Genomic DNA, 144,179 nt, shown 5'->3' with positions numbered 1-144,179 from the left:
ACACACAACCAAAATGTTTGTTGTCTATTTACAGGGATCTCCTTTACCACTATTACCACCACATCTGTGACAACTAATTGTAAATAGTGATTTCTGAGAGAGATTGTAATTTTAAAAATGACCACTGTATATTTATGAACAAAGTTTGACTTTGTTAACTTGACTGTATGAATGTACCTGAGCTGCTTTTCCCCAATGCAGATTGACAAATCCAGCCCCTCTGCTCTCTTGGGGACTGCATGTCCTATCAGATGCACAATAATATACAAGGAAGGTCTGGACAAACCGTATTTTCCAAATCTCGTACCTTGTCACACACCCAATGTCACTGGCACTAGAAACTACATAAAACGCCATATAGTTGTTTGAAAAAAAAATCAATCACCTAGTTTTAAATGAGATTTATTACCACCAAAGGGAGATAAAATGCAGCAAAATATGTGTGCAGGTTGTAGACGTGTAGAGGATAGTGGTGTTCCTCAGGGATCAGTGCTAGGACCTTTGCTGTTTGTAATATATATAAATGATTTGGACGATAATGTAACTGGTTTGATTAGTAAGTTTGCGGACGAAACAAAGGTTGTTGGATTTGCGGACAGCAACGAGGACCATTAGAGGATATAGATCAGTTGGAGACTTGGGCGGAGAGATGGCAGATGGAGTTTAATCCGGACAAATGTGAGGTAATGCATTTTGGAAGGTCTAATACAGATAGGAAATATACAGTAAATGGCAGAACCCTTAAGAGTATTGATAGGCAAAGGGATCTGGGTGTACAGGTACACAGGTCATTGAAAGTGGCAATGCAGGTGGAGAAGGTAGTCAAGAAGGCATATGACATGCTTGCCTTCATCGGCCGGGGTATTGAGTTTAAAAATTGGCAAGTCATGATGCAGCTTTATAGAACCTTAGTTAGGTTGCACTTAGAATAGAGTGTTCAATTATGGTTGCCACACTACCAGAAGGATGTGGAGGCTTTGGAGAGAATGTAGAACAGATTTACCAGGATGTTGCCTGGTATGGAGGGCATTAGCTATGAGAAGAGGTTGGAGAAACTTGGTTTGTTCTCACTGGAACGACAGAGGTTGAGGGGCGACCTGATAGAAGTCTACAAGATTATGACAGGCATGGACAGAGTGGATAGTCAGAAGCTTTTTTCCAGGGTGGAAGAGTCAATTACTAGGGGGCATAGGTTTAAGGTTTAAAGAAGATGTACGAGACAGATTTTTTACACAGAGAGTGGTGGGTGCCTGGAACTCGTTGCCAGGGGAGGTAGTGGAAGCGGATACAGTAGTGACTTTTAAGGGGCGTCTTGACAAGTACATGAATAGGATGGGAATAGAGGGATTTGGTCCCCGGAAGGGTAGGGATTTTTCGTTAAGTCGGGCAGCATGGTCGGTGCAGGCTTGGAGGGCCGAAGGGCCTGTTCCTGTGCTGCAATTTTCTTTGTTCTATCTTCTTTGATACTCAGAGTAAATACCGTTCCTCTGGATAATATCAGTGGCAGAATTTTAATGGGGAGATCTGTAAATCTTATGTTTTTGTTATTCTTTCGTGGAACATGGGTGTCGCTGGCCGGCGAGGATTTATTGCCCATCCCTAGCTGCCCTTGAAACTGAGTGGCTTGCTATGCCATTTCAGAGGGCAGTTGAGAGTCAACCTACCGTATCCGCTTCCACTACCTCCCCCCGGCAACGGATTCCAGGCACCCACCACTCTGTGTAAAAAATCTGCTTCGTACATCTCCTTCAAACCTTAAACCTATGCCCCCTAGTCATTGACTCTTCCACCCTGGGAAAAAGCTTCTGACTTTCCACTCTGTCCATGCCTCTCATAATCTTGTAGAGTTCTATTAGGTCTCCCCTCAACCTCTGTCTTTCCAGTGAGAACAAACCAAGTTTTTCCATCCTCTCCAGACCAGGTCAGGATGGTAGATTTCTTTCCCTCAGGGACATTAGTGAACCAGATGGGTATTTCCCACAATCAACAATGGTTTCATGGTCATCATAGATTCTTAATTCCAGATTATGTTTATTGCATTCAAATTCCCTCATCTACCACATCTGACCTAACTGCTTCTAATCTTTTTACAGGAAATCCCTTGACAAATGTGACCACCTCACCGGTGACAGGTAACTGCAAAGGGGTTGTTGAGTGTGTTAAATTTACATTATTTAGTTTTGCAAACTAGGCCACAACAACTTGCTGAGTAAATATAATTTATCCTCATCTTCTCTCTCAGACGATTTAATAGTTCAAAACCAATCAGTTGAATGCTTGTAAAAGACATGTCTTGCCACCAGAGGGGAAATGGCAGATCGCTATGGGGGTGTGGTTTGTAAGTGTGTGGAAAAAAAACTCAGCATAGACGGATGTTCCTCTGAACATTATCGTTGGCACAGTTTTATGGGGATATCAATAACTTAGAATCAAAATTAATATTTCTTGAAATTAGTGCTGCTCAGGCTGACATCACCTGTGTCCATTTTACAAAGTAATATTACGGACAGGTTGTGAGGGTTGATTGTCTGATCTGAAATTGTGTCCTTTCCTTACAGCAGACAGCACTACTATTCATGAGTCGTCACCTGCACAAACCACAACAGGTACAGAAAATGTCAATATAAGAATATAAGAAACCTCCTGTTTAATATGAGTAGTTAAACTGCAGGAAGCTTTTGAATTGATTTAAATAGAGAATCATGCAGGCTATTTGCTTCATGGTGTCTACGATGGATCTTTGTAAGAGATATCCAATTAGCCGCACTGCTCTGATTTTTCACGTTTGTCCCTTTTCAGGAATTGCTCCAATTCCCTTTCGAAAGTTATAACAGAATCTGCATTTAGACTGTGAATTCTAACCCGTGTTGACTCACTGCATCAAATTAATTTTTCTTCATCTCCCCTGTAATTCTTTTATTAATAATTTTCAATCCATGTTCCCTTATTATGGACCTACCCGGCAATGCTACAGTTTTCTCGAGTGATCACTCCTTTTAATATGGATAATCTCCCGCAATGTGCAAACTCTGACAGTCAAACTCAGTGTCACCTAATGACAACATTTTACAAAATTGAAGGCATCATTAATCATGGGCCCTGGCTCAGAGTAAAGTAATGCTCTTGCGGGGATATACACAATACCAGCAGAAGAGGAGGAGAGCTTGTAGTGTCAGACTGGAACAGTTATTATTTGGCACAGTTGATTTTCTTATCCACTGACATTCTCTTAAAGTCACTCTGCCATGTCAGTTCCCGAGGGCAGTGTCAATGGAAAACTGCAAATGACACAAAGATTGACCAGGTGGTTAACATTGAGGCAGAGTGTCTTGGGCTGCAAGAATATATAGATGGAATGATCAAATGGGCAGATAATGGTGGATGGAATTTAACCCTGAAAAGCGTGAGGTGATACACTTTGGAAGGAGTAATTTGACAAGAAAGTATTCAAAGAATGGCAGGACACTCGGATGCTCTGTGGAACAAAGGGACTTTCGCATTTTTGTCCACAGGTCTCTGAAGGCAGAAGTGCATGTTAGGAGGCAATGCAAGTGGAGAAGGTAGTCAAGAAGGCATATGGCATGCTTGCCTTCATCGGCAAGCATTTAAAAATTGGCAAAAATTGAGTTTAACAATTGGCAAGTCATGTTGCAGCATTATAGAACCTTAGTTCGGCTGCACTTGGAATATAGTGTTCGATTCTGGTCGCCACACTACCAGAAGAATGTGGAGGCTTTGAAGAGGGTACAGAAAAGATTCACCAGGCTGTTGCCTGGTATGGAGGGCATTAGCTATGAGGAGAGGTTGGAGATACTTGGTTTGTTCTCACTGGAGCGACGAAGGTTGAGGCGAGACCTAATAGAAGTCTACGAGATTATGAGAGGCATGGACAGAGTGGATAGTCAGAAGCTTTTTCCCAGGGTGGAAGAGTCAATTACTAGGGGGCACTGGTTGAAGGTGCGAGGGGCAAGATTTAAAGGAGATGTACGAGGCAGATTTTTTACACAGGAAATAGTGGGTGCCTGGAACTCGTTGCTGGGGGAGGTAGTAGAAACGGATACGATAGTGACTTTTAAGGGGTGTCTTGACAAGTACATGAATAGGATGGGAATAGAGGGATATGGTCCCCGGAAGGGTAGGGGGTTTTAGTTAAGTCGGGCAGCATGGTCGGTGCAGGCTTGGAGGGTTATAAGGCCTATTCCTGTGCTGTAATTTTCTTTGTTCTTTGTTCTTTAAGAGTGGTGAAAATGGCATTTAAGATGCTTGCGTTTATCAATTGAGGCATAGATTACAAAAGCAGGGAAGTCATGTTGGAGTTGTACAAAACGTTGATGAGGCCAAGGCTAGAATTCTGTGTGTAGTTCTGGTCGCCACATTACAGGAAGGATGTGATTGCACTGGAAGGGGTGCAAAGAAGATTCCCAGGATGCTGCCTTGGATGGAACATTTAAGTTATGAAGAGAGGTTGCATAGGATTGGCTTGTTTTCATTGAAGCAGAGAAGACTTAGGAGCGACCTGATTGAGGTGTACAAGATTATGAGGAACATGGACAGATGGGTTAAGGAGCAGCTGTTCCCCTTTGTTGAAGTGTCAGTCACGATATAGGTTTGAGGTGAGAGGCAGGACGTTTAGGGGGATGAGACGAAAAACCTTTTTACCCAGAGGGTGGTGATGGCCTGGAATGTGCTGCCTGGGAGGGTGGTAGAGGCGGGTTGCCTCACATACTTCAGAAAGTACCTGGATGAGCACTTGGCACGTCATAACATTCAAGGCTATGGGCCAAGTGCTGGCAGATGGGATTAGGTGGGAGTTCAGGTGTTTCTAATGTGTCGGTGCAGACTCAATGGGCACTTTATGATTCTATGATTCAATGTAAATCTACTACAACCAATCAAACTGTTTGTTATCTTTTTACAGGGGTCTCTGTTACCAATATGAACACCACATCTATGACAGGTAATTGTAAATAGTAATTTGCAAGAGCAATTCAAATTTTGCAAAGACTACTGCACATTTATGAACACAGTTTGACTTTGTTAACTTGACTGTATGAATGTACCTGAGCTGCTTCTCCCCAATGCAGATTGACAAATCCAGTCCCTCTGCTCCTTTGGGGATAGCACCTCCTATAAGATGCACGATAATATACAAGGTCTGGACAAACAGTATTTTCCAAATCTGGTGCCTTGTCACATGCCCAGTGTCACTGGTACCAGAAACTACATAAAACGCCGATATAATTGTTAAAAAAAGTCAATCACCTAGTTTTAAATGAGATTTATTACCACCAAAGGGAGAAAAAGTGCAGCAAAATGTGTATGTAGGTTGTAAATGTGTATAGGATACTCAGAATAAATACTGTTCCTCTGGACATTATCAGTGGCAGAATTTTAATGAGGAGATCAGTAAATCTTAGAATTATGTTTTTTTATTCTTTTGTGGAACATGGGTGTCGATGGCTGGCGAGCATTTATTGCCCATCCCTAGTTGCCTGTGAAACTGAGTGGCTTGCTATGCTATTTCAGAGTGCAGTTGAGAGTCAACTACATTGCTGTGGATCTGGAGTCACATGTAGGCCAGACCAGGTCAGGATGGCAGATTTCCTTTCCTCAAGGACATTAGTTAAACAGATGGGTATTTCCAACAATCAACAATGATTTCATGGTCATCATAAATTCTTAATTCCAGATCATTTTTATTGTATTTTAAATTTCACAAGCCACCACATCTGACCTAACTGCTTCTAACAGGAAATTCTTTGACAAAATTGACCATCTCACTGGTGACAGGTAACTGCAAATTGGTGACTGAGAGATTAAAATTTTGAAAATAGCAGCTGTCCATCAATAGAAATTGTTGAAATTAGTTCTCTTTACAGGCCGCAAGAACATGCTGAATTGGGCTAAAATTTGTAGCCCTACCTGGTCGTGGGATCTTCCAGTCCCACTGATGCTGACACTCAGTGGCAGGCACCCTGCCAGCATGCCTGGAAAACAGTGCAAAATGCCATTGACATTGGTAGGATTGGAGAATCATGCTGCCCAACCAATGGCAAGCCACCTCTACTGTCAGAAAGCACACTGTGAGTGGGACTGGATAATCTCACCCATTTTCTCCTACTCTACTCGATAGTACATTTGCTAATTCCCTTCAATCCATGTCCCTTGGTTACCAACCTTTCCTCCAACGGCTATAACGAACAGTACCACTGTTATTGTGACACCTTCTGATTGGATCATAGAATCCCCACAGTGAAGACGGAGGCCATTTTGCCCAACGACTCTCCGACCTTACCCAGGCCCTTTCCCCAATGCTATCCACATAAGCCATTTACCATGGCTAATCCATCTAACCTACATATCTTCGGACACTGAGGGACAATTTAGCATGACCACCCAACCTGCAGATCTTTGAACTGTGGGAGGAAACTGGAGCACCCAGAGGAAACCCACGCAGACACGGGGAGAATGTGCAAAGTCCGCAGAGACAGTTACCCAAGATTGGAATTGAACCCTGGTCCTTGTTGCTGTGAGGAGGCAGTGCTAACCACTGTGCCACCATGCCACCCAAAATATGTACTGACAATGTTTTCTTCGCGCATATTAAGAAAATAAGAAATAAGACATCTAATGCTGAAACTGAGTGCTAAAGCATCCAAGGAAGCTGTTGTTATGATTAACATTAAATCAATATGGATAGAATGAGGCTTTTTGACTCACTGTAGCTGTGCTGGGTCTTTGAAAATGCTATCCACTTAGTTCCACTCCCTTGTACTTTGTCTCTGTAAATTTCTCTTTTCAAGTATACAATAGAATCAGTTTCAACCAATCTTTCAGGCACTGCAGTCTAAACCTTAAGATTCTCCAATTAAAAATAATATCCCATCTAATGTGCTTAGTAATTACCCTAAATCCATTGACTCTGAATACCTATCATCGTGCCAGTGGGTCCAGTCTACTGTAGGCCTGTGCCCCTGATGTCTATAATTTCCTATAATGTTCAAGGCTCTTAGTGTCAAACTATGAATCAATTAAGAGCTGCATTTTGCAATGTAGATGGTGTTGTGAAACAAGGGCCTGACCCATTAGCGTGTGTTACAAATTGCAATGTCAGCAGAAGAAGGACCCTTGTAGTAATGCATTGGCCACCTGGCATACACCTCAGCCATTTTCCTACTGAATTACTTTGGGCAGGTTTATAAAAGGACCACTCTGCCGGATTAACCCAATGGGATATGTAGCTGGAAATCTACCACATCCGACCTAACTGCTTGTTATCTTTCTATAGGAAATTCCTTTTCCAACATGACCACCTCATCCTTGACAGGTAACTGCAAATGAATGATTGAAAGTTAAATTTACATGATATATTTTTGCAAACCAGGCTATAACAACTTGCTGAGTAAAATTAATGTATCCTCATCTCCTCTTTCGTACTTTTTAAAAGTTCAGTAATAATCAGTTGAATGATTATAAGAGGCCTGTCTTGCTACTGGCAGATCGCTACGAGTGCATGGTTTGTGGATGTGTGGAAGAAACTCAGGATAGACGTTCGATGTTCTGAATGTTATCATTGGCACAATATTATGGGGAGATCAATGACTTAGAATCAAAATTAACGTTCTGAAATTCATGCTGCTCAGGCTATCTTCACCGTGAGGACATTTTACAAAGTAATGTTACGGACAGGGTGTGAGGGTTGATTGTCTGATCTGAAATTGTGATCTTTCCTTACAGCAAACAGCACTATTAGTAACGATGCATCAACTGCACAGCCCTCAACAGGTACGGAAAATGTGAATATAAGAATCCTGATGTTGAAAATGGGTACTTAAACTGGTGGAAGGTGTTGAATTGATTTAATTAGAATCATATTTAGTAAGGGGAGGTCGTGCCTGACAAACCTGTTAGAGTTCTTTGAAGAGATAACAAATAGGTTAGACCAAGGAGAGCCAATGGATGTTATCTATCTTGACTTCCAAAAGGCCTTTGACAAGGTGCCTCACGGGAGACTGCTGAGTAAAATAAGGGCCCATGGTATTCGAGGCAAGGTACTAACATGGATTGACGATTGGCTGTCAGACAGAAGGCAGAGAGTTGGGATAAAAGGTTCTTTCTCAGAATGGCAACCGGTGACAAGTGGTGTCCCGCAGGGTTCAGTGTTGGGGCCACAGCTGTTCTCTTTATATATTAACGATCTAGATGACGGGACTGGGAGCATTCTGGCCAAGTTTGCCGATGATACAAAGATAGGTGGAGGGGCAGGTAGTATTGAGGAGGTGGGGAGGCTGCAGAAAGATTTAGACAGTTTAGGAGAGTGGTCCAAGAAGTGGCTGATGAAATTCAACGTGGGCAAGTGCGAGGTCGTACACTTTGGAAAAAAGAATAGAGGCATGGACTATTTTCTAAACGGTGACAAAATTCATAATGCTAAAGTGCAAAGGGACTTGGGAGTCCTAGTCCAGGATTCTCTAAAGGTAAACTTGCAGGTTGAGTCCGTAATTAAGAAAGCAAATGTAATGTTGTCATTTATCTCAAGAGGCTTGGAATACAAAAGCAGGGATGTACTTCTGAGGCTTTATAAAGCACTGGTTAGGCCCCATTTGGAGTACTGTGAGCAATTTTGGGCCCCACACCTCAGGAAGGACATACTGGCACTGGAGCGGGTCCAGCGGAGATTCACACGGATGATCCCAGGAATGGTAGGCCTGACATACGATGAACGTCTGAGGATCGTGGGATTATATTCATTGGAGTTTAGGAGGTTGAGGGGAGATCTGATAGAAACTTACAAGATAATGAACGGCTTAGATAGGATGGACGTAGGGAAGTTGTTTCCATTAACAGGGGAGACTAGGACGCGGGGGCACAGCCTTAGAATAAAAGGGAGTCACTTTAGAACAGAGATGAGGAGAAATTTCTTCAGCCAGAGAGTGGTGGGTCTGTGGAATTCATTGCCACAGAGGGCTGTGGAGGCCGAGACGTTGAGCGTCTTCAAGACAGAAATTGATAAATTCTTGATTTCTCGAGGAATTAAGGGCTATGGGGAGAGAGCGGGTAAATGGAGTTGAAATCAACCATGATTGAATGGTGGAGTGGACTCGATGGGCCGAATGGCCTTACTTCCGCTCCTATGTCTTATGGTCTTATATAGGCTATTTGCCTCATGGAGTCTATGGCAGATCTTGAGAGAAATATCCAATTAGCGTCACTGCTCTGCTTTTTCACCCTTGCCCCTTTTCAAGAATTTCTCCAATTCCCTTTTGAAAGTAACAACAGAATCTGCATTTGGACTGTGGATTCTAACCCATATTGACTCTCTTCAACTACCCTGCAATTCTTTTGTAAATAAATTTCAATCCATGTCCTCTGAAGGAACCTACCCGGCAATGGTTACAGTTTTCTATAGTGATCACTCCTTTTAATATGGATAATCTCCTGCAATGTGCAAACTCTGACAGTCAAACTCAGTGTCACCTAATGACAACATTTTACAAAATTGAAGGCATCATTAATCATGGGCCCTGGCTCAGAGTAAAGTAATGCTCTTGGGGGGATATACACAATACCAGCAGAAGTGGAGGAGTGCTTGCAGTGTCAGACTGGAACAGTTATTATTTGGCACAGTTGATTTTCTTATTCACTGACATTCTCTTAAAGTTACTCTGCCATGTCAGTTCCCAAGAGCAGCGTCAATGGAAAACTACAAATGACACAAGGACTGGCTGGGTGGTTAACATTGAGGCGGAGTGACTTGTGCTGCAAGAGATTTGGATGGAATGGTTAAATGGGCAGATAAGTGGTAAATGGAATTTAACCCTGAAAAGCGTGAGGTGATACACTTTGGAAGGAGTAATTTGGCAAGAAAGTATTCAATGAATGGCAGGATACAAGGAGGCTCTGTGGAATAAAGGGACTTTGGCATTTTTGTCCACAGATCTCTGAAGGTGGAAGAGCATGTTAGGAGGGTGGTGAAAAAAGCATATGAGATGCTTGCCTTTATTGTTCGAGGCATGGATTATAAAAGCAGGGGCGTCATGTTGGAGTTGTAAAGAACTTTGGTGAGGCCACAGCTAGAGTTCTGTGTGTAGTTCTGATCGCCACATTACCGAAAGGATGTGATTGCACTGGAGCAGGTGCAGAGGAGATTCACCAGGATGCTGCCTGGGATGGAACATTGAAGTTGTGAAGAGAGGTTGGGTAGGCTTGGCTTGTTTTCATTGAAGCAGACTGAGGGGCGACCTGATCGAGGCGTACATGACTATGAAGGACATGGGCAGAGTGGATAAGCACCTCCTATAAGATGCACAATAATACACAAGGAAGGTCTGGACAAACAGTATTTTCTAAATCTCGTACCTTGTCACATGCCCAGTGTCACTGGTACTAGAAACTACATAAAACGCCATATAGTTGTTTTAAAAAACAATCAAGCACCTAGTTTAAAATGAGATTTATTACCACCAAGAGAGAAAAAGTGCAGCAAAATATGTGTGTGGGTTGTAGATGAGTAGAGGATACTCGGAGTAAATACCGTTCCTCTGGATATCATCAGTGGCAGAAATTTAATGGGGAGATCAGTAAATCTTAGCATTATGTTTTTCTTATTCTTTCGTGGAACATGGGTATCACTGGCTGGCGAGCATTTATTGCCCATCTCTGTTTGCCCTTGAAACTGAGTGGCTTGCTATGCCATTTCGGAGGGCAATTGAGAGTCAACCACCTTGCTGTGGATCTGGAGTCACATATAGGCCAGACCAGGTCAGGGTGGTAGATTTCCTTCCCTCAGGGACATTAGTGAACCAGATGGGTATTTCCAACAATCAACAATGGTTTCATGGTCATCATAGATTCTTAATTCCAGTTTATGTTTATTGAATTCAAATTCCACCATCTACCACATCTGACCTAACTACTTCTAATCTTTTTACAGGAAATCTTTTGACAAATGTGACCACTTCACCAGTGACAGGTATCTGCAAATTGGTGATTGACAGATTAAAATTTTGAAAATAGCAGTTGCACATTAATATAAATTGCTGGAATTAGTTCTCTTTACAACCCAGGCTGCAAAATCTTGCTGAATTGAGATAAGACTTGTAGCCCTGCTTGTTGGCGGGATCCTCCAGTCCCACTGATACCGACCCCCAGTGACAGGGTCCTGGCAGCATGCCCAGAAAACAATGCAAAATGCCGTTGACTTCGGCAGGACTGGAGAATCATGCTGCCAGCCAAGGGTGAGCCACCTCTGTCACCAGAAAGCACACTGGGCGGGATTGTATAATCTCATCCAATTTCTCATCATCTACTCTCGAGTACATTTCCTAGTTACCTTTAACCCATATCCATTGGTTACCAAACTTTCCTCCAAGGTCTATAGTGAACAGTACCATTGTTAGTGTGACACCTACTGATAGGATCATACAATCCTTACAGTGTAGAAGGAGGCCATTTTGCCCAATGACTCTCTGACCTTACCCAGGCCCTTTCCCCAGTGCTATCCTCGTAACCATACACACTTAGCACGACTAAACAATCTAATCTACACATCTTCGGACAGTAAGGGACAATTTAGCATTGCCAAACCACCTAACCTGCACATCTTTGAACTGTGGGAGGAAACTGGAGCACCTGGAGGAAACGCACGCAGACACGGGGAGAATGTGCAGACTCCGCACGGAGTTACCCAAGGTTGGAATTGAACCCAGGTCCCTGGTGCTGTGAGGCAGCAGTGCTAACCACTGTGCCACCATGCTGCCCATAATCGGTACTGATATTGTTCTCTTCGAGCATATTAAGAATATGAGAAATGAGACAGCGAGTGCTGAAACTGAATGCTTTAGCACCCTGGAAAGCTGTTGATATGATTAACATTGAATCAAAGTGGATAGAATGAGGCTTTTTGACTCATTGCCTTACCTCCAATGTGTTCAGTAATTACCCTAATTCCATTGACTCTGAATGCCTATCATCATGCCAGTGGACGCAGTCTACTATAGGCCTGTGCCCCCAATGTCTATAATTTCCTACAATGGTGCAGTTCTTAGTGCCAAGATATGCATCAATTAAGAGCTGCATTTTGCAACGTAGATGCTGGTGTGAAACAAGGGCCCGACTCATTACCACGTGTTACACTTCTCGAATTTACAATGTCAGCAGAAGAAGGAACCTTGTAGTAAGGCATTGGCCATCTGGTATACACCTCAGCCTTTTTCCTACTGAATCACTTTGGGCAGGTTTATAAAATGGCGAGTGTCCCGGATTAACCCAATAGGATATGTAGCTGGAAATCAACCACATCCATCATAACCGCTTGTAATGTTTCTATAGGAAATTCCTTTTCCAATATGACAGCTCATCTGTAACAGGTAACTGCAAAGGGGTTGTTGACCCTGTTGAGTGTGTTAAATTTACATTATTTAGTTTTGCAAACAAGGCCATAACAACTTGGCTAAGATCAAGTGTAGTATCGACATGCTGTACTTGGTTGAAGTCATTAGGTTACATTTCAGCTTCATTTGAAGCAATTTTTAAAAGCGGCGTCTCGGCCTTTTGGCTAAGATGCAAATGAGATCAAGCCTTGGCGGAGGTGCAATGCCTGCTCCAATCAGCTTGGATCGTGTAGATCAAGCCCAAGACAGGAGGTGAGAGCCCTGTCTTGTCAGCTTGGATCTGGAATGTCTCACTTGTTGAGACTCTGAATTGGACTTGATTTGATTGAAAAGGATTAAAAAATATAATAATAATTTATCCTCATCTTCTCTCTCATACTTTTCAATAGTTCAAAACCAATCAGTTGAATGCTTGTAAAAGACATGTCTTGCCACCAGAGGGGAAATGGCAGATCGCTATGAGTGCGTGGTTTGTGTACGTGTGGAAGAAATTCGGGATAGATGGATGTTCTTCTGAACATTATCGTTGGCACAATTTTATGGGGATATCAATGACTTAGAATCAAATATTAATGTTTCTTGAAATTAGTGCTGCTCAGACTGACTTCACCTGAGTCCATTTTACAAAGTAATATTACGGACAGGGTGTGAGGGTTGATTGATCCGAAATTGTGTCCTTTCCTTACAGCAAACAGCACTATCATTCATGAGCCGTCACCTGCACAAACCACAACAGGTACAGAAAATGTGAATATAAGAATATAAGAATCCTCCTGTTTAATATGAGTAGTTAAACTGCAGGAATCTTTTGAATTGATTTAAATAGAATCATGCAGGCTATTTGCTTCATGGTGTCTATGATGGATCTTTGTATGAGATATCCAATTAGCCGCACTGTTCTGATTTTTCATGTTTGCCCCTTTTCAAGAATTGCTCCAATTCCCTTTCGAAAGTTAAAACAGAATCTGCATTTAGACTGTGGATTCTAACCCATATTGACTCACTGCATCAAATTAATTTTCCTTCATCTCCCCTATAATGCTTATGTAAATAATTTCCAATCCATGTTCCCTTATTATGGACCTACCCGGCAATGGCTACAGTTTTCTATAGTGATCACTCCTTTTAATATGGATAATCTCCTGCAATGTGCAAACTCTGACAGTCAAACTCAGTGTCACCTAATGACAACATTTTACAAAATTGAAGGCATCATTAATCATGGGCCCTGGCTCAGAGTAAAGTAATGCCCTTGCGGGGATATACACAATACCAGCAGAAGTGGAGGAGAGCTTGTAGTTATTATTTGGCACAGTTGATTTTCTTAACCACTGATATTCTCTTAAAGTCAATCTGCCATGTCAGTTCCCAAGAGTAGCGTCAATGGAAAACTACAAATGACACAAAGACTGGCCGGGTGGTTAACATTGAGGCAGAGTGTCTTGGGCTGCAAGATACAGATGGAATGATCAAATGGGCAGATAAGTGGTAGATGGAATTTAACCCTGAAAAGTGTGAGGTGATACACTTTGGAAGGAGTAATTTGGCAAGAAAGTATTCAATGAATGGCAGGATACGAGGAGGTTCTGTGGAATAAAGGGACTTTGGCATTTTTGTCCACAGATCTCTGAAGGCGGAAGAGCATGTTAGGAGGGTGGTGAAAAAGGCATATGAGACACTTGCCCTTATAGTTCGAGGCTTGGATTACAAAAGCAGGGGAATCATGTTGGAGTTGTATAGAACGTTGGTGAGGCCACAGCTAGAGTTCTGTGTGTAGTTCTGATCACCACATTATCGGAAGGAAGTGATTGCACTGGAGTGGGTGCAGAGGAAATTCACCAGGATGCTGCCTGGGATGGAACATTTCAATTGCGAAGAGAGGTTGGGTAGGTTTGGCTTGTTTTTGTTGAAGCAGAGAAAACTGAGGGGTGACCTGATCGAGGCGTACATGATTATGACGGACATGGGCAGAGTGGATAAGGAGCAGCTGTTCCCCTTAGTTGAAGGGTCAGTCATGAGCGGACATCGGTTCAAGGTGAGCAGTAGAAGGTTTAGGGCGGATGTAAGGAAAAGCCTTTTTACCGTGGGTGGTGATGGTCTGGAATGTGCTGCCTGGGAGTGTGGTGGAGGCTGGTTGCCTCACATCCTTTAAAAAGTCCCTGGATGAACACTTGGCACATTATAACATTCAAGGCTATTGGCCAAATACTGGCAGATGGGATTTGATGGGAGGTCCGGTGTTTCTAATGTACCGGTGCAGGCTTGATGGGGTGAAGAGCCTCTTCTGCACTGTATGATTCTATGATTCTACAACACACAACCAAAATGTTTGTTATCTATTTACAGGGGTCTCCTTTACCACTATTACCACCACACCTGTGACAACTAATTGTAAATAGTGATTTCTGAGAGAGGATCACTTAAAAATGACCACTGTATATTTATGAACAAAGTTTGACTTTGTTAACTTGACTGTATGAATGTACCTGAGCTGCTTTTCCCCAATGCAGATTGACAAATTCAGCTCCTCTGCTCTCTTGGGGACTGCATGTCCTATCAGATGCACAATAATATACAAGGAAGGTTGGACAAACCGTATTTTCCATATCTCGTACCTTGTCACACACCCAATGTCACTGGCACTAGAAACTACATAAAACGCCATATAGTTGTTTGAAAAAAAAATCAATCACCTAGTTTTAAATGAGATTTATTACCACCAAAGGGAGATAAAATGCAGCAAAATGTGTGTGTAGGTTGGAGACTTGTAGAGGATAGTGGTGTTCCTCAGGGATCAGTTGGGACCTTTGCTGTTTGAAATATATATAAATGATTTGGAGGAAAATGTAACTGGATTGATTAGTAAGTTTGCGGACGAAACAAAGGTTGTTGGATTTGCGGAAAGCAATGAGGACCATTAGAGGATATAGATCAGTTGGAGACTTGGGCGGAGAGATGGCAGATGGAGTTTAATCCGGACAAATGTGAGGTAATGCATTTTGGAAAGTCTAATACAGATAGGAAATATACAGTAAATGGCAGAACCCTCAGGAGTATTGATAGGCAAAGGGATCTGGGTGTACAGGTACACAGGTCACTGAAAGTGGCAATGCAGGTGGAGAAGGTAGTCAAGAAGGCATATGACATGCTTGCCTTCATCGGCTGGGGTATTGAGTTTAAAAATTGGCAAGTCATGTTGCAGCTTTATAGAACCTTAGTTAGGCCGCACTTAGCATAGAGTGTTCAATTATGGTTGCCACACTACCAGAAGGATGTGGAGGCTTTGGAGAGAATACAGAAAAGATTTACCAGGATGTTGCCTGGTATGGAGGGCATTCGCTATGAGGAGAGGTTGGAGAAACTTGGTTTGTTCTCACTGGAACGACAGAGGTTGAGGGGCGACCTGATAGAAGTCTACAAGATTATGACAGGCATGGACAGAGTGGATAATCAGAAGCTTTTTTCCAGGGTGGAAGAGTCAATTATAGGGGGCATAGGTTTAAGATTTAAAGGAGATGTACGAGGCAGATTTTTTACGCAGTGAGCCGTGGGTGCCTGGAACCCGTTGCTGGGGAAGTAGTGGAAGCGGATACGGTAGTGACTTTTAAGGGGCATCATGACAAGTACATGAATAGGATGGGAATAGAGGGATATGGTCCCCGGAAGGGTAGGGGGTTTTAGTTAAGTCGGGCAGCATGGTCGGTACAGACTTGGAGGGCCGAAGGGCCTGTTCCTGTGCTGCAATGTTCTTTGTTCTTTGATACTCAGAGTAAATACCGTTCCTCTGGATAATATCAGTGGCAGAATTTTAATGGAGAGATCAGTCAATCTTATGATTTTGTTATTCTTTCGTGGAACATGGGTGTCGCTGGCCGGCGAGGGTTTATTGCCCATCCCTAGTTGCCCTTGAAACTGAATGGCTTGCTATGTCATTTCAGAGGGCAGTTGAGAGTCAACCTACAGTATCCGCTTCCACTACCTCCCCCGGCAACGGGTTCCAGGCACCCACCACTCTCTGTGTAAAAAATCTGCCTCGTACATTTCCTTTAAACCTTAAACCTATGCCCCCTAGTAATTGACTCTTCAACCCTGGGAAAAAGCCTCTGACTATCCACTCTGTCCATGCCTCTCATAATCTTGTAGACTTCTTTCAGGTTGCCCCTCAAACTCCGTCGTTCCAGTGAGAACAAACCAAGTTTCTCCAACCTCTCCAGACCAGGTCAGGATGGTAGATTTCCTTCCCTCAGGGACATTAGTGAACCAGATGGGTATTTCCGACAATCAACAATGGTTTCATGGTCATCATAGATTCTTAATTCCAGATTATGTTTATTGATTTCAAATTCATTCACCTACCACATCTGACCTAACTGCTTCTCTTTTTACAGGAAATCCCTTGACAAATGTGACCACCTCACCGGTGACAGGTAACTGCAAATTGGTGATTGAGAGATTAAAATTGTGAAAATAGCACTTGTACATCAATAAAAATTGCTGAAATTAGTTCTCTTTACAACCCAGACTGCAAAATCTTGCTGAATTGGGATAAAACCTGTAGCCCTACTTGTTGGCGGGATCCTCCGGTCCCACTGATGCCGTCCCCCAGTGACAGGGTCCCTGGCAGCATGCCCAGAAAACAATGCAAAATGCCGTTGACATCGGCAGGACTGGAGAATCATGCTGCCAGCCAAGGGTGAGCCACCCCTGTCACCAGAAAGCACACTGGGCGGGACTGTATAATCTCATCCAATTTCTCATCATCTACTCTCGAGTACATTTGCTAATTACCTTTAACCCATGTCCATTGGTTACCAAACTTTCCTCCAAGGTCTATAGTGAACAGTACCATTGTTAGTGCGACACCTACTGATAGGATCATACAATCCTTACAGTGTAGAAGGAGGCCATTTTGCCCAATGAGCCTGCAGTGACTCTCTGACCTTACCCAGGCCCTTTCCCCAGCGCTATCCCCATAAACATACACATTTGCTGTGACTAAACAATCTAACCTACACATCTTCGGACACTAAGGGACAATTTAGCATTGCCAAACCACCTAATCTGCACATCCTTGAACTGTGGGAGGAAACTGGAGCACCTGGAGGAAATGCACGCAGACACGTGGAGAATGTGCAAACTCTGCACAGACAGTGACCCAAGGTTGGAATTGAACCCAGGTCCCTGGTGCTGTGAGGCAGCAGTGCTAACCACTGTGCCACCATGCTGCCCATAATCGGTACTGACATTGTTCTCTTCGAGCATATTAAGAATAAGAGAAATGAGACAGCTAGTGCTGAAACTGAGTGCTTTAGCACCCCAGAAAGCTGTTGATGTGATTAATATTGAATCAAAGTAGATAGAATGAGGCCTTTTGACTCATTGTACCTGTGATGGGCCTTTGACAATGTTATCTACTGAGTCCCACTCCCTTGCTCTTTGCCTCCGTCAATTTCTCTTTTCAAGTATACTAATACGATAGAATCAGCTTCCACCAATGTTTCAGGCACTGTAACCTAAACCTTAAGATTCTCCATTAAAAATAATGTCTCCTTATCTTACCTCCAATGTGTTCAGTAATTACCCTAAATCCATTGACTCTAAATGCCTATCATCATGCCAGTGGATTCAGTCTATTGTCGGCCTGTGCCCTTAATGTCTATAATTCCGTACAATGGTGAAGCTCTTAGAGTCAAGCTATGCATCAATTAAGAGCTGCATTTTGCAACGTAGATGCTGCTGTGAAACAAGGATCTGACCCAATAGCACCTGTTACACTTGTCGAAATTACAATGTCAACAGAAGAAAGAACCTTGCAGTAATGCATTGGCCACCTGGTATACAACCTCAACCTTTTTCCTCCTGAATCACTTTGGGCAGGTTTATAAAAGGGCGAGTCTGCCGGATTATTCCAATGGGATTATTCGCTGAAAATCTACGACACGCATTCTAACTGCTTATAATCTTTCTATAGGAAATTCCTCTTCCAATCTGACCAGCTCATCTATAACAGGTAACTGCAAAGGGGTTGTTGAGTGTGTTAAATTTACATTATTTAGTTTTGTAAGAGGGAGGTCGTGCCTTACAAATTTGGTGGAGTTTTTTGAGGAAGTGACAAAAACGGTTGATGAAGGAAGGGCCGTGGATGTCGTCTATATGGATTTCAGTAAGGCATTTGACAAAGTCCCACATGGCAGGTTGGTTAAGAAGGTTAAGTCTCATGGGATACAAGGAGAAGTGGCTAGATGGGTGGAGAACTGGCTTGGCCATAGGAGACAGAGGGTAGTGGTCGAAGGGTCTTTTTCCGGCTGGAGGTCTGTGACCAGTGGTGTTCCGCAGGGCTCTGTACTGGGACCTCTGCTATTTGTCATATATATAAATGATTTGGAAGAAGGTGTAACTGGTGTAATCCGCAAGTTTGCGGATGATACGAAGATGGCTGGACTTGCGGATAGCGAAGAGCATTGTCGGGCAATACAGCAGGATATAAATAGGCTGGAAAATTGGGCGGAGAGGTGGCAGATGGAGTTTAATCCGGATAAATGCGAAGTGATGCATTTTGGAAGAAATAATGTAGGGAGGAGTTATACAATAAATGGCAGAGTCATCAGGAGTATAGAAACACAGAAGGACCTAGGTGTGCAAGTCCACAAATCCTTGAAGGTGGCAACACAGGTGGAGAAGGTGGTGAAGAAGGCATATGGTATGCTTGCCTTTATAGGACGGGGTATAGAGTATAAAAGCTGGAGTCTGATGATGCAGCTGTATAGAACGCTGGTTAGGCCACATTTGGAGTACTGCGTCCAGTTCTGGTCGCCGCACTACCAGAAGGACGTGGAGGCGTTAGAGAGAGTGCAGAGAAGGTTTACCAGGATGTTGCCTGGTATGGAGGGTCTTAGCAATGAGGAGAGATTGGGTAGACTGGGGTTGTTCTCCTTGGAAAGACGGAGAATGAGGGGAGATCTAATAGAGGTGTACAAGATTATGAAGGGTATAGATAGGGTGAACAGTGGGAAGCTTTTTCCAAGGTCGGAGGTGACGATCACGATGGGTCACGGGCTCAAGCTGAGAGGGGCGAAGTATAACTCAGATATCAGAGGGACATTTTTTACACAGAGGGTGGTGGGGGCCTGGAATGCGCTGCCAAGTAGGGTGGTGGAGGCAGGCACGCTGACATCGTTTAAGACTTACCTGGATAGTCACATGAGCAGCCTGGGAATGGAGGGATACAAACGATTGGTCTAGTTGGACCAAGGAGCGGCACAGGCTTGGAGGGCCGAAGGGCCTGTTTCCTGTGCTGTACTGTTCTTTGTTCTTTGTTCTTTGTTTTGCAAAACAGGCCATAACAACTTGCTGAGTAAAAATAATTTATCCTCATCTTTTCTCTCAGACTATTTAATAGTTCAAAACCAATCAGTTGAATGCTTGTAAAAGACATGTCTTGCCACCAGAGGGGAAATGGCAGATCGCTATGTGTGTGTGGTTTGTGTGTGTGTGGAAAAAACTCAGGATAGACGGATGTTCCTCTGATCATTATCGTTGGCACACTTTTATGGGGACATCAATGACTTAGAATCAAAATTAATATTTCTTGAAATTAGTGCTGCTCAGACTGACTTCAGCTGTGTCCATTTTACAAAGTAATATTACGGACAGGGTGTGAGTTTTGATTGTCTGATCCGAAATTGTGCCCTTTCCTTACAGCAAACAGCACAACTATTCATGAGTCGTCACCTGCACAAACCACAACAGGTACAGAAAATGTCAATATAAGAATCCTCCTGTTTAATATGAGTAGTTAAACTGCAGGAAGCTTTTGAATTGATTTAAATAGAATCATGCAGGCTATTTGCTTCATGGTGTCTACAATAGAACTTTGTATGAGATATCTAATTAGCCGCACTGCTCTGATTTTTCACGTTTGCCCCTTTTCAAGAATTGCTTCAATTCCCTTTCGAAAGTTATAACAGAATCTGCATTTAGGCTGTGAATTCTAACCCGTATTGACTCACTGCATCAAATTAATTTTTCTTCATCTCCCCTGTAATTCTTTTATTAATAATTTTCAATCCATGTTCCCTTATTATGGACCTACCCGGCAATGGCTACAGTTTTCTATAGTGATCACTCCTTTTAATATGGATAATCTCCTGCAATGTGCGAACTCTGACAGTCAAACTCAGTGTCACCGAATGACAACATTTTACAAAATTGCAGGCATCATTAATCATGGGCCCTGGCTCAGAGTAAGTTAATGCTCTTGGGGGGATATACACAATACCAGCAAAAATGGAGAGCTTGTACTGTCAAACTGGAAGCTATTATTTGGTACAGTTGATTTTTTTATTCACTGACATTATCTTAAAGTCACTCTGCCATGTCAGTTCCTGAGTGCAGTGTCAATGGAAAACTACAAATGACACAAAGACTGGCCAGGTGGTTAACATTGAGGCAGAGTGTCTTGGGCTGCAAGAATATATGGACGGAATGATCAAATGGGCAGATAATGGTGGATGGAATTTAACCCTGAAAAGCGTGAGATGATACACTTTGGAAGGAGTAATTTAACACGAAAGTATTCAAAGAATGGCAGGACACGAGGAAGTTCTGTGGAATAAAGGGACTTTCGCATTTTTGTCCACGGATCTCTGAAGGCCGAAGGGCATGTTAGGAGGCAATGCAGGTGGAGAAGGTAGTCAAGAAGGCATACCGCATGCTTGCCTTCATCGGCAAGCATTTAAAAATTGGCAGAAATTGAATTTAAAAATTGGCTAGTCATATTGCAGCTTTGTCGAACGTTAATTAGGCCGCACTTGGAATATAGTCTTCAATTCTGGTCGCCACACTACCAGAAGGTTGTGGAGGCTTTGAAGAGGGTACAGAAAAGATTTACCAGGATGTTGCCTGGTATGGAGGGCATTAGCTATGAGGAGAGGTTGGAGATACTTGGTTTGTTCTCACTGGAGCAACGGAGGTTGAGGGGAGACCTAATAGAAGTCTACAAGATTATGGGAGGCATGGACAGTTTGGATAGTCAGAAGCTTTTTCCCTGGATGCAAGAGTCAATTACTAGGGGGCATCGGTTTAAGGAGCGAGGGGCAAGATTTAAAGGAGATGTACGAGGCAGATTTTTTACACAGGGAGTAGTGGGTGCCTGGAACTCGTTGCTGGGGGAGGTAGTGGAAGCGGATACGGTAGTGACTTTTAAGGGGTGTCTTGACAAGTACATGTATTGGATGGGAATAGAGGAATATGGTCCCCGGAGGGGTAGGTGGTTTTAGTTAAGTCGGGCAGCATGGTCGGTGCAGGCATGGAGGGTCGTAAGGCCTGTTCCGGTGCTGTAATTTTCTTTGTTCCTTGTTCTTTGAGAGTGGTGAAAACGGCATATAAGATGCTTGCGTTTATCAATCGAGGCAAAGATAACAAAAGCAGGGAAGTCATGTTGGAGTTGCACAAAACTTTGATGAGGCCAAAGCTAGAATTCTGTGTGTAGTTCTGGTCGCCACATTACAGGAAGGATGTGATTGCACGAGAAGGGGTGCAAAGAAGATTCCCAGGATGCTGCCGTGGATGGAACATTTAAGTTATGAAGAGAGGCCAAGTGCTGGCAGATGGGATTAGGTGGGAGTTCAGGTGTTTCTAATGTGTCGGTGCAGACTCAATGGGCACTTTATGATTCTATCATTCAATGTAAATCTACAACAACCAATCAAACGGTTTGTTATCTTTTTACAGGGGTCTCCTTTACCACTATGACCAGCACATCTGTGACAGGTAATTGTAAATAGTAATTTGCAAGAGAAATTCAAATTTTGCAAAGACTACTGCACATTTATGAACACAGTTTGACTTTGTTAACTTGACTGTATGAATGTACCTGAGCTGCTTCTCCCCAATGCAGATTGACAAATCCAGCCCCTCTGCTCTTTTGGGGACAGCACCTCCAATAAGATGCACAATAATACACAAGGAAGGTCTGGACAAACAGTATTTTCCAAATCTGGTGCCTTGTCACACGCCCAGTGTCACTGGAACTAGAAACTACATAAAACGCCGATATAGTTGTTAAAACAAAATCAATCACCTAGTTTTAAATGAGATTTATTACCACCAAAGGGTGAACAACTGCAGCAAAATGTGTACGCAGGCTGTAGACGTGTGTAGGATACTCAAAATAAATACCGTTCCTCTGGACATTATCAGTGGCAGAATTTTAATGAGGAGATCAGTAAATCTTAGAATTATGTTTTTTTAAATTCTTTTGTGGAACATGGGTGTCGATGGCTGGCGAGCATTTATTGCCCATCCCTAGTTGCCCATGAAACTGAGTGGCTTGCTATGCTATTTCAGAGTGCAGTTGAGAGTCAATTACATTGCTGTGGATCTGGAGTCACATGTAGGCCAGTCCAGGCCAGGATGGCAGATTTCCTTCCCTCAAGGACATTAGTTAAACAGATGGGTATTTCCAACAATCAACAATGATTTCATGGTCATCATGGATTCTTAATTCCAGATTATTTTTACTGTATTTTAAATTTCACCAGCTACCACATCTGACCTAACTGCTTCTAACAGGAAATTCTTTGACAAAATTGACTACCTCACTGGTGACAGGTAACTGCAAATTGGTGACTGAGAGATTAAAATTTTGAAAATAGAAGCTGTACATCAATAGAAATTGTTGAAATTAGTTCTCTTTACAACCCAGGCCGCAAAAACATGCTGAATTGGGTTAAAATTTGTAGCCCCAGCTGTGGTGGGATCTTCCAGTCCCACTGATGCCGACACTCAGTGGCAGGCACCCTGCCAGCATGCCTGGAAATCAGTGCAAAATGCCATTGACATTGGCAGGATTGGAGAATCATGCTGCCAGACAATGGCAAGCCACCTCTACTGTCAGAAAGCACACTGTGAGTGGGACTGGATAATCTCACCCAATTTCTCCTCCTCTACTCGATCGTACATTTGCTAATTACCTTCAATCCATGTCCCCTGGTTACCAACCTTTCCTCCAACGGCTATAATGAACAGTACCGTTGTTATTGTGACACCTTCTGATAGGATCATAGATTCCCCACAGTGAATAAGGAGGCCAATTTGCCCAACGGCTCTCTGACCTTACCCAGGCCCTTTCCCCAATGATATCCACATAAGCCATTTACCATGGCTAATCCATCTAACCTACATATCTTCGGACACTGAGGGACAATTTAGCATGATCACACAACCTGCAGATCTTTGAACTGTGGGAGGAAACTGGAGCACCCAGAGGAAAACCACGCAGACACTAAGAAGATGTGCAAAGTCCGCAAAGACAGTTACTCAAGATTGGAATTGAACCCTGGTCCTTGGTGCTGTGAGGAGGCAGTGCTAACCACTGTGCCACCATGCCACCCAAAATATGTACTGACAATGTTTTCTTCGCGCATATTAAGAAAATAAGAAATAAGACATCTAATGCTGAAACTGAGTGCTAAAGCATCCCAGGAAGCTGTTGTTATGATTAACATTGCTATCCACTTAGTTCCACTCCCTTGCACTTTGTCTCTGTAAATTTCTCTTTTCAAGTATACAATAGAATCAGTTTCAACCAATCTTTCAGGCACTGCAGTCTAAACCATAAGATTCTCCAATTAAAAATAATATCTCATCTAATGTGCTGAGTAATTACCCTAAATCTATTGACTCTGAATACCTATCATCATGCCAGTGGGTCCAGTCTACTGTAGGCCTGTGCCCCTGATGTCTATAATTTCCTATCATGTTCAAGGCTCTTAGTGTCAAACTATGAATCAATTAAGAGCTGCATTTTGCAATGTAGATGGTGTTGTGAAACAACGGCCTGACCCACTAGCATGTGCTACACTTGTCAAAATTGCAATGTTAACAGAAGAAGGAACCTTGTAGTAATGCATTGGCCACCTGGCATACACCTCAGCCATTTTCCTACTGAATTACTTTGGGCAGGTTTATAAAAGGACCACTCTGCCGGATTAACCCAATGGGATATGTAGCTGGAAATCTACCACATCCAACCTAACTGCTTGTTATCTTTCTATAGGAAATTCCTTTTCCAATATGACCACCTCATCCTTGACAGGTAACTGCAAATGAATGATTGAAAGTTAAATTTACATGATATATTTTTGCAAACCAGGCTATAACAACTTGCTGAGTGAAATTAATTTATCCTCATCTTCTCTTTCATACGTTTTAAAAGTTCAGTAATAATCAGTTGAATGATTATAAGAGGCCTGTCTTGCTACTGGCAGATCACTACGAGTGCATGGTTTGTGGATGTGTGGAAGAAACTCAGGATAGACGTTCGATGTTCTGAATGTTATCATTGGCACAATATTATGGGGAGATCAATGACTTAGAATCAAAATCAACGTTGTGAAATTCATGCTGCTCAGGCTATCTTCACCGTGAGGACATTTTACAAAGTAATGTTACGGACAGGGTGTGAGGGTTGATTGTCTGATCTGAAATTGTGATCTTTCCTTACAGCAAACAGCACTATTAGTAACGATGCATCAACTACGCAGCCCACAACAGGTACGGAAAATGTGAATATAAGAATCCTGATGTTGAAAATGGGTACTTAAACTGGTGGAAGGTGTTGAATTGATTTAACTAGAATCATCTAGGCTATTTGCCTCATGGAGTCTATGGCAGATCTTGAGAGAAATATCCAATTAGCGTCACTCCTCTGCTTTTTCACCCTTGCCCCTTTTCAAGAATTTCTCCAATTCCCTTTTGAAAGTAACAACAGAATCTGCATTTGGACTGTGGATTCTAAACCATGTTGACTCGCATTGTTATATTAATTTCTCTTCAACTACCCTGTAATTCTTTTGTAAATAATTTTCAATCCATGTCCTCTGAAGGAACCTACCTGGCAATGGTTACAGTTTTCTATAGTGATCACTCAATTTAATATGGATAATCTCCTGCAATGTGCAAACTCTGATAGTCAAACTCAGTGTCACCTAATGACAAAATTTTACAAAATTGAAGCCATCATTAATCATGGGCCCTGGCTCAGAGTAAAGTAATGCTCTTGGGGGGATATACACAATACCAGCAGAAGAGGAGGAGAGCTTGTAGTGTCAGACTGGAACAGTTATTATTTGGCACAGTTGAGTTTCTTATCCACTGACATTCTCTTAAAGGTCACTCTGCCATGTCAGTTCCCAAGAGCAGCGTCAATGGAAATCTACTACATCCAACCAAAATGTTTGTTCTCTTTTTACAGGAGTCTCCTTTACCACTAGGACCACCACACCTGTGACAGGTAAGTGGAAATAGCTGTATGTGAGAGAGATTCAAATTTTGAAAATGACTATTGTACATTTATGAACAAGGTTTGACTTTGTTACCTTGACTGTATGAATGCATTTTGCAATGTAGATGGCGTTGTGAAACAAGGGCTTGACCCATTTGCCACGTATTGAATTTGTTGAAAATCACTATTTCAGCAGGAGAGGGGATCTTTCAGTCGCGCATTGACCTCCTGCTATACACCTTAGCCATTTTCCTATCGACTGACTTTGGGCAGGTTTCCCTTGGTCACTTTGTCGGATTATCCCAATGAGAAATGTAGCTGGAAATCTATCACACTCAACCTCACCTGCTTGTCATCTTTTTGTTGAAAATTCCTTTTCAAAAATGGCCACCTCATCCATGACAGGTAGCTGTAAATAGGTAATTGAGAGAGTGAAATTTACAGTCGTCCTTTCGGCAAACCAGGCCATAATAACTTGCTAAGTAAAACTAATTTATCCTCATCTTCTCTCTCGTACTTTTCGATCATTCAAAAACAATCAGTCGAATGCTTGTAAAAGACATGTCTTGCCATCAGAGGGGGAAATGGCAGATCATTATGATTTTGTGGTTTGTGGGTGTGTGGAATAATTTCAGTATAGACGGATGTTCCTCCGTACATTTTCAATGGCGCAATTTTATGGGGAAAACAATGGCATAGAATCAAAATTAACATTTCTGAAATTAGTCCTGCTCAGGCTGATTTAAATTCACGAGTGGCAGTGAAGGAATAGTCTCGATCTATTAAACTCATGAAGAATCAACTGCACAAAACAGGTGCAGAAAATGTGCTCTTCAAAAATATGAAGGATATAAGAATTCTGATCATGTAACCGGGTAGTTAAACTGTAGGAAGCTGTTGAATTCATTTAATTAGAATCGTACAGGCTATTTGCTTCGTGGTGTCTATGGTGGATCTTTGACGAGATATCCAATTAGGCACCCTGCTCTGATTCTTCACCTTTGCCCCTTTTCAATAATTGCACCAATTCTCTTTTGAAAGTTACTACAGAATCTGCATTTAGACTGGATTCAAACCCATATTGACTCGCTGCATCAAATTAATTTCTCTTCCTCTACTCCGTAATTCTTTTGGTAATAATTTTCAATCCCTGTTTTTTTATTGTGGACTTACCTGGCAATGGTTACAGTTTTCTATAGTGATCACTCCTTTTAATATATATATTCTCCTGTAATGTGCAAACTCTGACAAACTCAGTGTCACCTAATGACAACATTTCACAAAATTGAAGACATCATCAATAATGGGCCCCGGTTCCAAGTAAAGTAATGCTCTTGAGGGGCTATATAGAATACCAGCAGAAGTGGAGGAGAGCTTGTAGCGTCAGACTGGAGCCTAGGAGGTGATTCTCTCAAAAAAAGTCGAAGTGCCGAATTTGCGTAAAAACTGGGGAAATTCATGTTGGGTTTTTTCAGTGTGAGTTTCGAAATGAATCTCGCACACTCTGCGCAAGGCAGAGTGCACTAGCGTGAATCACTCCAAACGTCAGTGAGCGGGACCTATTCCTGCTGGGGAGGCTGGCAGCATAGCGCTGAGTGGGTCACTGCACATGTGCCGATCTGTCATACCGGAAATTGGTGCATGCGCAGTGGTCCCGCACTGCCAGCCTCCCGATCGCTGGCCACCTCTATTGCTGGCCAGCTGGTGACCCCGCCTCACTGCCGGTGCAACTCTCCACCCCCACGGCTCGATCGCTGGCCTCTCTCCCTCCATCATTCACCCCAAATGCAGAGTGGCAGTAGGATCGCCCACCCCCACTGATCATTGCCCCCAGAGGCCTCCCCCCATCAAGCGCCACCTGCACCAGGCCCCACCCCTTGGCATTGTCCTATGTCTGGCAGGCAGTGCCAAGGTGCCCATTAGGCATTAGCACTTTGCCCCTTGGGTAGTGCCAGGGGGCTCAGGCTGGCACTGCCAAGCTGGCAATGCCCAGGGGACACGCCCATGGTGCCTGACTCTCTGGGAAGGGCCTCAATTGCCCCCCCCCACTTCACTCCAGCAGGGTCGGGCTGCCAGCTCCCTACAAGTGGGGAGCTATAGTAACCCCACTGGAGTGAACCACTCCTGGCAGCAGGGGAAGAGGCTAGCGGGTCCAGAGATTCAGTTCCGAGCCCGCTAATGCTATTTAAATTAGATTTTAAATCAATTATGCAGCTCCGTGCCGATTTGTGACGCAGAGCTGATGGTGCCAAAATTCCGGCTGCCGGAGATGCGCAGATGCTGTAATTCAATTGTTCCATCACTGTGTGTTCATTTTACAAAGTAATGTTACGGACAGGGTGTGAGGACTGATTGTCTGACCTGAAACTGTGTCCTTTTCTTACAGCAAACAGCACTATTATTCATGAGGCATCACCTGCACAAACCACAACAGGTACAGAAAATGTGAATATAAGAATCCTGATCTTGAATATGAGTAGTTAAACTGCAGGAAGCTGTTGAATTGATTTAATTAGAGTCATATTTCTCTTTAAAAATAATTCCTCCTCATCTTATATCTCTGGCCATTCACACCCCACCCCTGCTGCCAGCAAGGACGGAGAATTTGGGACTCTGCCAAATATCCGTTCACTGCAGCGGGACGGGAGATTCCCAGCTGCGGGTAAGGTGGGAGAATCCAGACCCTAGTACCTTTGCTAATTACCTTAATCCAATCACTCTGAATGCCTACCATAGTGCCGGTGGATCCAGTCTCCTGTCGTCGTGTGTCGCAAATATCTGTAATTTCCGACAATATTCAAGCTCTTAGAATCAAGCTATGCCTCAATTAAGGATGATGTGGAGATGCCGGCCCTGTTGGACTTTAACCTGGTGTTCTTAAACTTCTTACTCAATTAAGGAACTCAGGGGTCACAGTCGATCATTTTGCAATGTAGATGGTGTGGTGAAACAAGGGCCTGACCCATTAGCCACATGTTGCACATGTCGATGTTCACAATGTCAGCAGGAGAAGGGACCTTGCAGTAGCACATTGGCCACCTGGTATACACTTCAGCCATTTTCCTATTGACTGACTTGGACTGGTTTATAAAAGGGCCAGTCTGCCGGATTTACTCAATGGGAGATGTAACTGAAAATCTACCACATCCGACCTTACTGCTTGAAATCATTTACAGGAAATTCTTCTACAAACGTGACCTCGCCACTGGTGACCGGTAACTGCAAATTGGTGATTGAGAGTTAAATGTTGAAAATGGTAGCTTTACATTAAAACAAATATCTGAAATTAGTTCTCTTTACAACTCAGGCCATAACAACTTGATGAATTGGGCTGAATTTCCAGCCCTTTCTGGTGGTGGGATCTTCCAGTCCCTTTGATGGCGACTTCTCCGTGGCAGTGTTCCTGACAGCGTGCCCGGCGAGAAGTGCAAAACGCCGTTTACGTCGGCGGGACTGGAAAATGTTCCCATCCGCCAACGTTGAGCCATCTCTGCTGCTGAAAAACACACACCGCAGGAGTGGATAATATCACCCAATTTCTCATCATCTACTCTCTAGTACATTTGCTAATTACCCTCAATCCATGTCCCATGGTTATCAATCTTTCCTCCAAGGGCTATAGTGAATAGTACTGTTGTTAGCGTGACACCTTAGAAATCATAGAAATCATAGAAACCCTACAGTACAGAAAGAGGCCATTCGGCCCATCGAGTCTGCACCGACCACAATCCCACCCAGGCCCTACTCTCATATCCCTACATATTGACCCACTAATCCCTCTGACCTACGCATCTCAGGACACTAAGGGCAATTTTTAGCATGGCCAATCAACCTAACCCGCACATCTTTGGACTGTGGGAGGAAACCGGAGCACCCGGAGGAAACCCACGCAGACACGAGGAGAATGTGCAAACTCCACACAGACAGTGACCCAAGCCGGGAATCGAACCCAGGTCCCTGGAGCTGTGAAGCAGCAGTGCTAACCACTGTGCTACCGTGCCGCCCCTTCTTCAGAGATGATAACTGCTGCAGACCATGTGCTCTTTGAGGATATGCAGAATATAAGAAATTTGACTTCTAATGCTGAAACTGAGTGTTTAAGCACCCCTTGACTCTGTTGATTATCTTTGAATCAAAGTGGAAAGAATGAGGCTTTTTGTCTCATTGTACCTGTACTGGGTCTTTGAAAGAGCTATCCACTCCCCTGCTCTTTTCCTCTGTAAAGTTCGCTTTTCAAATAGACTGTTACAATAGAATCAGCTTCTGGGCGAAGTCTCCTATTAAACACAAAGTTTCCTCATCCTCCTTGCTAATTACCTAAATCAATTCACTCTGGATAACTACCATACTGCCAGTGGATCCAGTCTTGTACAGGCCTGTGCCCCTAATGCCTATAATTTCCTACAACGTTGAAGCTCATGGAATCAAACTATGCATGAATTAAGAGCTGCAATTTGCAATGTAGATTGTGTTGTAAAACAAGGGCCTGAGCCATTAGCTACGTGTTGCACTTGTCAAAATTAACGATTTCAGCAGACAGGGGGACCTTGCAGCACTGCTTTCACTTCCTGGTATGCACCTCAGCCAATTTCCTATTGACTGACTTTGAGCAGGTTTATAAAAGGGCCACTCTGCCAGATTAACCCAATGGGAGATATAGCTGGAAATCTACCACACCTGACCTAACAGCTTATAATCCTTTTATAGGAAAATCCAGTTCCAATATGACCACCTCATCCCTGATAGGTAACTGCAAATAAGTGATTTAGAGAGTGAAATTTACATTAGTCCTTTTGGCAAACTAGGCCATAACAACTTGCTGAGTTAAAACAATTTATCCTCATCTTCTCTCTTGTACTTTTCAATAGTCCAAAAACAATCAGTCGATTGCTTGTAAAAGGCATGTCTTGCCAACAGAGGGAAATGGCAAAATTGATATGAGTGTGTGATTGATGGGTGCGTGGAAGGATACACAGACATTCCTCTGAACGTTATTGTTGGCACAATTTTATGGGGAGATCAATGACTTAGAATCAATATTAACATTTCTGAAATTAATGCTGCTGAGGCTGCCTTAACTTCATGAGTGGCAGTGAAGGAATAGTCTGGATCTATTAAACTCATGAAAAATCTCTCATCTTGCTATAGAATCTTTAAGTAATTCAGTTGTTTCATCACCATGTGGACATTTTACAAAGTAATGTTATGGACGGGTGTGAGGGTTGATTGATCTGAAATTGTGATCTTTCCTTACAGCAAACAGCACCATTAGTAACAATACATCAACTCCACAGCCCACAACAGGTATGAAAATGCTCTGCTATTTCACGCTTGCCCCTTTTCAAGAATTTCTCCAATTTTCTTTTGTAAGTTATACAGAATCTGCATTTATACTGTGGATTCTAACCCATATTGACTTACTGCCTTAAATTAATTTCTCTTCAGCTCGCCTGTAATTCTTTTGGTAATAATTTTCAATCCATGTCCTCTTATGGACCTACCCGGCAATGGCTACAGTTTTCTATAGTGATCACTCCTTTTAATATGGATAATCCCCTGCAATGTGCAAACTCTGACAGTCAAACTCAGTGTCACCTAATGACAATATTTTACAAAATTGAAGGCATCATTAATCATGGGCCCTGGCTCAGAGTAAAGTAATGCTCTTGGGGGGATATGCACAATACCAGCAGAAGTGGAGGAGAGCTTGTAGTGTCAGACTGGAACAGTTATTATTTGGTATAGTTGATTTTCTTATCCACTGACATTCTCTTAAAGGGCACTTTGCCATGTTAGTTCCCGAGGGCAGTGTCAATGGAAATCTACTACATCCAACCAAAATGTTTGTTATCTTTTTACAGGGGTCTCCTTTACCACTAGGACCACCACACCTGTGACAGGTAATTGTAAATAGTTATATGAGATGATTCAAATTTTGAAAATGACCATTGTACATTTAGGAACACAGTTTGATGTTGTTAACTTGACTGTATGAATGCACCTGAGCTGCTTCTTCCCAATGCAGATTGACAAATTCAGCCTCTCTCTTCATTTGGAGAGAGATGCACTAAGATGCACAATAATACTCAAGGAAGGTCTGGACAAACACTATTTTCCAAATCTAGTGTCTTGTCACACGCCCAGTGTCATTGGTAATAGACATGCCAAAAAAACTCCGATATGGTTTTTACAAACAAAACGATCAATCGCTTAGTTTTAAATGAGATGTATTACCACCAAAGGGAGAAGAAGTGCATCAAAATGTGTGTGTAGGTTGTAGATGTGTAGGGGATATGTAGTCAATACTCTGAAAATTGTCATTGGCAGAATTTTAATTGGGAGATCATTGACTCTTAGAATTAATATTACAATTTTAAAAATGTTTTCTCTTTGTGCTTATTTCAGTTCCAATATTGGTTTTAAAAGAACATTCTCGATTTATTCAACTCATGAAAAATGTAACACTTTGTCATCAAATCCTTAATTAGTCCCCTGTGTGATATTCTGTATACAATTTACAAAATGATGTTGTGATTGTCTGATCACAAAGATGTGCGGGTTAGATTGTCTGATCCAAAGATGTGCGGGTTAGGTTGTCTGATCCAAAGATGTGCGGGTTAGGTTGATTGGCCAGGTTAAAAATTGTCCCTTAGAGTCCTGGGATGCATAGGTTAGAGGGATTAGCGGGTAAATATGTGGGGGCAGGGCCTGGGTGGGATTGTGGTCGGTGCAGACTCGATGGGCCGAATGGCCTCCTTCTGCACTGTAGGATTCCTATGATGACTTCTATGATGATCTGAAATCCTGTAGTGAACAGCACTGTTGTTAACGTGACACCTTCTGCACAGATACTAAAAATGTGCTCATGGAGTATATTAACAATGTCAGAAATCTGATGTGGTAATTGAGTGGCTAAGCGCCCCATAAAACTGTTGGCATGATTATCATTGAATCAAACGGGACGGAAGTAGACTATTTGGCTCATTACATCTGTGCTAACTTCAGAATTCACCAATTTATCAGGCAGTTAAATCTAAACCATAAGATCTCTCATTAAAAATAATTCCTCCTCATCTTACATTTCACGCCATTCACACCCCACCCCTGCTGCAGGAAGGACAGAGAATTTGGGACTCTGCCAAATATTCATTCACTGCAGCAGGACAGGAGATTCCTGGCTGCGAGTGAGCTCGGAGAATCCAGCCCCTAGCACCTTTGCTGATTACCTGAAATCCAATCACTCTGGATACCTACCAGGGTAAGAAGTCTCACAACACCAGGTTAAAATCCAACAGGTTTATTTGGTAGCAAAAGCCACTAGCTTTCAGAGCGCTGCTCCTTCGTCAGGTAAGTGGGAGTTCTGTTCATAAACAGGGCATATAAAGACTCAAACTCAATTTTCAAAATAATGGTTGGAATGCGAGTCTTTACAGGTAATCAAGTCTTAAAGGTACAGACAATGTGAGTGGAGAGAAGGTGCCTACCAGGGTGCCAGTGGATCCAGTCTCCTGTTGTCCTGTGTCGCAAATATCTATAATTTCCGACAATATTCAAGCTCTTAGAATCAAGCTATGCTTCAATTAAGAGCTGCATTTTGCAATATAGATGGTGTGGTGTAACCCATTAGCCACATGTTGCACTTGTCGAAATTCACAATGTCAGCAGAAGAGGAGACCTTGCAGTAGCGCATTGGACACCTGGTACACCTCAGACAGTTTCCTATTGACTGATTTTGGACAGGTTTATAAAAGGACCACTCTGCCGGATTAACCCAATGGGAAATGTAGCTGAAAATCTACCACATCCGACCTAACTGCTTGAAATCTTTTACAGGAAATTCTTCTACAAAAGTGACCACCTCACCGGTGACAGGTAACTGCAAATTGGTGATTGAGAGATTAAAATGGCGGCTGTACATTAATACAAATATCTGAAATTAGTTCTCTTTACAACTCAGGCCGTAACAACTTGATGAATTGGGCTAACTTTCCAGTCCTTTATGCAGCGGGGGTCTTTCAGTCCCTCTGATTGCGACTCCCCCCGGAGCAGGGTTCCTGGCAGTGTGCCCGGCGAAAAGTGCAAAACATCATTGACATCGGTGGGACTGGATAACCAGTCTCACCAGCCAATGGCGAGCTAACTCTGCTGCTGGAAAAGACACTCCGGGCGGGAGGGGATAATCTCTTCAATTTCTCCTCATCTACTCACTAGTACATTTGCTAATTACCTTCAATCCATGCCCATGGTTACCAACCTTTCCTCCAAGGGCTATAGTGAATAGTGACACCTTCTCCAGAGATAACTGCTGCAGACCATTTGCTCTTTGAGGATATGTAAAATTTAAGAAATAGGACTTCTAATGCTGAAACTGAGTGCTAAAGCACCCCTTGAACCTGTTGATGTGATTATCATTAAATCAAAGTGGATAGAATGAGGCATTTTGACTGATTGTACCTGTACTGGGTCTTTGAAAGAACTATCCACTTAGTCCCACTCCCCTGCTCTTTTCCTCTGTAAAGTTCACTTTTCAAGTAGTCTGTTACAATAGATTCAGCTTCTGGGGGAAATCTCCTATTAAAAACAATTTTTCCTCATCCCCCAGTACGCTTGCTAATTACTGTACCTTAAATCCATATTTTCTGGCTATCTACCATATTGCCAGTGGATCCAGTCTCCTATAAGCCTGTGCCCCTAATGTCCATAATTTCCTACAATGCTGAAGCCCTTGGAGTCAAAGCATGCATGAATTAAGATCTGTATTATACAATGTAGATGGTGTTGTGAAACAAGGGCCTGAGCCCTTAGCCACGTGTTGCACCTGTCGAAATTAACAATGTCAACAGGAGAGGGGACCTTGCAGTAGTGCATTGACCTCCTGGTTTACACCTCAGCTAATTTCCCATTGACTGACTTTGGTTTATAAAAGGGTCACTCTGCCGGATTAACCCAATGGCAGATGTAGCTGGAAATCTTTGGGCGACACAATCGCACAGTGGTTAGCACTGCTGCCTCACACCGGTTTGATTCCTGGTTTAGGTCACTGTCTGTGTGGAATTTGCACATTCTCCCCGTGTCTGCGTGGGCTTCCTCTGGGTACTGCAGTTTCCTCCCACAGTCCAAAGATGTGTAGTTTAGGTGAATTGGCCATGCTAAATTGTTCCTTAGTATCAAGAGGACTAGCTAGGGTGAATGCATGGGGTTATGGGGATAGGGCCTGGGTGAGATTGTGGGCAGTGCAGACTCGATGGACCAAATGACTTCCTTCTGCACTGTAGGATTCTATGATTCTATGATCGACCACACCTGACATAACAGCTTGTAATCGTTTTATAGGAAAATCCAGTTCCAATATGACCACCTTATCCATGACAGGTAACTGCAAATTAGGTGTTTGAAAGAGTGAAATTTACAGGAGTAATTTTTGCAAACCAGGCCATAACAACGTGCTGAATAAAAATAATTTATCCTTATCGTCTCTCATACTTTCAATAGTTCAAAAACAATCAGTTGATTACTTGTAAAAGGCCTGTCTTGCCACCAGAGGGGGAAATGGCAAATTGATATGAGTGTGTGATTGATGGGTGTGTGGAAGGATACACAGACATTTCTCTGAATGTTATCATTGGCACAATTTTATGGGGAGATCAATGACTTAGAATCAATATTAACATTTCTTGCTGCTCAGGCTGACTTAAATTCACGAGTGGCAGTGAAGGAATAGTCTGGATCTATTAAACTCATGAAAAATCTCGCATTTTCTTATATAACCCTCAAGTTGTTTCATCACTGTGTGGACATTTTACAAAGTAATGTTACGGACAGAGTGTGAGGGTTGATTGTCTGATCTAAAATTGTGATCTTTCCTTACAGCAAACAGCACTATTAGTAACGATGCATCAACTGCACAGCCCACAACAGGTACGGAAAATGTGCTCTTCAAAAATATGAAGAATATAAGAATCCTGATGCTGGAACTAGGTAGTCAAACTGGTGGAAGCTGTGAAATTGATTTAAGATAGAATCATGCAGGCTATTTGCTTCATGGTGTCTACGATGGATCTTTGTAAGAGATATCCAATTAGCGGCACTGCTCCGATTTTTCATGCTTGCCCCTTTTCATGAGTTTCTCCAATTCCCTTTTGAAAGTTACAACAGAATCTGCATTTAGACTGGATTCTAACCCGTATTGACTCGCTGTGTTAAATTAATTTCTCTTCTGCTCTCCTGTAATTATTTTGATAATTTTCAATCCATGTCCTCCTATTATGGACCTATCCGGCAATGGCTACAGTTTTCTATAGTGATCACTCCTTTTAATATGGGTAATCTCCTGTAATGTGCAAAATCTGACAGTCAAACTCAGTGTCAGCTAATGACAACATTTTACAAAATTGAAGCCATCATTAATCATGGGCCCTGGCTCAGAGTAAAGTAATGCTCTTGGGGGGGATATACACAATACCAGCAGAAGTGGAGGAGAGCTTGTAGTGTCAGACTGGAACAGTTATTATTTGGTTCAGTTGATTTTCTTATCCACTGACATTCTCTTAAAGGTCACTCTGCCATGTCAGTTCCCGAGAGCAGCCCCAATGGAAATCTACTACATCCAACCAAAATGTTTGTTCTCTTTTTACAGGGGCCTCTTTGACCACTATGACCACCACACCTGTGACAGGTAATTGTAAATAGCTGTGAGATGATTCAAATTTTGAAAATGACATTGTACATTTGTGCATGGGTGGCATGGTGGCACAGTAGTTAGCACTGCAGCCTCGCAGCGCCAGGGTCCCAGGTTCAAATCCGGTCTCGGATCACTGTCTGTGTGGAGTTTGCACTTTGCACTGTCTGCGTGGATTTCCTCCGGGTGCTCCGGTTTCCTCCAACAGTCCAAAGATGTGCGGGTTAAGTTGATTGGCCATGCGAAATTGACCCTAGTGCCAGCGGGATTAGCAGAGTAAATGTGTGGGATTACAGGAATAGGGGCTGGGTTGGATTGTAGTCGGTACAGACTCAATGGGCTGAATGGCCTCCTTCTGTACTGTAGGGATTCTATGATTTGTGAACAAAGTTTGATTTTGTTAACTTGACTACATGAATGTACCTGAGCTGCTTCTTCCTAATGCAGATTGACAAATTCAGCCCCTCTGTTCTGCACCTCCTATAAGATGCACAATAATACACAAGGGAGGTCTGGACAAACAGTGTTTTCCAAATCTAGTGCCTTGTTACAAGTCCAGTGTCACTGGTACTAGAAACTGCATAAAAAGTCAACATAGTTTTTAAGAACAAAGTTTTAAATGAAATGTATTACCACCAAAGGGAGAAAAAGTGCATCAAAATGTGTGCGTGGGTTTTAGATGTTTCGGGGAAAGTCAGAGTAAATACTGTTCCTCTGGAATTTGTGGCAGAATTTTAATGGGGAGATTTTTTTTTGATTTGATTTGATTTATTATTGTCACATGTATTAACATACAGGGAAAAGTATTGTTTCTTGCGCGCTATACAGACAAAGTTCATAGAGAAGGAAACGAGAGAGTGCAGAATGTAGTGTTATAGTCATATCTAGGGTGTAGAGAAAGATCAACTTAATGCAAGGTAAGTCCATTCAAAAGACTGACAGCAGCAGGGAAGAAGCTGTTCTTGAGTCGGTTGGTATGTGACCTCAGACTTTTGTATCTTTTTCCTGAAGGAAGAAGGTGGGAGAATGTCCAGGGTGCGTGGGGTCCTTAATTATGCTAGCTGCATTGCCAAGGCAGCAGGAAGTGTGGACAGTGTGGACAGAGTCAATGGATGGGAAGCTGGTTTGCATGATGGATTGGGTTGCATTCATGACCTTTTGTAGGTTCTTGTGGTCTTGGGCAGAGCAGGAGCCATACCAAGCTGTGATACAACCAGAAAGAATGCTTTCTATGGCTCATCTGTAAAAGTTGGTGAGAGTCGTAGCTGACATGCCAAATTTCCTTACTCTTCTGAGAAACTAGAGGCCTTGGTGGGGTTTCTTAACTATAGTGTCGGCATGGGGTACCAGGACAGGTTGTTGGTGATCTGGACAGATTCCCTATCTCGTTCCTGTACTCTGTCTCATCATTGTTTGAAATCTGTCCCACTACGGTGGTGCCGTCAGCAAACTTGATAATCAAATTGGAGGGGAATTTGGCCGCACAGCATAGGTGTACAAGGAGTATAGTGGGGGCTGAGAACACAGCCTTGTGGGACACCGGTGTTGAGGATGATTGCGGAGGAGGTGTTGTTGCCTATCCTTATTGATTGTGGTCTATGAGTTAGGAAGTTCAGGATCCAGTCACAGAGGGATCATTGATTCTTAGAATTAATATTACAATTTTTTAAATGTATTCTCTTTGTGCTGATTTCAGTTCCAATATTGGTTTGAAAGGACCAGTCCAGATCAATCAACTCATGAAAAATGTAACATTTTGTCATCAAATCCTTAATTAGTCCCCGTGTAATATTCTGTATGCAATTTACAAAATTATGTGTGGACAGGGTGGTGTTTGATCAGAAATCCTATAAGTGAACAGCACCGTTGTTAATGTGACACCTTCTCCACAGATACTAAAAATGTGCCCATGGAGCATATTAACAATGTCAGAAATCTGATGTGATAATTGAATGGCTAAGCACTCCTTAAAACTGTTAGTGCGATTATCATTGAATCATACGAAATTGAGGTAGGCTCATTGCTTCTGTGCTAGCTTCAGATTACACCAACTGGGTTAATCAGTCCCTCCAATCTAAATCATAAGACTCTCCAATTAAAAATAATTCCTCCTCATCTTATGTCTCTGACCATTCACACCCCGCTGCTGCTGCCAGAGAAAATGGAGAATTTGGTACCCAGCGAAATCTCTGTTCACTGCAGCGGGACGGGAGATTCCCAGCTGTGAGCAAGGTCGGAGAACCCTGTTGCTAAATACCTTAAATCCATTCACTCTGGATACCTATCATACTGTAAGAAGTCTCACAACACCAGGTTAAAGTTCAACAGGTTTATTTGGTAGCAAAAGCCACTAGCTTTCAGAGCGCTACTCCTTCGTCAGGTAAGTGGGAGTTTTGTTCACAAACAGGGCATAGAAAGACACAAACTCAATTTACAAAATAACGGTTGGAATGCGAGTCTTTCCAGGTAATCAAGTCTTAAAGGTACAGACAATGTGAGTGGAGAGAGCGTTAAGCACAGGTTAAAAAGATGTATATTGTCTCCTGACAGGACAGTTAGTGAGATTTTGCAAGTGAGATTTTGCAAGCCCAGGCAAGTCGTGGGGGTTACAGATAGTGTGACATGATCCCGGTTGAGGCCGTCCACATGTGTGCGGAACTTGGCTATCAGTTTCTGCTCAGCGACTCTGCGTTGTGTGTCGTGAAGGCCGCCTTGGAGAACGCTTACCCGAAGATCAGAAGCCGAATGCCCGTGACCACTGAAGTGTTCTCCAACAGGAAGAGAACACTCTTGCCTGGTAATTGTCAAGCGGTGTTCCTTCATCCGTTGTCGTAGCGTCTGCATGGTCTCCCCAATGTACCATGCCTCGGGACATGCAGCGTATCAGGTTGGCCAAGTTGCTAGAGTATGTACCGTGTACCTGGTGGATGGTGTTCTCACGTGAGATGATGGCATCCGTGTCGATGATCTGGCATGTCTTGCAGAGGTTGTTGTGGCAGGGTTGTGTGGTGTCGTGGTCACTGTTCTCCTGAAGGCTGGATATTTTGCTGCGGACAATGGTCTGTTTGACGTTGTGCAGTTGTTTGAAGGCAAGAAGTGGGGGTGTAGGGATGGCCTTGGCGAGATGTTTGTCTTCATCAATGACATGTTGAAGGCTCCGGAGAAGATGTCGTAGCTTCTCCGCTCCGGGGAAGTACTGGATGACGAAGGGTACTCTGTCCGCCGTGTCCCGTGTTTGTCTTCTGAGGAGGTCGGTGCGGCTTTTTGCTGTGGCTCTTCTGAACTGTCGATCGATGAGTCGAGCGCCATATATATATTATTAACATTATTTTGTAAATTGAGTTTGTGTCTTTATATGCCCTGTTTGTGAACAGAATTCCCACTTACCTGACGAAGGAGCAGCGCTCCGAAAGCTAGTGGCTTTTGCTACTAAATAAACCTGTTGGACTTTAACCTGGTGTTATGAGACTTCTTACTGTGTTTACCCCAGTCCAACGCCGGCATCTCCACCCAGGAACCCAGTCTCCTATCATCCTGTGACACAAATGTCTATAATTTCATACAATATTCAAACTCTTAGAGTCAATCTATGCATCAATTAAGAGCTGCGTTTTGCAATATAGATGGTGTTGTTAAACAAGGGCCTGACCCATTAGCCACGTGTTGCACTAGTCAAAATTCACAATGTCAGCAGGAGAGGGGACCTTGCAGTAGTGCATTGACCTCCTGGTATATACCACATCCATTTTCCTCTTGACCTTCTTTGGGCACGTTTATAAAAAGGGCCACTCTGCTAGATTACCCAATGGGAGATGTAGCTGGAAATCCACCACATTCAACCTAACTACTTGTAATCTTTTTATAGGAAATTCCTTCACCAATGTGACCATCTCTTCTATGACAGGCAACTGCAAATAGCTGATTGAGAGATTAAAATGTTGAAAATGGCAGCTGTACATTAATTCAAATTCTGAACATATCTCTCTTTGCAACCCAAGCAATAACAACTTGCTGTATTGGGCTAAAAATGCCAGCTCTGCCTGGCGGCGCAATCTTCTAGTCCAAATAATGGTGACCCCCCCCCCCCCACCGCCCCCCGTGGCAGGCTTCCTGGTGGCATGGCCGGCAAACAATGCAAAATGCCACTGACATCGGCAGGAATGGAAAATCCTGCCGCCAGCCTATTGTGAGACATTTCTTCTGCCGGAAATCACACTGCGGAGGGGAGTAGATATTTTCACCCAATTCCTTGTCATCTACTCTCTAGTACATTTGCAAATTACCTTCAATCCATGTCCCATGGTTACCAATCTTTCCTCCAAGTGGTATAGTGAATGGTACTGTTGTTAGTATGACATCTTCTCCAGAGATAACAGGTGCTCTTTGAGAATATACAGAATATAAGAAATAGGACTTCTAATGCTGAAACTGAGTGCTTAAACATCCCCAGGAAGCTGGTAATGTGATTATCATTGAATCAAAGTGGATAGAATGAGGCTTTTTGACTCATTGTACCTGAGCTGGGTCTTTGAAAGAACTATCCACTTAGTCCCACTTCCCTGCTCTTTTCCTCTGTAAAGTTCGCTTTTCAAGTAGACTGTTACAATAGAATTAGCTTCCACCAATTTATCACACGCTGCAATCGAAACCATGAGACTCTCCAGTCTCCTCATCTTACCTCAAGTGTGCTTAGTAATTACACTAAATCCATTGACTCTGAATGCCCATCATCACACCAGTGGGTTCTGCTTTCTATAGGCCTGTGCCCCTAATGTCTATAATTTCCTACAATATTGAAGCTCTGAGAATCAAACTATGCATCAATTAAGAGCTGTATTTTGCAATGTAGATGGTGTTCTGAAACACTGGCCTGACTCATTATGTGGAGATGGGGTTATGTTGGACTGGGGCGGGCACAGTAAGAAGTCTCACAACACCAGGTTAAAGTCCAATAGGTTTATTTGGCACTAGCTTTTGGAGTCTCAGGCTCCTTCATCAGATGAGTGAGGACTTGTGTTCACAAACAGGTCATACACAGACACAAGCTCAATTTACAAGATAATGGTTGGAATGTGAGTCTTTACAGGTAATCAAGTCTTAAAGGTACAGACAATGTGAGTGGAGAGAGGGCCAAGCACAGGATAAAGAGGTGTGTATCGTAGGGGTGTGGGGATGGCCTTGGCAAGATGTTAGTCTTCATCGATGACATGTTGAAGGCTCTGGAAAAGATGTCGTAGCTTCTCCACTCCGGGGAAGTACTGGACGACAAAGGGTACTCTGCCCGCCATGTCCCGTGTTTGTCTTCTGAGGAGGTCAGTGCGGTTTTTCGCTGTGGCATGTCGGAACTGTTGATTGATGAGTCGAGCGCCATATCCTGTACTTATGAGGACGTCTGTAGGTGTCTGTTGTGATCCTCCTCATCTGAGCAGATCCTGTGTATCTGGAGGGCTTGTCCATAGGGCTTGGCTTCTTTAATGTGTTTAGGGTGGATGCTGGAGAAGTGGAGCATCGTGAAGTTATCAGTGGGCTTGCGGTACAGTGAAGTGCTGAGGTGACCGTCCTTGGTGGAGATGCATGTGTCCAAGAATGCAACCGATTCTGGAGAGTAGTCCATGGTGAGTCTGATGGTGGGATGGAACTTGTTGATGTCATCATACAGTTGTTTCAAAGATTGTTCGCCATGAGTCCAAAGGAAGAAAATGTCATCGATGTATCTAGTGTATAGCATCGGTTGAAGGTCCTGTGTGATGAAGAAATCTTGTTTGAACCTATGCACAAAGATGTTGGCATATTGAGGTGCGAATTTGGTCCCCATGGCTGTTCCATGTGCCTGGATGAAGAACTGGTTGCTGAAGGTGAAGACGTTGTGGTCCAGGATGAAGCGGATGAGTTGTAGAATTGTATCTGGAGATTGGCAGTTGTTGGCGTTGAGTACTGAGGCAGTTGCAGCAATGCCGTCGTCGTGGGGGGTGCTGGTGTAGAGTGCCGAGACATCCATTGTGACGAGGAGCGCTCCTGGTTCAACTGCTCCACGTGTGCTGAGTTTCTGTAGGAAGTCTGTAGTATCACGACAGAAGCTGGGGGTTCTTTGTACAATGGGTTTCAGGATGCCCTCGTCGTAGCCGGAGAGGTTTTCACACAGGGTCCCATTGCCTGATACGATGGGACGGCCGGGCGTGTTGGCCTTGTGTATCTTCGGGAGGCAATAGAGATCTCCAACACGGGGAGTATGTGGGATGAGAGCACGGAGGGTGCTCTGAAGGTCCGGATCAAAGGTCTTGATCAGTCTGTTGAGTTGATGGGTGTGTTCTTTTGTCGGATCTGTGGGTAACTGTCTGTAGTGTTCCTCGTTGTTCAGTTGTCGGTACACTTCTTTGCAGTAATCCGTTCGATTCAATATGACAGTGGCCCCTCCTTTGTCTGCTGGTTTGATGACAATGTTGCGGTTGGTCTTGAGAGCGCAGATGGCGTTGCGTTGTGCTTGGGTGACGTTCGGGGCTGTCTTGTGAGTGCAGCTAATGAATCTGGCATTGATGCACCTCCTGATGGCTTGGGCATACATGTCGAGTCAAGGGCAGCGGCCTTCCAGAGGAGTCCAATTCGACTCTTTCCTCTTCAGATGCACTGCGGATCCCTCTTTAACCTGTTGGATTTTAACCTTGTGTTGTGAGACTTCTTACTGACTCATTAGCCATGTGTTGCACTTGCCAAATTCAAAACGTCAGCAGAAGAGTTGACCTTGCAGTAATGCGTTGGCCACCTGGTATACACCTCAGCCAATTTCCTATCGACTGACTTTGTGTAGGTTTGCAAAAGGGTCATGTTGCCAGATTAACCCAATGGGCGATGTAACTGAAAATCTACCACTCCCGACCTAACCGCTTATAATCTTTTTACAGGGAATTACTTTACCAATGTGACCACCTCACCGGCGACAGGTAACTGCAAATAGGTGATTGTGGGATTAGATTTACATTAGTTCTCTTTGTAACCCAGGCTATAACAATTTTCTGAGTGAACATATTTTCTCCTCATCTCCCCTCTCGCACTTTTGCTAATTATCTTCAATCCATGTCGCAAGGTTAGCAACTTTCTGTCCAGTGGCTACATTTTCCTTCAGACCAATGGTCACAACAATGCCTATAATCTGTGAAAATATTTCCATCCTTATAGTCAAGCTTGATGTCAAGTAAAATTGCATTTTGTGATGTTGATGATGTTAGGAAACTACTGATCTGGGCCATTAGCTACGTGTATTAGACTTGAGGATAATTGCAATTTCAGCCATACTGACCAGATTGCAGTGTCAGATTAGCACCTCAGACAACTCTTTTTTAATCAACTATCATTGAGCTTGTTCTTTTAAAAGGCCACTCCACCAGCTTGTTTCGAAAGAGGTGAAGGTGAAATTCTACCACAGGAACCTATCTGCTTGTCATAATTTTACAGGAACCTTCTTTGCCCACGCTAGCACTTGACCAATTCAATGGCACTCAATTTCAAATCTGAAATTAAGAGCCATATATTAATCATTTTTATTTACATGGCTCTATAAATGCCTTTGCACTTTTCACTTTTTCACTTGTGTGGGCAGCATAGTGGCACAATGGTTAGCACTGCTGCCTCACAGCGCCAGGGACCTGGGTCCAATTCCCGGCATGAGTCACTGTCTGTGTGGAGTTCTCCCCATGTCTGTGTGGGTTTCCTCCGGGTGCTCCAGTTTCCTCCCACAGTCCGAAAGATATGCTGGTTAGGTGCATCGACAATGCTAAATTCTCCCTCAGTGTACCAGAACAGGTGCCAGAGTGTGGCGACTAGGGAATTTTCACAGTAACTTCATTGCAGTGTTAATGTAAGCCTACTTGTGACACTAATAAATAAACTTTAAAGCTTAAACTTTTGGGATGGCAGGGGACACATTCCTGCCATTTCCCATAGCCCTAATGCCATATTACACTTGAATGAGCATTAATTGGCATAACGCAGGATCTCTGCCTCTCACTCGGGATGCAATCCCACATTGGAGAGCTGCCGGCCAATCTGATTGGTGGGCAGATCTCCAGTCATTCCTGACACAGCACTTCAGTGGCTGGAAGAAGAACTGCAAGTAGCTGCCTGTCAATAACTCCTGGGAACTAGAGGGCAGGCAAGTGGCAGTGGTCCCAGGGCAGAAAAGGTAGCGAATGCCTGAAGGGACGCCAGTGGGGTGATAGGATTCTCAGGGAATAGGCCCAGTGGGGAGAGATATCTGGAGATAACCATGCCTTAAGGGCCTGAAATCCTGTCCGAGACCCAGAAATGTTTATTTATGCATTACGCACCCCAGACCACCCCCACCAAGTTGTCATCTAATAATTCAGGTTGGGTTGAACATTGTTACTTGGACAATTTTAATGGGTGAGATTAATACTACGATCCCTGTTGATGTTTTACCTGGTATTGTCAGACTTCTTACTGTGTTTACCCCAGTCCAACGCCGGCATCTCCACATACCTGAACAGGAAGGTTCCAGAATGGACCTCTGGTCCAAAAGACTGTAACTTTTATTCTTTTTCATAAAACATGAAGGAAGAGTGTCACAGGACCACTGATTAGTTTTAACAAGGAAAATAAATTATTATACATGGAAAAATTGGATTATATTACAATACTCCTTTACTCCCCCTTAGCTTAACAAATATACATTGATTTTAAGATTAATATGGATTAAAAAGTACATCTTAAGCTACAATGGTCTCATTAACACAAAGTCCCTTTTAAGCGCACAAGATGATTGTGGTCAAATATACTCTCCATTCTGAACCCCAAGTGAATATCTGTGGATGTCTCCTCAGAATCCCCAGATGATTGTCACATGAGGGTTTCCAAACTCTGCTCCCCCAAAACACACTTGACAATCTCCTTTCACAATAATGCTTTCCATCAGTGGTTTGTATTCTGAAATCCAGATCAGATTTTCCAAATGACTCTTTTCAACAAACCTTCCACTCCACTTTTAGCAGTTAATCCAGTCCAGGTTTTACACCAAATCCTTTAGGATCTCTTTGTCTTGACTGTTGTACAAACTATTCACAACTGCTTTAAATCTCGATTCCCAGACTCTATTAAAATGGCATCAAACTTTTGATTTATCTCTGAAATGTGCAATCCCATTGTAAATCTGGTTACTGCACTTTTCTCTTTACTGCAGAACACTTAGTTTACTGTCCCTTGAATTCTTCTAAAAATACCGTGGTAACTTCAGTCAACTTACGAAATTCTTTCTGTCCCAATTCACAAGATATCTGAACTGTAACTCGTTCCTTAGGCAACCTGCATCTTTACAACTCCCTTGCCCTGTCCAGCTTCTTCTGGCAGGGTTGAAGATGTTCATTCCCCAACTACAAACAAATTCAGCTAAAGAAAGAACAGAAAACGTTCCTGTTTTGTATTAATATTTATTCTTGGTACCTGCACCAAACACTGTATTAATAGATTCAGGTATTCACCAGATGTGATGTCACATGTTGCTGCAGAGTGAAGAAGCAGCTGTGTAGTGAACCCCACCATGTAAATAAAGCTCCATTATTTTAACCAACCATGCTTCCTAGCATCAATCCTCCAATATACAATACTTTGTACCTTAAAAGGTCTCCAGTTGCTAAACAACAGCCATATGCTTTTGGCTTTTATTTATTCCTCATGCTGTAACCCTCTCTGAGCAGAATAGAATGATAGCTTGAATTGGAACAAACCCTCACATATACAAACACCTTTATCCAGCATGAATCTAACTGTAAGTTTTACCCTTCCAGGCACAGAAACACAAAATTAAACACACTTAAAACTATACGTTATTTCTAATTTTTACACATACAAATGTAATTCCTTTAAAACAACACTTATTTCTCGCGCATTAACGACTGAGAACAGTTATTAATAGTACAAAATATTTTTCTGTTTGGACTGAATTAAAATAAAATATGGATTTCAGACAACAAAAGGTCTAAGTTTTAATGGGAATAGGTGTTGCTTCCAATCAACACAGACAAACTTAGTTGAAGAGACTGTTATAGAGAATAGTTTGTATCTACAAAACTCTTGAAAAATTAAACATTTTACAATATAATCCTCAAGTACCTCTTTTTGTGAAAATAATTGACATGTGCCATGATCTGTGGACAATTTTCTTGCTGGTCTAATTTGAAATCATGTACTTGCCTTTCAGCGAATACTACTGTTAATGGGACATCCACTCCACAGAACACGACAGGTACTGAAAATGTGCTCCTTGGAAATCTTAAGAATATAAAGAGCCTGTTGTTGAACTTGTGCCATTCACATCTACAGGGGCTCCTGATATGTTTTATTAATGAACTATACAGAAATGGAGTCTGTTGATTGTGTTGTGCAGCTTCTTTGAAAAAGCTATTCAGTCAGTCCCACTTTTCTGCTCTTTCTACATAACCCTGGAAAATCACTCCTTTTCAAATACATTTCCTTTTGACAACTGGTGTTGGAACTGCTTGCACCAACTCAACATGTTATGCATTCCAGACCATATCACACTTTCCCACCAAACAGAATATGTAATTTCTGAGATTCTGCTAGTTCACCTTCAGTTGTTGAAAGCCAGGGTGGAATGGTGGATGCATGAAGAAAGTGCCATGTTGACTTTGGATGGCTCTGAGTGAAGTAGATGATGGTCACAGCTTTGATTATCTCTAATTCCCTACAATAATCAAGGTCGTACAGTCAAGCCTGGTGTCAGTTAGTAACTACATTTTGCAACATTGATAGGATCATGGCCGAGTCCCTCAATTACATCAGTCAGTACCCGGAGTTAATTTAGCACTTCAGTGGAGGTAAGGAGTTTGTAGCTTGGAGGCACAGTGGTTAGCACTGCTGCTTAATAGCACCAGGGACCCGGATTCAATTCCCGGCTTGGGTCACTGTCTGTGTGGAGTTTGCAAGTTCTCCCTGTGTCTGCATGGGTTTCCTCCAGGTGTTCTGGTTTCCTCGCACAGTCCAAAAGACTGGTTAGGTGAATTGGCCATGCTAAATTCTCCCTCAGTGTACCTGAACAGATGCCAGAGTCTGGTGACTAGAGAATTTTCACAGTAACTTCATTTCAGTAAGCCTATTTGTGACACTAATAAATAAACTTTAAACTAGATTGGCTCCTTTAAGCACCTCAGTTGGTTTTCTTATCCATTGACTTATAAAAGGCCATTATGCCAGATTAGTCCGGTTGGTTGCCAAGATGGAAACCTACCACATCCAAGCTAACCTTTCTCCACACTTCACCTGTGTCAGACATTAACAAATATGTATTTCAGAGATTAAAAATTTTGAAGTGATAGCTGTACATTAATGAACTAATTTGATTTTTGTTTACATGACTGAACAAATGATGCTCCATCTTACATTGACAAATTCTGTTCCTCTGTCCACATGCCTTTAAGGTGCACAATGATGCAGAGAAGGGGGTGGGGAGCGGACTGGTAATAGACAGATCCAATTATCTTGTTACATGCTTTTCCCACTCTGCAATCTCGGAAAAAATCTCTTTCGAACACAAAACAAGTCAGTCAACTTCTTGTAAATGGTATGCACTAGTATCAGGGAGAGAAATAGTGCATCAAAGTGAGTGCATTCTGTGTCGATGTGTGGAAGGGATAAATAGCTATTACATAAGAACATAAGAACATAAGAAATAGGAGCAGGAGTAGGCCATCTAGCCCCTCGAGCCTGCCCCGCCATTCAATAAGATCATGGCTGATCTGACGTGGATCAGTACCACTTACCCGCCTGATCCCCATAACCCTTAATTCCCTTACCGATCAGGAATCCATCCATCCGCGCTTTAAACATATTCAGCGAGGTAGCCTCCACCACCTCAGTGGGCAGAGAATTCCAGAGATTCACCACCCTCTGGGAGAAGAAGTTCCTCCTCAACTCTGTCTTAAACCAACCCCCCTTTATTTTGAGGCTGTGTCCTCTAGTTTTAACTTCCTTACTAAGTGGAAAGAATCTCTCCGCCTCCACCCTATCCAGCCCCCGCATTATCTTATAAGTCTCCATGAGATCCCCCCTCATCCTTCTAAACTCCAACGAGTACAAACCCAATCTCCTCAGCCTCTCCTCATAATCCAAACCCCTCATCTCCGGTATCAACCTGGTGAACCTTCTCTGCACTCCCTCCAATGCCAATATATCCTTCCTCATATAAGGGGACCAATACTGCACACAGTATTCCAGCTGCGGCCTCACCAATGCCCTGTACAGGTGCATCAAGACATCCCTGCTTTTATATTCTATCCCCCTCGCGATATAGGCCAACATCCCATTTGCCTTCTTGATCATCTGTTGTACCTGCAGACTGGGCTTTTGCGTCTCATGCACAAGGACCCCCAGGTCCCTTTGCACGGTAGCATGTTTTAATTTGTTTCCATTGAGATAGTAATCCCATTTGTTATTATTTCCTCCAAAGTGTATAACCTCGCATTTATCAACGTTATACTTCATTTGCCATATCCTCGCCCACTCACTCAGCCTGTCCAAATCTCTCTGCAGATCTTCTCCGTCCTCCACACGATTCACTTTTCCACTTATCTTTGTGTCGTCTGCAAACTTCGTTACCCTACACTCCGTCCCCTCCTCCAGATCATCTACATAAATGGTAAATAGTTGCGGCCCGAGTACCGATCCCTGCGGCACGCCAGTAGTTACCTTCCTCCAACCGGAAAAACACCCATTTATTCCGACTCTTTGCTTCCTGTCGGATAGCCAGTCCCCAATCCACTTTAACACACTACCCCCAACTCCGTGTGCCCTAATCTTCTTCAGCAGCCACTTTTATGGGGCACCTTATCAAACGCCTTTTGGAAATCCAAAAACACCGCATCCACCGGTTCTCCTCCATCAACCGCCCTAGTCACATCTTCATAAAAATCCAACATGTTCGTCAAGCACGACTTTCCCCTCATGAATCCATGCTGCGTCTGATTGATTGAACCATTTCTATCCAGATGCCCTGCTATCTCCTCTTTAATAATGGATTCCAGCATTTTCCCTACTACAGACGTTAAGCTGACCGGCCTATAGTTACCCGCCTTTTGTCTCCTTCCTTTTTTAAACAGCGGCGTAACATTAGCCGTTTTCCAATCAACCGGCACTACCCCAGAATGCAACGAGTTTTGATAAATAATCACTAACGCATCCACTATTACCTCTGACATTTCTTTCAATACCCTGGGATGCATTCCATCCGGACCCGGGGACTTGTCCACCTTCAGTCCCATTAGTCTACCCAGCACTGCCTCTCTGGTAACATTAATTGTATTAAGTATTTCTCCTGCTGCCAACCCTCTATCGTTAATATTTGGCAAACTATTTGTGTCCTCCACCGTGAAGACCGACACAAAAAACTTATTTAAAGACTCAGCCATATCCTCATTTCCCACTATTAACTCCCCCCTCTCGTCCTCCAAGGGTCCAACATTCACTCTAGCCACTCTATTCCTTTTTATATATTTATAAAAACTTTTACTATCATATTTTATATTAATTGCTAGCCTAGCTTCATAGTCTATCCTTCCTTTCTTTATCGCTTTCTTAGTCTCTCTTTGTTGTTTCTTAAATTTTTCCCAATCACTTGTTTCTCCACTATTTTTGGCCACTCTGTACGCAGCTGTTTTTATTTTAATACTCTCCTTTATTTCCTTCATTATCCACGGCTGGTTCTCCCTTTTCTTACAATCCTTGTTTTTTGCTGAAATATATTTTTGCTGAGAACTGAAAAGGATCTCCTTAAAAATCCTCCACTGTTCCTCAGCTATCCTACCTGCCAGCCTGCTCTCCCAGTCTACCTTAGCCAATTCATCCCTCATCCTATCATATTTCCCTCTGTTCAAACAGAGGACACTGGTTTGGGACCAAACTTTCTCCTCTTCCATCTGAATCAGAAATTCGACCATATTGTGGTCACTAGACCCAAGAGGGTCCTTCACAATAAGATTCTTAATTCTACCTACCTCGTTACACAATACCAGATCCAAAATAGCTCGTTCCCTCGTCGGTTCCGTAACATGCTGTTCAAGGAAACTATCCCGACAGCATTCTAAGAACTCTTCCTCCATTCCACCCTTACCGACTTGAGTCTGCCAGTCAATGTGCATGTTGAAGTCCCCCATGATTATTGCCGTTCCGTTTTTACACGCATCCCTTATCTGCTTGTTTATAGCCCTCCCTACCTCAACATTATTATTTGGGGGCCTATATACCACACCTACTAGTGTCTATCTCCCTCTACTATTCCTCATCTCTACCCATAATGATTCCACGTTTTGTTCCTCAGAGCCTATGTCATCCCTCAGTACTACCCTGATATTATCTCTTATTAATAGCGCGACCCCACCACCTTTTCCTTCCTGTCTATTCTTCCTAAACGCCTGATACCCCTGGATATTCATCTCCCAGTCCTGGTCACCTTTCAGCCACGTTTCTGTAATGGCCACTAGATCGTACCCACTTGTGCTGATTTACACCATCAACTCATTTACCTTGTTCCGAATGCTTCGTGCATTCAGGCAAAGTGTCCTTATTCCAGCTTTTATCTGGACCCGCTTTGATGAGTCGCGAACACCCTCTCCCTCTACTCCCTTATCTAAATTACCGCCTTCATTCACTTGCACCCTCTCCTCTACCATTAATTTTGTAATTCCCCTTACCCCTGCATCCTCCCCCCATCAATTAGTTCCTTGATCCTAATCAACTCTTCTAGCTCCCCTCCCCCCAACCTATCTAGTTTAAATTCTCCCCAGTAGCCTTAGCCAACCTACCGGCCAGGATATTGGTCCCCCTGTGATTCAAGTTCCACCCGTTTTTTGTATACAGATCACCCCTGCCCCTAAAGAGGTCCCAATGGTCCAGGAACCTGAATCCCTGCCCCCTGCACCAGTCCCTCAGCCACACATTCATCTTCCACCTCACTCCATTCCTGCCCTCACCTTCCCGTGGCACAGGCAGTAATCCTGAGATTACTACCTTTGCTTTCCTCTTTCTCAGCTGTCTCCCTAATTCCCTGTACTCCCTTTTCATGACCCCTTCTCCCTTCCTACCCACATCAGTGGTACCAATATGTACCGCTACCTCAGGGTCCTCTCCCTCCTACCTCAGGATTTCCGGGACGCGACTAGCGACATCCTGGATCCCGACCCCAGGGAGGCAGACCACCATGCGAGACTCCCGCCTACCTCCGCAGAAACGCCTGTCTGTCCCCTTCACCATCGAGTCCCCGATTAATACCGCCTTCCTCCTCTTTTCCTTAGCCCTCTGAGTTACAGGGCTGGACTCCACTGCGGAGACACGGCCACTGCTGCTTCCCCCAGGCGGGCTGTCCCCCCCAGCAGTACTCAAGCAGGAGTACTTGTTGTGCAGGGGCAAATCCACCGGGGTGCTCTCAACCACCCTAGCCTTACCCTTCCTGGCCGTCACTCACTTGGCCTCCTCCCGTGGCCCTGGTGTGACCACCTGATGATAGCTCTTGTCTATCACCTCCTCATTCTCCCTCATCAGCCTAAGATCCTCGAGCTGCAGTTCCAGCTCCCTAACACGGTCCCTCAGGAACCGCAGCTCGACACACCCCTCACAGATGTGGATGTCCGGGAGGCCAGATGCCTCCAGGACCTCCCACATCCTACACTGGGAACAACACACTGGTTTCACACTCATACTGGACACTTTACGTCAAGTAAGACAGTGAAAAGTTAATAAGAATGTAAGGAAACAAAAACTCACCCCTGCTCGTCCAAGCCCTGTGAGCCAAAGCCCTGACAGCTCACTCAACTTCCCACTCACTCTGCTGCCCACTACGATGCTGCCCGCTGTATACTTTGGTGCGCTTTTAAACCCTCCAAAAACTTCCCCAGGCCTCTCCTGGGCCTACTTCCGGTTTTGAAAAAAACCTCTGATTTTAAACCCAAAATTAACTGAAAAAATAATTAATTAATTAAAGTCAGAAAACCAACTCTCTTACCCTCAGCCTGCTCTGAACATTATCAGTGGCACATTATTAATGGACAGATCAATAACTTCGAATTAATAAAAAAATCTCTGAGGTTCGTTCTGTTTGGGATGAATTCAATACCAAAGAGGACAATAAAATGCCTGGTTTGACTGGGAATAGTTGTTGCTTGCATTCACTACAGACAAGGCTGTAAACTTATTGCAGAAACTGTTGGAGGGAGTAGTCTGGATCAATAAACTCATGAAAAGTTGAAGATTTTCCAATATAATCTTTAAGTAGCTCCTTTTCTGAACACATTTCACCTGTGCCAGAATATATGGACATTTTACAAAGAGGTGTCACAGACAGGGTGTGAAGTTGTTAGTTTAATCTGTCATTTTGTACTTTCCTTACAGCGAATATGACAATTATTCCTGCAACATCCACTCCACAGATCACAACAGGTAATAAAAATATGCATTTTGAATACATTAAGACTACAAGAAACCAGATGAAAATATTGAGTTAACAAACATCAGACACAGCTGATGCGATTTAGCAAGTGTAATATGTCTGTGGAGGCAGAGTTCCTTCACCAAAATCCCTTTATTTACAACTCGAACAGTAATAAACAGAGTGCTATCAGTTAGTAGTCTATCTCCAGGGGTATCAGAGGAACTGACACTCCCGGTTAAGTACAAGCAAATACTCCCTGATTGGCCCATCAATTGGATTCTTAATCAGGGAGATCTTTTTGTGAGATCCTTAATCAGGGAGTTCCGTGCCCGCTGGGCACCACAGGGACTGGGGTGCATTATTGACCCCTTTAATCACATTTTGTTTTGATGTTTTAAGTTTCCTTTCCACTTTTTGTTTTTTGTTTCGGGCAGTTCTCCTTTTAGGGAGCTGCCCTTTTTGAATTGTCCCTAAGTTAAGTTGATTTTGTTTATTTGGTTGGACACAAAAAGATGTCCTTAATCAGGGAGTTCATACTCCAATAGGCCAACGTCAATGGCCTGATTGAAGTCATTACAGCAAAGATCATTCAGGACAGAATGAGGCTTGTCAGCTCATCATGCCTGTGCTAGCTGTTTAAAAGCTTTTTAGGAAGAAGGAAGAACTGAATGTTTTATTCATTATTTCTTGTCAAATGATGATAGTTCTGTTCAACCTGTTAAGGAAAATCATTTCATTTTTACGTGGAAAAGGTTCTGGCAGTATTGTCTATATTCAGGGTATATGTTTTTGGTTGTGAATACAGTAGAAACAAATATGCACCCCAACTTGTTAAATTTCAGGTATTGTTGGTGCTGTTGTAGTTGGTTTGTTGGGAAGTTATGTACATGTACTATTTCACACTTTAATGTATATGTTGTTCTTTTAAGTGGGGAGGAAGTGCAGTGGGTCCACTGTTTTTTGTCATTTATACTAATGATTTGGATGAGAATATAGGAGGCATGGTTAGTAAGTTTGCAGATGCCACCAAGATTGGTGGCATAGTGGATAGTGAAGAAAGTTATCTCCGATTGCAACAGGATCTTGATCAATTGGGCCAGTGGGCTGACAAATGGCAGATGGAGTTTAAGAGCTGAGCATTGTGTTATAATGGCCCTTCTGCTGCCCTCTCTGTTTGTGAGGTGTAAATAAATTTTGTTCAATAATAGCTGCTTACAGTGAATGCATATGGTGAGTTTCTCTCAGTGTAATACACAAACACAATTGTCGAACTTTGGCTAATAAGTGCCAAGTAATATTTGTGCCACACAATGACCATCTCCAGCAAGAGAGCATCTAACCACATTTTGATAGTCACGGGTGACGTGCCTGAAGATTGGAGGGTGGCAAATGTTGTGCCTTTGTTTAAAAAGAGCTGCATGGAAAAGTCTGGGAACTACAGGCCAGTGAGCCTCACATCTGTGGTGGGTAGGTTGTTGGAAGGTATTTTGAGAGACAGGATCTACAGGCATTTAGAGATGCAAGGACTGATTAGGGACACTCAGCATGGCTTTGTGAGTGGAAAATCATGTCTCACAAATTTGATTGAGTTTTTTGAAGGGGTAACCAAGAAAGTAGATGAGATGTTGTCTACATGGACTTTAGCAAGGCCTTTTACAAGTTACCGCATGGTAGGTTGTTGCATAAGGTTAAATCTCATGGGATCCAGAGTGAGGTATCTAAATGGATATAAAATTGGCTTCTTGACTGAAGCCAGAGGATGGTTGTAGAGGGTCGTTTTTCAAACTGGAGGCCTGTGACCAGCGGTGTGCCTCAGGGATCAGTGCTAGGTCCACTGTTTTTTGTCATTTATACTAATGATTTGGATGAGAATATAGGAGGCATGGTTAATAAGTTTGCAGACGACACCAAGATTTGTGGTGTAGTGGATAGTGAAGAAAGTTATCTCCAACTGCAACGGGATCTTGATCAATTGGGCCAGTGGGCTAACGAATGGCAGATGGAGTTTAATTTAGATAAATGCGAGGTGATGCATTTTGGTAGATTGAACCAGGGCAGGACTTACTCAGTTAATGGTAGGGAATTGGGGAGTGTTACAGAACAAAGAGATCTAGGGGTACATGTTCATAGCTCCTTGAAAGTGGAGTCACAAGTGGACAGAGTGGTGAAGAAGGCATTCAGCATGCTTGGTTTCATTGGTCAGGACATTGAATACAGGAGCTGGGACGTCATGTTGAAGTTGTACAAGACATTGGTAAGGCTACACTTGGAGTACTGTATGCAGTGCTAGTCACCCTATTATAGAAAGGATATTATTAAACTAGAAAGAGTGCAGAAAAGATTTACTAGGATATTACCGGGACTTGTTGGTTTGAGTTATAAGGAGAGGCTGGATAGACTGGGACTTTTTTCTCTGGAGCGTAGAAGGTGATCTTATCGAGGTCTATAAAATAATGAGAGGCATAGATCAGCTAGATAGTCAATATCTTTTCTCAAAGGTAGGGGAATCTAAAACTAGAGGGCATAGGTTTAAGGTGAGAGGAGAGAGATACAAAAGTGTCCAGAGTGGCAATTTTTTCACACAGAAGGTGGTGAGTGCCTGGAACATACTGCCAGAGGTAATACTAGAGGCGGGTACAATTTTGTCTTTTAAAAAGCATTTAGACAGTTACATGGGTACGATGGGTATAGAGGGATATGGGCCAAATGCGGGCAATTGGGATTAGCTTAAGGGTTTTAAAAAAAAGGGTTGCATGGACAAGTTGGGTCGAAGGGCCTGTTTCCATGCTGTAAACCCCTATGACTCTATGACTCCTTGTCATTCCACGGCATTGCCACCACTGAATCCCTCAACATTAATATCCTGGAAGTTATCGGTGACCAGAAACTCAGCTGGACAAGCCATATGAATACTGAGGCTACAAGAACAGGTTAGAGGTTGGGAATCCTGCAGTGATGACTCACCTCCTGTCTCCCCAGAGCCTGGCCACCGTCCACAAGACACAGGTCAGGAGTACATACCCTCCACTTGCCTGAATGACTGCATCTCCAACAATCAGGAACCTTGACACCATCCAGTACAATCATCACACTCAACCTCTTGCCAGTACCATCCACATCCCATGACTGAATCAATTAAAAAACTGAATGCAAGTCTTATAGCTGTTGAGAATCCTGTGGAGGTTCAGATTTTCAAATTCATAAAGCTTCATTTATGTCATACTTTTGAAGTGATAATGCTTATTTATGACAGGATTAGATTGTGAGGAGGGCTTTCTGTTGTTCTTCATTCTCTCGAAAAATGTTGCCTGGGAAAGAAGTATTTTATTATGAGCCAATGCAAATGCTACGGGATATGTTATAATCCTCCATCATCACTCCCTTCTCTTTGTAATCTCAGAATATCCAACACAGATCAATTCTACAGAGTTGAATGAGACGGAGGTTCTTTTAATTGTGAACCAACTGGAGAATATTTTGCAATTGGAGAGTATAAATGAGGGGCTTGCAAGATCGCTCCTTAATACAATAAGCGTCCTTATCAATGTCTCCCCTGCTGCTGTTGCTTCATCTTCCAGAAGGTAAGTTACATCAACACCAATAAATTTCATTAATGCAGCTCCTTTCACATCAAGAAATATGCCAAGACACTTTCCAGGACAATAATCAAAGAGCATTTTTCACCAAGCTGCCTGAGGGGCTATTAGGAAAGGCGAGCAAAAGCTTGGCCCATGGGCTCGGGTTTGAAGCGTATCTGAAAGGAGCTGGGGAGGTTTATAGAGCGAATTACAGACTTCAGGCAGCTGAAAACATGGTTGGAGTAAAGGTAATCTAATTGCACAGGAAACCAGGAATGCAGACCTTTTAGAGGGTCGTAGAGTTTGGAGAAGGTTGTTGGAATAGAGAGAGATATCTATTGAACTCTGTGAAATGATTTATTTAATTCAGAGTGTAAGCCCCCAGTACTTGTGGGGAGGGGGAGGGAGGAAGGGGGGGGGGGGGGGGGGAGGGGCGGGGAGGTGGGGTGGGGCTGGCTGCATATCTGTGGCCTGGAATTCTGGAAACATTAGGGAGGAGAGATCCTGCTGAATTTAATCGCAGGACCTAATCAGAATTGTGTAACTCCTACCCAGCAGCCAGGCAATTCAGAATTTGGCTGGTTACCAGATCAAAAAACCTGCAGCACAATTTCAGCATTTGAGAAGATCGAGGCTCAACGGGGTTAAAGGGGTGGAAGTACGGGAACAAGGACTGAGAGAGGATGAAATGGCAGAAGATGGAGAGATCACAGCAGGTTTGCTTGAGGGGCTGGGGGAAGCAGTTCAGTTTTCCGTAGCCCACAAACTGTGTTGGAAAAGCTCTTGCCTGTCGGATCTGGCAGCTCCCGTCTCCATTCAGTTCTGGGAAAATGGAACCTGAAGACGTTAAATTCAAATGGCTATCAAAATCTGAAAAATTGAAACTTCATTAACATATTTAAATCAGTGATCTGGCAGGTTGCTCAGCTGCTCCCAAAGCAGACATCGAGATGTTCACAGCAGCTTGGGGTTAGATTTCACATTTTATGTCAATTGAAAACCTCACCAACTCTTTTCTGCTCATCACAGGGGTTACCCTCCACCCTTGGTATCTCTTGAACTCTTAGATCTAATGTTAGATAAATGGGTTCCTATCCATGATGATACCTAACAACATAAGTACCTTGCATAGAAACTTCGAAAATAGAAGCAGGAGTAGGCCATTTGTCCCTTCGAGCCTGCTCTACTATTCATTTTGATCATGGCTGATCATCAAATTCAATATCCTGATCCCCTCCCCCTTCCTGCCCCAAGAGCTATATCTAATTTCTTCTTGAAATCAGACAACGTTTTGGCCTCAACTACATTCTGTGGTAGTGAATTCCACACATTCACCACCCTCTGGGTGAAGAAATTTCTCCTCACCTCAGTCTTAAAAAGTTTACTCCTTAACCTCAAACTATGATGACTTTGGTGATAGTGACCACAATTCGATTACGTTTACCTTAGCAATGGAAAGGGATAGGTATATTCCGAAGGGCAAGAGTTATAGCTGGGGAAAAGGAAAGAATGATGTGATTAGGTGAGATTTAGGTGGCATAGGTTGGGGAAGGAAACTGCAGGGGATGGGCACAATTGTAACGTGGAGCTTGTTCAAGGAACAGCTACTACACGTCCTCGATAAATATGTACCTGTCAGGCAGGGAGGAAGCAGACGTGTGAGGGAACCGTGGTTTACTAAAGAGGTTGAATCTCTTGTGAAGAGGAAGAAGGAGACTTATGTTAAGATGAGACGTGAAGGCTCAGTTAGGGCGCTTGAGAGTTACAAGTTAGCCAGGAAGGATCTAAAGAAAGAGTTAAGAAGAGCCAGGAGGGGACATGAGAAGTCTTTGGCAGGTAGGATCAAGGAAAACCCTAAAGCTTTCTATAGGTATGTAAGGAGTAAAAGAATGACTCGGTAAGATTAGGGCCAGTCAAGGGGGAAGTTGTGCGTGGAGTCTGAAGAGATAGGAGAGGCACTAAATGAATATTTTTCGTCGGTATTCACACAGGAGAGGGACAGTGTTGTCGAGGGGAGTACTGAGATGCAGGCTGTTGGACTGGACGGGATTGAAGTTCATAAGGAGGAGGTGTTAGCAATTCTGGAAAGGGTAAAAATAGATAAGTCCCCTGGGCCAGATGGGATTTATCCTAGGATTCTCTGGAAGGCTAGAGAGGAGATTGCAGAGCCTTTGGCTTTGATCTTTGTGTCGTCATTATCGACAGGAACAGTGCCAAAAGACTGGAGGATAGCAAATGTTGTCCTCTTGTTCAAGAAGGGGAGTAAGGACAACCCTGGTAATTATAGACCAGTGAGCCTTACTTCTGTTGTGGGCAAAGTTTTGGAAAGAATTATAAGAGCAGGATTTATAATCATCTAGAAAGGAATCATTTGATTAGGGATAGTCAGCACGGTTTTGTGAAGGGTAGGACATGCCTCACAAACCTTATTGAGTTCTTTGAGAAGGTGACCAAAGAGGTGGATGAGGGTAAAGCGGTTGATGTGGTGTATATGGATTTCAGCAAAGTGTTTGATAAGGTTCCCCATGATAAGCTATTGCAGAAAATACGGACACATGGGATTGAGGGTGAGTTAGTGGTTTGGACCAGGAATTGGCTAGCTGTAAGAAAACAGAGGGTGGTGGTTGATGGGAAATGTTCATCCTCAAGTTCAGTTACGAGTGGTGAACCGCAAGGATCTGTTTTGGGGCCACTGCTGTTTGTCATTTTTATAAATGACCTGGATGATGGCGTAGAAGGATGGATTAGTAAATTTGCGGATGACACTAAAGTCGGTGGAGTTGTAGACAGTGCGGAGGGAAGTGGCAGGTTACAGAGGGACATAGATAAGCTGCAGAGCTGGGCTGAGAGGTGGCAAATGGAGCTTAATACGGAAAAGTGTGAGGTGATTCACTTTGGAAGGAGTAACAGGAATACAGAGTACTGAGCTAATGGTAAGATACTTGGTAGTGTGGATGAACAGAGGGTTCTGGGTGTCCATGTGCATAGATCCCTGAAATTTGGCACCCAGGTTGATAGGGTTGTTAAGAATGCATACGGTGTGTTAGCTTTTATTGGTAGAGGGATTGAGTTTTGGAGCCATGAGGTCATGCTGCAACTGTACAAAACTCTGGTGCGGCCGCACTTGGAGTATTGCGTACAGTTCTGGTCGCCGCAATTGTAGGAAAGATGTGGAAGCGTTGGAAAGGGTGCAGAGGAGATTTACCAGGATGTTGCCTGGTATGTTGGGAAGATCGTATGAGGAAAGGCTGAGGGACTTGAGGTTGTTTTCGTTAGAGAGAAGAAGGTTAAGAGGTGACTTAATTGAGGCATACAAGATGATCAGAGGATTAGGTAGGGTGGATAGTGAGAGCCTTTTTCCTCGGATGGTGATGGTTAACACGAGGGGTGATAGATATGGGACAGATGTCAGAGGTAGGTTCTTTACTCAGAGAGTAGTAAGGGCGTGGAATGCCCTGCCTGCAGCAGTAGTGGACTCGTCAACATTAAGAGCATTCAAATGGTTATTGGATAAACATATGGATGATATTGGAATAGTGTAGATTAGAGGGGCTTTAGATTAGTTTCACTGGTCGGCGCAACATCGAGGGCCGAAGGGCCTGTACTGCGCTGTAATGTTCTATGTTCTATGTTCTATGACCCTTAGTGCTGGACTCCCCCACCATTGGGAACATTATATCTGAATGTACCCTGTCTAATCCTGTTAGAATTTTATAAGTTATATAAGTTCCCAGTGACATGTTTGATTCCCTAATAAATAAGGTGTTCTGTCATCCTGTGGATAAACATTGGAATATTAGATTTAAAGTACAAAGTTTACGGAATTAAAAATGTTTAGCAATCGGTAATAAAGAACAACTTAATTCAATCAAAAAGGGACAGGGCAGCTGCAATTAGTGGTCTCTTCCTATTCCCAAAATGGTTCTTCGCTTGATTTAAAGAGATATTAAGTACATCATTGTAGTCCTGTCAGCAAAAACAGGGGTTGCCAACTGAGCTGAGGAGCTCATGATTGTCAAGGACACACTGCCATGCTTAGTAACCCCATGGCTGTGTGTGTTTGTGCCATTGCTCGCTGTGTAACCAGGCCAATGTGGCTCAGTGAGCTCTTGTCTTTTTTTTAAATGATTCTTGTTAAAGATTATTTAAGATGCGTAACATTCTTCAGTGATCATCAAGTCTTATGTTTAGCTGACTGCAGCTTTACTTGTTATTCATGTCAGGCAATCCAGGGAACAGTCAAAGAGGTGATGGGCTGACTTTTGAGATTATTAAGAACATGATATGAGCACATGGAAAATCAGCACTGATTAGGCAGAGTCAACACAGTTTTATGAAGGGGAAACCATATTTGATAACCATATTAGAGTTTGCTGTGGATGTAATTTATAAAGGTGGATAATGAAGTACTACATTTGGATTTTCAGAAGGCATTTGATAAGGTACCACATAAGAGGTTCTATGTACGATCAGGGCTGATGGGATTGGGATAGTATGTTAGCAAGGGTTCAGAATTATTTAACTGAGAGAAAAGAAGTAGGGATAAGTGGGTCACTTTTGGGATGGTGGTGTGTAACGACTGGAGTGGTTACATAGATGATTTGGAATTGGGGACCAAGTGTAGTGTGTCAAAATTCACAGATGACACTAAGATGAGTGGCAGGGCAAAGTGTGCAGAGGACGCTGAAAGTCTGCAAAGGGATATAGATAGTCTAAGCAAGTGGGCGAGGGTCTGGCAGATAGAGTACAATGTTGGTAAATGTGAGATCATCCATTTTGGTAGGAATGACAGCAAAATGGACTATTATTTAAATGGTAAAAAATTGCAGCATGCTGCTGTGCAGAGAGACTTGGGTGTCCTTGTGCAAGAATCACAAGGAGTTGGTTTGCAGGTGCAGCAGGTAATTAAGAAGGCAAATGGAATTTTGTCCTTCATTGCTAGAGGGATAGAGTTTAAAAACAGCGAGGTTATGCTGCAGCTGAATAAGGTGCTGGTGAGGCCACACCTGGAGTACTGTGTACAGTTTTGGTCTCCTTACTTGAGAAAGGATATACTGGCACTGGAGGGGGTGCAGAGGAGATTCACTAGGTTGATTACAGAGTTGAGAGGGTTGGCTTATGAGGAGAGACTGAGTAGACTGGGGCTATACTCATTGGAATTCAGAAGAATGAGGGGAGATCTTATAGAAACATGTAAGATTATGAAGGAAATAGATAAGATAGAACCAGGGAAGTTGTTTCCACTGGCGGGTGAAACTAGAACTAGGGGACATGGTCTCAAAATAAGGGGGAGCAGATTTAGGATTGAGTTGAGGAGGAACTTCTTCACACAAAGGGTTGTGAATCTGTGGAATTCCCTGCCCAGTGAAGCAGTTGAGGCTACCTCATTGAATGTTTTTAAGGCAAGGGTAGATAAATTTTTGAACAGTAAAGGAATTAAGGGTTATAGTGAGCGGGCAGGTAAGTGGAGCTGAGTCCACGAAAAGATCAGCCATGATCTTATTGCGTGGCGGAGCAGGCTTGAGGGGCCAGGTGGCCTACACCTGCTTCTAATTCTTATGTTCTTATAAGTGCAGCAAGAATCAGTGTTTGGGCCTTAACTATTTACAACCTATATCAAAGACTTTGCCCAGGGACAGTTGGCAGATGATACAAATCTAGATGGGGAAAGGAAGGTTGTAAGAAGGAAAAATGAGAACACAAATGGGAGGTGTACTTGATTAAATTAGTTGGTAAGAATGTGACAGATGGAATATCATTATAGAAGGTGTGGAATATTCCACTTTAATTGGGAGAAAGGTATGAAATTAGTAAATGTTTGAATTCAGTGAGACTTGGGCATCCTTGGACATGAATCACAGGAAGTTAAAATGTGGTTGATCAAATAATTAGGAAAGCAAATTGTATTTTAATCTTTATTGCCAGGAGATTGGAGTACAATAATAAGGAAATCTTGTTGAAATTATGTTGGCCTTGGATGAGACCACAGTGGAATTCTGTTTTGGTGTCCTTACCTAAGGAAGGATATAGCGGGGTTATGGGGCTGAACAACTGGTCCATGACATGGAGCAATGGCAGCAGCGTGAATTCAAGTCTCGTACCAGCTGAGGTTATTCATGAAAGCCTTGCCTTCTAAACCTCACCTAAGTTGTGGTGACTTTCAGTTAAATCACCACCAATCAGCTCACAAAGGGAAGAGCAGCCTATGGTGCCCTGGGACTATGGCAACATTTACATTTCTACATCAGAGAAAGTTCATTGGATTGATTCCAATAAGAGGGTTACCATCAGGAGAGTTCAAGTAGACATGGCATCTGGAGTTGAGAAGAGTGACAGTAATCCAACTGAAAGCTACAAAATTCTAAAGGAACTTGACTGTGTAAATGCTGAAAAAATGTTTTCCCTGGTCGGAAACATCTGGGGGTCTAGGGGTCATAGTGTCAGAATAAGGGGGCAATCATTTAGGCTAGAAATGAGGAGAAATTTCTTCACTCAGGGGTTGTAAATCTTTGATATTCTCTGACCCAGACGGCTGCGTATGCTCAGACAATGAGTACATTCAAGAGTGAGGTTGATAGAGTTTCGGGTTGAAGGGAGTCAAGGGATATTTGATTGGAGTGGGAAGTGTCGAAGTTTAGCCTGAATGGTGAAGCAAGCTTGAAGGGCTGTATGGTGTACATTTGCTCATCATTTTGATGTTATGCTCAAGACCATTGAGAGACAGGATGCATGGTAGTGAGACTTCCTGGATGAGCATTCAGTTCTCTTTTTTCAATATGGTCAAAAATGTACAATGAATTTTAGCAATATTCTTAGGTGGAGTAAAGCTGCGTCAATTTAAGAACAAAATGACATTTCTTTGTGTAGACTTTCCTCCAGGTAGCATGATGCCAATAAGATATACTTCAACTTTCTCTCTGTTCTGTTCTCCCACGACAAACCATTCTTCCAGTTGCTGATTGAGTCTGTTTTTTATTAGGATAATACAAATTGTGGACCAAATTGGCGAGAAGTTGAATTTCACAACTACTTCAATAAACATCACCGCCACTTCTTTGGCTCTGGCTGTCACGAAGGTCAATGCTACCAACTTCGGCGGGGCATATTTCAGCATCAGCAACATTACAAATTTGCAGGTAGTACGGATCCAAACTTTCCGTCTAGTTGATCAGTGTGGTTATTTGGGACTTCTTAGGCTGATTTTGTGGGAACAATAACTGTGCTTACGTCATTTATATGGATATTGCTAGCAACTTTTGGAAATGACATGCACAATTGAATATAGAAATCTGAGATTGCTGTCCATGATATTCCACTCCTCTGTCAGCTTTCAGAAATCGACATCTCACCATCTGAACAAATTTGGCAGCTGGGAGAATTTAGATTCAATTAATAAATCTGGAATTTTGGCTAGTACCAGATAGAGGAAGAGGAAGTTTTCTTGCACTTGATTCCAGACCCACAGCAATATGATTGACTTTTAAGGGCTACACAGTGGCATAGTGGTTAGCACTGCTGTTTCACAGCACCAGGGATCCAGGTTTGATTCTGACTGTGTGGAATTTACACATTCTCCCCGTGTCTATGTGGGTTTCCTCCGGCTGCGCCGGTTTCCTCCCACAGTCCAAAAATGTGCAGGTTAGCTGGATTGACCATGCTGAATTGCCCCTTAGTGTTCAAAGATGTTCAGGTTAGGTAGATTAACAATGGTAAATACAGGGATAACATGGGGGTGTAGGCCAGGGTGGGATGCTCTTTCGAAGAGTCAGTGCAGACTCTGTGGACCGAATGGCCTCTTTCTGCACTGTAGGGATTCTATGAATTCTTTTATGGATTTTAATTGTTATCAAAGATTTTTTTTTAAGTGTTTCTTTACTTTTGCTTTCTGTTCCTTTTAACCATCTTAATCCAATCTTTCTCTCTCTTTATACTGATATTTAACTTGACGTTGTATTAAATATCCTACTTTCCAGGTTCAGACTCCACTCTGTTCATGAACAATATAATTGGTTAAGGAGATATATGGGGGTGGGGGTTAAAGTGAGAATTCAATTCGCCATTGGCAAAATACCAACAGATTGGTGAAATGGTCTTGAGTGTGGAAGGGGGATTCTCTGGCCTCCCCACAGCGTGCTTCTTGCAGCGGAACATGGCATGCCATTCGCCAGTGCCAAGATCTTCTGGTGCTACCGCCGTCAATGGGACTTTCCACTGACTCTGCCCCACACCGCTGGGAAACCCGCAGTGTTTCTTCATTTAAATGAGGATAAAGTCCGGTGCAATCTACCGGGTTACAGAGTGGAAAACAATTTGAGGAGAATTCAGATGCATTTGCAGTTAGAACAGGATGAGTTAGATTGAATATTGTACACGTTCCCCTGGGTTCACATGCTCCTGCCTTCCTGACCTTTCGTACTCATTGCGCCAAGACAATCTAATAGCCTGAAGTGAAATGGAAGAAGCTATCCTCTTTCCTTTCTTCACCATTCATTAAAAGGAAAAAAGCATTCCGTGTAACAGTTCTCTCTTATCCTTCAGGTCACTCTGGGTGAAGGATCTCCTCAGGAGAATTTTGCAGCTATTGAACTTCCACCTTCCCTATTGAAAGATCTCTCACCAGAAGAGAGGAATAATGCTTCAAGAATTCAGTTCACTTTCTATGAAAAACAGACACTGTTCCAGGTAGAATTTCAACTATTGGTCTCGTTTGTCTTGTTTTTAAATATAGTGGGTTACACTGCACCCTCAAGAAGTTTAAACATTAATATAAATATTGAGGGTAGAGGTGAGAAAGGGATTGGTGTCAGACATTTTTAAGTACCAGAGTTTCTTTGAGGCTCACACCGTTGGAATGGTATTTCTGTAGCATTGTGTTTCTCTTACATTATAGAAGTCTTATGGTATCAGTTATCCATTAATTATGCCAGGCTATAATTTCTTGGCACATTTTCACCACTGAACCAAAACCCTTTCTGAAACTGTACAAAGTTGATTATAAAACCATAAGATATAGGAGCAAAATTAGGCCATTTGGCCCATTGAGTCTGCTCCACCATTTAACGGTTGATAAGATTTTCAACCCCATTCTTCCGCCTTTTCCCTGTAACCTTTGATGCCCTTACCAATCAAGAATCTATCTATCTCTGCCTTAAATGCACACAATGACCTGGCCTCCACAGCCTTCTGTAGCAATGAATTCCACAGATTTACCACCCTCTGCTGAAGAAATGCTTCCTCATCACCGCTTTACCCTGAGGCTGTGCCCTCGGATCCTGTGGTGGACCTCAGTTGTGCCTTTGTCCTATATGGACCACCGTTGTGTGTGTTTGTCATACCTGGACACATCCCCTTCCAGTTTGGTTCCTCCCCTCAGCACCTAGTATAAAGGTGGCTGTCTCCTCCCCCTTGTTCAGTCCAGGTCGGTTAATTGTTGGGATCTGCTCCTGATTCTGTTGTGAATAAAAGCCTACACTTATATTGGCATATCGGTAGTCTTTCGCCTTATTGATAGTGCATCAATTTTATTCACAACAGTTACTAGTATGGAGCAGTTTCTAAAACCCGACAAGTTAGCTTTAGACCCTCAAGAGGTTGGAGCCTCTGATAAATTTGATCATTGGTTGGACTGCTTCGAAGCATTCATCGACACCGCTACGGCCATCGACACCGACGCTGCTAAACTCCACGTGCTCCGCGCCCGGGTAAGCGAAACTGTCTATGGAATCTTCCGGGACGCTGCTACTTACGCGGACGCTATCGAACTCCTAAAAGGGCAGTTCCGAAAGAGCCCTAACGTGGTTTACGCCAGACACCTCCTAACTACCCGCAAACAGCAGCCAGGAGAATCGTGCGCCCAATTTCTGCACGCCCTGCGAGTCCTCGCCCGAGCATGCGACTGTAAGGCTGTTTCAGCAGCTCAAAACACGGAGGATCTGATCCGCGACGCCTACGTTGCGGGCATTGAGTCTACATACATCCAGCAGCGTCTGCTGGAACAAGATGACCTTGACCTCCGGAAAACGGCCACGATGGCTGAAACGTTAGAAGCAGCCTCCCATAATCTCGGGTCTTACCTTGGATCCCGTTCCACCGACGGCTCCACTGCGACGGCTGCTCCAGCAGGGCCCAAATGTTACTTTTGTGGCCTCCCTAAGCACCCTCGGCGTCACTGCCCGGCAAAGGACGCGATTTGCTCCGGATGCGGTAAGCTAGGCCACTTTGTTAAAGTCTGCAGAGCAAAGCCGCTTCTGAAGACTCGTGGAGCCATGTGTGCTCCGAGGGCGTGGCCATCTTTGATGCAGGCGGCGGCTGCGCGCGAATCACCATCTTGGATGGGGTCACCGGAAGTGCGGGAATCGCCATCTTTGATGCGGTCACCGGAAGTGCGGGAGTCGCCATCTTTGATGCGGTCACCGGAAGTGCGGGAGTCGCCATCTTTGAGACTGGCATCAAGGCACGCTGAGCAGGAAGCTTCATCCGTGACGTCATCAGACGGCGACGAAGATGGATTCTTCTTTAATTCAACAGTGGCATCGATTTGCCTGGACCAGTCGCAGCCACATCAACTCTCCAAGTCCATAATGGAGATCAAGGTAAATGGTTATGCAGAAAACTGCCTGTTTGACTGTGGGAGCACGGAAAGTTTTATACACCCTCGCACAGTGCGTCAATATGCCCTTCCCGTGCGACCCTGGAGCCAGACCATCTCCATGGCCTCGAATTCTCACTCAGTGGAGGTCCTCGGGTGCTGCTTGGTGACGCTGACGGTACAGGGCACAGTCTACGAGCGTTTTCGGCTCCTCGTGCTGCCGCGACTCTGCGCAGCTGTACTGCTGGGGTTAGATTTCCTCAGCCATCATAGGAGCGTCACCCTGCAGTACGATGGCCCTTATCCCCCGCTCTCCGTCTGCCAGGCGCCGTCACGGCAGCGCCCCTCGCGCACCACCTGCAGTCTCTCAACCCTCAAGATCACCCCCCCCCGTTATTTGATAACCTCACCCCGGATTGTAGGCCTATAGCCACCAAGAGTAGGCGCTATAGTGCGGATGACCGGGCCTTCATTCAGTCCGAGGTACAACGTTTGCTCCAGGAAGGGATTATCCAGGCCAGCACCAGCCCCTGGAGGGCGCAAGTGGTCGTAGTTAAATCGGGGGAGAAACACCGCATGGTGATTGACTACAGCCAGACCATAAACAGGTATACCCAACTAGATGCATATCCTCTTCCCCGTATCGCGGACATAGTCAACCACATCACGCACTATAGGGTTTTTTCAACGATCGATTTGAAATCGGCTTACCACCAGCTCCCTATCCGCTCGGAGGATCGCCCATACACTGCCTTTGAGGCGGATGGCCGCCTCTACCAGTTCCTCCGAGTCCCCTTTGGTGTCACCAATGGGGTCTCAGTCTTCCAACGGGCCATGGATCAAATGGTGGACCAGCACGGACTACGGGCCACTTTCCCGTATCTGGATAACGTCACCATCTGCGGCCATGACCTGCAGGACCATGATGCCAACCTACAAAAATTCCTTCGTACGGCCACTCTCCTGAACCTCGCATACAATGAGGCGAAGTGTGTTTTCCGGACACGCCATCCTTGGGTACGTGATAGAAAATGGTGTCCTTGGCCCCGACCCAGCCCGTATGCGTCCCCTTATGCAGCTTCCCCTCCCTACTACCCTCAAAGCACTGAGGAGATGCCTGGGCTTCTTCTCCTATTATGCCCAGTGGGTTCCCCGTTACGCAGATAAAGCCCGTCCGCTCCTAAAATCGACCTCTTTTCCCCTGGCGGAGGAGGCCTGTCGGGCCTTCGGTGACATCAAAGCGGACATCGCGAAGGCCGCGATGCACGCTGTGGACGAATCCATCCCATTCCAAGTGGAAAGTGATGCGTCTGACTTTGCCCTAGCTGCCACCCTTAACCAGAGGGACCGTCCGGTGGCCTTCTTTTCCCGGACCTTACAAGGCCCTGAGATTCGACACTCCTCGGTCGAGAAGGAGGCCCAGGCCATCGTGGAAGCCGTCCGGCACTGACGCCATTATCTCGCGGGCCAACGATTCACCTTAATTACGGACCAGCGGTCAGTTGCCTTCCTGTTTAACACCAGGCAAAAGGGCAAGATTAAGAATGACAAGATCTTGCGGTGGAGGATTGAGCTCTCCACCTACAGATATGACATCATGTACCGGCCTGGGAAGCTCAATGAGCCCCCCCAGACGCCCTGTCCCGTGGATCATGTGCCAGTGCCCAACTAGACCAGCTACAGTCCCTCCATAACGACCTCTGTCACCCGGGTATCACCAGATTTTTCCATTTTGTCAAGTCCCGTAACCTGCCCTTCTCCCTTGAGGAAGTCCGGATGATTACCAGGCAATGCAGGGTCTGCGCTGAGTGCAAACCGCAGTTCTACCGGCCAGGTAGGGCGCACCTTGTAAAGGCCACTCGCGCGTTCGAGCGCCTTAGCGTTGATTTTAAAGGCCCCCTCCCCTCCTCTAACCGCAATGTTTATTTCCTGAATATCATTGACGAATACTCACGTTTCCCTTTTGCCTTCCCCTGCTCGGACATGACCACGGCTACAGTGATTCGGACCCTGAACAAGCTCTTCACCCTGTTCGGCTTCCCAGCCTATATTCATAGCGACCATGGGTCCTCTTTCATGAGTGACGAGCTGAGGCAGTACCTGCTCACCAAAGGCGTTGCCTCCAGTCGCACCACTAGCTATAACCCCAGGGGCAATGGTCAAGTAGAGCGGGAGAACGCAACCGTCTGGAAGGCCGTTCTATTAGCGTTACGGTCTAGGGGCCTTCCAGTCAGCCGTTGGCAAGACGTCCTTCCGGACGCATTACATTCCATTAGGTCACTCTTGTGCACAGCGACCAATACGACCCCTCACGAGCGGATGTTTGCATTTCCCAGGAAGTCCTCCTCGGGTACTTCGCTCCCGGATTGGCTGATGTCCCCGGGACCCGTCCTGCTTCGGAAGCATGTCCGGACCCATAAGGCAGATCCCTTGGTCGAGGAGGTCCAACTGCTCCATGCTAATCCCCAATATGCTTATGTAGCGTACCCTGATGGGCGGGAGGACACGGTTTCTGTCCGTGACTTGGCACCCGCGGGTGCCCCGGAGGTCACCACGTCCTTCCGCCCCACGGTCCCTGGTGTCGTCCATTCGGAGACTGCTACGCCTCTTCCCCCCTCAGTCCCTGTCCCCAATGTAGTGTGCCCAGAGCCTGTTGCAGCCCCCCACCCCCCAGCTCCGGTTCCCACTGTTCCCCATACGCCACCAGGGCCACAGCCCATTCCTCTCGCCCCTATGTACAGCTCGCTTGAGTCGCCGGAGCCGTCGCCACGCAGTACCCGACGACTGGACGGGACGACGGATCGGTCCTCTTCACACCACCCAGCGCCTTCTCTCGACGCTCACTGTACGGAGCCTGGGCCGACATCGCTCCCTGCTCGGACGACTCTGCGACCTGCACTACGACGATCGCGACGACGGATCAAGCCACCGGTTCGTCTGGACTTGTGATATTGTTTCCGCTTCACCCCCGTGTTGTTTTTTTAAAAGGAAGGGGTGAATGTGGTGGACCTCAGTTGTGCCTTTGTCCTATATGGACCACCGTTGTGTGTGTTTGTCATACCTGGACACATCCCCTTCCAGTTTGGTTCCTCCCCTCAGCACCTAGTATAAAGGTGGCTGTCTCCTCCCCCTTGTTCAGTCCAGGTCGGTTAATTGTTGGGATCTGCTCCTGATTCTGTTGTGAATAAAAGCCTACACTTATATTGGCATATCGGTAGTCTTTCGCCTTATTGATAGTGCATCAGATCCTAAGTGCTGCAGTGATGTCAATGGTAGATTGCCAATTTCCTGGGCCATTTCTTGTCACTTATCAGGGAACAATGTACTTCCTTTCTGTCTAGATTTACAGTCCTGTTTTTAACTAATATGTGTCCTTTGTTATCAGGACCCCAACCTTGGGAATACTTTTTTCATGAACAGTTACATTATCGCATCAAGTGTTGCAAGCCTCAACATCAGTGACTTGGAGGATCCAGTTCAAATCACATTCAGAAATATTCAGAACAGTCAGGTATTTCTGAAATCTGTAGTTACTATTCAATGCATACAGATATAAGACAGTATGTCGCCGGCCGGTGATATATGATTTATTGCAATCAGTAATGAAGAACATGATGCAAGTACTATGCTAATAAAGCCTATTTACTGCTAGCAGTGCATTGCTAAAAGGTGGTAGAGCAAGTTCCTATGTCCTGGGTTGATCAGTACCAAAGGAAGTTCTTTATGGATACATAAGATGTGCTGCTGGAGATTAACTAGTAGGAATGTGTACCCTAAGATTTTTGTGGCGAATATTGAAAGAAGCCTAAGGGAATTATCATTTCCATTGTTCACAGCCTGAGGTGGCAAAAAAGCATATTAAATGTGATTCGGGGGGATAAAATCAAACCAATTAAGTCTGAATGTCCAGAAGTCACACTGCACCCCATAGTATTTTTGTCTGTTCCAATTATTGTGACACCAGGGAGCCATGCAATCCTTAAAGAATGATTAGGATGATTCCTGGCATCATCTATGAAAGTACACCTTGTTAAATAAGAATTCTTCAGCTTCAGAAGAGGGATTGCAAAGGGGACCTTATAGAGATAAATGAGGTACCTTAACAGGACAACATAAACTCAAGCAAGACCTTTGAATGAGAAAGACAATTTGGACACAAGAAAACAGTTTTAAGAGAACATTTAGGACAGAGCTCAGGAAATACACCTTTTCAGAGGGGAACTAACTCAACTATGAAAGCTTAATTTTTTAATTGGAAGATGCTCGATTTGACATGTGGAAATTTGAGGTTAAACGGGTTTCTAAACCAAATTTATTTTGTGAGAGTTACTAGGTGAACATTTTCAATGAGAGGATTCAATAAATTGCCACTGAGATAAAAGCAAAATACTACAGATGCTGGAATCTGAAACAAAAACAGAAAACGCTGGAAAATCTCAGCAGGTCTGACAGCATCTGTGGAGAAAGAATAGAACTGACAAAGGATCATCTGGACTCGAAACGTTAGCTCTATCCTCTCTTCACAGATGTTGTCTGACCCACTGAGACTTTCCAGCATTTTCTCTTTTTGTTTCAATAAATTGCCATTATTTTTTCCAATATTGGGAAATACTGTGACGTCATACATTGTTAACTGTGCATAAATCATGTAATTTTATGTTTTGTCTCAGTACTAAATAGATTAGTAACAATGTGTTTTGTAATTGCAGAATAACTCTTATGTAGAATGTGTATTCTGGGATTTCAAGAAAAACAGTAAGTACTTCAGGCAACATTTAAACATACAACATGACATTTATATTGACCATCATTCTATATTATTTGCTGAAGTCGTGCTGCCGTTTATGCCGGCGGGATTTATAGTCCCACCGACGATGCACCAACGCCTCAGGTTTCCTTGTGATGAGGGGAGCATTCAACAGGAAATCCTGTTGACAACAGCAGGACCATAAGATCCCACTGCCAGCGAGTGGCTCGCTGCCTCCCACCACTGCGAAACAAACTGCGGAGGGGGAGGAAAATCCCACCCATTGTTTCTCCTCCCCCTCGGCTTCAAGTATTTCCGCAAAATCTATGTTGCTTTTTGACCATCTTCCCTAATCGTTCTACTACCAATGGCTGCTTTTTCCATTGCTGTGCAGTATTTTGGATGCTTGCTGCATTAAAGGTGCTATATTTATCCAAGTTGTTGTAGTCGTATGGCAGCTGACACTGCCAAGCAGTTCTCTCCAAAAAGGCTAATCTAATCAATGCTAGATCAGTAGTTCTAGTTTAAGTTTATTAGTGTCACAGGTAGGCTTAATAACACTGCAATGAAGTTACTGTGAAAATCCCTGAGTTGCCACATTCCGGCACCTGTTCAGGTACACTGAGGGAGAACTTAGCATGCACCCAACCAGCACATTTTTCAGACTGTGGAGGAAACTGGAGCACTCGGGGGAAACCCATGCAGACACAGGGAGAATGTGCAGACTCCGCGCAGACAGTGACCCAAGCCGGGAATCGAACCCAGATCCCCAGAGCTGTGTGGCAGCAATGCTAACCACTGTGCTACCATGCCACTCTATAAGGTGGTCTTACTGATGCCCGTCCTCATGGAGCAGCTGTTGGCTGACTGACCCTGTGCTAACTGAATACATTCTCAGATTGCCTCTGCTACACTTGACGTATTGACTTAGATCTTTTGCTGCTGCCGCACTCGGACAACATCATGAAACTGTCCACTGACGCGTGTCGATTTTAAAGTCTTGGGGTCATTTTCCTGAGGAGTTCCTTGATCGCCACTGGGAAGTAACCTCCTAGAGGGGAGGCAGAGAATGGCTGTGGTAACAGTCTCTATGTGCACCAGAAACACCAGAACTAATTTCTTTCACACTAAACACAGTAGAAATTGTATATGCTCTTGGGTTGGCTCATTTTTAAATGACCCCTGCATTACCTATAGCAACATTTGTCATACATCTGGAGAGCAATGCTAGGAGTCAAATGATGTAAAATAGTTCAGATGTTTACAATTTGATCGGAGCAATTACATCAGGGATGCATTAATGATAATGCTGTTCAGAATGACTGGAGGAATTCTTATTCTGGACTCTATAAACTTTAACTAAATGAAGCAAAAACTGATCCCTGTTGAGTCCTTGTCGAAGGCGTTACTTGGCATTCTGCATATCAATTGAGGAAAGCCCATCCAGCCTGTCTTGTTTCATTCATGATGTGGAGATGCCGGCGTTGGACTGGGGTGAACACAGTAAGAGTTTTTGACATTTCCACTCCATCTGACGAAGGAGCAGCGCTCCGAAAGCTAATGGTATTTGCTACCAAATAAACCTGTTGGACTTTAACCTGGTGTTGTTAAAACTCTTACTTGTTTCATTCAGCCAGAAAGAAACTAAAATGGCCCCTTTGTAGCATTTATTTCTGAAAGAGTTAGAGGGCACTGTTTCCTCCACATTAACTGAGATTCTGTGATATGTGAATCACCTTTACTATGCTGGAGAACTTCCTGATGTCAATCCTATATCTGTTTGCTCTTAACTAGTGCCCCCTTGTCTTCCACTTTCAATTTAAAGTAATTTTCTCCTTAACAAACTCTATAACTCAACAAGATCACCTCTCAGGTGCCTCTTTTCAAAGACAGAAAATTCCAAGGGGCTCCAATTTTTTCTCATGGTTCAAGCCTTTAATATTCGATAATAGGCTTGAAAGTCATCTTTGCAACATACCCAATGTGTTGAATGTCTTCTTTGTCTTTCAATGAGCAGATCTGGGCACAGAATATAAGCTGTAATTTGACCCGATCTCTGCAAGTTCAATTATGACATCCTCTGACTTGCATTGTGCTGTTTCAGTCATACAGTCCAAAAATGTATTGGCTTTGTTCATTGTTGTTCTGGATCGATTTAACTTGCTGAACATCAAATCTACTAAAGCAACTGGTACCTTTTAACTTTAGCTATTTCAGTGCCATTCAACGAGGGTAATGGCAATGTGTATTTTTACTTTCATCTTTTTGAATGTCATAATCATCTGCATTAAATTTAATTGTTCTGCCCAGAACCATTGTTTGGATGTCACACTAAACACAGCATTGGGAAGCAGTGGCATGGAGATATTGTCACTGGACTAGTAATCCAGAGACCCAGGGTAATGCCCTGGGAAACCAGGTTCGAATCCTGCCACGGCAGATGTTGAAATTTGAATGGAAATCTGGAATTAAAAGTGTATTGATAACCATGAAACCATTGTTGATTATCATTCAAAACCCACCTGATTCAATAATGTCCTTTAGAGAAGTAAATCTGCCGTCCTTACCTGGTCTGGCTGACAGTAACTCCAGATCCACAGCAATGTGGTTGACTTTTTAAAAATGCCCCCTCAAGGACAATTAGGGGTGGGCAATAAATGCTGGTCCAGTCAGCGATGTCCACATCCTATGAAAGACAAAAAAAATTGCATATGCTCTTGGGTCACCTCATTTTTAAACGACCCTTACATTACTTATATCACCACTTATATTGCCACACTTATGGAGAGCAGTGCTAGGAATCAAGCAATGTAAAATATGTAATTTTGTCACCTATTGCTTCTAATACTTCTAATCTAACCCTTTCTAGTTTGATGTCTGTAGAGAGCAGGCAACAACTTAATCTCTGATGGTTTAATTCATAATACATTTTGTATGTTTGCAGAAGGCAACGGTGGCTGGAATTCGAATGGTTGTAATACAATCCACAACAAATCCAATGAAACAATATGTGAATGTAACCATCTGACACACTTTGGCGTCTTATTGGTACGTAAATAATGTGAAAGATCCCGCAATTATGCAACAAGAATCAGCCCATAATAGAACTGAATTGTGGTTAAATATGAGCTCAGTGCCTGCAAGGTTCAAAGTGCAATAATTCCATCAAAATCAGTAAAAATCCAAATTAGTTTGGTGCATAAAGTGCTGATGCCCCTTAAGGACATCCAGGGGTAGGTGGGAGCTTGCAGTCAGATCAGCCATGATCTAATTAAAAGGCTCGAATGACCAAATGGCTTATTCCCGATCCATTCGTAGGACATCTTTTTATTCTTCCTGTTTCCAGATAGGAGAAATGTATTTCAGGACCTCAGATCTTCCTAAATGACTTACAACCAAAGAAGGACTTTGGAAGTGTGTGTCATTGTAGTACGTCAGGAGGCAGCCAATTTTCACAAAGCAAGATCCTGTAAACAGGAATCTGCTAAAGACCACACTAACTAGTTTTACTGATATTTGGTTACACAATGAATATTTCTAGCAATTGAAGAAAAAAATAGATGCAAGGATATCGCACTGTTTCTCTCAGCCTGGCTTAGTCTACTCCATATCTGATAGTATCTTGCAGCTGCAGGGATATACAATGCTTCAATTCAGAGATAAGCTTATTCTGCAAAAAAATTGTTCATAAAGTCTGTTCAGTGTAAACCCTTAGCCTTGGCTGTAGGCTTGATAAAACTCATCCATCAGAAAACATTAGCAATTTGATCAGACATTTTGATAAGACTACAGATTATCTGTTGAATATGCTAAAAGGCCCACCAGGGTAGGATCAGAAGCAAGTAGCAGAATTGAGGAACTAAAGCATTCCTGACCTATCATGCTCATGTCATAACATGCATAAAGTGTGCTCGCCAATTTACTTGGCTCCCAGACAAAAATATCCGTTGATATCTCTGCTCCTATATTTCTGGCCTCTTGCGCATTTCCAGCTATAATTGGTCCACCATTGGTGGCTGAGCCTTCAGTTGCCTTGGTCCCAAGATCTGGAACACCCTCCCTATCCCTCACATTCTCCTTTAAGACATTGTAAACCTCTCTCTTTGGTCATTTAACCTAACATCTTCTTCAATGGCTCGCTGTTGCGCATAGTTTTAAAATGCTCCTGTGAAGCACTTTGGGATGTTTCTTAAGCTAAAGGCACAATATAAATGTAAGGTTTTTTTTGTTATGAATCGCCAATCAACTTGGACTAGCAGCAAATTTTCAACTTCAAAAAGGTGCCCAAAAGAAAATCTGATCACTTCTTGGAGGGCAGTGGAGGAAACGTTAGGGAGAGGAAAACCAATTGCAGGGTTCTGGATAGAAGAATTATTAGAAAGGCTTTTGCAGAACTCATTTCAGTAAAGGTGTACCAAAGAGCAGAAGTGTTCCCAGATAGACTGAAGAGAGCATGTGAAATCTTCTGGTTCTAAACAGTAGATTAAAGGTTGAGGTTTAGAAGACTGAGAATCAATGTTAGAGATATCAGCAGAGGAATAGCTTGCAGGCTGATTTTCTGTTCCTCTCTTGAATGTTTGGTGGCGCTGTTAACTCCTTTAAAAAGGTGGGTTGACATCTGTATTAAAACATGGAGGAATGTTAGATGAACAAGCTAAGTGTTTAGCTACTAATATCTTCACTGTCGCTGGGTCAAAATTCTGGAACTCCCTTCCTAATAGCTTCGTGTACCTACACCACATGGACTGCAGTGGCTCAAGAAGGCAGTTCAACACCACTTTCACAACAGCAATTAAAGATGGGCAATAAATGGTGACGTAACCAGCGAAGCTCACATTTCTTTAATTAAACTTTCAGAATCTATGGAATCTATGGAATGTTCATGAGTAGCATGGAGTTTTGTTGTTGCTATATTTGATTAGCTGAAGCAAGAATTCCATTCAACAAAACTTAGCAGTAACTTTGATGAAACCTCACATTGAACCATTAACCTTTCTCTCTATCTTTCGGGTGCTGGTTGAATTGTTGGGACATTTGGAGTGTTATGCTTACTCTTTCAGATTTCAAGTATTTGTATCACTTTTAACCACTAATTTTGTTGTTTTTAAAGATTATTTCCAGAGATAAGATTGATCCAATCCAGAGCCGAATCCTCAGTTTTATTACATACATAGGCTGTGGCATTTCATCGATTTGCTTGGCTATCACCCTGATGACATATCTGCTTTTTGAGTAAGTGTTTTTTGTTTTGCTACAAACCTTCAAAAACTCAACAGCTGAGAAACTTCCTCCCCAAAACATTATGGATGGGATTTTACAGCCTCGCTCGTCCTGAAACCGTAAAATCCCGCCCAAGGTCAACGGACCTTTCCATTGTCTGCCCGTCACCTGCTCCGATTCCCGTGGTGGGGGGGCTGGTAAAATTCCTGCCTATATTGCAGTGCGTAATATACTTTTTAAAAATCACAACGTCAGAGTTGTTTCACCTCCGTAACGTGACATGGGTTTATTTGTTTTCACCGTAAGGATTGGTTTGGCCCCTACAGTTATTCCATGAAATTAGATGCTTTGTATTGGAGACTGCTAAACTTCTTGTGCGTTGTTGCAGCTGCATCCACCCAATTGAGTAGATGTGTTTTATCATTATTCATATTTTGATCCATGTCAATGATCAATAGTCTTTGACGATAAAGGTGAACCATTCATCACCAAGTATCTAACTTCTGTTCTGCTTTTGTAGCCACAGATTTTATCTGACTGGTCTGGCTAAGCTTCTGGTCCATGGTGACCAGCAGATGTTGATGGTGAGAGACTTGGAGACAATAGTGCCATTGAAGGTTGGGAATTTTCATTTTGGAAATGGTCCTTGCCTGGCACTTCTGTTGGGTGAACGTTACATGTCACTTGTATTGTTCAAGATCTGCTGTTGGCACGGGCTGTTGGATTATGAGAGAAGTTCTAGATGTGTCGGAAGTTAGAATCATGGGTTAAAATCCTTAATCCTGACCTTATGATGAAGCAACAGAAGATAGTTGGGCTGAAAATGCTTCCATGAGGAAGTTGAGTGATGATTTTCTGCAATTCTTACTGCTGCAGTGAATTATGCCTGTGCGGTGGTCACTTCTACCACTGCTAATGTGGATTGACTTATCTACGATTGGCAATGAGGTCAAGGTATTTGCTTGCTGGTACTGTTGGCGTTAGATGAGGGCAAGAATTGGGTTTGACTGAAATGATTCACATGGCAAATAATTGGATAACTCTCACTACTCAATCTCACTCATTTACAACAGTCCTGGCAATTGATAAAGTGCCACATAAGAACATAAGAACTTGGAACATGTGTAGGCAATTTAGCCCCTCGAGACTGCTCCGCCATTTAAGATGATCCTTGCTGATCTCATCTCGGCCTCAACTCTACTTTGCTGCCCGTTCTCCAAAAAGAGGGCTTAGGGGAAAGAAAGGGTGTTCAGGACAAAACCACAATAGCAATAGTCCACAATCAAATGTCTAATGGTGCATTCCTTCAGACAGTAATAGCAGGCTTACGATTGCAGTGTGATCCGTCTTTCTAGAAGTGAGGACTTCCCATGAGAGAAGGTACACAGAGTTGAATTAGTCTGGAAGGCACAAGTTCCAATGTTACAGTAGTTCAGAATGTAGATGAGGAACTGATTCCTTTCTGCTGCTACCTGCTTGATAGTGAGATGGCCGACATCCACAGACTGCTTGCTTGGAGATCAGTTTCTCTTTGGAGGCCATTATAAATCCACTTCACATAGCCTCTTATTACAAGTGTATGTATTTAGCACCTTTGTCCCTGTTATCTATTAACTCTCCCAGACAAGTTATCTCTATTAACCTTCCTCAAACTTAATTAAATCACTTCCACACACTCACACACTTCTTTCTTTAATAAATAATGCAATATTCCCCCAAAACATTTTATAAATCATTCTTCACAAAACATAACAATTATATAAAACCTCACATTTGCAACAGTGGCATCACATTTAGGGAAATGTTTTTGCAAGTGGGAATGGATTGACTCAAATGGCTTGTGACGCAGAACCTCAAATGAATATATGGTTAATAAAAGTTTATTATGTACTAAAGGATGCATATAAGAACTGACTTTTCATCAATGCAGAAATATAATTCTATTTGATGGGCTATTATCTAACTACCTATTCAGTCTACCTTTAAGCTTGGTAAGCCCAAGACATTAGTGTTTCCCTCCCTCCTTTTCTAACCAAAAATAAAGGCACTGTGAGGAGGACAAGCAAAGTAAAAGTAAGGTAAGATTCTTATTCTTAGATCTTTCTTAAGTGCACAAGGGCAGAGATGGCAGTTAGGGAAGTGATATGCTCTTCCTGCCAGATGTGGGAGAACAGGGAGCTTTCTGGTGTCCCTGACGACTATGTCTGTGGGAAGAGTGATCACCTGCAACCCCTCATAGACTGCGTGGTTTGGTTGGAGCAGAGGCTGGACATACTGCAGAGCATACAGGGGGCAGAGAGTATGATAGACATTAACTTCAGGGAGGTGGTCACACCACAGGTCCAGACAGGTAGATGGGTGACCGCCGGGAGGGGCAGGCAGGTAAGGCAGGAGTGTCCCGTGGCTATTTCCCCTCTCAAACAGGTATACTGTTTTGGATACTGTTGGTGGGATAGCCTCTCAGGGAAGATACCAGCAGCAGCCAGGCCTGTGGCACCACAACTGTTCTGCTGTAGAGGAGGGAGGGCTAAGTCCAGGTGAGTGATAGTAGTAGGGACTCGATAGTCAGGAGCACAGACAAGTGTTTCTGTGGCCACAAATGAGACTCCAGGATGGTATGTTGCCTCCCTGCTGCCAGTGTCCTGGATATCTATAAGCGGGTACAGGGCATTCTGAAACAAGAGGGTAAACAGACAGATGTCATTGTCCACATTGGTACTAATGTCATAGAAAGAGGGAAGAGGTCCTGCAAAAACAATTCAGGGAGTTAGGTAGGGAGCTAAAAAGCAGGACCTCTAGGATAATAGTCTGTCTTACTCCCCCTGCCACCTGCTAGTGAGGCTTCGAACAGGGATATAGCACAGTTGAACATGTGACTAAAGAGCTGGTGTAGGGGCTTTAGATATATGGATCACTGGGATGTCTTCTGGGGAAAGTGGTACCTATACAAGAAAAACGGGTTGCACCTGAACTGGAGGGGCACCAATATCCTAGCTGGGAGGTTTGTTAGTTCTGTTCGGGAGGGTTTAAAATAGTGTGTCAGGGGGTTGGGTACGAGAACAGCAGGCCAGTAAGTGGGGAAAAAATTGAGACTGAGATAAACGTTGCGCAGAGTAAGAGCAAGCAGAGGGAAGCCACAGGGCTCAGCAGGACTGTAGGTCTGGAGTGCGTTTGCTTCAATGCAAGAAATGTATCAGATAAGACAGATGAACTGAGAACCTGGATTACTGCATGGAATTGTGATGTTATTGCAATTATGGAGACATGGTTAAAGGAGGGACATGACTGGCAGATTAATATTCCAGGATATTGTTGTTTTAGATGGGACCAAAGAGGAAACAGAAGGGGAAAGGATGTAAATGGAAAGTGGGAGGCCTTCAAAGGAGAAATTTTGAGAGTGCAGAGTTTGTATGTTCCTGTCAGGATTAAAGGCAAAGTAAATAGGAATAAAGAACCTTGGTTCTCGAGGGAGATTGTAACTCTGATTAAGAGGAAGAGAGAGTTGTATGAAATGTACAGGCGGCAAGGAACAGATCAGATGCTCGAGGAGTATAAAAAGTGCAAGAAGCTACTTAAGAGGGAAATCAGGAGGGCTAAAAGAAGACATGAGGTTGCTTTGGCAGACAGAGTGAAGGAAAATCCAAAGAGCTTCTATAGGTATGTTAGGAGCAAAAGGATAGTGAGGGTTAAAATTGGTCCTCTTGAAGACCAGAGTGGTAGACTGTGTATGGAACCAAAAGAGATAGGGGAGATACTAAATAGTTTCTTTGCATCCGTATTTACTGAGGAAATTGGCATGTAGTCTACGGAAATAGGGCAAACAGGTAGGGAGGTCATGGAACCTTTACAGATTAAAGGGGAGGAGGTGCTTGCTGTCTTGAGGCAAATCAGAGTGGATAAATCCCCAGGACCGGACAGGGTATTCCCATGGACCTTGAGGGAAGCTAGTGTTGAACTTGCAGTGGCCCTGGCAGACATATGTCAGTATTCACGGGGGAGGTGCCGGATGATTGGAGGGTGGCTCATGTTGTTCCGTTGTTTAAAAAAGGTTCCAAAAAAATCCGGGAAATTATAGGCCAGTAAGTTTGATGTCGGTGGTGGACAAGTTATTGGAAGGTGTGATAAGGGATAGGACCTACAAATATTTGGATAAACAGGGACTTATTAGGGAGAGTCAACATGGCTTTGTGCGTGGTAGGTCATGTTTGACCAATCTATTAGAGTTTTTCGAGGAGGTTACCAGGAAAGTGGATGAAGGGAAGGCGGTGGATGTTGTCTACCTGGATTTCAGCAAGGCCTTTGACAAGGTCCCTCATGGGAGGTTAGTTAGGAAGGTTCAGTCGCTGGGTATACATGGGGAGGTAGTAAATTGGATTAGACACTGGCTCAATGGAAGAACACAGTAAGAAGTTTAACAACACCAGGTTAAAGTCCAACAGGTTTATTTGGTAGCAAAAGCCACACAAGCTTTCGGAGCTGCAAGCCCCTTCTTCAGGTGAAGGGGCTTGCAGCTCCGAAAGCTTGTGTGGCTTTTGCTACCAAATAAACCTGTTGGACTTTAACCTGGTGTTGTTAAACTTCTTACTGTGTTTACCCCAGTCCAACGCCGGCATCTCCACATCAATGGAAGAAGCCAGAGAGTGGTTGTGGAGGATTGCTTCTCTGAGTGGAGGCCCGTGATTAGTGGTGTGCCGCAGGGATCGGTCCATTGTTATTTGTCATTTATATCAATGATCTGGATGATAATGTGGTAAATTGGATCAGCAAATTTGCCGATGATACAAAGATTGGAGGTATAGTGGACAGTGAGGAAGGTTTTCAAAGCTTGCAGAGGGATTTGGACCAACTAGAAAAATGGGCTGAAAAATGGCAAATGGAATTTAACGCAGACAAGTGTGAGATATTGTACTTTGGAAGGACAAACCAAAGTAGAAAGTACAGGGTAAATGGTAGGGCTCTGAAGAGTGCAGTTGAACAGAGGGATCTGGGAATACAGGTACAGAATTCCCTAAAAGTGACGTCACAGGTGGATAGGGTCGTAAAGAGTGCCTTTGGTACATTGGCCTTTATAAATTGGAGTATCGAGTATAAAAGTTGGAGTGTTATGGTAAGGTTATATAAGTCATTGGTGAGGCCGAATTTAGGGTATTGTGTACAGTTTTGGTCACCTAGTTACAGGAAGGATGTAAATAAGGTTGAAAGTGTGCAGAGAAGGTTCACAAGGATGTTGCCGGACTTGAGAAGCTGAGTTACAGAGAGAGATTGAATAGGTTGGGACTTTATTCCCTGGAGCATAGAAGAATGAGGGGAGATTTGATAGAGGTGTATAAGATTTTGATGGGTATAGATAGAGTGAATGCAAGCAGGCTTTTTCCACTGAGGCTCGGGGAGAAAAAAACTAGAGGGCATGGGTTAAGGGTGAAAGGAGAAAAGTTTAAAGGGAATATTAGAGGGGGCTTCTTCACGCAGAGAGTGGTGGGAGTGTGGAATGAGCTGCCGGATGAAGTGGTAAATGCGGGGTCATTTTTAATACTTAAGAAAAACTTGGATGGGTTCATGGATGAGAGGGGTGTGGAGGGATATGGCCCAAGTGCAGGCAAGTGGGACTAGGCAAAGAATGGTTCGGCACAGACAAGAAGGGCCAAAAGGCCTGTTTCTGCACTGTAATTTTCTATGGTTCTATGGGTCGGGGAGTAGCATTGCTGATAAGGGAGCACATCACAGCTGTGTTGAGGGAGGAGATATTGGAGGGATCTTGTAGTGAGGCATAATAGGTGGAGCTCAGGGATAGGAAGGGTAAAATCACAATGTTGGGAGTGTACTATAGACCTCCCAACAGCCCACAGGAGACAGAGCAGCAGTTGTGTAGTCAGATACTGAAAAGGTGTGAAAAAAGCAGGGTAGGTATGATGAGTGACTTTACCTTCTCCTCATATTGACTGGGAATCGATGAAGAGCAATTTGTTAGATGTGTCCAGAAGGGTTTTTGATGCAGTATGTTGACAATCCAATCAGGGAGGGGGCCACACGAGACTTGGTATTGGGGAATGAGCCAGGTCAGGTGATTGATGTTTCAATGGGGAGCATTTTGAGCTTAGCAACCATAATTCCATAAGATTTCGGGTAGTCATGGATAAGGACAAGAGTGGCCCTCGGGTGAGGGTGCTTAATTGGGTGAGGGCCGATTACATCCGAATTAGACAGGAACTGAGGAATGTGGATTGGGAATGGCTATTTGAGGGCAAATCCACATCCGACATGTGGGAGGCTTTTAAAGGCCTATTGATTGAAGTGCAGGACAGGCAAGTCCCTGCAAAAATGAAGGATAGAAATGGCAGGATCCGGGAACCATGGATGACAAGAGAAATTGTAAGCTTAGTCAAAAGGAAAAAGGAAGCATACGATAGGTCTAGGCATCTAAAAACTGATGAAGCCTTTGAGGAGTACAGTGAAACTAGGAAGGAACTTAACCGTTGAATTAGGAGGGCTAAAAGGGGCATGAAATGTCTTTAGCAAACAGGGCAAGGAAAATCCCAATGCTTTTTATGCATGTATCAGAAGAAAGAGGATAGGAAGAGAAACAGTAGCCCCACTCAAGGACAACGGGGGCAAGTTATGCATGGAATCACAGGAAATAGATGAAATCCTTAATGAGTACTTTCTATCGGTATTCACCAAGGAGAAGGACATGATGGATGTTGAGGTCAGGGATAAGTGTGTGAATGCTCTAGAGAATGTCAATATATCAAAGGAGGAAGTGTTGAGTATCCGAAATTGCATTAAGATCGACAAGTCCCGAGACCGGATGGGAACTATCCTAGGTTACTGCAGGAGGCAAGGGGAGAAATAGTTGGGGCCTTAACAGATATCTTCACATTTTCTTTGACCACCGACGATGTTCCAGAGGACTGGAGAATAGCCAATGTTGTTCCCTTGTTTAAAAAAGGAAGCAGGGATAATCCAGCAAATTATAGGCCGATAAGCCTGACATCAGTGATGGGGAAGCTTTTGGAGAAGATACTGAGGGACAGGATATATATACATTTATATATATATATCCTGTGGTGGCACGGTAGCACAGTGGTTAGCACTGCTGCTTCACAGCTCCAGGGTCCCGGGTTCAATTCCTGGCTTGGGTCGCTGTCTGTGTGGAGTTTGCACATTCTCCTCGTGTATGCGTGGGTTTCCTCTGGGTGCTCCGGTTTCCTCCCACAGTCCAAAGATATGCGGGTTAGGTTGATTGGCCAGGTTAAAAATTGCCTCTTAGAGTCCTGAGATGTGTAGGTTAGAGGGATTAGTGGGTAAATATGTGGGGGTAGGGCCTGGGTGGGATTGTGGTCGGTGCAGACTTGATGGGCTGAATGGCCTCCTTCTGCACTGTAGGGATTCTATGATTTGGAAGAAAATTGTCTCATTTGTGACAGGCAGCATGGTTTTGTATGGGGAAGGTTATGTCTCACCAACTTGATTGAGTTTTTTGAAGAGGTGACAAAGAAAATTGATGAGAGAAGGGCTGTGGATGTAGTTTATATGGACTTTAGTGAAGCGTTTGACAAGGTCCCACATGGCAGACTGGTACAAAAACTAAAATCACATGAGATTCAGGGTGGGCTGGCTAGATAGATACAGAACTGGCTTGGTTATAGAAGTGACGAACTCACCTGACAAAGGAGCAGCGCTCCAAAAACTAGTGGCTTTTGCTACCAAATAAACCTGTTGGACTTTAACCTGGTGTTGTGAGGCTTCTTACTTGGTTATAGAAGACAGAGAGTAGCAGTGGAAGGCTGTTTTTCAGAATGGAGGTCTGTAGCTAGTGGTGTTCCAAAGGGATCAGTGCTGGGACCTCTGTTGTTTGTATTATATATAAATGACCTGGAGGAAAATTTGGGTGATCTGATTAGTAAGTTTGTGGATGACACGAAGATTGGCGGAAGTTGCTGATAGTGCCAAGGATTGTCAGAGGATGCAACAGAATATAGATAGATTGGAGACTTGGTAGCAGAGTGAAGGCTGAAGGGCTTAGGCGGAAATGGGCAAGGCAGGGTAGGCTTAGTTCTTAGTTGTTTCCTGTGTTATTTGAATAAAGGGGGAATTATGAGTGTGAGGCCAGTTTGTTGTTCTCGGTGTCGGATGTGGGAGGTCCTGGAGTCTCCTAGCCTTCCGGACGTCCATATCTGCGCCAGGTGCGTCGAGCTGCAGCTCCTAAGGGATCACGTTAGGGAACTGGAGCTGCAGCTCGATGACCTTCGTCTGGTCAGGGAGAATGAGGAGGTGATAGAACATAGAACATAGAACAGTACAGCACAGAACAGGCCCTTCGGCCCACGATGTTGTGCCGAGCTTTATCTGAAACCAAGATCAAGCTATCCCACTCCCTATCATCCTGGTGTGCTCCATGTGCCTGTCCAATAACCGCTTAAATGTTTCTAAAGTGTCTGACTCCACTATCACTGCAGGCATTCCACACCCCAACCACTCTCTGCGTAAAGAACCTACCTCTGATATCCGTCCTGTATCTCCCACCACGAACCCTATAGTTATGCCCCCTTGTAATAGCTCCATCCACCCGAGGAAATAGTCTTTGAACGTTCACTCTATCTATCCCCTTCATCATTTTATACACCTCTATTAAGTCTCCCCTCAGCCTCCTCCGCTCCAGAGAGAATAGCCCTAGCTCCCTCAACCTTTCCTCATATGACCTACCCTCCAAACCAGGCAGCATCCTGGTAAATCTCCTCTGCACTCCTTCCAGCGCTTCCACATCCTTCCTATAGTGAGGTGACCAGAACTGCACACAATATTCCAAATGTGGTCTCACCAAGGTCCTGTACAGTTGCAGCATAACCCCACGGCTCTTAAACTCCAACCCCCTGTTAATAAAAGCTAACACACTACAGGCCTTCTTCACAGCTCTATCCACCTTTCGAGATCTGTGGATATGGACCCCAAGATCTCTCTGTTCCTCCACAGTCTTCAGAACCCTACCTTTGACCCTGTAATCCACATTTAAATTTGTCCTACCAAAATGAATCACCTCACATTTATCAGGGTTAAACTCCATTTGCCATTTTTCAGCCCAGCTTTGCATCCTATCTATGTCTCTTTGCAGCCTACAACAGCCCTCCACCTCATCCACTACTCCACCAATCTTGGTGTCATCAGCAAATTTACTGATCCACCCTTCAGCCCCCTCCTCTAAGTCATTAATAAAAATCACAAAGAGCAGAGGACCAAGCACTGATCCCTGCGGCACACCGCTAGCAACCTGCCTCCAATCCGAAAATTTTCCATCGACCACCACCCTCTGTCTTCGGTCAGACAGCCAGTTGCCTATCCAATCGGCCAACTTTCCCTCTATCCCACACCTCCTCACTTTCATCATAAGCCGACCATGGGGGACCTTATCAAACGCCTTACTAAAATCCATGTATATGACATCAACTGCCCTACCTTCATCAACACACTTAGTTACCTCCTCAAAAAATTCTATCAAATTTGTGAGGCACGACTTGCCCTTCACGAATCCGTGCTGACTATCTCGGATTAATCCGCATCTTTCTAAATGGTCGTAAATCCCATCCCTAAGGACCCTTTCCATCAATTTACCAACCACCGAAGTAAGACTAACCGGTCTATAATTACCAGGGTCATTTCTATTCCCTTTCTTAAACAGAGGAACAACATTCGCCATTCTCCAGTCCTCTGGCACCATCCCCGTGGACAGCGAGGACCCAAAGATCAACGCCAAAGGCTCTGCAATCTCATCCCTTGCCTCCCAAAGAATCCTAGGATACATTTCATCAGGCCCAGGGGACTTATCGACCTTCAGTTTATTCAAAACTGCCAAGACATCCTCCCTCCGAACATCTATTTCCTCCAGCCTATTAGCCTGTAACAGCTTCTCTTCCTCAAAAACATGGCCCCTCTCCTTGGTGAACACTGAAGAAAAGTATTCATTCATCACCTCGCCTATCTCTACTGACTCCATACACAAGTTCCCACTACTGTCCTTGACCGGCCCTAACCTCACCCTGGTCATTCTTTTATTCCTCACATAAGAGTAAAAAGCCTTGGGGTTTTCCTTGATCCGACCCGCCAAGGACTTCTCATGTCCCCTCCTAGCTCTCCTAAGCCCCTTTTTCAGCTCATTCCTTGCTAACTTGTAACCCTCAATCGAGCCATCTGAACCTTGTTTCCTCATCCCTACATAAGCTTCCCTCTTCCTTTTCACAAGACATTCCACCTCTTTTGTGAACCATGGTTCCCTCACTCGGCCATTTCCTCCCTGCCTGACAGGAACATACCTATCAAGGACATCCAGTATTTGTTCCTTGAAAAAATTCCATTTTTCATTAGTTCCTTTCTCTGACAGTTTCTGTTCCCAACTTATGCCCCCTAATTCTTGCCTAATCGCATCATAATTACCCCTCCCCCAATTGTAAACCTTGCCCTGCCGTACGGCCCTATCCCTCTCCATTGCAATAACAAAAGACACCGAATTGTGGTCACTATCTCCAAATTGCTCTCCCACAACCAAATCTAACACTTGGCCCGGTTCATTTCCCAGTACCAAATCCAATGTGGCCTCACCTCTAGTCGGCCCATCCACATATTGTGTCAGGAAACCCTCCCGCACACACTGCACAAAAACTGATAGAGAGGAGTTACAGGCAGGTGGTCACACCGGGGCCACGGGAGGCAGACAAGTGGGTCACGGTTAGGAAGGGGAAAGGGAAAGGTCAGGTACTAGAGAGTACCCCAGTGGCTGTGCCCCTTAACAATAAGTACTCCTGTTTGAGTGCTGTTGAGGGGGACAGCCTACCTGGGGGAAGCAACAGTGGCCGTGCCTCTGGCACAGAGTCCGGCCCTGTAGCTCAGAAGGGTAGGGAAAGGAGGGGGAAGGCAGTAGTAATAGGCGACTCTATAGTGAGGAGCTTGGACAGGCGATTCTGTGGACGCAGACAAGAAACTCGGATGGTAGTTTGCCTCCCTGGTGCCAGGATCCAGGATGTTTCTGATCGCGTCCAAGATATCCTGAAGTGGGAGGGAGAAGAGCCAGAGATCATGGTACATATTGGTACCAATGATATAGGTAGGAAAAGGGAAGAGGTCCTGAAAGGAGAATATAGGGAGTTGGGAAGGGAGTTGAGAAGAAGGACCGCAAAGGTAGTAATCTCGGGATTGCTGCCTGTGTCATGCGACAGTGAGAGTAGGAATGGAATGAGGTGGAGGATAAATGCGTGGCTGAGGGATTGGAGCAGGAGGCAGGAATTCGGGTTTCTGGATCATTGGGACCTCTTTTGGGGCAGGTGTGACCTGTACAATAAGGACGGGTTGCACTTGAATCCCAGGGGGACCAATATCCTGGCGGGGAGGTTTGCTAAGGCTACTGGGGAGAGTTTAAACTAGTACGGTTGGGGGTTGGGAATCAAATTGAAGTGACTGGGAGAGAGGAGGTGAGCTCACAAATAGAGAAAGCTTGTCGACAGTGTGAGAGGGAGGATAGGCAGGTGATAGAGAAGGTGAGCGCTCAGACCGAAGGTTTGAGATGTGTGTATTTTAACGCAAGGAGTGTTGTGAACAAAGTGGATGAGCTTAGAGCATGGATCACTACTTGGAAATATGATGTGGTGGCCATTACAGAGACTTGGATGACTCAGGGACAGGGCTGGTTACTTCAAGTGCCGGGTTTTAGATGTTTCTGAAGGGACAGGGAGGGAGGCAAAAGTGGTGGGGGAGTGGCACTGTTGATCAGAGATAGTGTCACGGCTGCAGAAAAGATGGACACCATGGAGGGATTGTCTACGGAGTCTCTGTGGGTGGAGGTTAGGAACAGGAAGGGGTCAATAACATTACTGGGTGTTTTCTATAGGCCGCCCAATAGCACCAGGGATGTTGAGGAGCAGAGAAGGAAACAGATCCTGGAAAGGTGTAATAATAGTAAGAAGTCTCATAACACCAGGTTAAAGTCCAACAGGTTTATTTGGTAGCAAATACCATAAGCTTTCGGAGCACAGCTCCTTCGTCAGATGGAATGGATATCTGTTCTCCAACAGTGCACAGACACAGAAATCAAATTACAGAATACTAATTAGAATGCAAATCTCTACAGCCAGCCAGGTCTTAAAGGTACAGACAATGTGGGTGGAGGGAGCATTCAACACAGGTTAAAGAGAAGTGTATTGTCTCCAGACAGAACAACTAGTGAGATTCTGCAAGATCAGGGGGAAAGCTGTGGGGGTTACTGATAATGTGACATAAATCCAACATCCCGGTTTAGGCCGTCCTCATGTGTGCGGAACTTGGCTATCAGTTTCTGCTCAGCGACTCTGCGCTGTCGTGTGTAGTGAAGGCCGCCTTGGAGAACGCTTACCTGAAGATCCAAGGCTGAATGCCCGTGACTGCTGAAGTGCTCCCCCACAGGAAGAGAACAGTCTTGCCTGGTCTTGCCTCATAGCCAAGTTCCGCACACATGAGGACGGCCTAAACCGGGATGTTGGATTTATGTCACATTATCAGTAACCCCCACAGCTTTCTCCCTGATCTTGCAGAATCTCACTAGTTGTTCTGTCTGGAGACAATACACATCTCTTTAACCTGTGTTGAATGCTCCCTCCACCCACATTGTCTGTACCTTTAAGACCTGGCTGGCTGTAGAGATTTGCATTCTAATTAGTATTCTGTAACTTGATTTCTGTGTCTGTGCACTGTTGGAGAACAGATATCCACTCCATCTGACGAAGGAGCTGTGCTCCGAAAGCTTATGGTATTTGCTACCAAATAAACCTGTTGGACTTTAACCTGGTGTTGTGAGACATCTTACTGTGCTTACCCCAGTCCAACGCCGGCATCTCCACATCAAGGTGTAATAATAACAGAGTTGTCGTGATGGGAGATTTTAATTTCCCAAATATTGATTGGAATCTCCCGAGAGTAAGGGGTGTAGATGGGGAAGAGTTTGTTAGGTGTGTTCAGGAGGGTTTGTTGACACAGTATGTAGATAAGCCTACAAGAGGAGAGTCTGTACTTGATTTGGTATTGGGAAATGAACCTGGTCAGGTGTCAGATCTCTCAGTGGGAGAGCATTTTGGAGATAGTGATTATAATTCTATCTCCTTTACAATAGCATTGGAGAGAGATAGGGTCAGACAAGTTAGAAAAGTGTTTAATTGGAGTAAGGGGAATTATGAGGCTATCAGGCAGGAAATTGGAGGCTTAAACTGGAAAGAGGTTTTCTCAGGGAAATGTACGGAAGAAATGTGGCACATTTTCAGGGAATATTTGTCTGGAGTTCTGCATAGCAAAGTTCCAATGAGACAGGGAAGTTATGGTAGGTTACAGGAACTGTGGTATACAAAGGCTGTAATGAATCTAGTCAAGAAGAAAAGAAAAGCTTACAAAAGGTTCAGGGAGCTAGGTAATGTTAGAGATCTAGAAGAGTATACGGCTAATAGGAAGGATCTTAAGAAGGAAATTAGGAGAGCCAGAAGGGGTCATGAGAATCATAGAATCCTACAGTGCAGAAAGAGGCCATTTGGCCCATCGAGTCTGCACCAACCACAATCCCACCCAGGCCCTATCCACATATCCCTACATATTTACCCACTAACCCCTCTAACCTATGCATCCCGGGACACTAAGGGGCAATTTAGAATGGCCAATCAACCTAGCCCACACATCTTTGGACTGCGAAGGCCTTGGCAGGCAGGATTAAGGAAAACATTGAGGCATTCTACAAGTATGTGAAGAGCAAGAGGATAAGACGTGAAAGAATAGGACCTATCAAGTGTGACGGTGGGAAAGTTTGTATGGAACCGGAAGAAATAGCAGAGGTACTTAATGAATACTTTACTTCAGTATTCAATATGGAAAAGGATCTTGGTGGTTGTAGTGCAGACTTGCAGCGGACTGAAAAGCTTGAGCATGTAGATATTAAGAAAGAGGATGTGTCGGAGCTTTTGAAAAGCATCAAGTTAGATAAGTCGCCGGGACCAGATGAGTTGTACCCCAGGCTACTGTGGGAGGCGAGGGAGGAGATTGCTGAGCCTCTGGCGATGATCTTTGCATCATCAATGGAGACGGGAGAAATTCCAGAGGATTGGAGGATTGCGGATGTTGTTCCTTTATTCAAGAAAGAGAATAGAGATAGCCCTGGAAATTATAGACCAGTGAGTCTAACCTCAGTAGTTGGTAAGTTGATGGAGAAGATCCTGAGAGGCAGGATTTATGAACATTTGGAGAGGTATAATATGATTAAGAATAGTCAGCATGGCTTTGTCAAAGGCAGATCATGCCTTACAAGCCTGATTGAATTTTTTGAGGATGTGACTAAACACATTGATGAAGGAAGGGCAATAGATGTAGTATATATGGACTTCAGCAAGGCATTTGATAAGGTGCCCTATGCAAGGCTTATTGAGAAAGTGAGGGGGCATGGAATCCAAGGGGACATTGCTTTGTGGATCCAGAACTGGCCTGCCCACAGAAGGCAAAGAGTGGTTATAGATGGGTCATATTCTGCATGTAGGTCAGTCACCAGTGGATTGCCCCAGGGATCTGTTCTGGGACCCTTACTCTTTGTGATTTTTATAAATGACCTGGATGAGGAAGTGGAGGGATGGGTTGGTAAGTTTGATGATGACACAAAGGTTGGAGGTGTTGTGGATAGTGTGGAGGAATGTCAGAAGTTGCAGCGAGACATTGATAGGATGCAAGACTGGGCGGAGAAGTGGCAGATGGAGTTCAACCCTGATAAGTGTGAGGTAGTTCATTTTGGTAGGTCAAATAGAATGGCGGAATATAATATTAATGGTAGGACTCTTGGCAGTGTGGAAGATCAGAAGGATCTTGGGGTCCGAGTTCATAGGACGCTCAAAGCAGCTGTGCAGGTTGAGGCTGTGGTTAAGAAGGCGTATGGAATACTGGCCTTCATCAATCGAGGAATTGAGATAATGTTGCAGCTATATAGGACACTGGTCAGACCCCACTTGGAGTACTCTGCTCAGTTCTGGTCGCCTCATTACAGGAAGGATGTGGAAGCCATAGAAAGGGTGCAGAGGAGATTTACAAGGATGTTGCCTGGGTTGAGGGGCATGCCTTATGAGGATAGGTTGAGTGAGCTCGGCCTTTTCTCCTTGGAGAGACGAAGGATGAGGGGTGACCTGATAGAGGTGTATAAGATGTTGAGAGATATTGATCGAGTGGACAGTCAGAGGCTTTTTCCTTGGGCTGAAATGGTTGCCACAAGAGGACACAGGTTTAAGGTGCTGGGGAGTAGGTACAGAGGAGATGTCAGGGATAAGTTTTTCACTCAGGGGGTGGTGGTGCGTGGAATGGGCTGCCAGCAACGGTGGTGGAACGTGCTGCCAGAGGATGTGAAATCATAGAAACCCTACAGTACAGAAAGAGGCCATTCGGCCCATCGAGTCTGCACCAACCACAAACCCACCCAGGCCCTACCCCCATATCCACCCACTAATCCCTCTAACCTACGCATCTCAGGACACTGAGGGCAATTTTTAGCATGGCCAATCAACCTAACCCGCCCATCTTTGGACTGTGGGAGGAAACCGGAGCACCTGGAGGAAACTCATGCAGACACGAGGAGAATGTGCAAACTCCACACAGACAGTGACCCAAGCCGGGAATCGAACCCAGGTCCCTGGAGCTGTGAAGCAGCAGTGCTAACCACTGTGCTACCGTGCCGCCCTACTGTGCTACCGTGCCGCCCTGTGTGCTGTGTGGTGACATTAGCAACATTTAATAGGCATCTGGATGGGTACATGAATAGGAAGGAAATAGAGGGATACGGTCCAAGGGCAGAAGGTTTTTTTTTTAGTTAGGGCATCATGATGGGCCAGAGAGCCTGTTCCTGTGCTGTACTTTTCTTTGTTCTTGTTCTTAAATCCCACACAATATGCAACAATGGGTATGAGATCACAAGTGATTGAATGACTCAGATTCTGTTACTAAATAAATATTGTTTTCCTTTCAGAAAACTCCGCAAAGACTATCCCTCAAAAATTCTAATGAACCTTTGCACAGCCCTGCTGCTCCTCAATATGGTATTCCTCATTGATTCCTGGATTTCTGCCTATGGTATTGAGGGTCTCTGTATTGCTGTCGCTGTCTTCCTCCATTATTTCCTGTTGGTTTCCTTCACTTGGATGAGTCTTGAGGCCCTCCACATGTACCTGGCTCTGGTTAAAGTCTTCAACACATATGTGCGCCGATACATATTGAAGTTCTGCATTCTTGGTTGGGGTGAGTGAGCTTCATGTACAAAATCAGCACTGTTACACTGACGGGAAACACAAGAGTCCTGTGTGTGCCAGTGCAACCTCAAAGATGAAGGTGCATACTTTAACTTACTATGCATTATCTCAAATCAAATACACTTAGACATCTAGCAAACTGAAGCTCCAGCATTGAAAAATCAATGTGCTTTAGTGGACATTCTGCAAGTGAGAATTGGTACAAATGCGAATTAGCTATCCTTTGTATTTCCAACTTCATTTTATCGTTAAATTAAATAGACAGTTCAAAGTATAAAAGTTTATAAAACCGGCTATTCCTAACACCTCCCTGGGTCAAGGAGACTTGTTTATCCACTGTCAACAGAGATTATTTTACACTTTGTACCTTTTCCCCAGTAAAACAACCTGGGCCCTCCATTTTAATCCTTAACAACAAAGCTACCTGGGCATACTGTCAGTAGAATTCAGAACAGGTCACATAACCCTCTTCATTCTTCCATTTTACCCTTAATGAGACACAAAACACTACAATTGTATAAAACTCTCACGTTTTTAACAATAGCATCACATTTAGAGAAATGTTTTTGCAAGTGGGAGTGGATTGATCCAAAATGATGGCTGTAATGTATGTATATAATATATATATACATTTTATATTATAGTATGTAGAGGTTTGAGGTGCGAGAACAGGTCAGGCAACCCCTAGACTATTAGCTCCCCGCAGTGTGGAACCCGGTTGGACAGACTGTGAAAGAGTGCACATCTTCAATAAACAGCTCAAAGTACTGAAGTATTCAAGCCTACCTTGTCATTCTTTATGCCCCTTAGCCCACAGGGCATACATAATAACTGCTTTGTGGTGTAGGACCTCAAATAGTACTGTGTTCAGTGACTTCTTCTTGGTTTATTTCAATCCTGAATTGCAGAATAGTTCACAGTTCAACATGTAGAATTGATGTTGAAGTAACTGGCCTAAACAACTGCTGTACAGGTGGCTGCTGTGAAGACATGGCATACTAATAGCATTCTTCTTCCGTTCTGAAATAGGCATTCCCATTGTGGTGGTGGCCATTATAGTCGGCAGTAAGCCAGAAAACTACGGATTTGGAAAATATGACAAAGACACCAATAGCAGCCTGGATACATTGTAAGTGGGAATGCTGGAGGAAGGTTGCTCAACCTCTATGACTCTATAACTCATAATCCATTGTACTGCTGTTAATTTGTGTCTTTACACTTCAGATCAATAGCAAAGCAAATATTATTTATGCCCATTCATTATACTCCTACGAAAGGATTCCTTTATGCACCAAATACAGTGGCATCATGAATACATTTATAAAAGAGACATTTGCAACCTTGTAACACATGGTACATGGCAAAAAGTGCCCCTTCTACTTTGTTATTATTCATTTTATTTGTTAGTAAGGACACAGAAATCTTTCATAACAATTAACCAGTCCAATATAAAATGAGATTCCTTATTGTATACACTCCATATTATGAAAGATTTGACTTTTAATTAGCTAAGAAAAATACAATTCAATCCCCCTTCTCTCCCCAATTTATTTGTGATTGGGTGAAGGAATTTGGTGCAGGGAATAGAAATTTTAATAATTTGCCTCCATAATATGCTTTAACCAACTACAGAAGAATCCCAGTGTAGAGCTTTCAGAAACAGGAACATATATCAGACACTAGGTATCAAATGCCTGTCTCAGCCCATTAAATTAATGGAGGGTAATGTTGAGGTAGAGTTAAAACAGGCCAGCTGTCCCCAGTGCTCAAATTCCCGAATGCAAGTTGAGGATGGGAGATGCAAACCAGCGGCCTCAATTCCCTGAGCTAATGAGGGGAAATAATTTTCCTAAGGTGGCCCCTGACTGTCGGTTTTATTGCTGGGTGGGAAGGAAGGTGTGTGATGAACATTTTTGGCACAGCTATTGCCGCCTTCCCCACTGGTGTTCAGGCTGTCATTACTTTGATGGCTGTCACTATCCTTGATATGAGTGGCTATGTACACTTGCTGAGAACAGGTTAGTCCTTCAGTGTATCTTTGAGTGGGTGAATGATTAGATTCAGTTGTGATGCTTTGAGCTATGTGTTGAAGGGAAGTTGTCACAAATGGAGCAAGAATCCAGTAATAATCAATTGCATTGATGGACAGCAAAGTGAACTGGGAGAACAAAACGCACTGTTATCGCTTCTTAATTGATTAATCATATTTCTAGAGCCACCCTTTTGTTGTTGTCCTTTAGAGAAGGAAATCTGACGTCCAAACCTACGTGTGACTGTAGACCCACAGCAATGTGGTTGACTCTTAACTACCCTTTGAAATGGCCTAGCAAGTCACTCAGTTCAAGGGCAACTAGGGATGGGCAATAAATGCTGGCCTTGCCAGTGCACCCACATCCCATGAATTTTTTTTTAAAGTGCTCTTATTTGACTTTGAGAAATATGCAGTTGAATGCTGTCATAGCTGCTTATTTAGTTCAATATTAAGTTCTGTTTGATAACACTCCTGTGAAGTACCTTGGCATGTTTCATTATGTCAAAGATGCTATATAAATACAAGTTGCTGTTGTTTTTTTGGAAATAAAAAATATCTTTAAAAGATTTTAGGACCATTTTGTAATCTATTTTGTACTTTCCTCTTGCATTTTAGCTGCTGGATCCAGAATGACACGGTATTTTATATTGCTGCAGTAGGTTATTTCTGTGTAATGTTCCTCATCAACCTTAGCATGTTCATTGTGGTGCTGATTCAACTGTGCCGAATTAAAAACAAGAAGCAACATCAGAATGCACAGAGGAGTGTGTTCCAAGACATGAAAAGTGTGGCCGGCCTCACCTTCTTACTGGGAATCACCTGGGGATTTGGCTTCTTTGCATGGGGCCCAGTTAACCTTCCGTTTATGTACCTCTTTGCCATCTTCAATACTCTACAAGGTACGCGCTTTAATTTTTTGCTGCCTCAGTTGAACAAACAGTTGTTAAATTAAACCCACCATAGCTGACAATGTCCTGCCGGTCAGGCCCATTCAGTTAGTCTGAGGAAATGGTTCTGACATTTGGCTAACATTGCTGGGTGAGCAGGAAGATATCATGTGATGGACATTTTTGGCACAGCACCTTTTGCTGCTTTTTCCCACTGACATTCAGGCTGTCATTATATGTTGGGCTCTTTTACTCGTGTGGCCATAGGCACATGCTGGCAACCCATTAGTCTATGAAAATAAGATTTCTATATTATCAAGAAGATCCCAGTCCAATTGTCAGCTGCCAATGGGAATATGGGTCACACAATGCTCTTCCCACTGGGACTGAGCTTTGAGTGGCCTAACCAAGGCTCTTGCAGGAGCTGCCACAGACCATTCAGAAAAGGGGTCCAAAGCTTTGCAAATGTTTTTTTATGGGGCTTGGAGGAACATCTGTGCTAGAATTATAGACTACTCAAGTCAGCAAGCCCTTCGATGTGGACAAACAGGTCACTCATAAATGTGGTCTGCACATGAGAATTAATTAGGCCTTTTGCCAGTGACATCAGGCAGTTAGTGTGCCTGCTCCACCAATTGCCTGTCGATGTCAGCCAACGTTTTGAGGGAAACTCATAGGCCCAAAAATAGGGGCTTGGCCATCTTGGTTCATCAGTTCCTGTGCCTGAACGGTGAAGGCTGCAGCTCCCCAGATGTAGGACCTCAGATCTCATTATAACAGAGCTGGTGTGATATCAGAGCCACAGGTGAAAGGTTATGCAATATCAGCCTTTTGCTAGAGTTAAAGTGGCCCTCAGGCATATGGTTCCATAAGGTGGGCCTAGGATTGTAGCCAGCAATTGCGAGTATAGTGTCTTTTTATTTACCTCATCAAAGTTGAACAACTCTATTTAATCTGTCCTGCTGAGTAACTTCCCCTTTAACAGGATCACCCATGAAGAATAGGTTCCTCTGTTGCTTTTTTCTGTACCTTGTGATGATATTGTACCTGTCATGTTTCTTGTAAAGGAAATGTTACGTTTCAACCTGTTTAAATGGTGCTGCTTTGTTTGCTCCAGGCAGCCCACCTGCTGAGAATGCAGAAAAATAGCTGCTCCTAGTTACTGGGGTGTTTATTTTAATTTGAGTTAATACAGTTTTGTTTATTTTTTGGGTTGTCTCCTTAGCTTTCAGATTAAGTTTAATTAGGTTAATTGGCAAGAGCAGTCATGTATTAATGGAAGGAGCTAAACTGACAGAAGAAAGCAGGCAGTTTCTGCTTGGATTTGCAAGGAGCAGAGCTCTTTTCTCTCTCTCTGGAGATTGAAGTCTGGGACCTGCTAGAAAATAGGTATCTCTCTCCAGAGATTGGTCTAGTTGGACCAAGGAGCGGCACAGGCTTGGAGGGCCGAAAGGCCTGTTTCCTGTGCTGTACTGTTCTTTGTTCTTTGTTCTTTGTTCAGAGGGGTTCTGAAGGTTTGAGGACTAGATGCCCACATACTAGCACGTAAGCCTATTGTTTGCTAACTGGTTTTGAAGAGGAGTTTACGGCTATGAGGAATATTGCTTAAATTGGAACTGATAGAGATAGACTAGCATTTAAGAATTGTAGCTTGCCATGTTTAAGTATTTCAATTGGGAAAAGTTATGCTAATTCTTTTTGTTATAGCTAAACTGTATTGTTAAATAAAGTTTGTTTTAATATAAGCTTCCTAGTGGGTCAATAGAATCACACTTGGAGTGAAATAACTTATCCTCACACGAATGCCAACATAGAAAAAATACTTGGGGGGTCTAATCAGGCTTCATAACATACTTTGGGGTTTCTAATAACCGTGAACATTGTTTATCATGCAGTCCACATGCTTCTTTCTGGCAAAACAACCCAAGCTTCTCTTTAATATTTGACAACTATGTCATGGGTTGTTAGGCAGACTTCAGAACAGACTCACATGACCGCCTTCATTTTTAACTTTAAGACACAGTCCCAAAACATAACAATTTTATAGACCTCAAAGTTTTAACAATACTCTCAACCTGCCTGGAAGACTGCAGCTCAAAAAGGTCAACACCATCCAGAATAAAGCAGCCCACGTGATTGACAGTCCATCCACCACCATCAACATTCACTCCCTCCACCACTGAAGCACAGTGGCAGCAGTGTGCATCATCTACTAGATATACTGCAGCAACATGCCAAGATATCCTTGACTGTACCTTCCAAACCCAGAACCTTTACCAGTTAGAAGAATGATAGCATCAAACCAACACGTTTGCCACCACTTCCAAGCTCCCCTCCAAGTCACATACTATTTATCATGGAAATATAGATAGCTTGTTCATTCATCGTTGTTATTTTAAAATCTTGAAACTCCTTCTCTAACTATGGGAGGAGCTTCGTTTCATGAACTGCAGTGCTTTAAGAGGTTAGCTCATCAGCACTTTCTCAAGGGCAACTAACAATGTACAATGAATCCTGGCCTTGCTAGTGACAACCACATTCTGTGAATCAATAAAGAAAGAAAAAAGAAAATTAATCAGACTTTATCTTTGTGCAGGAACCTTTATCTTCATTTTTCACTGTGCGGCCAAAGAAAATGTTCAGAAACAGTGGAGGAGGTATCTGTGCTGTGGCAAATTTAGGCTGGCTGAGAATTCAGGTGAGACAGTCTTATTCTCAGGTACCTTTACATTGTGCAGTGCTCCTCAACCAATGTCGAACTGGAAGGACCACCCTCAGCAATGATGCCTCATGCCACATCGCAGTGTGATAGACCATTGTCTGTTCCTTTAGTTTCCCAAGTATGGGAAGGGAATGTTATTTCATCCATTTTGCAGGTGAAGCCTGACTACCTTACTGAGTATCAAGCTAGGCAATGATTATATAATTCATCAAAGAAGTCAATCTTGGAATTGCTAGATTAATGTACCTGTACCCAAATCCCACATACATCTTTTTTTGAAAGACACTTACTTTTGTGGAATTCTTGAGCACGATGAAAAACTAAAACCATGAGATCATGGGGTGAAATTTGTAGGTGCTAGCCATTTCGAAGTAAACAACATGTATGAAAATAAACCACTGCAATAAACTGCAAGTAAATAAGAGGACCTAGTTCAGTATTGCTGAATCAAGAGACACATCAAAACTTTTCATCTTGCACTCATCAGGACATTTCATAAGAAGCCAATATCAGGGGAAAACAACAATTTGTATTGAATAGGAACATGTACAACATAATGTCTGTTTCAGCTAAACAGAATAAGTGACATCCATTTGCTGACTCATTTCTCAGGAAAATGTCTTTGCCCAATCAGGGTCAAGCTGCCTTGTTTAAATTTCAAACAATGCTTGGCAGTTAACTGTCAGTCGTCATCAACTGGTGCTTCTCCATAGCAATGCCTCTACTTATCAGAGTCCACTTGCCAACCAATCAACATCCTCTTCTCAGACAGTATAAATTGTTGTTTTCCCCTTACATTGACATTCATATGAAATGTCCTGATCGTAAAGAAAAGCTTTGACATGTATTTTTGTTCAGCAACATTCAAGTGACTAAATGAATAAAAGACCTATTTCATGATGCCCTCCTCTCACCATGTTGCGCACTCACTCTTTTGCAGTGTATTAAAGAGAATATCACTTAACTAACATACTGGGTGAAATTTTACCATTTTTTCACAGTGTGTGGCAGCAGGCAGGAAAAGCGGCATTAAGGCTGTTGGCACTAATGGTGACTTTTGCCGCTTATTGTTAGGAAGATAGTGCAAAAATCTTCAAGGGGAGAGTGTCATGATGTTACATTGATGGGGCTAGCTATGATTGGTTTAAAGGCCAATCTAGTTCATCAAAGTTAAACTGGAACCCCTCCCTATCCCCTCCACGAACCTCCTCCGACACTGCCCCTGCACAAGAGACAGTGTGAAGATGCACTGATCGGGTATCGCTAGACATGACCATCTCCCTCTGAGCGATACACCCACCTGAGTTCCTCTGGGAGGTCTGCTCACCAAGTACATGCTGTGGGAAAGCAGTTGCAATTCAGGCCAGTATGCCCTTTTGCTGACGTGAATGGATTATCTAACAGGGGATGATCAGATGTAGAGACCTGTTAATGAGATTCAGATTTATTATAGTAGTATTCTTGACTTTGAACATCAGTGTGATAAACCCCATGCAGTCCATGGCGAATCACTGATTGATCTCCCTGTGGGATTCATTGAAAACGAGTTCCTCTGGTAACAGCAGTGGCCTGCCCAGCTTGAACTCATTACCTGAGTCTTTTATAAGGCAGGCCCAGGACTGGGCCTGCTGAACTGTAGTTCCAGGCGGGGACTAGTGTGTGTATACCATGGTAGTGGTTTCACTTTGCATTCTGTAATGAACCATGTTCCTTTCCAGATGGGCTTCCTGAGTCGCTACGTTTGATGGGGGTTGGGGACATTCTTACTGTTGTGTACTGGGGCAGCCTATAAAAATGGCACCTCATTCTTTAACAAATAAGTTGCTGACAAGGTGTGCTTAATTCGACATTGTGGAATGCAGCCACTTGGCTTCTTTTTTTGAATCTCCACAATGATATGGCAGAGAAAGGCACCATTGGGGCGAACGGTTTCAGCGCCGCTTTTCCTGTCTGCTGCCAGACTCTACATGAGAAAGGGAAAAATCCACCCAAGGAGTGGGAAACATTCATAAATGATCTTGAGGTAGAACAGAGCATGTATTAATAAACTTGTTTAACTCACAGACTGGAGCAGAACAGCAACAAATAACACAAAGAAGCTACAGCCTCTGGTCCAAGCCATGTCTCTGTCTTCAACCTCAAACAACTCCTTGCAGTCCAACTCCTCGCTATATCAAATCCGGGACTACTCCTGTCACCCCATTGTGAATGGTGAGCATAGCTGACAAGATATGTATCTGCCAAATTGGCCGAGTTTAATTAGAATAATGAGCTTCAGCTTGCTTTTGTTGCAATTTGATCTCCGTGCTTTGATTCAGAATGCATTACACAAAAGGGTGTTAGATGTCGATTCAATAATAATTTTAGAAGGATATTAAGCATGTACATCAGAAGGAAAAAAATGTCGGGCTAAGATGAAAGAGCAGGAGAGCAGGTTGAATTTGATAGCTCCTTCAAGCTGGATTGGGAAAGATGGGCTGAACAGCCTTCTTCCGTGCTGTAATTCTTTGATTAAGGCAATGTTTTCTGCTGCTTAACTCCAATGATAGCAGGAAGAATGTTAGAAGTCCCAGAGATCAGCTGAAAAAAAATTATTTTTCCTTGCCTGTGTTACTCCCCCAAAAAAGGCAAGAAGAATGGATAATAAAATGTTTCCTTTTTTAATTGGCTGTTGCTTACAAGCCTAGTCAATGCAGTTTTGGAGAAAATCATGAAGACAAGAGCTTTTTATTGTTTATCTGAGGGAAGTTAAAACAACTAAGTGAGAATTAGCCCAACAACTGAGGTGGAGTCAGTTTTAGGATGAGGCAGCCAAACTCTTTGGCAGATATCTATTTCTTGTGTGCATTGAATATTGTTGTTGGTGAGAGAGAGAACACTTAAGGATAACTCAATTGGAAACAAAAACTCTACTTTTTAAAAAATTTGTTCATGGATGTGGGCATCGCCAGCATTTATCTAATTGAGTGGCATTTGAAGCTCTTTCATGGACCAAATGTGATTTTACAGCAATCATTTCATAGTCATCATTAGACTTTTAATTGCAGATTTTTATTGAATTCAAATTTCACTATGGTGGGGTTTGAACCTGGGTCCCCAGAGCATTACCCTGGGTTTCAGGATTACTAGCCCATTGACAACACCACTACGCCACCATCTCCCCAACTACTTTCAGGCTTTAATAGACCATTACAGTAATGCTGGTATTTTAAATAGTTGAGCACAGCTCCACCCACAGGCACTTCAAGTAAGTAGACAGTAAACTGCCTGAAACCTCAATGTGCCACAGTTGCACATTTTATTTCCCCTCATAGGAAATGGAAAATCTTAGGCCTGAATCTTTGCTCCCGGCAGTGATGGGACATTTCCCGTCCCTGCAAATTCAACCTGTGGTCAAACCACAGGAGCCATGCTGACATAAAATAAAAGCAAATTACAGGGATGCTGGAATCTGAAACTAAAAGAGAAAAATGCTGGAAAATCTCAGCAGGTCTGGCAGCATCTATAAGAAGAGAAAAGAGCTGTGTTGGAGGAACACCATCTCATCTTCCGGCTAAGCACTTTACAACCTTCTGGTTTTAACATCGAATTCAACAATTTCAGATGATTTGCTCTACCCCACCTTGACCCCTTTATTTTCATTCTATTTTATTTAATTTTTTACAATTCTCTACCTTTTATTTCTTTATTGTCTTTCTTCATTTTTTTTCCCCCCCCCACTCTTTCCCCCACTCTTTCCCCCACTCTTTCCCCCACTCTTTCCCCCACTCTTTCCCCCAATCTTTCCCCCACTCTATCCCCCACTCTATCCCCCACGCTTCCCCCACGCTTTCCCCCACATTTTCCCCACTCTTTCCGCCACTTTATCCCCCCTTTCCTTATCTTTTCTCCCCTTTGCTTCCCCTTTTCTAAATTTTACCTCTGTCCTATCCATTCCCCCCCCCCCCCCGCATCTTCATCTGTCACAGCTTACCCTCTCATTTTAGCTTCTCTGCCATTTGGCCATTCACACCCTTTATTCTCTCTGTGGACAGCCATTAGCAGTCCTTTCCCCTGGTTTCTGTGGCTATGACTCATCTTTCATTCCCTCACCCTGCAGTATAAATATCTCCCACTTTCTATGCCTTTTAGCTTTGACAAAGGGTCATCTGGACTCGAAATGTCAGCTCTTTTCTCTCCTTACAGATGCTGCCAGACCTGCTGAGATTTTCCAGCACTTTTTCTCTCGACGTAAAATAAAGTTGTGTCTATTGATGGCATCAGTACTTCAAAACAAGCTTAATTGATAAAATAGCATTCAATTCATTGAAATCCCTTCAACTAATCTCTTAAGAAAACAAACTGCGGAAAGGCACTTCGAGGGGGATCTGCATACTGAGGTAATATGGGCTGAAGTTAGAAATAGGAAAGGAGCGGTCACGTTGTTAGGAGTTTACTATAGGCCCCCAAATAGTAATAGAGATGTGGAGGAAGAAATTGCTAAGCAGATTATGGATAGATGTGGGGGTCACAGGGTAGTTGTCATGGGGGACTTTAACTTTCCAAATATTGATTGGAACCTTTGTAGGTCGAATAGTTTGGATGGGGCAGTTTTTGTGCAGTGTGTGCAGGAGGGTTTCCTGACACAATATGTGGATAGGCTGACAAGAGGTGGGGCCACATTGGATTTGGTACTGGGAAATGAACCGGGCCAAGTGTTAGATTTGGTTGTGGGAGAGCACTTTGGAGATAGTGACCACAATTCGGTGTCTTTTGTTATTGCAATGGAGAGGGATAGGGCCGTACGGCAGGGCAAGGTTTATAATTGGGGGAGAGGTAATTATGATGCGATTAGGCAAGAATTAGGGGGCATAAGATGGGAACAGAAACTGTCAGGGAAAGGCACTAATGAAAAGTGGAACTTTTTCGAGGAACAAATACTGTGTGTCCTTGATAGGTATGTCCCTGTCAGGCATGGAGGAAATGGCCGAGTGAGGGAACCATGGTTCACGAAAGAGGTGGAATGTCTTGCAAAAAAGAAGAAGGAAGCTTATGTAGGGATGAGGAAACAAGGTTCAGATGGCTCGATTGAGGGTTACAAGTTAGCAAGGAATGAGCTGAAAAAGGGGCTTAGGAGAGCTAGGAGGGGGCATGAGAAGTCCTTGGCGGGTCGGATCAAGGAAAACCCCAAGGCTTTTTACTCTTATGTGAGGAATAAAAGAATGACCAGGGTGAGGTTAGGGCCGGTCAATGACAGTAGTGCGAACTTGTGTATGGAGTCAGTAGAGATAGGCGAGGTGATGAATGAATACTTTTCTTCAGTGTTCACCAAGGAGAGAGGCCATGTTTTTGAGGAAGAGAAGGTGTTACAGGCTAATAGGCTGGAGGAAGTAGATGTTCGGAGGGAGGATGTACTAGCAGTTTTGAATAAACTGAAGGTCGATAAGTCCCCTGGGCCTGATGAAATATATCCTAGGATTCTTTGGGAGGCAAGGGATGAGATTGCAGAGACTTTGGCTTTGATCTTTGGGTCCTCACTGTCAACGGGGATGGTGCCAGAGGACTGGAGAGTGGCGAATGTTGTTCCTCTGTTTAAGAAAGGGAATAGAAATGACCCTGGTAATTATAGGCCGGTTAGTCTTACTTCGGTGGTTGGTAAGTTGATGGAAAAGGTCCTTAGGGATAGGATTTACGACCATTTAGAAAGATGCGGATTAATCCGGGATAGTCAGCACAGATTCGTGAAGGGCAAGTCGTGCCTCACAAATTTGATAGAATTTTTTGAGGAGGTAACTAAGTGTGTTGATGAAGGTAGGGCAGTTGATGTCATATACATGGATTTTAGTAAGGCGTTTAATAAGGTCCCCTATGGTCGGCTTATGATGAAAGTGAGGAGGTGTGGATAGAGGGAAAGTTGGCCGATTGGATAGGTAACTGGCTATCTGATCGAAGACAGAGGGTGGTGGTGGATGGAAAATTTTCGGACTGGAGGCAGGTTGCTAGCGGAGTGCCACAGGGATCAGTGCTTGGTCCTCTGCTATTTGTGATTTTTATTAATGACCTAGAGGAGGGGGCTGAAGGGTGGATCAGTAAATTTGCTGATGACACCAAGATTGGTGGAGTAGTGGATGAGGTGGAGGGCTGTTGTAGACTGCAAAGAGACATAGATAGGATGCAAAGCTGGGCTGAAAAATGGTAGATGGAGTTTAACCCTGATAAATGTGAGGTGATTCATTTTGGTAGGACAAATTTAAATGTGGATTACAGGGTCAAAGGTAGGGTTCTGAAGACTGTGGAGGAACAGAGAGATCTTGGGGTCCATATCCACAGATCTCTAAAGATTGCCACTCAAGTGGATAGAGCTGTGAAGAAGGCCTATAGTGTGTTAGCTTTTATTAACAGGGGGTTGGGGTTTAAGAGCCGTGGGGTTATGCTTCAACTGTACAGGACCTTGGTGAGACCACATTTGGAATATTGTGTGCAGTTCTGGTCACCTCACTATAAGAAGGATGTGGAAGCGCTGGAAAGAGTGCAGAGGAGATTTACCAGGATGCTGCCTGGTTTGGAGGGTAGGTCTTATGAGGAAAGGTTGAGGGAGCTAGGGCTGTTCTCTCTGGAGCGGAGGAGGTTGAGGGGAGACTTAATAGAGGTTTATAAAATGATGAAGGGGATAGATAGAGTGAACGTTCAAAGACTATTTCCTCGGGTGGATGGAGCTATTACAAAGGGGCATAACTATAGGGTTCATGGTGGGAGATATCGGAAGGATGTCCGAGGTAGGTTCTTTACTCAGAGAGTTGTTGGGGTGTGGAATGGACTGCCTGCAGTGATAGTGGAGTCAGACACTTTAGGAACATTTAAGCGGTTATTGGATAGGCACATGGAGCACACTAGGATGATAGTGAGTGGGATAGCTTGATCTTAGTTTCAGATAACGCTTGGCACAACATTGTGGGCCGAAGGGCCTGTTCTGTGCTGTACTGTTCTATGTTCTATGTTTTTGATCTATAACCACTTGGAGCTGTCAATCAAACTGTTCACTGATCAGGCATCCCACTGTGATAATGTTAGGTTATAAAATCCATCATGCAGCACAAATTCTGTAATTAAAACCCTCAGGTTTATGTCAACAGACAGAGTGAAATATTAAGCATTGATTTATTTTTAAACCCTACACTCTAAATAGAATGGAGCCCAGAGAGTTAAATCTCTTGATAACTTTGATAGTTCCAATGAGTTTTATAAAGTTCTTTGAAAGCTTTGATAGTTCTTTAAAAGCTTTCACAGTCCTTTGACAGCTTGGACACTTTCAGTGAGTTTATGCACTTTAAATGCACAATCATGACTAATTCTAATAATCCCAATGGGCACCAGACCTGTCCCAAAGGTGACTTACCTCTGCAAAATCCTACCCACCATCTTTTGAATGAGATGTTAAACCAGAACCCTATTTCCCTGTTTACCTTCTCAGAAGCATAACAGATTCCATGGCGCTATTTGAAGAAGAACAGGGGAATTCTCCCGATATCCTTGCCAATATTTATTCCTCCACTGACATCCTAAAATCGATTATCCAGTCATTATCACTTTGTTGTTTGTGGCATCTTGCTGTGGGCAAATTGACTGTCATGTTTCTTTCGTCATGACAGTAGATTTATTTGTAGGGAGACAGCACTTACCACAGTTTGCCTCATGATGAGTAATTTGTTTCTGATTCCATTTCCATAGGTGCTAAGCTTTAAAGTTGTGACCTCGCATCCCAGTAAGTTCATTCTGTTTTGCCTGTGGGGTTTAATGGAAAAAGTTTGACATTACTTTAAAAAGTGCCAGTCATCCTCCTGGAATTGTTGGATTTGTACTTTAACTTTGGAATGTAAATAACATGGTTATGAAGATAACAATTCGGCAATCAGTCACTTGATCAGACTTTGCAAAAGCTGTGAATAAAAATACAGTTTGACAAATCACCATGTCTGTCTGGCTGCAGAAACAAACAGTAAAACTTGGAAATGACTGGGACTGGTCCGAACTGGCATTCCATTTTAGGGTATACAAAACCAGTTTAGACAAGTACCCATTTCCAAGTTTTACTGTTTTGTTTCCTTCTGGAAGTATTCTTTAAATTTAGTTTCTATGGAGTAAGAAGCACTGAGATTGTCTCAATACAGAAATTCCAGAAAGCTTGTAGTTTATTTGCCCGAATCGTATTCAGTAAATAAGTGTAATCTGTGTGAATTTCTGCAAACAAGAAAGGATTCAATCCTTTTGTAATGCCAAATCTGCCAGTGTGCTGAGTCAAATTGCTGGGCACCGCGTTCTCGACCAAGAGGGAGAAAGGATCGCACTCATGGTTACAGTCCAGTGACCTCTGACCAATGTGTTGTTTTAAAGTTTATTTATTAAGTGTCACAAGTAGGCTTACATTAACACTGCAATGAAGTTACTGTGAAAATCCCCGACTCGCCACACTCCAGCACCTGTTTGGGTGCACTGAGGGAGAATTTAGCATGGCCAATGCACCTAACCAGCACGTCTTTCGGACTGTGGGTGGACCGGAGTACCCAGAGAAAACCCATTTAGATACGGGGAGAATGTACAGACAGTGACCCAAGCTGGGAATTGAACCCGGGTCCCTGGCATTGTGAGACAGCAGTGCGAACTAGGTGAAACTGGAGGTGGGTTTGGGGAGAGAGTTTTAATCTTCATCATCACCCTCTCCCCACAATGGGCAAGAAAGAGTCGGGGAGGGGGTGGGGGAAAGGGAGGAGGGGGGGTTGGTTGTTGGGAAGGGAGGCATTAAATCTACAAAATCTGACTCCATCACACCTATCAATTTTAACTGCAGTGAATTTGGGATGTCCACAAGAAATGTGAGGTCGCTCAGTGATTAAAATACTCTAGCTCAGTTCCATGGATTTTATGACATTAACGCTGGCCCCTGCTGTGTTTCCCAGAGACCTGGTAGATAAAGTATGTTGGATGTAGTGGAATACAGTAGGATAAAGCGTTTAGAGAAATACCTGGGAAGCAGGAAGAAGCTTCTCCCAATGCTTCAAGCAAATATTCTGTCAACTTTGGACAATCCCTCCATTCCCTAAAGCAGACATTACCTGACCCACCCCCAATTGACCATCCAACTCTTTTCCATCCTTCAATCCACATAGTTTCCTGGTTACCAACATCGGCAGTGGTCCCCAGCTGTGGCCATCTACTGCTGGTGTTTTCCATCCAGCAGCCACTAGACTGTGGAAAACTGAGCAAAAACATAATTATGAGATCTTGATAAATTTGACAGAATATCCCCATGTCAAATATTCCAAGGCTTCCCCCTCCCCTCCCCTTCCCATCAAACATACCCTTGCTCCCTCCCGCACCGCTGAGAGTATCAGGACCTGTGTACTCAATCAAATCAACTGTCTTATTTAATAACTCTCACTCTGTTATAGGCTAATCCCAAGTCAGGTGTAACAAACTGACACTATCTCAAATGGTGTTTTCAAACTAATGCAAACACAAGTGGTTACTAAACTAACGACACTAACTCGAAGGGCGGAATTTTCCGACTGCACTTGCTCCAAAACCGGAAAATCCCACCCAAGGTCAATGGACCTTTGTATTGTCCACACACCCGCCCCCTCATCCCCCCCCCCCCCCCCCCCCCCACCCCACCCCACTCCGCCCACTATGATTCCCGTGACAGGAAAATTCCCCCCATACTGTTTTATGAAACCAACAGTAACTTAATCTGGAGCAACATGCTATTCATTAATGTTATTCAATGATATGGTGCATGAATAATATTGATTAAACAGCGAGTCTGCAAGGTTATGTATCTTCGGATGTAATAATATCAAAACAAAATAAGATGCTGCGTACTGTGGAATTGTCTGTGATGCTTTTCTTCTTTTTAATTCAGGGAGTTTTGATGGTAAGACTGACAATAGGATTCCTGAGGTATTCACCCAGCATCTTCTAAACAAGAAACAATGGTTCATGAAGTGAGAGCTGGACTGTATTATAAGCCCTCCTAGTGGACTGTATTATAAATCCTTCAGTTTCAAAGAACAACCATTCAGTGAGACAGTATTCAACCACCCTGTCTGAATATGGAAACATAATAACTTCAAGAAGTTTTTTGAACTCCATAGATAATACAATAATGTCCATTTAACGTAATAGAATTAAGGTTAATAGCATATGTAATCCTAACAAATATACTTTGGAGCCTTAAGATCTGTCTGCAATTTCCAAAGAAAATTATGAAGGAAAGATTTGATTGTGTTGAGCTATGGTTTATAAAGAGTTTCTACATGATGACTCTGTGGGTGAGAGCATCATATCGACATCAAGGTACTTATTTTTAAAGCACAGTTGACTGCAACTTCTATCAATTGGAATGAAAATTTTGGCTAAAGAAAGGCAAAGTTTTTATCACTTAATTTTATTGATTTCTATTTTATCATAATGATTATTTTATTGAAAAATGACTCCATATGAAGCCACTGTTCCTCACCCTCGCTACTGCCAAAGTTTGACACAATTGCAGATGAGTTACACACGGCTTTAAGTACATGTGAAGTTACTCACATTATCACCTGACATTAAATTGATGGCATCACCTGATGTTTCCTTTTATCAATTTGAGTTGAATGCTTGAAGAATTTTGACTGGCACCCATGCTTACTGACAAGACATCAAAGCTTAACTAATTATATCTAACAGTACTGCCCATGTCCAATCATTCATAGCAGAGTTGATGTTTCCATTAGCTCCACAAGCACTCTTGTATATGGCAGCAGGTACCTGGTATTGGGTTCCTTCAACTCAACCTTGAGCAAAGTCCATCAATGGAGATAAAACTTGAGAAGCAAATCATGATGTTTGTTAGTGGAAAATTGCCCTCATACGTTTCCATGCACTGGATTATTTGAAATGTCCAGGGCTTTATATATAGGCTTCCAAATCTAACATACTAAAGTGACAGTGTCACTCTGTCCATTCTGAAACCTTTACTTTAGCAGTTACAACTTTTTTCACATAACTAAAGAATCATACAGTAAAAATCAAGGTCATAGTGCATGTACCATGAAGTGTAGTACTTTCAATATCATTCTACTCATTATCTCATAGATATATGGGCACAATGCATAAAATACATTGCTGTATTTTTGGGTTTAGTTTTCTGTGAGCATATAGAGTTTATTACTGCATACATGAAGAAATACATGACATATGTATAAGCTTAGACACCGAACTAAATAAAGCAAGGTTAAATATACCCTGCATGGTAAGGCAGTACTTTAAAAATCTGCTACTTGCTACTTGTAAGAGTTTAAAAACTTAAAACAAGGAAATGGCCTTTAGTCCTTGCAAACTACACATACAAAGTAAGCCAAGCTTTAACTCGCAGGAATAGCCAACACACTGGGCCCGATTTTACCATTTTCATTCTCAGTGCCGAATCTGGGCGTTGTACAGACCTGACTTAGAAATCCGCTTTCAGGCGCCCCCATACGCTCTCAGCCATCTCCAGTCCGATTCACGCAGTGGGCGGGGCTTAGCGCGGCCGAAACGATCGGAACTCTGAACTGCGCATGCGCAGTTAGAAAAAAATTTGAAAAAGCGCGCCCGTGTCGGATCGCTCCCAGGCTGCAGAAAGCGGATAAACCGGCCCAGGAGCGAAAAGTGGGAGCGAGGGTGTATCTCGGGGTGGAGGGGGGGGTGCAGATGGATCTCTGGTGGGGGGGGGGGGGGGGGGGGGGGGGGGGGGGGGGGGGCGGCAGATGGATCTCTGGTGGGCGTGTGGGGGGCGGAGGGGGGGCTGCTGGATAAGGGGACAGTGATGTGTGTGTGTGTCCCTTATTCACCCCCCACACTACCCAGACCAATCGCCACCCCTGCCCCCCTCCCCCTCCGACCGATCGCCCGCAGAATGGCAGCAGACCCCCTTGCCCCCCTCCACCAGAGATCCATCTGCCCCCGCCACGATCCATCTGCCCCCCCCAACGATCCATCTGCCCCCCCCACGATCCATCTGCCCCCCCACCAGAAATCCATCTGCCCCCCCCCCCCACACCAGAGATCCATCTGCCCCTCCTCCCCGAGATACATCTTACCCGCCTCTCCCCCACCCGCCCCCTCCAAGACAACGATCTGGCCTCACTCCCTCCCCCACTCCCCCCCAAGACAACGATCTGGCCTCACTCACTCCGCCCCCCCGCCCCCGCAAGACAAAAATCTGGCGTCACTCTCTCCACCCCACCCCCCCCAGGTCTAGCCTCACTTCACCCCCCCCCCATCTCCCCGTACAACGATCTGGCTCACTCCCCCCCCCACCCCCCCCCCGACCTAGACGACGATCTGGCCTCACTCTCTCCCCCCCCGACAACGCATTTGCCTCCCTCCCCCCCTCAGAGAATGGTCTAGCCTCACTCCCCTCCCCTCCAGAGGAACATCTGACCCGCCTCCTCCCACCCCCACCACTAGACAATGATCAGCCCTCCCCCCACCACCAGACAATGATCAGCCCTGCCCCCCACCACCAGACAACGATCGGCCTTCCCCCCCCGCCAGACAAACATCTGACCCGCCTCCTCCCTCCTCCCCCCCACCCCTACCAACCAGACAACGATTTGACCTCATTCCCATCCTCCCCACTCCAACCAGAGAATGATCTGACCCACCTCCCTCCCCCCCCCCCCCCCACCACCACTGATCTGAGTCAGAGAGCCGTTGGAAGCTCTGAACCGGCTCTTCAGAGGCTGGAGCACCCGACTCAGACTTTTATTTAGTAGGTCCCTAAAAGCGCGATTCCGGATCTGCAAACGCAGTGGTAAAGGGGGAAATGCTGATAAAGTTGGGCGGGCTGTTCATTAATTCAATTTAAATGCATGCAAATGCATTTAAATTGCTTCTCACAGCTATCTGTGTGAAGTTTGCACATTCTCCCCGTGTCTCTGTGGTTTTCCTCCAAGTGTTCCGATTTCTTCCTACACTCCAAAGATGTACGGTTAGGTTAATTTGACCCTTATGTCAGCGGGACTTGCAGGATAAATATGTGGAGTTACAGAGATAGGGCCTGGGTGGGATTGTTGTCGGTAAAGGCTCAATGGGCCAAATGGCCTCCTTCTGCACTGGCGGGAATTCTATGTTGCTATGAAGTTCTCACTTCTCTGAACAAAGAACATCTGAAGGGACAGAGAGCCAACGTCAGGATTAATATTATCCTCCTGTTGTTTGCCACCATGCTTCTGTCTATTAAAAGAACTTGCATATATATAGCACTTTTCATGACCTCAGTATGTCTCAAATCATTTTACAGCCAATAAAGTACTTCACAAAATGCAGTCACTGCCATAATGTGGGGAAACATGGTGGACAATTTTTTCCCCATAGTCAGCAATGAGCTATTGACCTCTGAAATCAATGGCGGATTTATTTGTTTAATTAAGCTGAGGCACATTAAAACGCTGCATGTTTGGAAGTACAGAAAGTCTGCATTGTATTGATTTTTTTAAAGCGAACTAGAACAGATACTTTTTGATTTAGCTCTCCCTTTCTTTAAGTGGTCTCTTTAAAAGCACAGGTAAAAGTTGATCGAGAAGGATGAAGCAGCATGATGGAATCTACCTGCCCTCACAAATCCACATAGTGTCATAGTAAATATCCAGAGAAGGATTTACAAATTCCAACAAATACAGCTGTGGATTATTGGTGAAGCTATAGTGCAATTTAAGTCTAAATGCTTCTTTGATTTTGGTATAGTTTTTTTTGTTCCATAGTCATATATAAGAATAATATTTTTCCACTATTCTAAGTTAACTGTCCCTATTGCAGGCAGTAGGTACTTTTTAATATGTTTCTGTTACATTCTTGGACATTTTGTGTGTTGCGAATGTTGTTTATACAGATGAGAAATAATTAAGAATAAATTCATTAAAGAGAAGGATCAAGCAGGTTGGAATGCTTTTATTTTGATTCAGTTCAAAGGAAAGATTTCTTTTTCATTTCTTTCATCTGTTCGAGTCTGAATGTGGTACTTTTATTGTGTTTTGTATTTTTCATTTGCACCTTCTGGAACATTCAAGAGCACTGAGCAGCTAATTTCAACTGCAATGAGATAAGACATCTTTGTTCTTCTATTTATTAACCTGGCAAGAAGTCCATGCCAAGCAAAATGATGTGACGGCTGCCATGATGGATGAACTCATGGGATGGCATTATCCGGTCTCTCTTGTCCTGAAACCGGAAAATCCTGCCCGAGATCAACGGACCTTTCCATGGTCCGCCCCTCGCCCGCTCCGATTCCCGTGGCGGGCGGGACAGTAAACCTCCGGCCATGGTCTGACACACATCCAGAGATTGGTATGAATTTGTAGTCAAATAGAGGAAGTTCCCCTTTATGTCTGACCTGGAATTTACACCCAGCTGAATTGACTGATCAGTTCCCATCAGGTTTGCTGGTTTCTACTGTGCCAAAATTATTAACAAACACAAAAGTTACATGATGAATTGATAATTGCACTGTTAACATGAATTGACATTACCTGGTACAGAGCACCCTGTAATGAAGTGAGGAAATACTAAACGTAGAAGATAACAAATAGCAACTTCAGTGAGGGTATAAAAAAGGATAGGATTTCATCTCAAAGAGAGTTATTTTGCCCTTGGGCAACAGTGTAAAATGGACAATAATGAACCAGTCATCTGTTATGCATCTCTCCTGATTTTTATTCCAGTTTAAGTAATTGGGATAAAAATTAGAAGAGATGCACATCAGGGGAGTAAAGCTGGTGGTTGTCTGATATTACATCAAAATTACCTCCAAAAGTACACAAAGTAAAACTTTCCTCAAAAAATTGGTAATTAGTTGATCATAACCACAATAATAGAAATTATAGTGAATCTTTTGGTCTTCAGTGATTTACGCACACTTATCTGAACAAATGGTAACATTGCTTATGGCTAAGTGTTGTAATTATAGTTCACGATTATATTGCATTTTACAACAAATGATGGCAGTGAGTGAGTTCAAGATAGTTAGATTCATCCAGTAATTTAGATGACACTGCAAGGTAATGCCAATCAAATGCCTCAGGGTTAGAATTGATTCAAATCTAATCGGTAACCATGATATATTGTATACTTAAAAAGAAAATAATAAATTATCAATCTGTTTAAGACATTTTGTGGTTCAAAAGACAATCTTTGCAAAGGCACCCAGTAAGATATATTGCACTAGCCAAAGTTGTGGGACTTATATTCGACACTGCTTTATTTTGTGTCATTGGTTTAATTAATTGCTACCTACAGCCTGTAGGTCACCCTGATTGTCCCATTATTGACACTATCAATCTCACTGGTTGCCACATTGTTCAGCAACAAAGATCTGGTCATTCTGCTGCTCACTTTATAGTCTGTTGTGGAACAACATTTTGTCTCCTAAGATCTCAGTGAATCTATGGCAGTAAATTTCTTGCCCCTTTTTCCCGCCCATCATTGTAACTTCAGTGGACATTCCTTGGCAAGACAGAAATATGGATGGACCTTCACAGGGCAGTGACATCTGCTGAACATATATGCACAATGCACATGGGAGATTGCAATTAATTGAGAAGAACATCTGTGTAAGAAGAAATGAAAATCATAATAGGCAAAAACAGCTAATGAATATAACCTTGCACATTCCAATTCTGATGTAGACAACTGGAGAATTATCACAGTTACTTTATAAAGCATAAGAATGTTCCCATATCTAATTCTCCCATTAATTTATAAAGTGTAAATACTTCCGATATATTTTTCATTTCTCTTCCACCCTCCTGCATTTCCTTTTTAACCTGAGGTACACTGGTTTTATTATCTCCCACAGGATCTCTCTTTTCCCCACTTCCTATCCCTCACAGGCTGAAACTGATGTCGGAAACCAAACTTTGATTTATGAACTAATTCATAATCATCTGCCATTTCTGCTGCTAACCTTGCAGTTTTAACCCTCTTCTCTTCCACATGAGTTCTCACTATAACACGAAGTGCATTTTTAAACTCCTCCAAAATAATCAATTTCTCTAACAGCTTCATATGTCTGGTCTATTTTCAAAGCCCTTATCCAGCTATCAAATTCATTCTGTTTGATCCTTTTAAATTCTATGTATGTTTGACCAGGTTCTTTCCTTAGATTTCTAAACTGTTGTCTGTAGGCTTCTGGCACTAGTTCAAACGCACCTGAGATAGATGTTTTCACCTCATCATACTTCCCAGATACCTCATCTGATAGTGATGCAAACACCTCACTAGCTCTACCTACCAAATTTGTTTGAATCAGTAATACCCACATGGTCTGTGGCCATTTTATTTGTTTAGCCATTTTCTCAAATGAAATAATAAAGGCATCTACATCCTTTTCATCAAACAATGGCAATGCTTGGACATATTTAAGTAGATCCTCACCAGGCCTTTGACTATGAAGCTCTTGCTGCTTTTCATTTTCCTCATCACTATATTCAAACAGTCACTTTTCCCTTTACCTCTGCCAATTTAAACTGATGTTCACTTTTTCTTGCCAGTTTCTGAAGTTCAAATTCTCTCTTTTTCTTTTCCTTTTGCTCGGGCTATCCTTTCCCTTTCTTTTTCCCTGATATGTAATTCAAGCAGTCTCATTTCTTTTTCTTGTTGCAATTCAAACTGTTTCAATTCTTTTTCATATTCAAGCTGTTTCATTTGTAATTGAATTCTAGCCATTTCCAATTATTCTGACTGTGTTTCTGGCAATTTTTAATGCTGAGTTACCGCCACAATTATCGCCCCATCCTTACACTGTCAGGTAATGTCAACTGCAATATTTTTGCCAATTCCAAAAACTTTGTTTTAGTCATCTTTTGTAAACTGCCTTGCATGACTTCTTCTACACCCAGGAATTTCTTAGCTTCTGAAAGAGCCATTATTCCACAAGGCACTCCCTATTTAAACCTGAGTACAACACCTGAAAAGAAAACACAAATATGCTCACCACTCACTGTGTTGGAGTCCAATAATCCCAAGTTAATCAAGAAACATCAATTTTATATCCCACAAAAGATCCCCCAATATAATTCAGGTCAGAAACTCCAAAGCATTCTACGAAGTCCACCTGGATCATAAGTTTTGCACTTTGAATTTGGCTAGGGTGAGCAAGACATATTTCACTTCAGGTATGATTCAACTGACCAACGAGGGAGCTTTTATCAAACAAAATTTATTTAAATATACAGTTAACATGTATAGAAAGAAAATGAGCAATAACTTCTACCAAATTACAAATAAGAAAAAAAAATCATGATATTGTATAAGCCTTAACAGCTAAACACTATTCCAATGAAACAAATTCCATGAATAAAACCCTTGCCACAAGTACAATACATAAAATATGAATGCTTATGTGATGCTGGAACTTAAATCTTTGGGTAGAGGATTAAAACTCTGACTTCTCAGCCTTGTAACTTCTAGCAGCCCTCTGGATATACACCTTGAAGTCAGAACAGCTTCCCAAAGCACCAGGGAGAGACTCGAGGCAAGCTAACCACAAACAGCAGATTTTCTACTCCAGGAAGGCCAGGAACCTTACTTCCAGCTAACAGCAGAATTTCTGAAATGAGGGAGATAGAGAAACTCTGCTTTCCAGTCTGATGGTCACCCCCTTCCAAACGAAAACTGCTGCCAGCTATCCAATTAAAAGCGAAACCTTGAATTCACGATGAAGAAAAAAACTGTCCAAAACACAAGACCTGCCAACCAATCTTCCTCCTAACAATGCAGGGTCATAAAACAATCCCAGAAAATACCTGAGGCCCAGAGTAAAAATAGACTAAAACCCCATTTAAGCCATTGAAGTAAAAATAAAAGGACTTCTAACAGTCAGCCCGGCAACAATGAAAAAAAAACTGAAAAGGTCTGTTTACAACTGCAGAGAACATGATTTTTTAAAAATTCTTAAAGGTACACTAACATCACAGGGTGGTGAAAACTGCAGATTTTGAGACAAGTGAAGCTTAGGAAACAGAACTGAGTATTTGTTTGAATGAAACCAGTGGTCCGGTGGAGAAGATCGAGCAGACCATTCAAGTTATAAGTCATTAAAGGGAAAGGCCACCAAAGCCTAAGCTTGGCAAAACAGAGAAAAGTGCACCAAACACCATTTTGAAATGTCTCTGGTGTGGTGGAAAACAAACCGCACAACTGGAAAGAATGTCCAGAAGGGGGTGCAAGTGGCCGTATCGAAATATAGGCTACTTCAAAACTGTCTGTCACTCACAAATGTTGATAACCTGTAAGAAGAGTGAGAAAATGTTAAACAGACCTGAGCTCTCACCAAGAAAATCACCGTGAAGACTCCCCTCATCTCCTCCCCCCATGGACACAATGACAGAGTCTAGCATGGCGATTGCTATGGGGTTAATGGGTGGAATTGGATTCCAGAAGATGATGAAAGGCATGCAAAGGGACAAACCTTTCGAGAGGAAGTAAAAAGATACCAAAGACAAATAATGGAGTATTAAACTAGAAGTAGATGGACACGCCACAAAGTTTAAAACTAGACACAGGAGGAGGAGTTTCTGTTTTATCAGATGAAATCAGGTAGCTCTAACAGATTACACTGTAACCCTCATTTATCAAATTATGAGGTTATGATGAAACAACTTTAAAATTGAAAGGCCGTCTCATGGCAAAGCTGAAACATAAAGACTAAGAACTCCTTGAACCTCTCCCTGTCATTCAAAATCAAGAATGCTCTCTACTAAGCAGAAAGGTGCGCCTAAAACTGACAATAATCTATAAAGTGGATGAAATTGCTGATCAGAACTACAGCACTGCATTTTTCAATTAATTTCCAAAATGGTGTACAGTCCTAGGGAAGTTAAAGACCAAGTTCCACATAACCCTACAAGCTGATGCTAAACCAACTTCCCCTTTACACTGTGGAAAGCTCGTCACCCCTCTTGGAAAAAGCCAAGGGCGAAATTAAAATGTGCAGCCAGAGGTTATCTCATCAGTCACCATGCCAACAAAATGTTGTCCAGGAATGGTTATGATTCCAAAGTCAAACAGCTCCATAAGAATATGGGTAGGTTTAACTCAACTAAATAAATAAGTGGAGTGCGAGATCCACCCGATAGCCACAGTGGGTGAGAGCCTTGCCAAATTAGCCAAGAGTATTTTATTTCCCAAATTATCATAGAAATAGAAATCATAGAAACCCTACAGTGCAGAAGGAGGCCATTCGGCCCATCGAGTCTGCACCGACCACAATCCCACCCAGGCCCTACCCCCACATATTTTACCCGCTAATCCCTCTAACCTACGCATCCCAGGACTCTAAGGGGCAATTTTTTTAACCTCGCCAATCAACCTAACCCGCACATCTTTGGACTGTGGGAGGAAACCGGAGCACCCGGAGGAAACCCACGCAGACACGAGGAGAATGTGCAAACTCCACACAGTCAGTGACCCGAGCCGGGAATCGAACCCGGGACCCTGGAGCTGTGAAGCAGCAGTGCTAACCACTGTGCCACAGATGAGAACAGTGGATTCTGGCAGTGTCCTCTGAATAATAAATCCAGATTCCTGATCATAGGGTGGCACGGTGGCTAGCACTACTGACTCTCAGCGCCAGGGACCCGGGTTCAATTCCCAGCCTGGATCACGGCCTCTGCGGAGTCTGCACATTCTCCCCGTGTCTGCAGGGATTTCCTCTGTGTGCACCAGTTTCCTCCTGTGCTGGTTAGGTGCATTTGTCATGCTAAACTTTCCCTCAGTGTACCTGAACAGGCGCCAAAGTGTGGTCACTGGGGGATTTTCACAGTAACTTCATTGCAGTGTTCATGTAAGACTACTCGTGACAATAATAAATACACTTTAACTATACTTACGATGCCATTCATTCATTGCAGTTTTAATAGATTGCCATTTGAAATAGTTTCCACCTCAGAAATTTTCCAGAGAACAATGGCTCACACTCGAGAAATCATGGATGGAGTAATATATGATGTGGACAACACATTTCTACATGGATTTACGAGAGAGGAGCATGATTGCAGAGTCAAAGCAGTCCTGAGAATCTTCCAGGATGCAGGCCTAAGATTGAATAATAAATGCGATTAAATTTTTAGGTCACATATTGCAAGCCATTGGAATCACAATTGACCCTCAAAAAAGCGAAAGAAAAATTCCACAACACAGGAGCATAACTGAAATTCAAATATTCCTTGGGTTGATCAACCAAGTTGGCAAGTTCCTAACGAAATCAACAAGCCTTTGAGACAGCTGTTTAAACAGGGTCAACAATGGTGTTAGGGTGTGGCCTAGCAAAATGTTTTCAAAAGGATTAAACAATCTCTTCTGAAATCTTGGCACGTTATGACCCAGAATTACCAACAATTGTATAGCTTCAGATGCATCATCTACCGATCTCGGGGCAGTTTTCTTTCAATTGCAGAGAGACACCAAATGTAGACCAGTAATTATGCCTCTAGGTAACCAACGAAAACAGAACAATGATACACCATGATAGGAAAAGCAGCACCAAATCAACGAGGGTACGCAAAAGGATTTCAGATTATGGGATTACATTTTGTAATTGAAACAGACTAGTCACTCTTCCGAGTTACAAAGGTGCTGCCTAGAATCCAACAGCTCCCATTAAGGTTGATGAAATATGACTCCATCAAAGAACAAAGAACAAAGAACAAAAACAAAGAACAATACAGCACAGGAACAGGCCCTTCGGCCCTCCAAGCCCGCGCCGCTCCCCGGTCCAGGATTGAATCCTGAATCCAGGATCCCCGCCCAATTTTCCAGCCTATCTACATACCAATATCCTATCCACCGAGCTGTCCCTCACAGCTACGATGCTTTGTTCATCACAACCTATTAACTCACCCCCACCCCCCCATTCCAGACCATCACAAAGTATGTGGAAGGGAAGTATCAGAAAATGGCAGATACATTGTCTGGAATACCATCAGAAGGAACCAGTCAAGAGGTTTTACACTTCATAGAATCCTACAGTGCAGAAAGAGGCCATTCGGCCCATCGAGTCTGCACCAACCACAATCCCACCCAGACCCAATCCCCATATCCCTTCATATTTACCCACTAATCCCTCTAATCTATGCAGCATCCCAGGACACTAAGGGGCAATTTAGAATGGCCAATCAACCTAGCCCGCACATCTTTGGACTGTGGGAGGAAACCGGATCACCCGGAGGAAACCCACGCAGACAAAGGGAGAATTTGCAAACTCCACACAGACAGTGACCCAAGTCGGGATTCGAACCCAGGTCCCTGGAGCTGTGAAGCAGCAGTGCTAACCACTGTGCTACCGTGTCGCCCACTTTATTGAGGAGGCTGAAGCATATACATCTTTAATCACGCCACACTTACCATCTACTGCAAAAAAGTTGCAGGAACTAAAACAAGCCCAGCAAGGAGATGAAGAATATCTCCAAATCAGAGAATATTGTCTGGGAGGATGGTCAGGCTATATCCTCACTAATCCAATACTACAGCAGTACTTTAAACAGCACAAGCACCTCACAGTCATTAAAGACTTACTAGTCTTCAATGAGAGAATTGTCATACTGAGAACTCTTCTGCTTAATATTCTTCAAAGACTCCAACAAGATCACCAAGGAATAGCAAAATGTCATGCAGGAGCACAGCAATCAGGCTGGTGGCCAGGCTTTATTTGCTCTATAGAAGAAAAGATTTAAGGGTGGAAATTTCCAGTTATTAATGCTGGCGTGATATTCTGATCCCACTAAAGTGAACAGAGATTTGGCTGAGCGCCAAATTTTCCTTCCTCGCTTTCAGCGGTGGTGGGGCAGGAATGGCCGGAAAATCCCCCTATAAGTGTCTTACTTGAACTTAAACAGCCAAGAACAAAAAGAACTGTGGGAATAGATCTATTTGAACTTAAGGACAAAATGTTATTGATTGTCATTGATTACTACTCACGGTGGATTGAAGTAAATAGATTGCGTAGTATTACAGCAGAAGCAATCAGCCAATCCTTCAAGAGAATTTATGCAACACATGGTATTCCAGACATTGCCATGTCTGACAATGGGCAGGAATTTGCTAATGAGCCTTTCCACCATTTTGCAAACATGCATAGCTTTGTTCATGTAACTCGTTCACCTCAAGAAAGTGGGGAAGTTCAGAGAGGGATAGAAACTGTCAAAGATTTATTGAAGAAACACAAAGAGCTTAATTTAGCCCTTCTGAGTTTTTGAACCTCACCAGTGAAAAATAGCTCTCCATCATCAGAGGTACTAATGGGTAGGAGGAGATTGAGAGCATAGCTTCCATCTCTAGAGCTAAAACTCAAACCCAATATCATCACAAAGGACCACAAGAGGGTACAACACTGCAAGAGGAGCAGTCAGGCTCAGAAATGTAATTGCCAGAAAGGAACAAATGGGCTACCAGTACTGAGGCTCGGGGACCAAGTTTGGGTTCAAGACCAACAGAAGGAAAGTACAATTATTGAAATATCTTCACAACCAAGAAAGACCAGGGTATCATAAGGACAAGCCTCGGTGCCTTAATATCCTTGGAGTTAAAGCCAATAGAAACTTGGGCTTACTACTCTGATCCTGATGAAGAAGGAAAAATACTTACTAAAATCTCGACAGGCACCCAGGAGAGGAACACACAAACTGACAGAAGGACGAGTACACAATACCCTCAACCTCAAATAGAGATCAGATCGAGATCAGGGAGTTTGGTCAAAGCACATGCAAAACTAACCCTGTCAAGTCTGAGACTTTGGGGGGAGCTGTAGGAAGATGTAAATGTGATGGGGTTAAAGACTTGAATGGAGATAAAGAATAAAGGGTTAACATCAGAAACATACATGATGCTGAGATGATAATGTCAGATTGTATGACTGAAAAGTGAGAGAGACATGAATGGAGGAGAAGCTCCAACCTCGTGCAAAGGCCCAAATGTGAAAATATTTGCTGAAGATGAAGAGTAGTGGTTTTGAGAAGCTACAGACTCGAGCAGCATTTTTTGGCAGAATAGACAATCAACCAAACCCTCATCGAGACCTTGAGCACACAAGAAAACAATCACCGCCTTCTCATTTTGTAATGGGCAATAAATGCTGGCCTAGCCAGCGATGCTCATTTCCCATGAAAGTATAAAAATAGAAAATTGGGATGGGAAAGTATAATAACTCCAGGAGTCGACTATGAAGGAACCATGCTCTTATTGCACAAAATGAAAATAAACAATAACCACAAGACTGTGGTAAACACAACAGGTCTCAAACGGGACTAAAAGGATAATGGACCCTCTCAGGGTCTTGCTTTATATAGGGCTCGGTTTATGAACTCCATCTGGTTGGTTAATTACCAATCCCCAGGGAGCTCGTATTCAACGAGCCCAACTGGGAGGTCAATTAGTGATTCCCCGTGCAGATCATGGGGGTTATCAAAGGAAGACAGAAGGGCCAGGCTCTCAAATAATGGAGATGAGGCCAAGAAATAGAGAATTGCAGGGAGCAGGCCTCCTAGACCCTGTGGATGGAATGTCACAGTAGATTGTAGAACTCTATTTCTACTTCAATCAACTTCCTCATCCCAATGTGGAATCACTGCTCATCACCCCTCACATCCATTTCACATTTCCTATCACAACATTGAGTTAATGGTAGGGCATTGGAGAGAGTTCCAGAACAAAGAGATCTAGGGGTATATGTTCACAGCTCCTTGGTGGACAGAGTGATGAAGGCGACATTCAGCATGCTTGGTTTCATCGGTCAGAACATTGAATACAGGAGTTGGGGCGTCTTGTTGAAGTTGTACAAGACATTGGTAAGGCCACACTTGGATTACTGTGTACAGTTCTGGTCACCCTATTATAGAAAGGATATTATTAAACTAGAAAGAGTGCAGAAGAGATTTACTAGGATGCTACTGGGACTTGATGGATTGAGTTATAAGGAGAGGCTGGATAGACTGGGACTTTTTTCTCTGGAGCGTAGGAGACTGAGGGGTGATCTTATAGAGGTCTATAAAATAATGAGGGGCATAAATCAGCTAGATAGTCAATATCTTTTCCCAAAAGTAGGGGAGTCTAAAACTAGAGGGTGTAGGTTTAAGGTGAGAAGGGAGAGATACAAAAGTGTCCAGAGGGGCAATTTTTTCACACAGAGGGCAGTGAGTGTCTGGAACAAGCTGCCAGAGGTAGTAGTAGAGGCGGGTACAGTTTTGTCTTTTAAAAAGCATTTAGACAGTTACATGGGTAAGATGGGGAAAGAGGGATATGGGCCAAATTCGGGCAATTGGGATTAGCTTAGGGGTTTAAAAAAAAGGGCAGCATGGACAAGTTGGGCCAAAGCGCCTGTTTCCAAGCTGTTAACCTCTATGACTCTATGACAACATTCCCTTGTCCAACATTCAGCAATAAAAGTCAGTAATATGAAAATTCATCAAACATCTTTATTCAACAACACATCCAATTATACAAACAACATTCTACATCATAGGTGACAAAGTGGAGACGGTCCAGAACTTCAAGTTTCTAGGTGTCCAGATTACCAACAATCTGTCCTGGTCCCTCCCCACCAACGGTATAGTTAAGAAAACCCACCAACGCTTCTACTTTCTCAGAAAGCGAAGGAAATTCGGCGTATCCATTCCGACTCTTAATAATTTTTACAGATGCACCATCGGAAGCATCCTTTCCAGATGTATCATCGCTTGGTACGGCTCCTGCTCTGTCCAAGACCGCAAGAAACCACAAAGGGTTGTGAACGAAGCCCAGTCCATCACGCAAACCAGCCTCCCATCCATTGACTTCATCTACGCTTCCCACTGCCTTAGAAAAGCAGCCAGCATAATCAAGGACTCCACGCACCCCAGACATGCTCTCTTCCACCTTATTCCGTCAGGAAAAGGATACAAAAGTCTGAAAACATGTACCAACCAACTCAAGAACAGCTTCTTCCCTGCTGCATTGGACTTTTGAATCACAGAATCCTGCAGTGCAGAAGGAGGCCATTCAGCCCATCGAGTCTGCACCGACCACAATTCCACCCAGGCCCTATTCCCATAACCCCATGCATTTACCCTGCTAGTCCCCCTGACACTAAGGGGCAATTTAGCATGGCCAATCCACCTAACCCGCACATTTTTGGACTGTGGGAGGAAACCGGAGCACCCAGAGGAAACCCACGCAGACACAGGGAGAAGGTGCAAACTCTACTTAGACAGTGACTCAAGGCTGGGATTGAACCCGGGTCCCTGGTGCTATGAGGCAGCAGTGCTAACCACTGTGCCACCATGCCACCCATGGTCCTATCACATATTAAGCTGATCTTTCCCTTCACTCTATTGGTAACTGCAACACGAAATTCTGCACTCTATCCTTTCCTTCTCCCCTATGTACTGTATGAATGGTATGTTCGGTATGTAACAGCTCACAAGGAACAATACTTTTCACTGTATCCCAATATTTGTGACAATAAGAAATCAATTCAATTCAATAATTTGCTATTCATCCTTGTGCATTCCCTTGGTACCCATTTTGAGGGTGCCTTTGCCCGTCCGAGTGCTCCTACACAGTGCTACCATGGTTGGTGGAAGGCTGCTAGCTTTTACGAATGGAAAGTGCAGATTGCCTTGCAAAATGACCTTGAGCAGAACCAAGGGCAAAAATTCACATTGCATCTTCTTGGCTCGAACAGTCTGGCTTAGCTGGCTGAGAGACAGCAGGAAGGATAATGGAGGTTCTGAATTACGCCATCACCCTACCATTCATTCACTGCTCTGCTACCTGAATATGACAAACTCACAATGCTCCAGGATATAGTTGATGATTCATCACCCATTCTAGTTTACAAGCAGAACCTACAGGAGAGCCTCGGTCACTCGTAGGTGGTGGTGGACTGTGATTCTTTGGTGGTCAATTGACTATTGTCATGTGGATCGACCTGAGGAACAGTAGTTACAGCCCTAACTCTTATAACACCACTTCTACAAGTTCAGCTGGAAGATTTGAAATTGGGCCTCATCACAAAAATATAAATAAGATATGAACTGAGTGAATAACTTGGGCGAGGAAAGGCCCCATTTTAGTTTCAGCTTTGACAGCCTTTAAGTATATTCCATGATGGATGTGTACATTTTCCTGCGTCACAGACATTTCTAAAAACAATGAGAACAGCTGTTTAAAAAAAAAACAATTAGTTCATATACACTGGAAGGAATCACTGGCAGGAGAGCTTTTACCTTGTTTATGTTCAGCAACATTCATGCAATTAAGTTGCGAGCTTTCTTGCACTCTCATTTTCATGTGTCACTGTTAAATACCGCAGAGATATTTGACAGTGGGGGCTACTTTGCACAGAACAAACTCACCAGCACGGAGTTAGGCAATCACCTTCACGTTGACCTCTGCCCATGTAAAGTGAAGCCTTATAATGAGTCTGAATGTCTGACCTTTTGAGAAATAGACTGTTTAAAATGAGATGACAAAATATTGACTCTATTCAGGCCAAAGGAAAACAATTACAAATCACGTCTAATGCTTTTAACTAGATTTGTTTTAAGTGATTGTTTAGTTGGGTGGAGTAAGTAGTGATTCAGTAATATTTCTCCCAATATTAATGTAACCTTATTACTAGTGTTTCAGATGACTAAACCCGACAGAGAGACAGGAGTAATATTTGGAATATTATCGGGCAAAATGCCAGTTGCCCATCTTTCGACATGTGAGGGCTTTAACCCTTTAACCTGTACACTGTGATAGGAATGTTTATTTGTCAGAGTTATCTGACTTAATTATAGAATAATTAGGTATTGTTTGATGGTATTTAAACACAGAAGAACAATAAACATGGCACTGTTTAACTAGGCTATTAAGTGAGTACTGAGCTAACAGCAATCAGATTTACTGCCATTCATTATCAAGTGGTGCTTCTTGCCCAATAGATATTGTAACCATATTTTTGCTAAAAAATTGTATCTTTAATAAACAATGTCAGAAAAAAGCAATAGGTGGCATTTATCACCAATGTATCTGCCAGAGCAAGTTATATCAAATGCAACTCTGTCATCTGATGGAGATAAATTATCATAGCACAACCAAGATATTCAGAGCCATGAGTGAAAGCTGGCAAGACAGAATCTGATTCTCACTTTGCAGATGGAGACTTCTCCACGTGGCATAGTTACTGCTTGCATTGTGGTATCTTCTGCAAATGGCCATTAGGTGTCAGCCATAGCTTGGTGGCAACATTCTTGCCTTCAACACGGTTGGTGGGATTAAATCCCCACTACAGGGATTTGAGCACAAAATCTAGTACGGAACTAAAGGAGTGCTGCATATTCAGAGGTGATGTCATTTTTGAGGGATGCTGTGTGATATTAGCACAAATAGAGGATTGGTTAATGGGTGGAAAGCAGAGAGTGGGAATAAATGGAGATTTTTCAAATTGACAGAGAAAGAAGTGCCACAAGGATCAGTGCTGGGGCCTCAAATAGTTACAATTACTTAGGTGAAGATAGTAATTTATCAAAGTTTGCTGATGATACCAAGCTATCTAGGAATGTAAGCTGTGGGGAGGACACAGAGGCTGCAAAGAGATACAGACAGATTAAGTGAGTAGGCAACAAGATGGAGTATAATGTATGAAAGTTTGAAGTTATTTATTTTGGTCAGAAGAGCAGAAAGATGGAATTTTTAAAAATGGTGTGAAGCTTGTAAGTGTTGATATTCGAAAAGACTTGGGTGCAATCATACCAGGAACACAAAGTTAGCGTGGATGCACCGCAAGCAATTAAAAAGGCAAATAGCATGTTGGCCTTTATTGAAAGGGGGTTGGCGTACAAGAATAAAGAAATTTCTTTTGGGGGGGCACAGTGGTTAGCACTGCAGCCTCACAGTGCCAGGGACCCAGGTTTGATTCCCGGCTTGGGTCACTGTCTGTGCGGAGTCTGCACGTTCTCCCCGTGTCTGCGTGGGTTTCCTCTGGGTGCTCCAGTTTCCTCCCACAGTTGAAAGATGTGCGGATTAGATTGATTGGCCGTGCTAAATTGCCCTTTAGTGTCAGTGGGATTAGCAGGTTAAATCCATGGGGGTACGGCCAAAGGGCCTGGATGGGATTGTTGTCAGTGCAGACTCGATGGGCTGAATGGCCTCCTTCTACACTGTAGGGATTCTATGATTCAATGATTCTAAGTCTAGCTATCATTGCACAGGGTATTAGTGGAGCACTTGGAATACGGTGTGCAAATTAGGCTTCCATATTTTAAAAAAAAGATACGTGCATTGGCACAGCAAAGATTCACTAAATTAATCCCTGGGATGAGGTGTTCGACATTGGGGCTAAGAGGCTAAGAAGGATGAGAGGTGATCTTATTGAAACCTATAAAATTCTGAAGGGGTTTGAAAGCATAAACGCTGAGAGATTGTTTTTGCTGGTTGGGGAATCTATAGCAGGGTCTGCAGAGTCTCAGGATAAGCATTAATACTGAGATAAGGAGAAATTAATTCACCCAGAGGGTTGTGAATCTTTGGAATTCTCTACCGCAGAGAGTTGTGGATGCTCCATTATAAAATACATTTAAAGCTGGATAGACAGGGGCTCTCAGGGAATTAAGGGATTTGGGGAGCAGGCAAGGGAATGGAGTTGAAGCCCAAAATCAGCCATGACCATATTGAATTGTCGAGCAGGCTTAATGGGGCTGTGTGGTCTACTCCTGCTCCTATTTCTTGTGTTCTTGGGGATGAAATGTCAAACTGAGGAGCTCTCTGCCCTCTCGAATGAGCTTATAAGATTCCATGACATGGGGAAGAACTATCGAAATCAATCCCCCCATTGCGTCACAGCCAGTATTTATTCATCACTGACAACACTGAAACCAAGTAGCTGGTTATTTTCACATTGCTGCTTTCGATGCACAAGCTGACTGTCATGTTCCCTACATTGTGACAGCGAGTACACTTCAAAAGTATTTAAACAAAAGGAAATACTGCAGATGCTGTAGATTTGAAGTAAAACAGAAAATGCTGGAAGCACTTAGTCATGCAGAATCTGGAAAGAGAGAAACAGAATAAGGCCTGTACCTCTGCGGAGTGGAAATTTGAGTCGGACTGCCATTCCATTCCAACTCTCTTTCTTTGAAGTGTTTCGATCCTGTCTTGCGCCACTTAGGCCTGGTGAGAACTGTGCTGTGGAGTGCTGGTCCCTCCTGAAGCCTACAATCAAGCATTGCTGCATAATCTAGAAGCAGGCACTAGCTGCCGTATACCAGGTAAGTTTAAAATTCCAGCCAGGCTTAATGGCCTTTGAGAAGCCAGGAAAAGGTAAGTGTATTAGGTAACTGGATGGGATTTGTGGTTGGCAGGTGGGGAGTTGGGTTGAGTCAGGCCTCGGGTGTCAGGTTGGGCATCCTTGTGGGGTGCTTCAGGTCAGGCCTTGACAGTAATGGGGGTAGGGGGAGGTGAGAATTGGAAGTTAGGCCTTCGGGGGGGGGGGGGGGGGGGGGGGTGGAGTTGGCGGTGAGCGTTGATAGCTGGTAGAGAGGGGAGGTGCTGAGAGGCAGTTGTTGAATCTTTGATAGGAAGGGGGGAGAGAAAGTCAGGAGCCGGGGCTACTGGGATTGTGGGGGGGGGGTTAGGTGAAAGTCAGGAGTCTGGCGAGGTGGACGAGTCAGGAGTTGCGGAGGGGGAGGGGAGGAGAAGTCCCCATCGCGGGAGGGGGCTAATTCCCATGAAGTCGTTGTCCCCATTGGGGGGAATATCCATGGGGTAGGGATGTCCTGTGGGGATGGTGGTTGGGAGGGAGATGGGTGGTGAGTCCCCAAGAGTTTGGGAGATAGTCAGGGGGTGGGGGAAACCTGAGGGGTAGGGAAATCCATGGGAGAGTAACCAGGTGGGCAGGGGGGCATAGTGGGTCGTAATTGGGGTGTGGGGAGATTCCATTGGAGATTTGAGGGGCATTGGGGAGGCCCCTGTGGGGTCTCATGTGGGTCTGAATGATATATACCCTGAAGTTTGAAATCGTTTCAATTCTTCTCACTTTTCCTGGGTAACTATTGATGCAACACATTCAGAACCATCGGAGGTTTGTGATTTAAATTACATTTGCAGATGGTTCCCTGTGCCGTACGATTGCCAGTCGGAGGCTTGCAATTCCCAGGCAACTGCAAAGCAAACCTCACCTGGGAAATTGTGTTGGAGGATGGGAGATCATCTTTAGGTACTCACAGTTACACTGCCCTGGAGCGCAGAGGTTAATGCCCAATGTTTCAAATCAGTGTCCTCTCCTCAGCACTGGAAAGTTTTCGAAATTACACCCAAGTCATAAATTGGGAAATTCACATCAGGAGATCGGGACACAGATTTTCTGAGAAATTGCAATTTCCAAAGCATTGATTTCCAATGCATTGATTTCCACTGCCAGGGACCCTTCATGAATAGCTTCAGCCCTGAGGTCAAGGCGAAAACTTTTGTCAGGTAAGCAGGACATACTTGTGTACTTATCCTGGAATTGTTAGATGGAGTGTAAGTGGGATCAGCAGAACAAGGGTTAATGTGGGACCAGACAACAGTACTGCCCACATTGTGATGTAGAGAGTCACATGATGGTAGACTGTGTAGGTGGAGAGAGTCGGAGCAAAATCAGTATGAAGGTAGTAGAGCTATAACTTAAAGATATATATATCGTTGTGTGTTAACAGTAAAGAGTTTATATTTAACCACACAGATCTCCAGAACACTTAGTGAGACTTCAAATAACCTTAGAGCATTGGACATTGTAATACCTGGTCTAACTCTGTGATTAGCCAGTGTAATTCAATGGAGCATAACAGTTGACCCTCCCAAACACTCTCTCCAAGCCGATTCGAATACCCCTTCAACCACCTGACTAACGCCCAGCCACCCAACCAGACCCTTACCACACAACCATTACCCTGACCACTTGATTAACCCCTGACCATTGGATAACCAACTCACTCACCTACTCACTTCACCCACCTCATTCATTCACTAACTCACTCACATGCCTTTAAAACCTGAACAACTGAGGGCATGGCCACAATGCTGGAGTGATTATAATTGGGAATACTCAAGAGGCTGGAATTAGAGAGGTACACATATCTTGAGGGACTGGCGAATGAGTCACATAAGGGGCGGGAGTTTTCGGCCTCACTTGCCTCAAGGTCAAAAAGTCTCGCTTGTGGTCAACGGACCTTTGCATGTTCTGTGTCCCCCTCACTGCCATTCCTATGGCAGGCGGGACAGGAAAATTCCACCCAAGGTGTCATTTGTGTCTTTGACCAAAGCTATCGCAGTATTGTGGGATGTGCCTTTGTAAAATCCCTTTGAAACTTTGCAACTTAATATTTTCCTTTTGTAGCTTTACTTGTGTTGTATAATGTATTCTTAAGGGTTACGGGAGATGTATTTTTTAGTTTTCTGTTTTTGAGGGAAAACTCTATAAATACCAAGGGATATTGACCTTTAATACTTAACGAAGAAATGATAATGAGAAAGTTAATACAGAGTGCAATGCCAAAGTTCAAATGCCCAATTGTGTAGTGAAATGCAAAGTTTTTTTTGCACATGAATATACTAATTGGAGGCCAAGAAAAGACTAACTGATTCATCAAACCTGCCCTTGCACCATCATGACAGTTGGGCATCATAAACTTTTCAATCCCATCCCCCTTCCGGCCCCTGCAACCAAGCAAACTCCTGGGGGATGCACAGAGAACAAAGTCCAGGGCCTATAAGGGAGCAAATGACCTGGATAAATCCTCTCTTGGGTGATCGAAACCAGTCCCTGTGACAGATGCAGACATATTTACTTACCTTGTTGAAACGACTGAATGTGTTTCGAAACGTGCCTACCTGCAATAGGTGAAGAACTTCATTAAAACTTACTTCATGATTTCTGAGCAATAGGTTGAAAAACTTCTCTCCAAACATCAGTTTCCATTTGTAACAACCCCCACTCTTGCCCCAGTCATCTGCCCAGCAGCTTCTAGTTTTGCAATGGTTTATCCAATTCGCTGTGGAGTAAATAACAGATACCAGCCCACATTCAGGTTTGAGAACCCCGTTTTGTGCAAGTTTGGTTGTGAGAGTGCATATATTTGCATACATTACAGCCAATATCTCAAGGGCAAAGGACAGCACGGCTATTAAATAATCGCCCAAACTATCAAATGAGTTTACTCCAGAAGGCAAGAAGACTTCTATGCAAATCATTGAAGTCAACCTGAATATAACTCTGAGCTGGATTTTACATTCCCTAGTAGCGGTTTGTAGGTAGAGGGGCTTGTAAAATCCAATGTGTAGTCTGTGGCTGTCTCGCTCCTGACCTGTCTCAAGTTTTACGGGGCAGAGTGGAGGCATCGGGTGTCTTATTGAGGCCCACAAGTGGTCAATTAATGGTCACTTGAAGGCCTCATCCTGCCTTTGTTGCTATTTTACCCATGGCAGAAGGAGGCCCACACCATGTGGGAAACAGTCAGCTTTAGTTGCATGGCTGGTGTGAGGCAAGGTGACAGTGCCACCTTCCTGGATCTACCGTGCCCAGTAAGAAGTCTCACAACACCAGGTTAAAGACTTTAACCTGGTGTTGTGAGGCTTCTTACTGTGTTTACCCCAGTCCAACGCCAGCATCTCCACATCATGTCTACTGTGCCCATCAGAGGCACGCCACCAAATATCATCCTTCCTTTTTTACCCTCCCCCACTGGCCCCTCAAACCCCAACCCTCTTTACTCCAGCCTGACAGTCTGGCCCTGGCAATACCCTGGACTTACCTTAAGACTGGGATCGTTTCTATCAGGCCCTGCAGATTGGAGATTTGTAGTCTAGCAGGTGAAAACAAAACTTTACCTGTGTGAATTTTTATATAACTGGGGGTTGAGTTTTCCTTTGTGGCTGCAGAAACTGCAAGGGCACTGCTTCCACCTGGCACTGCTGGGAAAGGAGCTGCCAGCCAACTTACGCCTTGTTTTAGTTCAGTTTCTGTCCCTTTCAATCACACAGAATACATAGGTGTTTGAAGGACATCTGCACTGCCCCAACCTATGTCATAACATGTTTCAAAGTTTGTTGCTACTGTCTCCCTGGTAACTGGCTAAAGACAGAGGCCAACGCACATTTTTGAATATGTGCAGACTGCGTGATGGATGTGACAGTGTGTTATTTTTCTGAATGAGGCTGTCAACTATATATTTATGACAAGCCTCAACACCTAGTTGAGAGTGTAAGAGCAGAACAAATTTCCTGGAAGAGATCTAAGACAAGCTAACTGAAATCTTATCAGAAGATTTAGGTGGTTGTCATAGCTTTAAAGAAGTCAAGGAGCAAGGAAGCAGTGCACATAAAACTTGTTTATAGATGAAAGGTTTGGCATATGTTGGATCACAACATTTTCACAAGTCTGGAAAAAGAAAGGATCAGAGTAGGAAAATAGTCAGCGACTTTGTATTTCAACACAATGAAGATACAGGGAGGTAAGAAAGAATAGGTGACAGGGAGGTTTGGACCTAAGAATACCGAGAAACTGAGATATTCAAAAGAAAATTGTACACTTATCAATGGAAAAGGCGATTGCTAAATGTATAACCAAAATTGTTGTATTCACCAAAATGGATAGAAAATAACATGTATAGAAAATGAAAGCTCTGGAATCCCATACTGAAAATAAACTGAATACATTACATCTCTGCTCAGTGATAGCACATTAAAAACAAATCAGATGTTAGGATGTATTAAAAGGTCAATATTGAGCTGAAATAGTGAGTAAATCCTACCAGTTTGGAAATGATTGGTGCAACAATGGCACAGTGGATAGCACTGCTCCCTCACAGCGCCAAGGACCCGGGTTCAATTCCCGGCTTGGGTCACTGTCCGTGCGGAGTCTGTACATTCTCCCAGTGTCTGCGTGGGTTTCCATTGGGTCCTCCCACTGTCCAAAAGGTGTGCTGGTTAGGTGCATTGGCCTTGCTAAATTCTCCCTCAGTGTACCCAAACAGGAGCGACTAAGGGATTTTCACAGTAACTTCATTGCGGTGTTAATGTAAGCCTACTTGTGACATTAATAAATAAATAAACTTAACCAGGTTCAGAATACTCCATTCTGGTCACCAGAGGTCAAAAAGGACACCACAGCTATTAAAAGAATAGGAAAGAGAGAAGCAAGAATGATTGAAAGGGTCAGATCATTAAGAGCAATTATGTAAATTGGACATGTTCTCACTGGAAGAGAGGTGATATCATCTTTTTCAGGATTCCAGAGAGATTGCATAATGTAGACCACACCAAGTTACTTTTGTCCAGATGATGGAATGAGAAGACATATGACTTGTACTGAAGGGTCAGGGAAATTAATCGTCTTTATTCTTTATGCTGAGCCTGATGTTTAAGCTCCTCTTTAATTACTATGATGTAATTAGGACTCTTCCTGACCACAACTAGGTGCTAAGAGCCAAATTGGCAGTTACATTGGGAGCATTTGATGAACTGCAAAACCTCCTTTGGCCAAACACATACCATTTTTCCAAAACAGTCTCCCTGTAAAGTTCCATGTGTTTTTGTGATCATAAAATCACTTTGTCAACTTCTTTTGAGAGGGATACATTTCTGTGCAACAATTAGAGTTCTTAATCTGAATAAAATAAGTATTAGACCTGACACAGGATTGTCACTTAAAGTTCATCTTACTGTATAATCTTGAGAATAACTGAGTCTATTATCACCAAAGACTACCAGCTATTGATAGTCACGAAACCAACACCAGGTTTGTTTAATGTGGCGGATGTATTTCAATAAATTTCTACTTTCATTATATTCATTATGTAAGAGGAAAGACAAGGATGTGTTGCTGTCTCATGAGTTGCTAACAAATTTTCAGGAATCTTTTGATATTATAAAATGAAACGACAAAATATTGACTATTTGAGCAGGCAAAATGCATCAGTGTAAAAACTAATTACCACAATGTTTAACCTAGTGGAGAAGGAAAACAACATTATCAGTATTAAATAAAGTCAACGCCTGGATGAAAGTACAGCTTGGTGTAATCCATATAAGTAGCTTTGTTTGAATGGCTTTGACCTCCTTGCACTGACTTTCACAGATGTACTTTTCCATAGTTAGTCAAACCTTTTGGTTTACTATTCAATTGGTGTCTGGCGTCAGTGGCCAACATGTAATCAGTATATATTTTTAGCGTACTTAGATCTACAATTTCAAAATGCTTAACTGTATGAACCACTTGAACACAATGAGTGCAATGAATCGTAAAGACTAAAGCAATCTGCAATTTAACAAGCAACAGTGTTAGCACATTTAACTCAGAACCTTACTGACTCTAATTTAAAGATAACAGAACAAAGGAAGTCTTCCTTCTAACGCTAAACATTGCTGTGCGTTAGAAAACTACCTAGCACTATTGTGACAAATTCTGTTCAAAAGGTGCTACACACTGGTTTGGGTTAATGTTCTATCAACCTCTATCTGCACTAATTCTAACAATGTTATCTGGTGAGTTTGGCACTTCAAACAACATGTTTAAATCAACTCTATTTTTGACCTTGATTTTTGGGAAAGATTCAGTGAGACAGTACAATTGACCATCTATCGGTATTTTGGCCACAGCAAGGATTGTGTTGACTCGAGAAGTAAATAGCCGTGGAAACAATTGTGTAATACATTTTTTAATCTCTTCCAGCACATGTCCTGTGATTTCTGCTTTGCTACACAGCACACTTTCTCCTGACTTCGGGGAGTGTCGGTGGCTGAACCTGAAGACTGCTATTTCACACTGTCACTTTTGATGTTGATTCAAATCAGTTTTGGGGAATCTGGATAGTGATGACCGAGTGAGGCACAACAAGAATCATGCGACCACCTTCAATTCTGTTTCAAGTTCATACTGGGCAAAACCACACTTTTGAAGGTGGCCAGATTTAGCATTAAGCTTCCTGGCACTTAATAAACGAGTCTGGATTCTTCGGAGATTTATGAGAGAATGACAGAACCCATAAGGCTAAAAAGTAGCAGCCTGTGGATTGGTGCATTGTGCACTTGCCCAAGGCATACATGCACATTGTTGCTTTTTTGCTGAACTCAGTCATAGAATTCAGATCTGTTTGCTGTACAGGTACCCGCTCTAAGACTGGTATCTGTAGTACAGGAGCAGTATTAAAAACACAGCTGTTCCAGTGTTGGCACTGTACTTTGGAGCCTGCCCTGCATTATGATCAGGCCAGGATGGCTCCCTTCTTTCCCCGCACCCCTTGTTTGAATGTAACAGGGATTTTGTGGAAAGAATATTCTTGTCAATTCAGTGATCGTTTAATGGATCATAAAATAATCAATCAAGCAGGTTTTCTGTGGGTTTAACAAAGAAAGAGATCAGCTTTATTATACTTAAATCAAACTAAGTCAAATAATAAAAGTTCACTTGCACACAGACATATATTGCAGAGTACGGAATAATAGATAAGTAAAATAGAGTCCAGAGACATAAAAGGGGTAAAATATATTTACTAAGTTATTAAAGCCACAAGATTCATAGTGTTAGGAAATAGAGACAATTTTACATTATTTATTTTGCCTTTGTGTGTATTAGAATTAAGATATTGCTTTAAGTAAGCTTAATTTGTTTTTCGATATTTGTGTGTTAAGAAAGGGTTAAGAACTTGGGTTTTGGTTTCATTTTAAATGCTGCCTGAAAGTCTGTGGGTCTGTTTAGAGGCCTGCATTTTAATGAGGTTTCATGATGTTAAAGCAAATACAGGCTTTAATAAAACTGAACTGTTGCTTAGCAACCAGAGATCCACAATGAGACAGGAAGAACACTTGAGTTCAGTTTGGAACCAGGTAACCCAGGAGTAAGCAGCATTCCACAGGCACTGCCAGTACAGGCAGGACAATACGGAGGGACAGAAAGCAAGTCTCAGAAGCTAAAGAAAAAAGTTCCAGAAACCAGAGAAAGGGACAGAAGAGAGTTCCAGGAAGACTGCGAAGGCAAAGGAACAAAGAATAGGAATCTGTGCAAGGTCCTGCTCAATGAAGTCAAAGCAAAGTGCAGAGAAAGGGCTCTGAAATGGCGACAGCTACAGGAAGCAGATTTAAAGTTGGCTTGCGAGAAGGCAGATGTTTGGAGTAATCAAAAGATTGGTAACACCTTATTGCGGACCTTAAAGCAGTGGTATTCTGTTGGCATGGCTGGGTATCTGAGAGATTGTGTGGAGCCTGAATGCACATGGTGATCCAGCACTGAAGAATACTGAAATGAAAGCTTGAAATCCTGGAGGAGGATTCTTGGTGAAGGTAAACATTGCTTAGGAGAAGATTCCAAAGCATGATCCCCAAGAGCAGAAATTGGAAACCCTCATGTGAAAGTCAGAGTTCCAGTGAGACCTATTGGCTCAATGCGACACACATCTTGTGGGGAATAGATCGGAAATCCATGGAAAATTATATTGGGTGGCATCCATCACTTGGTTTCCGTGTGAGGCATGTCTGATCAATTTGCCTATTGGTTTACATAGTCTGTGTACTTAACTGTAAACACTAGAGTATAAGATAATTTTTGTAATTTGTGTTATCCTTACAAATCTGTAAATATCTACAAGGAATAGTGTTAATAGTGCATCTTTTCCAGTTTAATAAATGTTTTATTCCTTTGTTAAAAGTTCATTGGCAGTCCTGTGACTCTCTTCATCCTCCTATCTAAACAAAAATAAGTTACAATCTAGCGAGATGGATTCCGTCCTGAAATCTGGCTCGTTCAATGGTAACATCAGCTGGGATGGTAACAACAGTCTAAATCAAAAGAATTTCACCACTCAAAAAAAATTAAAGAACATAAATGCTAATAACTTCTCTATGGAGGTTAGAGACTTGATTGGCTTCAGGATGAATTTAGTGGTCCTCCTGTTTTCCTTATGATTGCTATTTAAAGATCTAGTCGGCTGACTTGGCTATCCTTCTGGAGGCAGGAGCGTAAGGTTGAATTCCTTCAAGAAGTCTCTGTCTGCAGTAGACATGACCCTGAGTGGTCAGTCAGCAGACCGAATTTGAGAGGTTGGAGGGAGAGGGACAAAGGAGGGGCTTCACTCGTGTCTTCTCTCATCAGCGTCCCAGCTGCTTACCCTCTCCTTACAGAGAAAGCAGCATGGGCCTGTCACATGAACATCACCCAGTGATTCAAACATGGGCGTTACTAATGTACTCTTCATTGTGACTTCATGTCTGGGAGACCCCTCTCAGGGCTGAAAGTATTAACATGTGGAAATGGAGAAACAGTGCTGCACCCCCACATGATGATTTAAGAGAGACTCACATGAATTAGGAGTCCAGAAAAGAATGCTCATAGTTCTGACTGAGTAGCACCTCGGGTGGAATTCTCTGAGATTAAGGTCCGTGGCAAGGATGTGGAGTATTTTAATGGGGCAGGCCTAATAACACATAATCCATTGTCATAACCGGGTGCCAGAATTTAAAGGCACCCGGAATCTTTACTGTTAACGCTGTTGACCAAGATGTCAGCAAGGGGAGATGAAGATCTAGCCCATAAGTTCAGTAGTGACTCCCTGGGTGTCCTCCTTGACCACATCAAGGTCAGGAGGGACTTTCCCAGCAGATGGGAGGAGGAGGTCCAATAGGGACACAAGTCCGGCATGGGCGCAGGTGGCCAATGCCACCAGTGCCCATTGGGTGCAAAGGAAGTAGGCAACCCAGTGCCACAAGAGGATGAACAATCTCATTGGTGTTGCCAGGGTAAGTCCCACATGTTCTCACATCTCACACAGGCTCTGAAATTTCATCATCGGATGCAACTTCAGGGGAAAAGGGAAGAAATTTTAACCCAGGAAAATATAGGTACCAGACATCTTATCCAGCAACCCAAAATCCAGATGGACCCAAAAAACAAATACTTTCAAAGCTGGCGTCCTGGGTCGCAATTTAAATAAACCCCTTTCATTCTTTTTTTGCATATTTTATTCTGTGTGTTAAAAGTACTTGCTCGGCCTAGCACTCAAAATCCGTAAATCCAGCCCTAAATTTCCTGGATGTGGTGTCCGGAATCCATGTGAAAATGATCCCACTGTTGGTTACTTCAAACATTAATTCCAACTTAGCAGCGAGCTTTGCCTTCATGGTGCACAGAGTCATTTGTAGTGAACATCGACATTCAGACACCACAACCAAGAAGATAGTTTTAGATACGAGAGGATGGCTTGTAACAAGCAAAGAAAAACAACGATTATCTACTCCATTGAATTTCTCCAGAGACTACATGGATTCAACAAATGTACTTCTTTTTTGCAAAAATATTACAGATACACATCTACTGAGCCTGTGGATGACAATCTATGCTCTGTTTATTTGTACTGTAAACCCAAGAAATAATACTATAATTCATATAAAATATTCTACCAAATAAATGTATTTCAAGGTACTTGGACATCTCAGATAGAAATGGACTGTTGGTACAAAATTACAGACCACTTTTTATAGTCCTTTAAATGCCACTAATATTTGAAACTATTGCGATTGTTTCACATATCTCTGATTCTAGTTTACAATTTGTTTCTGCTATCAGTGTGCCATTCTTTTAACTATTGATTAAACTTCAAAAGCGCATAGAAGATATGCAATTGCATATGATGGATGCTCTGTTAATGACACCACCTGAAAAGTGTTCTGGTTAGGATACACACTAACTTCAGAATAAACATAGCCAGTGTGAGGTCTGCCAAAAGCTGCTGAAAGTAAAAAACAAACTCTGGCTGCCAGATGTATTGCATTCAGTGTCTCACAAGCATTAAACATTGAACTAGCAGTCAGAAGTCTGGATCGTAGGATTATAGATTAACACTTACCAGGAGCAGGTCATTTGACCCATTGGGCCTGTATGGTGGCCCTTTGAAAGAGTTGTCTAATTAGTCTCCCTGCTCTTTCCCTGGAACACTTCATCTTTTTTCCCTATTTACTGCATCTCCAATTTCTTTTTGAAAGTTATCATTAATCAGCTTCTACTACCCTATCAGACAATGCATCCCAGATCATAACAACTCACTCAATAAAAATGTTCCTCATCTATTCTCTAGTTTTATCAGATCTGTGCCATCTGGTCACCATCCATGGTACCTACTCTTGCAACTCGGCCAACGTTATCTACCTGATACACTGCAGGAAAGGTTGCCCCGAGGCATGGTACATTGGGGAAACCATGCAGACGCTACAACAACGGATGAATGAACACCGCTCGACAATCACCCAGGCAAGACTGTTCTCTTCCTGTGGGGGAGCACTTCTAATCAGTATTCTGTAACTTGATTTGTGTCTCTGTATGCCCTGTTTGAGAGCAGATATCCACTCCATCTGACGAAGGAGCAGCGCTCCGAAAGCTCATGGCATTTGCTACCAAATAAACCTGTTGGACTTTAACCTGGTGTTGTTAAAACTCTTACTGTGTTTACCCCAGTCCAACGCCGGCATCTCCACACCATGACTACCACCCTTCTTGTCAGGGCAGCAGGTTCTCCTTGTTTACTCGGCCAAAGACCATCATTTTGCACACTATGACTAAATCTGTCTTTACACTTCTTTGCTCGAATGAAAAGGATTTCAGTTGCACAAGCCTTTCCACATTACTGAAATTCAGCCCTGGTACTAATCCAGAAAATCTCAACACTCTCTCTAAGACATTGGCAACCTTCATAAAGTCTGGTGCCCAGGATTGGACACAGCTGAACCCCAACCTGTTATTTACAATGATCTAGTATCACTTTGGGGCCTGAAATTGCAGCTCTGTGGGGATACAAACTGACAATAAGGGATTGGCTGCCCAATATGCAGCCAACCCTATTTTCTTTGGCACCTTTTACACATTCCATTCTCCACCTGAGAATAAAAGTTAGAATGATCCCTGCTGCCATCTGTAAGATTTCACCTTTCATCATTTTATTCCAGTGCCTGAATACAAATAATTATTTTGGTAGATGTGTGGAAGCAAGTGGGAACACATGAATATTTCTATTTCAAATGCCTGTCTTTTTCTGACTGTACTGTGGTCGTTGCATAACAAATAACAGTTTGGACAAGAGTGCAATAAATATATGAAAAACATTACTTTGCTGGCATAGACATCCTGGAGTATCCACATGAGATAATAGGCAACCATCATTTACCAGAGATGCAGCTGTAAAGTGACTATGACTTGCAGGGAAGTGCTTTTACAGTTAGTATTGTGACAACTGGTGTAATTATCTTCATAAACGTTAACCAGTTAGATACGGAATGTGCATGTCTGATGCTAAAAAGGAAAGAGCTTCATTTAAGGCTCACTTTAATTCCATAAGACCATAAGAAATAGGAACAAAAGTAGGCCATTAGGTCCCTCGAGCCTGTTTCATCATTCAATGCTATCATGGCTGATCTGACATTCCTCACATTCACTTTCCTGTCTTTTCCCCATAATCCTTGATTCCCTTTCTGGTTAAAAATCTATCTATCTCAGCCTTAAATATACACAGGGACTTTGCCCCCACAGCTCTCTGTGGTAAGGAATTCCAAAGACTCACAACTCTCTGGGAGAAGAAATTCCTCCTCATCTCAGTTTTAAATTGGTGCCCCATTATTCTGAGACTATGCCCCTGGTCCTAGACTCTCCTAAAAGAGGAAATATCCTCTCAGCATTTACCCTGTCAAGCCCCTTAAAAATCCTATATGTTTCAATGAGATCACCTCTTGTGCTTTTAAATTCCAATGAGTAGAGTCCCAATCTGTTTAACATTTCCTCCATACCAGGGATCATCCTAATGAACCTTCTCTGAACTGCCGCCAATGAAATAATATATTTCCTTAAATAAGAAAACCAAAACTGCTCACAGTTCTCCAGATGTGGTCTCACCAGTACCTTGTACAGTTGCAGCAAGACTTCTCTACTCTTAGCCTATTAGCCAATTCTCTATCCATGTCAATATACTACCTCCGACACCATGTGCTGTTATCTTATTACTTAACCTTTTGTGAGGTACCTTATTGAATACCTTCTTGAAGTCCAAATACAACAAATACATCTGCTGGTTCCCCTCTATCCACTCTGTTTCAGACTTCCTTCAAAAACGCTAATAAATTAGTCAGATATGATTTCCCTTTTATGAAGCCATGCTGACTCTGCTTGATTAGATTGTGATTTTCCAAATATGCTGCTATTACTTCCTTAACAATTAATTTCAACATTTTTCCAACAGTAGATGTTAGGCTAATCGGCCTACAGCTACCTGCTTTTTGCCACTCTCCTGTTTTCAATATAGGGGGTCACAATTTCAGTTTTCTAATCCTCTGGTACTTCTTCAGAGTCCAAGGATGTTTGGAAAATTACAACCAATGCATCTACTATCTCTGTAGCTACTTCTTTTTGGATCCTTGGATGCAAGTCATTGGGGCTAGGGGACTTATCTGCCTTTAATCTCCTATGCAATCCAGGAATGTTGCTGGTATGCCATAAATGAGCCTCTTTTACTGCTGCTGGAATAAAGGGAGATCTCACATTTTATATGAAACCATTCTAAACTTCTGGATGCCTCAGCTAATGAAGGACTATTTCAAGTGTATTGACTCTTGTAAAGGTAGGAAATTCGACAGACAATTTCCACACTGCAAACTCCCACAAAGAGCAATGTAATGATGATAAGTAATCTGTCTCAGTTGCAACTGTACAAGGTACTGGTGTGACCACATCTGGAGTACAGTGATCAGTTTTGATTCCCATATTTAAGGAAATACATTATTTCATTGGAGGCAGTTCAGAGAAGGTTCACTTGGCTGAACGATACTGTTCAGGACACCGGGAGAACTGACCCGATGGTTTTTTTGAAGTAGCCTCATGAGATCTTTCTGGATTTGTGTTCAGGTATCTGGGGTGGGACACAAGCTTCTGATTTACAGGTGAGAATGTGACGGCTGAGCCACGGCTAACACCATTAAGTGAGAAGGTTTCCCACGGTTGCCTCAGGAACAACAGCAGTGTCAATTTCTCATTTGATTTTGTTGCCCAAAAGCTGAAAATCTCAGTTGTCCTATCACTTGAACAGTTTCTTTGTCATTGCCATAATTGCTGCAAATGTGGAATGTGTTACCAAATGCAGGGACAGATAATGCTTATCTGAAAGGACTACAAACACAACACCAATGTTTATGTAGCAGCTTTAATTTGGGTACCATGACCCAAGTTGCTTCAGAGGAGTTTTTTTATTCATTCATGAGGTGTGGCCACCAGTGGAAAAGCTAACTTATTTCTCAATCTGAATTGCCCTCAAGAAGGCAGTTGTGAGTCACCTTCTTGAATTCCTACCATCCCTGTGGTGTAAGTGCATTTGCAGTACTGTCGTAGGAGGGTGGGGGGAGTGGGGAGGAAGAAGATTTGACACTGGGTGACATGAAGAGATATTAGGACAAGTGACCAAAAAGTTGGTAAAAGCAGCAAGTTTTAAGCAATGTCTTAAAAGAGCGAATTTTAGAGCCTTGGGCCAAGGCAGCTGAAGGCACACACGTCAGTGGTGATGCAATGAAAATTAAGATTGGGCAAAGAGGCCAAATTGGAGGTGGCCAGATATCACAGAGGGTTGCAGAGACAGAAGAGGTTGCAGAAATGACGAGGAACAGCAAAGATGAGAATTTTAAAATTGGAGCATTTGGTGGATCAGAAGCTAATGTAGGTCAGTGAGAACAGGAGTTCAGTATTAACTGGGAATAGATTTCAGAGGCTGTGTCAGCCAATAAATGGGGAAGGATTAGCAGATTGGATTTTAATATGGTGCCCATATTCAAAAAGGATGACAAAACAGACACCAGCAGTTCTGTACAGTAATTTTACTTCAACTGCATGTAAAATAATGTTAATAATAATCAGGAGTAAAGTTGAGCATTATCAGCACAATACTAACCTAATCAATAGTATTGTCAGTAATATTCATCAGGGAGTGGGAGATGCAGCCTCACAAATCTTCTTGAACCCATTAAAGGGTAATAAATTATTCAGATTGTTGTACGCCACATGGCATGTTCCTTCTAAGCATCTAAACAACTTTCAACAAGGTTTCACATGGAAGGCTGAAATCAGCTCAAAATTGTGGGATTTAGAAAAACATCTTGGGAATAGATAAGAAATTGGCTGCAGGGTAGAAAGCAGCAGAAGAGTTATGTTGTGGAGGAGATGGTGGTGAATGCAATAGCCTGGGTTTATTGTTGCAATCATTGCAGCTTCTCATTTACAGCAATGATTTGGATTCAAAAACTCAAGATAAACCAGTGACATTTGCTAGTGATACCAAGTGATAGGGGGGAATAGTGGAATTTGGGAAGTCAACTCAGAAGTTACAAAGGGAATTCAACAAAATTTGGTTTGAAAAATCACAAGTAAGCTTAATGATGAGTGGATCGAATTTCCGGAATGTTGGTGTCGCTGGCTGGGCCAGCACTTATTACCCTCGAGTGGCTTGCTAGGCCATTTCAGAGGGCATTTTAAGAACTAACCACATTGCTGTGGGTCTGACCAGGTGAGGACAGCAGATTTTCTTCCCTAAAGGAACATTAGTGAAGCAGGGATTTTTCTTTACGACAAAGGTTTCAGGGTCATTATTAGACTTTTAATTCCAGATTCTTTTTTATTTAATTCAAATTTCACCATCTACCGTGGTGGGATTCGAACCCTGGTCCCCTGAGCATTAACCCAGGTCTCTGAATTGCTAGTCCAGTGATACTGCCACTACAGTATTGCTTCCCTTTAAAGTGGAGTAATGGCGGAGGAGGGTCATGGACTGGAATAAGATTGGGTCTAGATGGTACAAGTTTGCTGATTGCTGTCGTCTTTGACAGTCTTCTCTGCCTCTGCTTAATTGATGCTGCTGCAACAAATGCCGAAGGCGGGTATGGAAGACAAAGAGAAATGTCTAATTGTAACAAAGGCTCTGGCAGCAGAGATTCTGTGATTCATCAGCTTCTGAATTCCAGCATGCGGGAACCTGCTTCAGTTCCTCACTTGCAGATCACTCATATATGTGAAGATTAGGATTTTTGTGCTCACTGTACGGCATTCTACACCCCCAGCAATGGCCTTGAAAATAATGAACATGAAAGGTTATGCACACGATAAACGCAAAAGTGCATTACAAACTGAAAACTGCAGTAGCAATTCTAGGACAGGCAGAAACTTGGCAGAAATGCCAGACTGTGCAAATTGATGGCAACTAACTCTCAATTCCTAGCGGCATTAACCTTTACACTGACAGCAATTTCTAAAGCACCACTTGAAACATGCACCA

The 144,179-nt window shown here is 43.3% G+C and overlaps 1 protein-coding gene and 1 long non-coding RNA gene across 2 annotated transcripts; both read left to right on the top strand.

Moving 5' to 3' along the window:
- Positions 1–35,552: 35,552 nt before the first annotated feature.
- On the top strand, positions 35,553–43,272 carry LOC144506376 (uncharacterized). Its single transcript, XR_013499894.1, has 3 exons — positions 35,553–35,595; positions 36,314–36,352; positions 43,255–43,272. It is a non-coding gene; the product is annotated as an uncharacterized LOC144506376 (long non-coding RNA).
- A 9,492-nt stretch (positions 43,273–52,764) lies between these two features.
- LOC144506222 (adhesion G-protein coupled receptor G2-like) lies at positions 52,765–109,620 on the top strand. The gene is made up of 15 exons (XM_078232082.1): positions 52,765–52,807; positions 56,200–56,380; positions 63,357–63,513; positions 64,916–65,059; positions 70,351–70,476; positions 71,675–71,720; positions 74,657–74,760; positions 76,823–76,944; positions 92,927–93,195; positions 94,236–94,335; positions 95,854–96,137; positions 98,722–98,823; positions 100,912–101,058; positions 106,555–106,588; positions 108,743–109,620. Exons 1-14 carry the CDS (start codon positions 52,765–52,767, stop codon positions 106,566–106,568), a joined length of 1,839 nt encoding a protein of 612 aa, XP_078088208.1. The 3' UTR covers positions 106,569–106,588; positions 108,743–109,620.
- The last annotated feature ends 34,559 nt before the right edge of the window (positions 109,621–144,179 follow it).

The sequence above is a fragment of the Mustelus asterias genome, chromosome 17, assembly GCF_964213995.1.
Source record: "Mustelus asterias chromosome 17, sMusAst1.hap1.1, whole genome shotgun sequence".
Lineage (NCBI taxonomy): Eukaryota > Metazoa > Chordata > Chondrichthyes > Carcharhiniformes > Triakidae > Mustelus > Mustelus asterias.
This window is presented reverse-complemented; position numbering and strand designations above follow the sequence as displayed.

Bases quoted from the DNA above. Each gene is read 5' to 3' on its own strand.
- LOC144506222 (XM_078232082.1), top strand. From the start codon at position 52,765: ATGACAATTATTCCTGCAACATCCACTCCACAGATCACAACAG. The intron at 65,060-70,350 runs GTAGAATTTCAA...CTTTGTTATCAG, and splicing joins AAAAACAGACACTGTTCCAG to GACCCCAACCTTGGGAATAC. The intron at 93,196-94,235 runs GTGAGTGAGCTT...GTTCTGAAATAG, and splicing joins GTTCTGCATTCTTGGTTGGG to GCATTCCCATTGTGGTGGTG.